The sequence below is a fragment of the Protopterus annectens genome, chromosome 1.part2 (assembly GCF_019279795.1).
Source record: "Protopterus annectens isolate FY-2018-M chromosome 1.part2, PAN1.0, whole genome shotgun sequence".
NCBI lineage: Eukaryota > Metazoa > Chordata > Ceratodontiformes > Protopteridae > Protopterus > Protopterus annectens.
The window spans coordinates 1,205,943,211-1,206,065,326 of record NC_056727.1 but is presented as its reverse complement, the minus strand read 5'-3'; the positions used below and the strand labels follow the sequence as shown (position 1 = coordinate 1,206,065,326).

The window sequence follows — 122,116 nt, the reverse complement described above, 5'->3', positions numbered from 1 at the left end:
ATGGATGACCCAGAACTTATTGGAGAAATTAGGTTTTTCAACTTGCCTGGGAATGCTCAGGCAACCCTTGGGCTGAGCTGGGGACTCAGTGAGGATGGAGAAGTCTGATGTGTTCTGCTTATTTCTTAACTTGTTTATTTATTGCTTGTTTGTTTGCTTGTTTGTTTAAATGGATAAGTGGACTGGTACCAGACTCTTTTCAGCCACAACTTGGGCCAAGTGGCAAAGACAGTTACAATTAAAGAAGCTTAAATAAAACAAAACACATAAAAAGCAGATTTATGTAAACATAACCATATGCCTGAAAAGACATGGCAAGTAAATAGCAATCAAGAATTAGCATGACAGATCAGAAGTAAAGATTTACAATAGTAAACTGTTTGCAGAAGGAGTAATTCTTGTCTCAAGCTATGTCCTGTAACTTGTGAATCATGGGTATAGAGAGCGCTGTGCTCTGAGCATGCGGTCGAGAGTTAATGATTGCATTATCCTGAGTCTCCAGAGTATGTGCATATGTACTTAAACTCTTCAATTAAATGTTGCTTCATTTTCTTCTTGAACATTTGTAGTGTTTATATTGTTATAATGGTTAGTTTGTGGAATGATTTTTCACAGGCTGTTATATAAAATTGAATTCTTTTTTATCAAAGGCTGTCGGAACTTATCAAAGAGTATGAGGATTCATGTGGTATTAGTTTGTTTGCAGCTATTAGCTTTCTAGCACTGCAAACCTCAACACAATAAATAGGTTAGAAAATGGATGGATAACCTATTATAGCATGTACATCCTATGAGATATGGAACATTGAATATATAAGACAAACTTCTGCCAGATTTGAAAAGGTTCTCAGATAGTATGCAGTGTTCCATGAAGCAAGATACACTGCATGAACAGAGCAAAGGTGGGCCGTAACTGATTGCTGGGCTGTAGTCCCCAACCCCAACATTTATTTTTGTTTTTTGCCATATTGTTTTAATTTATTTATTTCATTTTTTTAATTTAAAATACTACTACATACTATCAGCCTCGGAACTCAATTGCAGCTCTCACTCTGCATGCACAAATTCCGTGGCAATTCTTACCTTTAAAGAAATGCTGGGCTGGTTTCAAAACCGGCCAGAATATCTGTGGGAGACACAGACATGAATAAGACAACTACCACTTAAAACAAAACTGTCTGTATAGTTATAAATGTGGTTTTAACCATGCTTGTTGCAAAAAGACTGGGCTGACAGAAGCAGCAGCCTTTCATGTGACCTTAACATTTGTGGATGGCTGCCTGATGACAACACAGGAGGGAACTTCAAAGAAGTAAAAGCCAGTAAGTTTTGATGTGATCTTTGCATTACAGCGTACAGACTGCAACTCAGTTATTTTTATATATGCATATTCGTGACTGAATAAAAATATCATTCCAGGTAAATTAACATAGCTTTTTGCTCCCTGCAATGGGCCTAGGGGAATAAAAATAATATTTCTTAAAATGCATTGAACTTGTAACTGCTATGTAGAACTAACAGTGAGTCAAAATCAAGCTCTCATTGAAGACAACTAGCCGCTTTTGAAACTGTTGACTCATATTGGAAATACACTGTACTGATGTGCACTGCAGGTGAGTCGATTGTACCAAGTTGTAATCCTTGATTGTGTTGTTTTTGAATGGCTTCAAGAAACATGGTTTGTGTTTATTGTCATGTCATGTTTTGGGAGCATTGCTGGAATTTTCTACATTTCTCTGCAGTCAAACAGGATGTTCATTGCAGAATACAAATTGGCATCTCATGCAGCGGGCATTGCAGGCATTCACTAAAGTGATTTATGTATGCTTGTTTGTTTGTTACCTGAGTGAGCAAACTGGCTAAAAGACTATTTTTAGTTACAACTCAGGCTATAGGCAGAGAGGTGCAAAATTTAAAACATCATTAGTCATCACAAGATAAAGAATGTGGTGTAAATACACAGTGAAAATTGGGAGAAAGGAGTACCAGAGGGCTATGTGGTTCCATTTGTACCCATAAATGACAATGTATTAAATGGATTCTAACCTATAGCGTAGTGACGTATCATACTTAAAACAGCATAGGTAAACAGAATGCACTAGAAGTTAAACTATCAAACAGGACCAAGGTATGGAGTTCAAGCTACATTATTAGTGTCCATCTTAGTTAGCTCTTTGCTGTCTATATGTTTGTACTTGTAAGTAAATATGTTCTTGTTATGTTCCACACTGACAGGCACTTTGGTTGCTCCCTACATATATGAAGGTGTGCCAAAGTTCACAGTAAAAGAACAGCTGAAAGACTTGTATGTACACAATGAAAAACATATATTTGTGCAGTTTGGCATTAGAGGTGAAACCCCATTCAGGATTAGTTCCTCTGCCTTGTGCCATGGGAGGGTCAGGTAGGCTCAGTTCTGTGACCCTGAATTAACTTTGTAATTAGAAAAGGAATTAATGGATGAAGTTCAGCACAAATATGTAAAAGGAATAACAAAATGGATACCATTTGAAAATACTAGGAAAAAAGTGGTAGCTCAGCCACAATTTAGTACCATTTTATGCAACTGGTTGCATATTTGTTTCCATATAACTTTGTTAGTGTTTCCAGATGTGAAGGGTGATCTCTTGTTTTCTTCCATCCCTCCTAAAGTTTTACTTTTTTCTTAGAAGAGGTGGCAGATTGCAGTCAGTAAATACTGATAATCATTATAGTTACAGAATTCTTTTACTTGTTAATTCACATTCTGTTTTCTCCTGTTTAAGGTACCAGTGCCAGTGTTTAAAAAGTGCAACTTGGGGCCTTTATCTCTAACTGAATCTCCAACTGAGGAAGAAGCTTCAGCACTATGTTTTAATGAAGTTGGAATTCTGTGTTTTGGGATAAGCTTTACAGCCAGTACTGGATCAATTAGAATCTAACAAATGCACATGGTATATATTCAGTAGAAATGTAAGCTTTTGGGCTAAAATTACTGCCTAATGAAAAGTAAGCTCAGCCCAAAAGTTTACGTCTATACCCAGTACAGCTGCACTCTCAGGTAACAGTTATTTCTGTTTTGTTTCTCTTATTTAAGGTGCATTTTTCAGCATTATCATGTTTGTTGATGATCCAGATGTGGGAAACACCTCAACTAGATGTACTGAAACATCTAGACAAATTCTGTTTAAGGAATCCTTGCAAAATAGCTTGGAGAACAGATGCTCTATCATGCCCTTGGTTGAGGATGCTTTGGTAATCTACCCATAAGCTACTACATCAGTGAAAATGATGAGCATAGTATAGTTGTATAAGTTGCACTTACCCATGACAGTTGATGTTAGAATTCTTCACTGCTGCAGCAGCTGCACACACCCACCCACCAATCACGCCCATCGCTGGATATAGTTACTGTGGGTTTCAACTTTTATTGTTGAGACTATTGTTATTTGTTTTGGTTAGTCTTTTATTGGTTACAATAGTTGTGGCTGTTTCAGGAGTAGATGACCCTTTTTTCTCTTTTGTGGTAAGAACATCCTGAATATTTTTGGTCATTCTGGCTGCTTTTATACTTCCCTCCAAAAGGGATTAGCCTACACGCAGCAAGAGTGACTATGTGAGAGGGGGTTACAGTGTTGCGAAGCTGGCTGTGTGCTGTATCTTTCATGATACATCCCATAGACGTGAGCAGCCAAGTGTTCCAGATTATGTGGAACACTCCACATTCGACCATAAGTGAACCCACTGTTCTGCTGTTCCGCATTGAACAGCTTTGTCTCCATTACATGGCTTTTGATTGGTTGGTATACTGCAATTACTGACAATTGGCATCGCGGTTGATGTTTTTCTTTTGGCTTTTCCCAGTTAGGGGTCGCCACAGCTGAACTCCGGTCCGTTAATGATTGGCAGTCATTTTTTTTTTTTTTTTTTTTATGGTGCTGAGGTGCCAGCCCGATGCCTAACCTTCAACGAAGGCGCGCCCATTCACGCATGTCTTTCGAATGCCACTCGACCATGGGAAGGACATGCAGATTCCACACAGAAGGCACTCCAGCCGAGAATCGAATGGGACAACCTCTTGCTGTGAGGCGGCAACACTACCGCTGCACCACCACATCGTGGTATACAAACCAATCAAATAGTTACTCCACTGTTCTGCATTGAACAGTGTTGGCTGTGCTACACAGTTTTTGATTGGCTCATATTCTGCAATTACAGCCAATTGCAATTGCAGTATGCAAACCAATAAAATACCTGTTCCTCAGGACATGAGCCAATGAGAGCTACCAAATACGTGAGCATGCATGTTGGAATGTTTGTGGAAAATCGTGTTTAAATAGAGGGAGAAAAATAAAAGAAGCAAAACAATACCAAAGGAAATAACTGCAATACTAACAGTTAAAATGAATCGTTTTAACTGCTGGTATTTTATTTACTTTGATACTCTTTTGCTTCTATTTTACTTTTTCCCTTTCTTTAAACAGATTCCTCTCAAACCCCTAGTGTATGAAATATGGCCAAAGCCAATAGCCAAACAAAATGTGGTGATAAAACCACAAAAATAGAGGCAATTTTTAGATATTGCTCTTATAAACGTAGCAAGTTGGTAGAATAACAGGTTTTGTGTTACTATACATGACCTGAAGGACATGATGTCTGAAACTCAAATTTCTGTCATTATTTTATTTCATTCCTCTGTGATTTGCCAGAAAACTACTTATTTTATGAGGAACAGACCAAAAATATGAGGCAAAAATTTGGGCATTCTACAAAATTCTGGGCAAGTTGAGAGGTATGAAAGGGTGAATGTGTGTGTGTGTGTGTGTGTGTGTGTGTGTGTGTGTGTGTGTGTGTGTGTGTGTGTGTGTGTGTGTGTGTGTGTGCACGTGTGCGTGTGTGTGTGTGCACGTGCATGCGTGCATGCATGTGTATGTGTATGTGTGTGTGTGTGTGTGTGTGTGTGTGTGTGTGTGTGTGTGTGTGTGTGTGTGTGTGTATGTCATAGCTCTCAACCTCTTAGCATAAGAAATCTGGACATAGCGTTAATTAATGGGGGGGACAAAGGTCCAAAAAAGAACCAATTTTAAATATTGCTCTTATAAACTTGAAAGTTGCTAGAATAACAGGCTGGCTTTGTGTTACCATACATGTTCTGAAGGATGTTATGTTTGAAACTCAAATCATGTTCTGAAGGATATGATGTGTGAAACTTAAATTTCTGTTATTAACTTATTATTTCATTCCTCTGTGATTTGCCAGAAAACTACCTATTTTATGTGGAACAGACCAAAACTATGAGGCAAATTTTTTTGCATTCTGCAAAATTCTGGGCAGTTGAGAGGTATGACAAGGTGAGTGTGTGTGTGTGTGTGTGTGTGTGTGTGTGTGTGTGTGTGTGTGTGTGTGTGTGTGTGTGTGTGTGTGTACGTCCACGTGTATATTTTGTTTAAAAGGCCATGGCCTTGGTCAAGGTACGTTTTTCACATAGTGTAAAAATAGGGTGTTCCACATTTTGACTGTCACACATTGCTATGGTCTGTGATACACATTGGCCTCTTAGCAGTTTGAGACCTATGCCATAGACTACTGTGGCAGTGAAGAATTCAAACATCTAATGTTATGGATAAGTGCAACTTATGCAACTGTACTTTATCAAGAAAAAAAAATGAAAATATTTCTATACTGCCTGGGCCAATTCACCACCCCTACAGGACTCCATTTTTAAAACCTACAATGATGGAAGACCCTCCTCTTCCTACTCTGGCAGTTCTCTATTACCAGGATTCCAGCAGTCTTCTTATACACATTTGCCTCAAGCCTTCAGGTTGATGTTGACATTGATAGCCGTGCAAGTTGCACCTCTCCTAGTGTTCCCTCCTTTGTTATATTACTATTGCTGTCAATGTTCCCTCCATGTCAGGTCACATGGGTAAACAGGGTTTGACTCAGTATTTATTTACCAGTTACTACTTGTCAAGTAACTAATAATAAAAATGAATATATTTAAACAATGTGAAATATAGCATTTAATTTCCTTCAGGGAAGTCCTATTAAATTCATTAGCCAGTTAGACATCCCATTTTTGGGGGTGATTCAAGAATGAAAGTAAGGAATGTGATTTATTCAGCTCTGTGGATTAGGGACACTGGTAGGCTTCAAATTCATGTTTCCTGCTTTGCAATTATTGTGTCTTAACAAAGATGTTATAATGTCTGCTAATCAAATCTATCTAGCAGAAAGACTAGAAGTGAACTGAGGAAGATGCTGGTTAATAAACACAACATGGAAGATTCTTCATGTCTTAACAGTCTCACAGTTTCTTGGAAGCCGTGATGCAACAATGTATCACATTTGAACAGATTGTCCACCTTGTGACCTTGCCTTGTTTACGGGTTAAAACAAATGTTATGCTTCACTGCTGTACCAAGAACAGAGATATTGCTCAGTAATTCATGTGATGGTGAGGGTGTATTTCAGGGACATCTGAAAAAAAGTCTCATTTTACAAACATGAGCAAAGGAATTTTACACTGCCTCCCCTTTATCCATGTGACTGAGGGTTTGGTTATAAATAGGCACAGAGCCTGCTGAAGGGGCAGGCTAATTTCACAATCTAAAAGGAACTTAAGGACTGCTACACGACACTCTAACTTAAAAGATCTCGGGCAACAGCAATCTAAGGCATATTTGAGAAAATCTAGGAGAGAAGTAAAGGGAGCAGAAACTGGATATACATTTATTGAAATCACTCACACAACGTTCAGTTGCCATGGATTTCAACAGCAGCATCATCAGGGACAGCAACCCCATGGAAAACCTGGAGAAGCAGTTAATCTGTCCAATTTGCTTAGAAATGTTTTCCAAACCAGTGGTTATTCTGCCATGCCAGCATAATCTGTGCCGCAAGTGTGCCAGTGATGTGTTTCAGGTCAGTGTGTGTGATTCTGTGTTACAGAGGCTGCATACAGTCCTGGACTAATGTAGTTTAGTTATTAAGGGAAAACAGCTTTTATCACTCGTAGCTTTTTCAGACTTTTTTCCCTACCCACATTATCTCCTTCCTCAGGAGCCACAAGGAGAGATTATTAATTTATTAAAGATTTGGTTTCTCTTTCTTGCAGCTAATAGAAACACTTCACTTGTTTTGATGTAGATAAGTCTCCTTAACTGCATTTCTATGACGGATGTTAAAATAAAAGGAAAAAAATACCCCAATTCACAGGCGCACCATATACATTTATAATAGCATTTTGAAAAATCTATTATGATACGTAATTTGCTGGAAGGAGAACTATTCTGAAGCATGAAACTGTACCACTAATTTATATCAACATGGTGTATTTTAAATTAGAGCAATTTAGCTTCTTGAATAAGTAGGTAGACAGGAACCAAAACTGTAAGTGAGCATTAGAATGAAAAATGTTATCACCTTTAATTACGTTGAGCATTTCTTTCACATTTATTGGTAAAGAAATATCACACACGCACACACACACACACACACATATATATATATATACAGAGAGAGAGAAAGAGACGTGTTTGCGTGTGCATAAATAGAAATCCATCTATTCCAAGAAACAGTCTTTATTTTTTACTAAATAATCTTGGGAAATGAGCTGTACATTACAATTTATAATTGTCTGTCTTAGTTGTCCTGTTATTATATCACACACAACTTTCTGCTGGTCTCTCTCCTTCTCCTCTCACTGTTTCTTGTCTTTCACATTTTTTTTGGGCTCCTCCATATAAGTGCTTCCTCTGAGAGATTCACGTGGCAGTGTTTTTGCTTGACACTGCAGTCTAAATTATAATACCTTTGCTCACAGCTTAAGTACATAACTTTGAATCTGAATCATACACTATAAATGTGGCTGTTTGTGCAACTGAATATTACCCAGCTGTCCCTTGTGTTACCATGGTAAATGATACAGAGTAAATGGGATGCCATCAGCATCAGATCACTTCAGAACTGAAAGTGCTGTCTCATGTGTTGAAACACAGATGATTGAAATCAGCCAAAGATCAAGAAACAGAGAATACTAATTATGCATTTAAATAATGCAGCAATAGCATTTGTTAAATGTAGCAACATCTCAACCTTTAATAAAAGATGCAGTGCATATACCAAGCAAATTATAATTTATAAAGCATGTTGAGAAGTTATTTTTCAGTGTAAGAAGAAGAATGAGGCTGTAAACATGGTGTTCTGCAGCAAATTTCCACAAGCCACACAATATATTATTTCAGCATTCAGCTGTTTCAACTGCCGTTGTGCAATAGTGTTCCACATATTTTTTTCAATCATTTAAGAGGCAAAAGTCACCTCCAAATATTACAACTTTGTAAATATTTTACTGTTACTTAGGAGGCAAAATGTACATCCCGGTAGAATGCAGATTGTTTACTGTTACACTACCAATTTAAAATTAAGTCAAAATTATTTAGTTGTTTATAGCAAAATGTGATTATTTTAGGTTTTATGAGTACCTGTTAAAATGATTTGCAATGATAGTCCCTGTTTAGCAAAAAAATAATAATAATAATATTATTATTATACAAAGTAGATTTCCTAGTTTGTTGAATCAGTTTGAATGATTGAGTTATTTGTGTAAATTACAGATTTTAGTTTTTGACACCAGAAGAAAGAAGAGAAGGAAAGGACATGATTTGTTACACTAGTAGAAAGAATATAAAGAGAGAACATGATTTAGACTTGTACACTATCAATGACATTGGGAGTTAATTTAAGGAGAATGAATAACAGTGATATGAGAAGGCAATTGGTCAGCTGATTCTTTTTCACTCAGAGAGTTGCTAGACAGTGAAATGCTTTGTTTCCCAAGATAATAAAGTTATAAAGATCTAAGGAATTTATAAATGATGTGATAGATGAACAGAAAACAGAGAAGGAGAGGTAATATAGTAGCTACTTAGGTGTAGACATCTTAGAATTTATTTTCTGACACTCAGTGTTTATATGTATGCAATTATAAGGGATTGAGCAACAGAAGTCTGCGTCTTCATATCTCTGATTACTACTGACAGACAACTTCTGAGCTTGAATTATTCTGGTTTATTTTAGCAGCAGCCCTTATATCCCCTATCCCACAAAAAATAAACTTCCTGCTTCTTAAGCTGAGAACGTACTGATAACTTTATTTGCATATTATCAATGCAATGGTCAACATAAGCCAATACTTTTGTTTTGTTTTTTGGCAGCCATATTTTAGTCATTCAGCTGCTAGCTTCTTTAACTCAGTCACTGTTCATTGCACTGTGTTTTACTGCTAGTGCTCCTTCCCGGTTTAACCAGGATACAAAAAACCTGCTGTGTTAATGCTCTACAGGTAAGACACTTGGGCATTTCCAATAAACATCTTAATCTGATCCATAGCTTTGTGACTTTATAACACACAACATGGCTGCAGAAACATTTCTTAGGAATGCTGTAATTACAGATGGGTTGGTGGATGATGACATAAAGAGTCTAACATGCGGATCTGTGCTGCACTTCCATCCCTTCAGCTCCAGGCCCTAGTCCTAGTAACTTCCACCAGGGGCTTGTCATGTGCAAATTACTAATCATTCATTCCATCTGGGGCAAGAAGTCTGTCTTCAGACAAGTAGAGTTTCAACTGATTGGGCCTCCTCTGAGTCATTTAGTTTAACTTCCACCCTCTGTGATAGTGCCCCTTCTAGTATATTACCCAGCAGTAAGACTATCGTTATAATATGGCACTTTGTCATGATTCCTTCACTGAATATGAGGTTCAGGGCAGAGCTGTGTGTCATAACCCATCCCCACTGCAAGTTAAACACAGTGGTCATGTATCACCTTAGTTTTATGCATTCTTTTTCCATCTAAACACGGGATATTAAAACCTTGTATTCAGAGGATATATCTACTGTAATTGTCAGAAACAATCCTTGAACAGGGAGTTTGTTTCATGCTGTGTGATTACTGACTTTTTACTCCAGTTTCTAAACCCAGATAAATGAGTATAAAATGGTTCATACTACTCTATACTACAGATGTGATTAATACCCAGTAATAAATGTACAATGGTATTACATTTGGTTGATCCCATACCAAGACACCATTTTACCAGACTCACGGTGAACTGACAGAATGAAAAAAAAAAAAAAAAACAGGTGAAGACAAGTGTTGCCATGCCCTTAACTCTTCAGCATGATTTAACCATTAGACAAATGTGTAAACTCCAGAGATGCCATAATGAAACCTGCTGCTTCTGCTGTGACTATTAGACCGTAAGATAAAAGTAGTTATGCATTAAAAGCTGCACATACATTTGTTTCACTTCTTTGTTTGGCAGACTTTTTGAATGGATGTCGGCAAGTTAATTCAAGAATATCTGCTGAATTTCCTGAAAGTTAGTTCACGAATATCTTCTGAATTTCCTGAAATCTTTACCAATATGGGGTTTTGTGTCAAGACATATTGTGCTTCACAAACCTTACTGAATTCTTTAAGCTAGTGAGTAAAGCAATGGTCCTGAGATATCAAGTTCTTGATGTTTATCTGTATTTGGCAAAAGCATTTGTCAAAATTACTTTTAGAGGTAATCTATGGATTAAAAGTTATGACCTTATAGTACAGAGAGCTTTTAGTGGGCTATATGATAAAACCTGACAGCGTTGGTTGGGGCATCTTTTTTAAGTGGAGGTTAGTATTAATTTACCCTTGAGGCTTTGCTTTGGACCTTGTTTTAAATACATTTTTTTCAAAAGTTAAACCAACAAAATGCAGCTGGTGCACAGTTTGCCGATGGTGGCTTACATATATGGTTAAGGTGGCTACAAGTTAAACTCTATATTCCTGACTTGCTGAAAAGGTCCAAAACTATAGTACTGTGTATATTTTTTAATTATTTATTTATTTATTCATTTTTTAATTTATTTTATATGTGTGTACTGATTTTGATTGTGATTTATAGTTATTTGGGGGGAAAAAGAAGTACACTACAGTTAACTTCACTAATTTTCCTACTAACCTAACCTTCTACTTAGGACAATCTACTTCAAAAACGTAACACTGTCTTAAAATGTAGGCACCACTGTGTCTAGCAAACTAATCTTTGTGATTAATGGAGTAGTACTAAGGTATAGCACTTGTTAGCATTAAAACACCAGAAACAGTGACAGTAGAAATCAAAGAGTCTTTTACGTTACATATTTATATATTCCATGGTTATCTTTTTGTATTTTATTTATTTACAGTTTGTTGATGGGTTAGTCCCTCTAATCCAGTGGCCTCTTTTCGGGGGAAACCAGAGGTGGCATTCATACTACCAAGGGGAAATTTGGCCATGACACTGTGGAACTTCCTCTACTCTTTTCTATAAGTGCTGTGGGATCTTTTACACCCAGCACCAACTCAGGCAGATGGGAACTCAGTTTAATGTCTCAATCAAAGGGCAGAACAGTCAGGAGTGATGCAGGCAGTCTTCCCTAGCTGTCTACGTGGCCGTACCTTTGTGATTGGTAGTAAATAATTATATAATTATCTTATCATACTCATTCTGCATCATAGCAAATAACATTCCAGGCACCTGCCTGATTTCTGAGTCCAAGACACAGTAAGTACAGTACAAAATAAGATAAATTTATATTGATCTGACACGGATGACACCATTTTCCTACACAGAAATAATAGCATTGAGGCTCTTTGGAGCTGTGTGTCAGTTAAACAATTAATCTCACCGGAACATCTGACATGCTGTATTTCAGTTATGCTCGCTTAAGTAAAACAGACCAAGCCACATACTCAGCAAGATTTATTGCCATCATATACTTATTTGTTTTTTTGTTTTAATGTGAAATTGTAATTAATTAGTTGCATTATACAATAATATTGCATGTGGTGTACAGTATCCTAATACACTGCCAGCTCTGCGCATATTACATCATGATATGCACTATATAGCTACATTGCAGCTGGTGTGTCTGTGTGTTTGTGTTTGTGTGTGTTTCTATTTCGCACTTCCTACGTTTTCTATATCTCTTTTTCCCTCTTTTTTATGTATATAGCTTCATGTTTTCTTGTTGGCATATTTGATATAGCGGATATATTAGGGCAGGAGTAGGGAAGTATTTCTGGGTGACTTCATTTTTTAAGTTGCAGAAATGTATTTATTTTACTTTAATAGGTTCATAGGTTCATAGGTAGGTACTAGGCTACTGGCCCTAGGGCAGGGGTGGGGAAACTTTTTGATTCGTGGGCCACATTGAGTTCTAACATTTGACAAAGGGGCCAGAACAGGAGCAGATAGATGGCATGCTTTGAAAACATCACCTCATTGGGGGGAAAATACATATCTGCTACAGCTGTACTTTCAAGTAATGTGACCTCCTCTTGACTTGACAGCCGAACAGTATGCATATGTATACCTGTGCAAATTGTTTTGCTATTAAATCACTAGGAGGTCTCATTACTTGCAATTACATCTACATTTGGGAGTCATAACTAGCTCAACATGCAGTTTGAGTTATTGCAATGCATCTTTCAGTGTTATGATTAAAAATGTGTTTAAACTGAAGACTTAAATTTCTTTATTTCAATGTGTAATTTTTCAGATCTTGATTGTTTAATGGGTTATATAAAAATGCAGTAATTCAAATTAAGGTATTTGCTTCCTCCGTCTTCTTCAATCTCACTACAGAAATCCCTGACATTCACTTTAATAAACAGGACTTGATTTCTCATCATATGCTGTTCCATTGCTGTGACAGAAAAGTAATCCATAACCACATAAATAAAAAAAAAAAAAATTAAATCTCATAAATGTACAGCATATTTCACTTTATTTGAACTGCATTACACTAGACATGCCTGGAGAACTTTTCATAAACATGCTGTATAACTATAGCTGTCAGGGGACAGATTTGGGGTCTGTGCATTTAATGTACATTTGCATCTGGACTGGAGTACAATGCAGTTGTACAAATTAAAGGAAAACTACAGTAGTATACTTTAAAGAACCAACATGAGCAGGAAGGAAATGTCCAAAGTTGAAAGAAAGACATTTCTTGTGGGAAGGGGCTGATAAAGAATGGGAGGCTGAGTCTGTGATGAATATTAAGCAAGCAAAGCAACCAAACTATAGTGCAGTTCAGTGTGACAACCCAACTGTTGGGAACACACTAAAAGTACAAATATTCAATGGAGTGCCTAGTGATGTGGAGAGAATGCACATTTTACTTATTTTAAGCAGTCAGATCATTTCTTTTTTTGAAGGATAAGGCAAGAGAATAGATAATGAAGCAGATCGCTCTCACACACACACACACACACACACACACACACACACACACACACACACACACACACACACACACACACACACACACTCTTCACCTTTCAAATCTGCATTCACTAATTTCACTCACTTTCTCTCTCCGATCGCAGACACACACACACACACACACACACACACACACACACACACACACACACACACACACACACACACACACACACACACACACACACCTTTCAAACCTGCATTCACCCACTTTTTCTCTCCGATCGCTCACACACACACACTCTTCACCTTTCAAACCTGCATTCACTCACTTTCTCTCTCCGATCGCATACACACACACACACACACACACACACTTCACCTTTCAAACCTGCATTCACTCACTTTCTCTGATCGCATACACACACACACACTTTACCTTTCAAATCTGCATTCACTCACTTTTTCTCTCCGATCGCTCACACACACACACTTCACCTTTCAAACCTGCATTCACTCACTTTCTCTCTCCGATCGCATACACACACACACACACACACACACACACACACACACACACACACACACACACACACCTTTCAAACCTGCATTCACTCACTTTTTCTCTCCGATCGCTCACACACACACACTCTTCACCTTTCAAACCTGCATTCACTCACTTTCTCTCTCCGATCGCATACACACACACACACACACACACACACACACACACACACACACACACACACACACACACACTTCACCTTTCAAACCTGCATTCACTCACTTTCTCCGATCGCATACACACACACACACACACACTTTACCTTTCAAATCTGCATTCACTCACTTTTTCTCTCCGATCGCTCACACACACACACACTCTTCACCTTTCAAACCTGCATTCACTCACTTTCTCTGTCCGATCGCATACACACACACACACACACACACACACACACACATACACACACACACACACACACACACACACACACACACACATTTGTTACCTTAAAGAAAACTTCAAAGCAAGCTGTGCAGCAACTCCCATTCTGCCTGGAAAACTCTGCGGTTTATGATGTAAAAGTCCGTTGAGCTTAAATCCAAAACGGCGGGAAGTCCCATTATTCAAACAGACGCGCTCCCGCATGTCCCTTGATCTTAATTCCGACAGGCTGACGGAGCTGACGTCATCGCGCACGTGATGACGTCAGCTCCAAAACCACGAAAAATGAAAAAGTCTAAAAAAAAAGACGAAAAATCGTAAATGAAGGGGTGCCACTCGGGAATCGTGGCACCCCATTATTGGGACCCCAAAACTCAGAAAAATCCGAGTAATTTGGGATGGTTGGGAGGTGGCGGGCCGAATCAAAACGTTTAACGGGCCGCATGTGGCCCACGGGCCGTAGTTTGCCCATGCCTGCCCTAGGGCCTATATAAGCCTAGCCAAAAAGATACCCTGGCTTTCTACACCCAGGAAAATTATTTTCATTTGTCCCTATCGAGCAGAGCCACAGAAGTGATCCCTGGGGTGAATTTCCTATTTCTCATCCAGTCATCAAGATTTATCTTGAAGAGTGCTAATGAGGAGCTTCATTTGATATAGATAGGTAGTTTGTTCAAGAGTATGGGAAATCTCTGGGACAGAACTCTATCCCTCCAGTATGTTCTGTTTATTGTGGTGACAAGGTTTAGGTCCCTACCACGTGTAGCTCAGAGGGATTGGGATTTCTTTAAGTGAAGCATGTCCAACAGCTCTGGGTTTGACATAGCTTTGTATGTTAGGCAGAAATCGCCTCTGAGTAGGCGATATGCGACGGAGTAAAGCTGGAGTTTTTTGAGATGGTCTGCGTAGGGCATCTGTTTGAGGCCAGTAATCCTCTTTGTGAGGTATTTCTGCGCCCTTTCCAGTTGTTGCAGATGTCTTGTGAGGTACATACCAAAAGGGGCATTGTACTCTATAATGGGTCTAATGAGTGACGAGTAGAGGGGAACAATTAGCTTTTTTTTCCTGGATGAGAAACCTTTTGTGATGAGGTGTGCCACGTAGAAGGATTTCCTGACTACTGTGGCGATGTGATTATCAAAGGAGAGACTACTGTCTACCTGTGTCCCAAGGTCTCTTATCACACTTTTGGTGTTAAGTAGACTACCGCCTATGTGGTAATTCACGGGTACAGAGTTTTTACCAAAAAGGATGACAATGTACTTTTTGGCATTGAGCTTGATGCCATGGCTTTGACACCAGGCATCTGTCTCAGTGAGGCCCTTTTGTAGGATGTCCACATCATTAGGAGCTTCGATTATGGCTCCTAGTTTGCAGTCATCTGCGAACTTCATTAGCCAAAGACCTTTTGTGTTAGCCTGTACTTCAGAGAAGTGGATACCAAACAGGAAAGGACCCAGGACTGAACCCTGTGGTACACCACTTGTCACTGGTCTGAAGTCGGATTTGGAGTCTGCTACTTTCACAGTGTGGGTTCTGTCAGTGAGCCAGTTGGCAACTCATCTTGTGACATAGGGATTTATACCTAGCTTAGTGAGTTTATCTATAATTGAAGAGTGGGGGATGGTGTTGAAAGCCTTGGCGAGATCTAGATATGCTTTGTGAACCATCTTACCCTCATCTACGGCTTAGGTGACTGCTTCAAAGAAGTCTGTCAGTTTTAGGAGACATGATCTGCCTTTTACAAACCCAAACTGTGTGGGGTCCAGAGTTTGGAGATTACCAAACAAAGTTCCATGATGATACGTTCCATGGCCTTGCAGACCAGGCTTGTCAGGCTAATGTGCCGGTAATTCCCGGGGTCCATGATGGATCTCCCTTTGTGGAGTGGGATAACCATTGCTGTGTGCCATTAAGTGGGCACAAAGCCTGAGGTGAGGCTATGATTGAACATGGTACTTAGGTTGGGTACCAGTTCATTCTGTAGTTCATGTAGAACTCAGCCAGGGATGTTGTCAGGTCCCATGAATGTTGTGTTCTTGGCTTTGGAGAGTGTGGTTTTTACCTGTGCAGCCGTGATTACAGGAACTTTGAATTCTTCTGGTATAAAGATGGGCCCTTTAGGGGGTGAGAGGGGGGTAAAGTTAGCACTGAACCTATCCGCCAGGATGCTGGCAATATCATAATATAATAAAAGGAAGGCCAATAGTAGCTGCAGAAAAATACTTTTTCAGAAATCTGGGTATTTGTCTACATGAATACCTTAAACCATGGGTGATAAAAATTCCATCATACATAAAGGATAGTCAGGATTTTTTCAGTAAAATCAAAGACATTATTTGGCAAGAAGACATGTATTGGCTAGGCCTAGAGGTAGTTAGTCTTTATACTAATATCCAGCACAAGGTGGGCATTCAAGCTGCTTTGCAGTGTTTAGGAGATACACCTGTCTCAATATGTAGTGGAATTGTTACATTTCTGCCTCACAAATAATTTCTTCAGATTTAATGGAGAAATTTATCATCAGTTGCAGGGTACTGCCATGGGGGCTTTGTTTGCCCCCATGTATGCAAATTTGGTGATGGCAGAATTTGAACAAAATAAGATATATAGACATAAGTTCGTTGAAAATAATGTTGTCCAATATTTCCGATAAATAGATGACTTGGTTTTTTTATGTAAAGGAGGGGGTGAAGATGTAGAATCCTTCATCCAAGATATTCAAAGTAACAATTTTGGTTTAAAATTTGATGCAATAAAGATGGGTAATGATATTCCATATTTAGATATCAGATTAATAGGAAATATTGGACAACAAATTGAGACAAATATATATAGAAAATTTGACAATGTTAATGCATTTCTATATGGAAGTAGCTGCCATCCAGGCCACTTGATGTCTATGATACCATATAATGAATTCCTACGTTTGGAAAAGCTTTGTAGTAAAAATGAAAACTTATATGAAGAAATATGCAAGACAGCAGAAATGTTTGTAGATAGGGGATATAATGCCAATGAAGTAATAAAAGCTGGTTGTAAAGTACTGGATAAACTCTATAATAATATATGCAATAATACTACATTTAATGGAAAATATAAAAAATACAGGAAGAAACAGTCACAACTGAAAAAAGAAATTTATTTTGTGACAACCTTTAATATACTAACTACTAAAATAAGTAAAGAAGTTTAAAATCACTGGTCAATGTTATTAAGGAAGAAAGATTTAAAATAAATAATTCCGACTAATGTCCAGATATCCTACAAAAGAGGTAGGAAATTTATCTGATATGTTGATACATAAAGATTTGATTTCACTGAGTGCTACAATGTGTAGTGAAATGGTGATAAATAAAGGAACTCACACATATAATAGATGCTGCAGCTGCAAATATGTGGTTAGAAAGTTTGAAAATATAAATGGCGCACATTTTACACCAAATGGACTGTATAACTGTAATATAGAAAGTGTTATATATTTGTTAAAGTGTGGTTGTGGATTATATTATGTTGGAGAGACAGTTAGGTCTTTCAAAAAGCATATACAGGAACATGTAAGAGATATTGTTAATGTAAAAATGGAAAGCCGTTTAGGGACTCATTTTAAATGATATCATAATTCAAATCCAAGTTGCTTAAAAGCAACAGTTTTAGAACAAATAAAATTACAACTGGGTGAATACAGAGAAATAAAAAACAAGTTGCTGTATAAGGAGACACTATTTATTTTAAAATATAACACAATGGAGCCATTGGGCTTGAACAAAGAATACAATTGGAGGCTGGTAATTAGATAATTGGAATTAGTTGAATAAAGTATTTTGTGTAAATGGAGAGTTTGCTTTAATGGTTAGTACTCTTTGAAGGCTGTATGTGAAGCCGAAGCACTAAGGTCTATTAAACTGGATATTGGTTAGTACGTTTCTGTGACAGTTTTATTGTTGTTTTATTTTACTTTTGAACATATAGTTGTTTTTTTTATTAGTTTTGGGTCGAATGGCCACGGATCCTTCTAACAATGTTCCCAGAATTTTAAGGGAAGACAGTGCTGAGCAAGGGCAGTGTTCGATAGATGAGTATGTCTTCCAGGTGAACAATAGAGCTATGAAAACAGGAGAAGTTGCAGAAATGTTCTGGGATAAATATTTTGCTGATCGGAACCGGAGGATGGAAGATCCCTTTTCCACTGTGGGGTTTACAGGAACAGTTGGAATATCAACAGAGGTACAAGAGTTACATGATAAACTTGAAAAAGCTTTATTTAAAAAACAAGCACTTATTTCAATATGTTATGCCTTAAAAGATATGTAGAGCTGGACATTGCCACACGGGGGCTTAGAGCCTTCAAAAATCCAACAACTCCCTTTGATACAAATGATGAAAAAGAACTGATGTTTAAAAATAGATGGATAGCAGCAGCACATAAATGTTCAATGGAGTGTGTGCAAATACTTATTGAAAGAGACTTGATAGAGTATAAAAAAATAAAGGAAGAAGTGCTGAATGTAAATAAAGAATTAAGTAAACACATGAATTCAAAAAAAACAAGATGAATTCCTAGTTGAGATCAATGATAGACTGAAGGAGTTTGAGACTGAACTCACTGTAAGAAAGAAACAAAATAAATAGAGACATTAAAGACTATAAATTACAAAGAGCATTCCTATGGAAATGCAGTTATAAGTCTGCATCTTGTGAATGAAAGGGAGGAGCTAAGGCCAGCCCCTCTGTACCGTTTGCTACAATGGATGAGGTGGAAGTGACGACAGTGAAGGATATCCACCTTTACCAGCAGCACAGCAGCCTGCTGAACACTCCTAACGGTTTTGGAATGAAGCCCCAGGCAACAATCAAAGAACGAGTAAGAAAAGGGGCAGAACCGAATGAGGAAACAAGCAGGACGTTAAACAAAATAGACAATTTCAAAATACGTATAAAACAAAAAGAACTAAATGGTATTAACATTCAAAATGATTTGATATTGAATATGTCTGATATAAATGTCTCTGAAATAGCTTGTTCTGTATTAAAATTAGGTATTAAGTTTATAGCAACGTCTCTTCCTCGGCTTCATGTTATGAAATGTGAGTTGTTTAGGTTAGGAAGAAAACTCCATTTAATGGATTTTTTGTATTAAATAATTCTGAGGAAGAATGTGATGTAGATGTGAATTTAGAAGATTCATTTTATTCATGTAACTCAGATGAGAATGCTTTAAATTAATACATTAGCGCATATATGTTGCTAAGCACAGACAATGTTCCAGTTTATAGTGAATTTATACCTCCATATGCTAATCAAAGTATTCAACATTTAATGTCTGTTTTGAATATTAAAGTAGAAAAGTTAAACTATGAATTTGTATGAAATAAGAGCAATGTGCAATATAACTTAAGTACAAAACAATGGCTTGCTTTTAAAAATTTGTGTTAGGATCATAAACTAATTATAAAAATATCAGACAAAGGGGAATAAAATAGTGATAATGAATCTGCTAGAATGTGTTACACACACAAACAATGTGACCGTCTATGAAAAAAGTGAAATAAAGTATGAAAAAGCAATGCAAGAATATTTAGAATTACTAAATAAAGGAGTGCGCCTAGGATATTTCAGTAAAAAAGATGTTGAAAAAAAAGTTTGATGTTAAGAATACATGCATATAGCATCATTTTACTGTAAACCTAAGATACATAAAGGGATTGAAAATCTATAAGGAAGGCCAATAGTAACTGAAAAAAATACTTTTTGAGAAATCTGGGTATGAATACCTTAAACCATGGTTGATAAAAATTCCATCATACATAAAGGATAGTCAGGATTTTTTCAGTAAAATCAAAGACATTATTTGGCAAGAAGACATGTATTGGCTAAGCCTAGAGGTAGTTAGTCTTTATACTAATATCCAGCACAAGGTGGGCATTCAAGCTGCTTTGCAGTGTTTAGGAGATACACCTGTCTCAATATGTAGTGGAATTGTTACATTTCTGCCTCACAAATAATTTCTTCAGATTTAATGGAGAAATTTATCATCAGTTGCAGGGTACTGCCATGGGGGCTTTGTTTGCCCCCATGTATGCAAATTTGGTGATGGCAGAATTTGAACAAAATAAGATATATAGACATAAGTTCGTTGAAAATAATGTTGTCCAATATTTCCGATAAATAGATGACTTGGTTTTTCTATGTAAAGGAGGGGGTGAAGATGTAGAATCCTTCATCCAAGATATTCAAAGTAACAATTTTGGTTTAAAATTTGATGCAATAAAGATGGGTAATGATATTCCATATTTAGATATCAGATTAATAGGAAATATTGGACAACAAATTGAGACAAATATATATAGAAAATTTGACAATGTTAATGCATTTCTATATGGAAGTAGCTGCCATCCAGAGCACTTGATGTCTATGATACCATATAATGAATTCCTACGTTTGGAAAAGCTTTGTAGTAAAAATGAAAATTCGCAAGACAGCGGAAATGTTTGTAGATAGGGGATATAATGCCAATGAAGTAATAAAAGCTTTTTGTAAAGTACTGGATAAACTCTATAATAATATATGCAATAATACTACATTTAATGGAAAATATAAAAAATACAGGAAGAAACAGTCACAACTGAAAAAAGAAATTTATTTTGTGACAACCTTTAATATACTAACTGCCAAAATAATCAAAGAAGTTAAAAATCACTGGTCAATGCTATTAAGGGACACAGATTTAAAAGAAATAATGCCAACTAATGTCCAAATATCCTACAAAAGAGGTAGACATTTATCTGATATGTTGATACATAAAAATTTAATTTCACCGAGTGCTACAATGTATAATGAAATGGTGATAAATAAAGGAACTTACACATATAATAGATGCTGCAGCTGCAAATATGTGGTTAGGAAGTTTGAAAATATAAATGGCGCACATTTTACACCAAATGGACTGTATAACTGTAATATAGAAAGTGTTATATATTTGTTAAAGTGTGGTTGTGGATTATATTATGTTGGACAGACAGGTCTTTCAAAAAGCGTATACAGGAACATGTAAGAGATATTGTTAATGTAAAAATGGAAAGCCCTTTAGGGGCTCATTTTAAATTATATCATAATTCAAATCCAAGTTGCTTAAAAGCAACAGTTTTAGAACAAATAAAATTACAACTGGGTGAATATAGAGAAATAAAAAACAAGTTGCTGTATAAGGAGACAATATTTATTTTAAAATATAACACAATGGAGCCATTGGGCTTGAACACAGAATGTACTTGGAGGCTGATAATTAGATAATTGGAATTAATTGAATGAAGTATTGTGTATAAATGGAGAGTTTGTTTTAATGGTTATTACTCTTTGAAGGTTGTATGTGAAGCCGAAGAGCTAAGGTCTATTAAACTGGATATTCATTAGTATGTTTCTGTGACTGTTTTATTGTTGTTTTATTTTACTTTTGAACGTATGGTTGTTTTTTATTATGTTGGCAATATTACTTGGTTCTGTATACTTAGTGCCATTGTGCTGTAACTCAGAGCAGATCTGAGTGTTGCCATTGAGATTCTTGACATAGCTATAGAATGCTTTGTGGTTGTCTTTAGAAATAGTGGTGATCTTGTTTTTGTAACTAGCTTTGGAGGATTTTATGAGGGATCTCAGCTTCTTACTGAGGCTGACAAGGGAGTTCCTCCAATCATGGGATTTTACTCTTTTTTGCAGCAGTTTCTTTCTTCTGTTGTAGAGTTTGTTTATGGCAGAGGACCACCAGATTGGCTTCCTTTTTTTGGAGGATAGCATCTTGGTTCTGTTAGGGTTAGCATGATCCATGCACTCGTGTAAGTGCTTATAAAGTGCATTTGTGTAGGATTCAGCAGTCGTACCTCTATTATCCGTCTGCATGGGTGTCGTGAAGCTTGCCACTTTTGTCTTAAGAAGCGTGAAGTTGGCTTTGGAGAAATTTTTCATGGTGGTTTCCCTAATGGGGGTGGGGGCGGGATGTGGATGTCTAGGGTGATTAGCTTGTGGTCGGATCTCACCAACGAGGAATTGACCTGATGTAGAACACCGGTCACCCATGTTGGTAATGACCAGGTCTAGGATATTGCTGCCCCTGGTGGGGGTGTGGATAAGTTGATCCAAGGCATTGGAATTTATGAATTCCAGAAAATGCTAAGCAAAAGAATTGGTACATGAGTAGTTTTCCCAGTTAATGGTGGGGTAGTTGAAATCGCCCATCATTAGGGTATTAAGTTGTACCCTAATATTTTCCAGTGTATCAAGAAATGAGGAGTGGGAATCCTGGAGCATGGTGGGAGATCTGTAGCAAGCTGCAATTTGGATTGTAGTCTTACCCAGAGTTAGTTGCAATTGGATAATCTTAGCTGCATTATGCTGAGCAACTAACCTGGAGGTGTGGATATCCTTAATGAATATGGACACGCATCCACCTTTAGTGTTTCGGGCCAGGTTAGGTGGCCGAAAGGTATGGTATGAATTATAGCCTGGTAATGCAGGGGTGCTCTCTGGAGCCTTGAATCAAGACTCTGTCACCGTACAGATGTTGATAGTCTCCATTTTAAGGAGTGCCTCGAGTGAGTACATTTTGAGGTTTAGACTTCTAGCATTGAGTAGCATTGCCCTCAGATTTTGCTTGCTTGTACCTGTTACAGTGGTGAATTTGTCATTTGAACCTTGCCTAAAAAGGCACTATAGGGGTGGCAAGAGCCTTAGCCAGTATCCAGAATCCCAAGGGTGACAGGTGCAGGCCATCTCTGGCAAAGCATCGTGGTCTGTAGATCATGTCATCCCAGGCAGACAGATACTGGATCCCCTTAAAATAACACCAGAAGCTTAGCCATTTGTTGAAGTCAATCATTTTGTCCTTATACTGTGGTATAATTCTGGGTGATAGCATGATGCTACTCAGACTAGGGTCATACCTGCCTGGGCTACAAGATCGGAGAGCTCCTCCATGTCTCTTTTCATGTTGTCCAGGGTGGTACATCTCAGGTCATTCACACCAACATGGATAATGACAGAGTCATATTTGTACTTGTTGTGGAGTGACCTGAGTGTGTGCATTATGTGGTGGATCCTGGCACCTGACAGGCAGCTGACAGCAACTTTCTCCTTGTTTAGCCTGGTGAATGGAACATCAGTATGCCAGACTATAGAGTCAACTATGACTAGAGTGTTGGGTATGTTGTTATGCCCTATGGGCTGTGGTTGGGTGGCACACTGAGTTTGTGGGCTATGTGTCATTTGGGATGTGTTGGGGGGTGGAGGTTGCTTGCGTTTCTGCTTTGGAGGTCTCTTTTGCTTGGGCAGATTTTGACTGAGAGCCTCCGTGAATGTAGGTGTGTGTTTTGTGTTTCTATGCGTGTATTTTGGTGGTGTAGGTTTTGGGGGACTGTGATGAGTGTGGCATGGTGCAAGTTTTTTCCCCCTCCTCTTGACTGTCTAGTCCAGTCTTGGGTGAAGAAAGCTTTGCTTCCAGTTTGGCTATATAAGTGCATCTCTCACAGGTTGTAGTATTGGGTGGTAGGAGGAGAGGGTTGTCTGTGTACATGAGGCAATTGCTGCATTGCCCCAAGATGCCCAAATCCATAAGGTAGACAGGAGAAAACACCGGGAGCTGACCTATAGACATGCTTGGATAGGTGCTTATTCATTAAGTACTAAAAACTGTTTTCCTCTAGACACGTGAGGAAAGTTGAATGCTGTAGTAATTTGTAGCTTATATAGTGCTTACAATGAGTTCTGAACAAGTGTTAAGCTCAAAGAAACAGACTTGAATGCTAAAACTAAAAAACTGGCTAGTTCTAAGGGAAAATTTGAAGACCAAACTTTATGGCACAGGAATATTTTAACTTTAGCTAAACAGCGATGCATAAAGTGTATATATATATTTTTAATATAACAGTAGCAAATGAGCAAACTAATGTACACAAATTAACCAATTAACCAATAAAAAGCTAAAAACGGAGCCCCGTTCCAGCAGTTTTCGATCAGACAAGTTCCAACTGCACACTCCTGCCACTAGGGTGCAGGGGAACCTTCTCCAGAAAAAGATGGCCTGGATTAGTGCTCAAGTTATACAAACAAAGCTAGATTCAGCAGGTCTGAATCTAGTCTTGTGCTACAGCAAACAAGTTGTACCAGTTTCAGAAAGAAACAGTTCAAATAAGAAGGCACAATAAGCCTTTAACCAGAAACTCCCAGCTCAGAAGGGCAGAATCTACCCTCTCCTCCCACAAGAGTGCAGACCACACCTTCTTAATGTAAAATAACTGGCCCTAAGCCCAAGTGCTTAAACCAGAACTAATACACTTTTAGAATAACAGACACTAAGCCTTCAATCAGCAACTCCCAACTTAGAAGGATGTAAACTACTTGTTCTGCCACAACAGTGAAGATCACAAACCTTCTTAATGTAAAACAACTGGTCTGAAGCCCAAGTGTTTAAACCAAAGGCTTAGAATAACAGTTACAATTTAATCAGGCTACTAACAAGCAGTAAAAAATGCAGCAGAATAAATGCAATTAAGTACTTTTAAGAACAGGCAGCAAAAGCAAAACAAATTAATAAAGTAGGAAGAAACACAAATACAGTAAAAGCAGATGAATAAAGTGCAATTTTTTTATAACAATAGAAAATGAGCAAAGTGATTTAAACAAATTACCCAATTAACCAGAAAAAAGCTCAAAAAATAAACCCTGTTCCAGCAGTCTTCAATCAGACAAGTTCTAACTGCACACTCCTGCCACTAGGGTGCAGGGAACTTTCTCCAAAAAAGATGACCTGGATTAGTGCTCAAGTTATACAAACAAAGGTAGATTCAGCAGGCCTGAATATAGTCTATGCTACAGCAAACAAGGTGCACCAATTTCAGAAAGAAACAATTCAAATAATCAGGCACAATAAGCCTTTAACCAGAAATTCCCAGTTCAGAAGGGCAGAATCTAGCCTCTCCTTCCACAAGAGTGCAGACTGCAAACCTTTTTAATGTAAAATAACGGTCCTAAAGGCCAAGTGCTTAAACCAGAATTAATACACTTTTAGAATAACAGACACTGAGCCTTTAATCAGCAATTCCCAACTTAGAAGGATGTAAGCTACCTGTCCTGCCACAACAGTGCAGACCACAAACCTTCTTAATGTAAAACAAATGGTCTGCAAATGCAGTGGGCTATGTTCTGCTGAAAAGTATGGACCACATGAAGGGCTTTGATATTACTCATTCACTAGCAGATTGGTTATCTGCTTGGTATTTATTTCAAGAAGGTAATTATATGGTAAAAAACTATTAAACCACCATGCAACAAATTAGAAGTTATGTACTCACCATAACGTTCCATCTGAGTAGGTGTATTCATTTGTCTGCAACCTGTGGGTTATGGATCCGATATCGGATCCGAACCGGCATGGTTTTCCAGCTATGGATCCGAGCTCTCAGCTCCTCCCCTCACCCATAATGCCCTGCTCTCCCTACATGACCTCAGATCGAGTTTGCCAACAATAAAAATACCCTGAAAAGGGTAACACATAATATGCAGGAAACTGAAAAAGGCCAGGGGGATAGGAGGGCAGGATGGTTGCAGACAAATGAATACACCTACTCAGATGGAACGTTATGGTGAGTACATAAATTCTAAATCTGAAGTAGGAGATTCATTTGTCTGCAACCTGTGGGACAGAGTCCCCAGCTACCTGAATCTTGGGCGGCCATCATGGAAGGATATTCCGGAGCACCGCGGAGCCAAAGGATGCTCTACCCCTAGATGTAATATCCAATTTGTAGTGGGAAATAAAGGTATGAGATGAAGCCCAAGTGGCTGCTGAACAAATATCATCCAGAGGAATCCTAGCCTTAAAGGCCGCCGAGGTAGAAACTGACCGGGTTGAATGGGCATGTACTCCCTCCGGTGCGGGCCTTCCAGAAGCTTGATAAGCCAATAAGATGCACTGCGAAATCCAGCATGATAATGAGACTTTGGAAATTGGCTTGCCCAAATTAAATTTAGCAAAGGAAATAAACAACTGGTCAGATTGCCTATGACCAGCTGCCCTGTTTAGATAAAATCTAAGTTGCCTGTGAACATCTAAGGAATGAAGCTTGTATTCACCCCTGTTTTGATATTTAGGGAAGAAAACAGGGAGGTTAATGGATTGATTAATATTTGCTTCAGAAGCTACCTTAGGAAGAAAGGACGGGTTGGTCCTGAGGTATACACGGTCCGGATGAAAGACCAAGTAAGGAGGCTTGGCTGATAAGGCTTGAAGTTCTGAAACTCTCTTGGCCGAGGTAATGGCTACTAAAAAGGCCGTCTTGAAAGATAAAAATTTCAGATCTACCGTCGCCGCAGGTTCAAAGGGGGGAGCGGTCAAGGCCTGAAGGACCAATGAGAGATCCCAAGGAGGAACCACTTGCTTTACAGGGGGCCTGAGAAGAAAAGTACCTTTTAGGAAAATCTTACACAATTTGGCAGACATCAGTGGACTGTTGTCGTGACCAATATGATAATGAGAAATTGCCGCAAGTTGCACTTTGACCGTGGAACTGCTGGCACCATCATTAAAAAGAGTGGTTAAGAAGTCAAGCACCAGAGGAAGGGGAACTGTGAAGGGGTTTAGACCTTGCCGCTCCGCCCACATGGAGAACCGTTTCCACTTGCTGCGGTAAACTTTCCTGGTGGATGGTTTATGAGCCGCCACCAGGATGGCCTTAACAGGAGACAAAATACCGGGAGTCCTGATCAGGAGTGGAACTGGAGCAGCCAAGCAGTCAGCTTCAGGTTGTCCAGATTCGGGACTGATAATTGGGATGGGTGAGATATCAGATCCGGAATGGGATCTAGAATCCAAGGAGGATTCACTGAGTGAGACCTTAGGAAAGGGAACCAGATCTGTCGAGGCCAAAATGGGGCAATGAGAATCATTCTGCACCCCAACCGAGAGGCTTTCTGAAGGACTTGAAGCATCAGAGGCAAGGGGGGGTAAGCATAAAGAAGACCGGGTGGCCAAGCATGCACCAGAGCATCTCTTGGGGTATCTCCGGGAGGAGGTATTAGAGCGAAAAAACTGTTGCACTTGGTGTTTGAGGGAGACGCAAAAAGATCGCAACAGGGAGTTCCCCACCGTGCGAAGATGCGTTTCGCTACCTGAGCATTGAGAGACCACTCGTAAGGGGTGAGAATGGTGCGACTGAGTTTGTCCGCAAGGATGTTGGACCGACCCGGAATATGCGTTGCTATGAGAAAGCGGTTGGTGGAGATTGCCCATTCCCACACCCTCATGGCTTCTCGACAAAGAGGGTAAGACCTGGTTCCTCCTTGCTTGTTGATATACCAGACGACAGACATGTTGTCCGACTGAATCGCAATAGTTCCCAAGGGAAGAAAGGCCTGAAGTGCTAACAACGCTAAGAGCACTGCTCTCATCTCTAGAATGTTGATATGCAGTAAGGTCTCCGAGTCGTTCCATGTGCCTTGGACCGTCCGGCCTGCAAAATGCCCCCCCCACCCGAGGCGGGAGGCGTCCGTGGTCACCGTGGCGAGAGGGGGAGAAGCACAAAAGGGGCGGCCTCCGTGGAGGTCCGGAGAGTGGAGCCACCACAGGAGGGACTGCTTGCAAGCCCTGCTGATTGCAATGGGATGATGCATAGGAAGAGCAAGATACGACCACTGAACTAGGAGTGTCCATTGAAGGATGCGCATATTGAACCTGGCGAGAGGAAGAAGAGCTATCACTGCCGCCATGGACCCTAGAGCCCTCAGGACCAACTCTGCCGGAACTGAGCTGGAGTGGAGAATGGCCCGCACCTGGAGCTGCAGATTCTGAATTCTGTCCGCAGTGAGGAAGGCTCTTAACCGTCTCGTGTCTAACCTGGCACCTATAAAATCTATGAACTGCGTGGGTGCTAGGTTGGATTTTTCTGTATTTATTGTGATGCCCAGATGGGGAGCTAGATGGAGAAAGGAGTCTCGTGCCAATAATTGTAGATGCCTTGTTGGAGCGGTGAGAAGCCAGTCGTCCAGGTAAGGGAAGACCTGCACCCCCTGAAGCCTCAGGTGGGCCGCTACCACTGCTAATACTTTGGTGAACACCCTGGGGGCTGTGGTGAGACCAAAGGGAAGGACCCGGAATTGGTAGTGACTGGCTCCCAGCCGGAAGCGGAGAAACCCCCTGGAGCGCCTGTCCATTAGTATGTGGTAGTACGCATCCTTGAGGTCTATGGAGCACATCCAGTGATTTTCTCCCAGAAGCGGGAGAATAGACTGCAACATAACCATTCGGAACTTCTCCTTGGGAACTGCCAGGTTCAAGAGTGAAAGGTCTAAAATTGGTCTTAGATCCCCCGTCTTTTTTGGCACTAAAAAGAACCTGGAGTAGAACCCTGATCCGATCTGGGGGGACGGGCTGGATGGCTCTTTTCTTTAGCAGATGGCCAATTTCTGCCAAAGCGGCCTCCCACTGACCGGGTGGAACGTCGGGGAGGGACTTCAATTTTGGCATGTGACGAAATGGGATACGGTATCCTCTGGATATGATTTGGAGGACCCAGCGGTCTGATGTTATGGACTCCCATGCCGCTAGGTGCTCCGAAAAACGTCCCCCGACTGCCTCCAGAGTGGAGCAGCCGGGCAACCCTTCAGGGCTGCTGCGCGGGCCATTCAGAGAAGGGTTCTCTGGACCCGAAGTTCCTGGGAGCCCCTCTGCCCCTGGGGCGGTGTCCTCCCTGTCCTCCTCTGCCACGGAAGGACTGGTTGTCCGGAGCGGGTTGGGATTGCTGCGACTTCCGGAACCACATCTTCTTCTGGCCCTTTTGGTTCCTAGAATAGGACCTCTGGAGCACAGAAAAGCGGATTCCGATGGCAGACAGCGTCTTCCCGTCCTTTTCGCTCTGGGTCAAGGTATCACGAACAGTTTTGCCAAAGAGGGCAGAACCATCGAAGGGGGCATTCGCAAATGACGCCTTGAAGGGCTCTGTGAAATTGCAATGACGGAGCCAGGCCTGACGTCTGGTAACTAGGCCTGCCCCTGCGGCTCTAGCGGCACCTTCCGTAGCATGGGACAGTAACTGCATAGAGGTATTAGTGACGGACCTGAGAGTGGCCATACGGGTGGAGTGCAACACTTTGTCCTCCTCCGACATGGACTCTGGGGGGGATGCAGCGTATTCCTTGATAAGATCGCGCTGCATCCTAATCACATGTGCCAGGTAGTTCAGCGCCCTTACTGAGAAGGTCGCTGAACTAAACATCCGCTTCCCCAAGCGGTCCATCATCCGAGACTCCTTGCTCGGGGGATGGACTGAGGGACTTTCCTGAGCAAGTTCCCTCTTGGTGGCTGCCGCCGTCAACATGGTATCTACCGGAGGCCCCTTACTCCAATGGGCACGGTCAGCTGGGGGACTAAGTATACGGTCGGGCCTTTTTGGGATTGGCTCCACGGTGTCCGGTTCCTTCCACGCCCTGGTGGTAATCAGGTCCACCAGGGGGTTGGCAGGAGGGGACACCCAAGAGGTAGACGGGCCCACTTCAAATGCCTCCAAGAACACGGACTCGTCCGAGGAAGACTTGGGGGCAGACCACCCCCCCCTTATGCGGAGCATTTCCATGATGTCTCCAAAGGAGACATCCTCAGGGGGTGATCTTGGGGAGCCTTCCCCTTCCTCCAAGTCCGTGTCTTCAGTGAGAGACTCGGGGGAGTCTATGTGCCTCCTTTTGCACGTATGCTTGCGGGGGGCATCCTCCGGGGGGCTGTCAGAGGACTCCTCGCAAACTGTGACCTGTTCCAAAGGAACAACTTGGGGCAAAGGAGCAGGCTGTCCCAATGGCCGGATGGTGGAAGCCTGGCCCAGTGCAGATGGAGCGCGGGATGGAGCCGAAGCAAGTGCCGGGGGTCCGGAAACCCTCAACAGGGCCCTCTCCACTACATCAAAAGCCGAGGGGGAGCCGACCTCGACCAAAGGATCCGATAATCGGCTCCCCCTGGGATCCGAGGAGTGGATCGGAGCCGGCGCCGAAGTGCTCGGATCCGAGGGGACAGTGCGCTCCGACACAGATGGCGCTGAAGGAGCACTAATCCCCCCAGATCCGAAGTTCGGATCCAGGCTCCGAGAGGTCGGATCCAAAGCACTCGAGGGCAGGGTCGGATCCGAAGCACCGAGTACTATCGGCGCCGACCCACCCCCGGCTCCGAAGCTGCTCGGCTCCAACTGCTCCGAACCCGGGTAGTGGGTCGGAGAAGGAGCTATAGGTTTAAAGAAAGGGGTCGAGCTCCCCCCCAGAGGGGGGGGAGGCAAGAGCACTCCCATCTGCATCTGGGCCTGGATGAACCTTCTCATCATCCGGTCCAGATCAGCATCCGATAAACTATAAGTCGATCTCAACGAGGCTACCGAGGTAGGCCTTGAGTGCCTCCTGGATAGCCTCGACGGAGATCGGGTCTCCTCCTCCTCAGGTCCCGGTGAAAAGCACACGGCTGACCGGAGCCGAGGAGGGGGAGAACCAGCAGACAAGGAGGCCAGAGGAGAAGCCCGCTTGGCAGGCGGGGCCGAAACAGAGGTCTCGGCCCGCCGCTTATGGTGGTTCTCCCTCCGGTCCTTCTTTCTAGCTTCCCTCTCCTCCAAATCACTACAGGGAGGTTGAGTCCCAGGAGGAGGAGGGGGAGCAGGAGAGGAGGGAACCATAGACACGGTACCCCCCGAAGGAGCGGAAGCCAGAGCCGAGTCCAGTGGCAAAAGTCCCGCCAGGACCAGCTTAGACCTCCGCTCCTTCAATGCCCTGGGGTTGAACCCTGCACAAATGGAACATCCAGAAGTGAGGTGCTCAACCCCAAGGCATCGAACGCACCGAGTGTGGCCATCAGCAGGGGAAAGCTTATAGCCGCACTCGGAGCACTTCGAAAAAATAGCCTTAGGTTGTTCAGACATCCTAAGAGCCTAGCTATTACTTAAACTAATCTAAAAAAGTAAAAGTAAACTAGCCACACAACACAGGCCCAAACACACACTACGCTACCAGCGAGGGGAGGGAAACTAAATATAAAAAGGTTAATAAAACGAAACAACTTTAGCTACAAAAAGGGGAACCTAAACTTTCACACAAAACTGTCAAAAAAAATTTAAATTTTAGCACTAGAAAAGCTGAATAAAAGCACTTAGCTGTAGAGCTCAAGAAAACCAATCTGGTCACCAGCGCGGCAAACTAGATCTGAGGTCATGTAGGGAGAGCAGGGCATTATGGGTGAGGGGAGGAGCTGAGAGCTCGGATCCATAGCTGGAAAACCATGCCGGTTCAGATCCGATATCGGATCCATAACCCACAGGTTGCAGACAAATGAATCTCCTACTTCAGATCTGTATTTCACATATAAGTAATGTATACAGCCTCCATTGTATAATGCATAATAACATCATTCTTGGGAGCGTTTTGAACCCTTCTAAGTTTAATGATATTATAGAATAATACAAACTTTCTCATGCCTTGCTTCTTAATGATTTGTTAGCTAACTGGAAAGAAAGACAATACCAGTCATTAATGCCTTATACATATGCACACACACACACACACACACACACACACACACACACACACGCATCTTTTTGTTTCCATTAAATACCTTCTCAGTTCCTATAGCCTAACCCCTCAGTTACATCACTATCCAGGAAATTTCCATTGTGCTTTTCTGATCATTTTTGGGCATAAGCCCTACTAACTTATTCAAAAATTTGAATAAATAAATACAAATAAGTCGTGTTAGCCCACTTTCTTCAAAACATGAAGAGTTATTTGTGTCTAGAGCTCAGCACAGCAGAAGGTGAGGTTGTTGTGCAGTAGGCAGGTAAGCTGCAGGTTATCATATTTTTGTTTAAGTAGTCACATCCCAGCAACAGAAACTAGGACGATGCTTATATACAGTATGCACTGCAAACTGCCAGAGCTCCATTGGCGTGAATGTGTTAATGTGACAGGTGCACGTCAGGTGAACCTCCTTATCTGATATGTGGGGACATCCATTCCACATTACCTCCACCCCACTATTAGTTAACTGACCTCTGCTAAGAGCTGTGTATGCCAGCAGCACTGTGTACAATGACCACCATCAGGTTAAGGCTGTACACCAATGCTAGGATCATCCTAGGTTCTGCCACAGGAATCACCACTGAATCCAGGTCAACAGCAGCACAGAAGGCTACCTTATTTCAGTACCATTAAACAGACATATATATCTAGATCCTTGCACAATTTTGGCAAGATGGACATGAAAATGATCAAGATTACAAAATGTGATTCATTCTGAAGCAACTGCACTTCATAATATCCAGGAGCAATTAGTCTCTCTGTATTCAATGCAGATATACTGCAGCAAAACTCCAAATTATTTCTCTTTTAATAGCACTTGGTGATACAGCCTCAGAAGTCAGTTTGCTAAAGTAACAATTACTTAAAATAATTGCTATAATGACTGCCATGCTTTTCACTAGTCCAGCTTGACATTCTGACTCTTTTTCTTTTTAGTTTTGTTCTGTCTTTTTTAAACAAAAAACATCTTTATTGAATTATCACTCATGCCATACATAATCATACATTTATGTAAATGAAAACAAATATTGACATATTTTCAGTTGCAAACATTATAAATCACATATAATGTTCTGTATAGTCATTGTCAATGGAGCATTGTATAGCTCATTCAATTCCTTCCTTCCCTTAAACCTCATTCCTCCTCCAAAACATTCTGCATGTATTGTTTAAAACATTCCTATTTTTCAATGTAATTTGCTCCCACCCTTTTCTAAAGATCCCACTTCCAGTTCTTTTATCTCTGTTACTATATTCACTACTTCTAGTATGGTTGGTATAGACTCTGATTTCCACTTTCTAGTAATTGCTGTTTTGGCAGCCACCAGGATTAAACCCAGCAAGGCCTCACTATGTTTAGGCAATTATGATTCTGTAACACAGCGCAAAAAATAATTTCCTTAGTTACACCAATTTGCTTACCAAGGATTTCTGACGGAATAGTCTGCAGGGAATGTTTAAAGTCTGCTGACTCAGCACACTCCCCAAAAATATGTTCCCAATTTCCTCTTTCATCTCCATCATACCTCTTAACATTTGGAATCTATCTGAGGAAAAATTCTTTGGAGTCAGCTTAGGGTATAAAAATACCTATGCAATCACTTCCAAGCAAAAATCCTAAATCTTCTAGACTTTGTTGCTTATTTGGGAGCCATACATATAGCCTCCCATTGTTTCTTTGAGGATTTCTTATCCATTCTCTCATCCCAATCCTTTCTAACTTTCTCTGATTGATTCCTATAGTTATCATGCAATATTTTATATGTCTTACTAATTGTCCCTTTTTAACAGCGGCTTCTGTTCAAGATTCTACTAAAAACTCTACGAGTGCTGGTCTTTCACTTAGGATCCCCCTATTCCTTTCTATTTGCCTGTACTCTAGCCTGCAGTCCAAATGTCTTCTTGACCTCTACCAATTGTATTACCTTTGTCTCTCTAATTATTTGGTCCAACACTTCATTTCCTTGGTCTATTTTCCCCAGCAAATTGCAATCCGCTCTTGCATATTATCTGTACACCTAATTACAATCATCCCTATTGACAGGATCTCCTTTTTCCATTCCCATTTTGGCTTAGTTCTTAAAATACTTTCTGCTACCTTATGAATATAATATTCTGTATGGCTACTGTTATTCTCCTTAAGGATTAGCATCCAAAATCCCAGTCTGTCCTTATTTCTTGAGTTTCCCCCTGTTTCATCATCATCCCTTTCCACTTTAAATTATAGCTTTCTGCTTGTGCTATGTATAGGAGCTTAAACTGTATAGCTCTGAAATACCCCTTCAAATCAGCTAATCCCAAACCACCTTGTTCTATTGCAGGGATCAACTTATCTTACTTGAATATTGCCCTCTTCCCTCCCACATAAAATCCTTCAACTCTTTATTAACTGCTGTCCACAACTTCTCCTCTCTTTGAAAAAATTATGCCTGTCCTGTATATAAAACTAAAAGGACTAAAAACATTTTCACTGCTTGTATCTTGCTATCCATAGCCATAAAACAGAGCTTCCAATTTCTCATTTTTTGTATTATCTTTTAAGTCTCTTCCCGCATATCTTTAGCTGCCATAGCAGAATTCTTCTTAAGCCATACTCCCCATACGCATGGGTATTGCTGAACCAATTTATATATGAGGTACATAATTTACAGCCTATAGCCTTTGTTTTATCTTCGATAATTTTGTATCCCAAAAGGACTTGAAAGTGTCTCAGAATGTTCTACAACACTGAAATGTCCTTTTCTGGTTTTATCAGGTACACAATAATATCATCAGCAAATAAAGTCAACTTTTCTTGATAACCATACCAATTATATCCTTGAATTTCTGAGTCCCTTATCTTCTTTGAAAAGGATTCTAAATATAGCACAAATAACAACGGGAAACAGAACACCCCTGCCTGGTTCCTGTGTTGAAACAGAACACCTCTCCCTGACTGTTTGCAGAAACCATGCAGTAAACAGTGCACAACTGCTATATTATGGAACTACAAATACACTGTTACTGCTACCTTATGCATTTTCCACTGACAATGTAATTTGTCAGCCTGTATTTCCTTACCATGTTCTTTTTAAATAAGTGAACAGATTACTGTAGAATGTGCAGTGAAGTTGTATGTTAAACTAAGACAGCAGTAACTTCATTTGATTTAGCCATGACATTTTATAGTGCAAGAGAAAATGAATTATTTTTTTCCACCTGCATTTGCATTTAAAATACAGTCTAGATGGGTATTTCATATAGTTTTAGTAACTTTTACAGTGGTATGAATTTTTAGTAAGAATATTTTCAGTTACTTGTTTTTCAGAGCCCATTTCCCAAGTAGCTATTGAAAATGTTATCAGTCTACTATTCTGTTGCAGTATAGAAAGAAATCATAGGAGAATCTCAAGAGTTAAAGTGGGAAACTAACTTACCTTTCAACTTTTTAATGCAAGAAATCTGCCAAATATAATGGGGGGAACAAAGGTTCAAAATCAAGGATGAATTTTAAATATTGTTCCTGCCAGCTTAGAAAGTTGCTAGAATAACAGGTTTTGCATTAGCATGCATTTTCTGAAGCGTATGCTGTCTGAAACTCGAATGCCTGTCATTATTAATGACTTCAAGTCCTCAATGATTTGAGAGAAAATCAGAAATTTTATGATGAACAGATCGAAATTATTAGGCAAAAATCTGATCAGCTGAGAGGTATGAAAATAACCGGTCTGTACTGAACAAAAATGTTACTACAGCTTACTTTATCCAGATGACAGTACCCTCAAAAGGCAAGGGTAAGTCACGTAGAAAATACTAAGGTCGTGAAACAAAACCCAAAGCCGCTGCCTCCCTGGAATGCTCCTGATAATTTAGTCATCATATTAAAAATCTCCATTTAAAGTGGCAACTGCTTTGTCACTAAGGCAGCCATATTTCAAAGACACATTCTAGTAATCACGATAACATCACTTCTCATTATCTTTAACTGGCAAAAACTTGTGTTTGTTAACTGGAGTAGAGGACTGATCCTGATGGACCTTCTTCAGGCTCAGTCTGGGAGTTAAGCGATGTGCTCATATTCATACAGTCGTCAAATGGAAGCTGAGAAAATCAACCCATATACTACAGGAAGCAGATCCTAGACTAGTAGTCATATTCCCGTAGTTCACAGAACAGCAAGGGTAATCAGCAAAGAGTGGTGTTACATCCATGTACAAATCGGCTAAGCGCAAATGACCAGCATTGATTATGGCAAAGCACAACCCTGCACAGAAACACTTATAGCAGATCTGCATATTCTAGTCGTCTTAAGTTTCTAGTCATAAGTTAGGTTCTCTGAAGTTTGTTCCATGCAGAGGCAGCTGTATGTACATTGAGTCCGGTGCACTTGTGCCCCTAAGAGAGATACACATGTGTGCTACAGTGGTATTCACAGTGTGGCTAAGCCTCATTTGCATAATACATTTTTAAGTCAGCATCAACTTATATCAATTTTCCTCAGCCCTCTATTTTGGGTTGCGTTTACCTGCACTTGGCAACAGCACACCAAGTAAAACACCACTGAACTTAAATCATGTTTGAGTAACTTGGGCAAGCAGAAATTAGTTGGAAAAGGCAGGAATCACTGTAATTCATTGCCAGCTGTTGCACAGTACACTTGCTTTACTAGACATGAAATTTAATGTTTTTTCACTAATTATAACCGATATGATTCGGAAATTTTAAAAGTGCCTTTACTGCTGTCTCTGTATATCAGGGAGCTTACTGTTTAAAATTGCCACTCTGAATGGGTAAAGGGGAAGGGCAGGTAATCTTCAGTAATGAATGAAATGCATTACTCTGCTTATTAGCACACAAACACACACTCATGGCAAACATATACATGGATATCTGCTACTACAGCAGAGAAGAGCACAACACAGGCAGAAGGAAGAGAAGACAGAAAACCACAAGTCAGAGCCAGTGCTGCAATGGGCATCTGTAATACAGGCCATTCATTGTTCACATTTATTACATTTTCATATAAGGACGGCAGGTGTCACCTTATTACTTTTGTCACATTTGATTAAATGTTGCAGAATGATGCAGTGGCAGAAAGCAAGACACAGGAGAAACAGCTGTTGTGATATTATGAAGAATTTGGTAAATTGTACTATTTTGGTATAAGATGCTACTTTTTATCAGTTAAGATACCTTCTTTCATCTTGATGGCATGAGATGACAGCTAAGTGCATTTTAAGGTAAAGATATGCTGTGAGCCCTTAGTTAATACATTTATGTCTGTGTTTGCATTGAAGCACTTACAGATATCATCAAAAACAACTTGACTATAACAACAGCATATTTCAAAATTATAATATCTCCTATACATGCAAATGTAGCACAAATAGATAGATAAATAACACAGATAGTTAGAATTCCAAGACAGAAACTGATAATGTCTAATTTCTTTTCAGTCACTCTATCTGAAAAGTACTGTCTAAGATCTTGAAAGTACAGTTCAGAGTATGATAACAGATCAGGCACCACCTTCATTTTAAGATATATTAATTAGATAATTGACTAAGTATGAAACACATCAAAGCTACATGATATCTCTCCTATTAATAGCTTTTCACTTATTGAACTGATCTGTCTCAATCAAATACTCCCTGAATGCATATCAGTATTGGCTGTAAGTGTCCTAACAAAACATTAAAATGTCATAGCATCTGAAAGCGGAAGACAATTTCATATCTCCTTTAAGCAAAGCTACCAGCATAAAGTGTTTTTGTTTTCTTTTAATTTTGTTAAACAGCTTTTCGTTTCTAATATTACCATCCATAATAAGTGATGTGTTTAACAGATGCTTAAGACCACTGCTATGAACTGGCAAAGGTGTGAATTGTGGTTAGCCATCTAAAATCTGAAACCCAGTGGTACGCTGCATAATTTGATACTACCTAAATCATCTTTGATCTATATCAGACTGTGTACTCATAGCAATGATTCAGCTTTCTGACATCCAGTCATCCATTTGCCGATAATCTGCTTTATCCATAGGGTCATAGACACACAGGAGCCTATTCTGGCAACCAAGATACACAACGTACATCTTAGTTTATTTGTTTACTTGGTCTGTACTGTAGTGCCCTGAATTAGATTCATGCTTTTCATTTTAGGCAGCTAACCCATATTGGTCTTCCCGAGGAAGTTCTACTACCCTCTCAGGTGGCCGATTCCGATGTCCATCCTGTCGTCATGAAGTGATCCTGGACCGCCATGGAGTCTATGGCCTGCAGAGAAACTTACTTGTGGAGAACATCATAGATATCTACAAAGAAGAATGTACCAAGTATGTTGCTATTTTATCATTTTGCTTAATTATTTATATACGAGAGATGGATAGCCATGAGTACCACACTGAAATAAAATGCAGTTATGATCTAGGATGAAAAAGGTACTGAAATAAAAATACAGAGAAAGTGCACTTAAAATAAACAATGAATTACTATACTTTTGACTAATATGACAAAGAAAAAGGTTTAATAAATAGGAACACAAACCTATAAATCAAAGCAGGTCCAGGAAGAACAGGTAATGTTTGGTCATGAAAGCAGTAAAGACTGGAAAATGAAAGGTTTGAAGCTGTTTAAATGAGAGAAGGCAACAAAAGCCCTAAGCTATATATACATAAATGGATTCACTATACAATCTCGAAATACTGAAATGTCGAATTTCAGTATTTCGAGACTGAATAGTCGAAAAACCACATACACAAAAAATCACGAATACTACAATTGCGACCATTCACACACACACACACACACACACACACACACACACACACACACACACACACACACACAAACCAGGACATAATCACACACACATATTCACCTGCCTAACTAAACGAACATAACAACACACACAAACACACTTAACCTACCTATAAGCAGGGGGGCAAGCCCCCCTGCACCCCCTATACCTCCCTACTTATATATTCTAACTCCGAGGTCGCACTAAACACACAAACACACAAAAAACACCACCGCACACACTCACACACATTAGAATCCCTACCCGTTATCCTCAAACACACAACACTTACCTGAAACCCCAGATAAATCCACAAACCGCACCACACATCATGAATGCGACACCACGATAGCGGGGTATTCGGCATAGTGTAGTTTTGGTTAACTGCACTTTCCACTATTCAGTCTCGACGTACTGAATTTCGGCATTTCAGTACATTGAGATTGTCTAGTGTATCCACACACACACAAACACATATATATATATATATATATATATATATATATATATATATATATGTTTGTGTGTGTTTGTATGTATATATATATATATATATATATATATATATATATATATATATATATATATATACATTTATATATTTATGCATATGTAAGCGTACATAGGAGTATATAATAATGTATATATGTCCAGCTATATATATATATATATATATATATATATATATATATATATATATATATATATATATATATATATATATATATTTCTTTGTTTTTATGTGTGTGTGTGTCCCCGCATATGTGTGTGTATGTTTGTATGCATGTTTTCTTGGATGTGTAATGTGTATTTCACTTAGAATAGGGACAAAAGACTGCAATGAAATATGTTTCTTAAAAATATATTAGCTTTAAGGAACACATTGTAGGTGACCCTCTTCTGCCTCCTGGACAACAGAAAGTTATACAAGCCAGATGCACCTACTGCTTAGGGTTATTAACTTAATATGATAACACTGGGAATTTACCCATAAAATAGACACTATTTTCCCCATGCGTACAAGGAAAAAGGAATGCCTTGAATATTGTTTCAGTCTGTTGAAGTCTGCATGAACTTGTATGAATTAAAACATGATAGTGACAAATACTTTGTGCGGATCTTACCAGTGAGAAATAATTGTATTTTCTAAGTAAGCAAGTAAGATGCAAGCTTTTAGTCAGTTGCTCCAATCAGCTGAGCTCACATCACGTACAGTCAATGGGATGCAACTAAGGCAGGAAGTAAGTGGTTAGACAATGTGTTAGACACAAATAGAGCAAAGAATAAATGCAGAGACACAGTGCCTAAATGCTCTTAGTTCAGGATCTATATACAAAGGGAGACTGCATCTGATAAAAGAATAGTGCAAGAACTGCTGCATACCTCTCAACTGTCCAGATTTTTGCAGAATGTCCAAATTTATGCCTCATATTTTTGGAGTGTGACTCATAAAATGTGTGGTTTTGTGGGAAATCACTGAAGATTGAATTCATTAAATAATGACAGACATCTGAGTTTCAGACTTCATATCCTTCATAAAAATGCAAGCTAGCACAAAACCTGTTTATTCTAGCAATTTTATAAGAGAAATATTTAAAATCTGTTCCTTTTTTTAGCCTTTGTTCCCCCCCCCCCCCATTATTTTTGGATTTGTCCAGACTTCTTGAACTAAGAAGCTGAGACGTCTGCCTGTGTGCAGAGAGCAGTGGGCCTGAAACCAGTATCATAAAGGCCGCTTACAGGCAGACAGTGTATAGGGTAGGAACTGTTCAAGCTGTTCTTGTATAGTAGATTAGCAAGATAACAGTATGCAATAAGCTGGTAGTGTACATCAGTGTAGTCTAAACATACCCGCTAGCACTGGCAGTGCAGTGCAAGAAATGTGCATACCTGTATATGCTAGTACTACTGCCCATCAGGCTGATAGTACAAAGAATGTGCAGGCTGCTGATAGGCTAATTTTTGGTAGTGCCTGGTGGTGAAGGCTGTTGATTTTCTGAATATTGGCAATGCCAGGCAGTGAAGGCTGTTGGACACTTCTTTACTGGCAGGTTTTCAGACTTTATAAAGACAAAAAACAAAACTTCACAAATAAGAAAATGTTCTCTAAATTAACAGGCAAGGAAGAAACCATATTGATAATAGTTAAAGCTAATGGAAACAATAGCACATAACGCATGCAGATACCATCTTTTTAGGAGAGAGTCTACGTAGACCCTAGCAGGAGCACTTCATCTGCTTTAGATTTCTACATTTGTAAATCTAAAATTATTTTATATCTTTTATGATTCCCTGCACATATATCTTTTAAATATGCTGGTATTTAATATTTTGTTTTTCAGTTTTCTACATGTTGGTTATAATGTCTAGAAAACAGGTACTTAAATACCTTAAAATAAACAAAAGAGAAATTAAATATCTCACAGCTCTGAAGCAGTGTATAAAAAGCATTTGCTTCAGTCTTCCCTGGGGACTTGATGTCAAGACTGTGTTATTGGCTTATCCTTTTGGTTACTCCACTCAATCCTTATTGGCTGCCTGCCAGCATGCCACACCACAAAAATGGTCACATTTCATTTGATGCTAGAGTGCTGGTACAGTTCCAATGATCTGCTTGTGACAGTCGTGTCTATGGCCAACAGGACCAGTGCAGAAGCAGGCATATAACAATAATTGCACTTGTCAGGTGGTAAGCACCCTCCCTAGAGAGAAAGAGTTGCAATGCATTGCCATTCTTGAGCTCACAAGTGGCAAATGGCATAAACCCAAATCCTCCTCCTGGAGAAAAAGATGCTAGCACCGGCGTTCTTTCTAGATCGTTTGGACTTCTGCCATAAGTTGCACTGTTTGGGAATTCATCAGAAATCCAGCGAAGGGTTAAGGATCTGGTAGGTATAGTCACACTAAGACCTGTGACATTATAACACTGCAGCTCCTATAACACTGACATGAGCTGACAGAAAGACACATGCAAGGCCCAGCCAGGGTTCGGGAGCATTTGTAGATTAGTTTGCTCCAGCAAAGAGCAGGATAATGGAGGCCAGTGTTTTCCCTATTAAATGTTTTATTTATAACTCTTTTAACTAATACATAAACGATAAGGAACTTATTCTTTTGCAAAATCCTCTTGAAGAAAAAAACTTTTATATCTTCTGCATGCTCCTGTGGCTTTAAAGGAACACTCCCATTACGCACACACTTGTGCACACACACACACACACACACACACACACACACACACACACACACACACACACACACACACACACGTACAGACAAATGTCAAATGAATGACCTTCAAATTCTTAATCATGTTCTAGGAAAGTGTCACCCATATTGCAAGAGAAAGGATATTAAGTGATGACATACAGATCTAAACACATGAGATAACCTGGAAAGGGGGGTATCTGTTTTTGTTTGCCAAGATAGAATTAGAAGAGTCAAAAGTGAATAGATTAAAAAAAAGTACTTCTCTGTTTTTTAAATATTCACTAGACAGTAAGAGTCCTGCCACTGATATTTTTGCAGCACTCACTAAGAGTGCAGATGTACACAACAGGTAAGTAAATACTGTCAGCACCTCTTTGTGTCTCAGGGAATGAAACTGTAAGTCAAGTCTATGCAAGTGGAAAGAAACATTTCAATATTTTACATTTTTACTACTTGACATTAATAGAAAAATTCATGTAAAAGAACTGAAAAAATGAATTGTTCAGCTGAATGATGATATCCACATCAGAAAATACCTCCCCATTTAACCCCCATCTAAAACCAGTAGCTCTGAACAGGTTGGCAAGTGATCTACCTTCTATAATTGTAAATAAGAAACGTGACTCACAACAGGTGTGCTAGGTGAATCAGATTTTACAGCTACTTTGTTCTTGTGAAAATATCATGTAGTTAACAGAAAAAGCCTCCCACCACAATAATTTTTGAACCTGGTTATATTAGGCCATATTCAATTTTGTTTCATGGTTAACCCCAAAAATGTAACATTTTCCAGTTCTGAGAAAGGTCCATCATGGTCATAGAAGTACAAGGACTGTATACATCAGGCAAGACATAATATCGCAGGAAAAAAATAGTAACAATAAAAAAATGAGAATTCACTCAACACTTTTAAAATTGTGAATGAATGAGGTGGTATACCCTTGAAAACAATTAAGCTATGCAATTTAAGGCTGACTATGGTAAAACAAAATGATTTTTGAGATCTGAATGACGTAAAAATAACTACTGATGAAATAATCTAGGGTCTAGGTTAATAATACAAATGTTATTTCGTTGAAAAAACTATAGTAGATTAAACGAGACAGCCAACAAGGGGAAGCTGAATAGTTTTCTAGGTGAAGGCAATGTTCCCTTACACTCTGCATGTAGGGGCTGTGTCACTTCAAACAGCATCACATAAAGAACTGAGAGGTAAGATCACCTGGGGTAGAAATCCCTTTAAGGGTTTGTTTGCTGTACTGAAGCTGCTATTTCAGTTTTAGGCAGCGCTGTGCCTCCATATAAGTGAACCCTGTCACCTGTATAAGTTATGACTGCACATAAGCTCAGTGCCATACAATAAAGTGAACCTAAAAAACAAGGATGATCTCTTAAAAATATAAGTACCAGAAAGTACTGCTAATGTTACTGAATAAATAACACAATGTATAAAAGCTCTTGCAGAGGATAATTTTCATTAAATATCAGTAAAAGTAAAAATGATAAATGGATGGAGGATGGAATTTTCAAAAATATTATATTTCATGATACAGTATTGGCCTCATAGAGTTTGTAAGAATTTAAAAATGTATTCAACATTCAGTAGAGAAAGGTTGTTTACTTTGAGCAAACAGAATCATTATTTAGATGCTTAATGCTAAAGACATGAAACAAAAATCCTTGAATTGTATGTATGATACAAACTTGAACTACTTTTGCTTTATTATACAGTTGTGCTATTTCCTCAATGGGTCAGTCATCTATAGAGTTATTTCTTAACAGACCTATCTAAACAAGACTTGATCAAATGAAACTCAACCTGAGTGTTGCTGTAAGACAGAAACAGTATTTACAGACAATTTGGCATGATAAACATGTAATGACAGATCTTTTAATAATTCAAATGCATTGTACTTCTCTGGATACAATGAGGGACATCTGAAATGGATCCTAGATGTGAAAACTAAACAGGTCCAGTTTTATTTCATGTTAAAGGGGCAGGCACTGGTATCTCTCACAAGAGAGGCACTGACCAAATGACTGTAAGAGTGATTGATATCACCTTTTATCCTTGATGCGGTAAATTGATATGCTGAAAAAATGGTTGCACTAATACAGGTATTTACAGAGCTGTAAGAGAATGACAGTGATAGACACCTCACAAGAGGTATGTTACTAAACAGTGACACAGAAAAGTCAGAGAGGATTTGAAAACCACCTCTACATTTAACTTTTTGATCAAGAGTCTTCTAACTAAAAGCACTTATAAATGCTTCAAGAATGCTTGCCCAATACAACATATGAACTCAAAAGAACCATTTTATTTTTGGAAAAAAATCAGTAATGCTTCCTTCATTAAGAGGGTTGAGTAATATGGTATACCAAAGCTAGCTGCTAATTCAGTATTACAGCAGTGATGAGTTTCTTAAAAATGAGTTGTGGCAACTGTGCAAAATAGTGACTGTGCATAATCACAGTGCCAAACAATAAAATGTGCATAATCACAGTGCCAGACAATAAAATGTGCTTAATGAATATAGTTGCCATCCTCAAGTGTTCATTTTTAGTATAGTACAATACAGCATTCTTCAACCATCTTGTTTTCGAATGATAGTGCTTTTCTGGTCTAATATCTTTTAGCCACATGTTCTACTCTGCTCATTTGTTGTATCCAGAAAACAGAATATGTATCACTCAGAAACTGTTCACAGGTAAAGACTGCTATGCTAATCACTTCCTAGGTCCAGTTACATCTGTAATAACCCAGGTGTTGGTGGCTATAAATGGAATAACCTGATGTTGATAAGCACTATTTTAATAGATTGTTTGGCCTTCTGTCTCCCCAAAAGCATTGAGCTACACCCCTTTTTGTTCCAGTCATTAACCAGTGTCTGAGGGCAGAGAAGATGGGGACCATGAGCTAACATCCTGTAGGGAGTCAGAAGATAGTATCTTCTGCTACTACCACCTCACTTTCTTGGCCAGTAGGCATGGTGCAATACTTGGTATGGTCACCATCAATATGACCACATACTTATGCACACCCGCTGTACTGACCTAGAGAGCAATTCTCTCTTTGGAGGACATGTGGCACAATTACATGAAGCATAGGCCTTTGAGGTAACTTGCAGATGTCATCCCTGCAGCACTATACATAGCATCACCCCCAAACACACAGACACACACCAAAAGAAAGAGACTGCATCAGTTGCTTGGTCCTTCTCCAAACCCCCCACCTCATAGTTAGAACCTTTACTGCTTTAACAAAGAATTGACCCTAGGTTGTCTGTGCTGTTTTCAGGTATGCATCCTTCTGTGCCATGTCAGTTACAGGCATTAGTTTAACACTTAGGACCAGAGTTCTGCCCCAACATGAAAAAATTAATAGGAAAATATTGTGGAAATGGAAAATATTGCTGACTGAAATGTAATACAAAATTCTGTGCTAAACCACAATGACATATGACCTAAGTAGAAAATTAACAGTGACAGAACATATAGCACTAAAATTTTGTTTTCTTTATAAACTGAAATATTGCATTAGAATGAGATAGTGGATTAAGAGATTGTGTGGGTTGCTGTCATTCTGCAGTACAACCAACTAATCTATGGATGTTTCTGGCCAGACCACTGAAGAAGAAAGGTGAACAGGTCATGTGCAAAGAGCATGAAGATGAGAAGATTAATATTTACTGTGTCACCTGTGAAGAACCCACCTGCTCCATGTGCAAAGTATTTGGGGCCCATAAAGATTGTGAAGTCGCACCACTCAAAAACATCTACCAAAAACAAAAGGTATACAGTTTTGTGTTTCCTGTTCTTCTTGCCATCTCTGTCTTTCTGTTTGCCTTAGTTTTCTGTATCTGCCATCCATCTCCACAGTGAATGCTTCATTTATCGTGTATGTGCCGAGAATTGCTTTATTCCCAGAATAAAGTCTTTACAATCAAGAATATATACACTTAAGTTAGGCATGTCGTATATGTCACCACAGGCACTGGAAGTCATTTTGCTGCCAGGCAGTGAAATAAGCTGAGGTCTTTAAGCTGATCTTGCCTGCTTATCTGTTTAGAAATTTAGACTGGACCATTGAGCCAAATGCTGGTTTCCCATCACTGCCATTGGTAAGTGCACCACATACAGCCATCATACACTATGCCTCTAAACTGTAAGTAACATATGCATAGTGGAGTCGAATGTCTCATATTTTACATTGAAGGATTGTTTGAGGAGTATACCAACATTTTTATAACAAAATGTAGTTTGTTGTACCTGGGTACTAACTCTTATTATTGTGGGCTTGTTTATGAGACAAATATATTAGGCAAGTTAATGGAAAAGAATGAAATGATATTTAGGTAAGACCTGGGGCTTCTCAAAGAGGAGACAGTGAAATAGGTAAAATCAGTGATTATGTGGCATTTCCTTCACATAACAAGGGATGATCTGTCACATGCCAGACTAGTTATGTGTGGTTTTAGGGTTAAGGATTCATTCATTCATTATTTATTTGTTAATCTATTAATCCTTTGATTATTCACTTAATCCATTTCAGAGTCACAGAGGAGTCATAGCCTCTGCCAGTACTCAGTAGATGCAAGGTAAAAAAATTAATCCTAAATGGGGCATTATATCATCACAACACACACACACACACACACACACACACACACACACACACACACACACACACACACACACACACACACACACACACACACACACACACACACACACACACACACACACACACAGGTTCATAGGTTGGTACTAGACTTTCAGCCCTAGGGCCTATACAAGTCTAGCCATAACAATTCCCTGGCTATTTCTTCCCACACTATTTACTTCCCTGGATCCCTGTCTAGCAGGGCGACTGACGTGATCCCTGGGGTGAATTTCCTTTCTCCCATCCAGTCATCAAGGTTCCTTTTGAAGAGGGCCAAAGAGGTGCTCTGCTTGACATGTATGGACAGTCTATTCCAGAGTCTGGGGAGTCTCTGGGTCAGGAACCTATCCCTCCAGCATGTTTTGTTTATTGTGATGACAAGGTTTAGATCCCTGGAGCATGTGGCTCTGAGGGATTGGGATTTCTTTAAGTGTAGCATGTCCAACAGCTCTGGGTTTGACACAGCCTTGTATGTTAAGCAGAGATGGCCTCAGAGTAGACGATATGTGACAGAGTATAGCTGGAGTTTTTAAGGCGGTCAGCATTGGGCATCTGCTTTAGGCCTGTGATTCTTTTAGTGAGGCATTTCTGTGGCCTTTCCAGTCGTTGCAGATGTCTTGATAGGTACATACCAAATGGGGAGTTGTATTCTATAATGGGTCTAATGAGGGATGAGTACAGTGGGACAATGACCTCCCTTTTTCTGGATGAAAAGCCCTTAGTGATGAGGTGTACAACATAGTAGGATTTCCTGACTGTTGTGGCGATGTGGTTATTGAAGGTGAGACCACTGTCTACCTGTGTCCCTAAGTCTCTTATCACACTTTCAGTGTTTAGTGTACTGCCACCTATGTGGTAATTCACGGGTGCATGTTTTTTCCCAGGGGGGATAACTATATATTTCTTGGCATTGAGCTTGAACCCATGGCTCTGGCACCAAGCATCTGTTTCTGTAAAGCCCTTTTGTAGACTATCGACATCATTTGGGGATTCAATAATGGCTCCCAGTTTTCAGTCATATGTGAACTTTGTTAGCCAGAGTCCCTTAGTGTTGGCCTGTACTTCAGAGAAGTAGATGCCAAACAAGAGAGGCCCCAGGACTGAACCCTGAGGTACTCTACTTGTCACTTGTCTGGAGCTGGATTTGGAATCAGCTACTTTACCATTCATTCATTCTAACACTGCACACAAGCTAGGGGCAGGTTGGAGGAGTACAGTTTCACCTGGCACATTTCCAAATGTGTGTGAGGAAAATACGGCTCACAAAAGCAATTTATCTGATATTTACTGAAATTATCTGAGCTGCTGAGTCTTAAAGATAAATCTGCATATTCTGCTATCTGTAGCATTAGCAAGTGTTCACAGAATGTTATTAATTCTTAACAGTACCTCTCTGGCACAACATTTGTATATTAGTACAGTTTAAACTGGAATTCTTTAGAAGGTTGAACTGTAATTAATACATCTCTAGGATGCATCATTTTGACCTTAGCAGGATAATCCCTCTAATTGTACTGAATAAGGAAAAGGAGACAGCACTCAGTTTTGAACAGTTCTATGAACAATTCATCTTGCTGGACTTGCAGCCTGCTGTAGATTGTTCCTTAGGAAATGGTACTTCTTACAGATGTGTAGTCCAGAAAAGAATGCATTATTAAGCTCTGCTGTAGATTGTTCCTTAGGAAGTGCTACTACTTACAGACATGTAGTCCAGAAAAGAATGTATTATTAAGTTCTGCTGTAGATTGTTCCTTAGGAAATGGTACTTCTTACAGATGTGTAGTCCAGAAAAGAATGCATTATTAAGCTCTGCTGTAGATTGTTCCTTAGGAAGTGCTACTACTTACAGATCTGTAGTCCAGAAAAGAATGTATTATTAAGCTCTGCTGTAGATTGTTCCTTAGGAAGTGCTACTACTTACAGACGTGTAGTCCAGAAAAGAATGTATTATTAAGCTCTGCTGTAGATTGTTCCTTAGGAAGTGCTACTACTTACAGATGTGTAGTCCAGAAAAGAATGTATTATTAAGCTCTGCTGTAGATTGTTCCTTAGGAAGTGCGACTACTTACAGACGTGTAGTCCAGAAAAGAATGCATTATTAAGCTCTGCTGTAGACTGTTCCTTAGGAGATGGTACTACTTACAGATGTGTAGTCCAGAAAAGAATGCATTATTAAGCTCTGCTGTAGATTGTTCCTTAGGAAATGGTGCTACTTACAGATGTGTATTCCAGAAAAGAATGCATTATTAAGCTCTGCTGTTCTGACTGCACTGAAAACAAGTTTAAAGTTCTGATTTTTGTTGCGAGGACGCCATGCTGCCCATGTGTGGCATGCTCTGACTTCTGTACCCCCTTACAATATGCTACTGCTTTCAAATGTTGCATCATGGCATTAAGGACAGTCACCCTCCAGTAGGAAAAGTTAGACCAGTCACTGTGATCTTCACGGTATAGAACACACTATTGTACATTACAAGGCACGCACTATACTTTTCAAATGCTGTGGATAAAACAACTTCTGAAAATTGTGGTGCATGTTTGAGAGATTGTATGTACTAAGGGGAGATGACAAAGATCAGACCTCATAATAACACCTTTCCCAAGAGACATTATTGTTTGCTATAACATTAATCTGAGACTTCTGACATGAGTGCAAAATAAAAGAAGCAAACTGTAATTATCAGATGCCTGTACAAAATGGCAAGTTTGTCTGTTTTTTTTCGTGACTGTAAATTCTCAGACAACAACATCCTAGAAACAATTTAATCAAGTGTTACAAAGTTACCATCACCTACCCTTTACATCATGCTGCAACAGTGCACACATGTAGTTAAACAAGGATATCCCATTAAGGAAGGGAAAAGGTGAAGTTAGCATCAGTGTACAAGCACATGCACATACATGCATGCACACACACACACACACACACACACACACACACACACACACACACACACACACACACACACACACACACACACAATTGTTATCTGAGCAAGGGAGTGTATGTGGCTGTGCTCTTGTTCTAAACCTGAATAACAACGTCACTAATACATGTCTTGCTACTCAACCTGCTGTTTTGCCAAGTATCTATGCCTCATAGCATTTGAATGTCTAAGTATTGTGAATTATGAAATCTGATTGTATTCTATGTTCACATTTTCTGATACGCCTTTGCCAATCAGATGTAAGTCTGCACATTGTGTATATTGATATCTGGCTGTACTCTTTGTCTATATTTTTCTAAACATGTCTGCCTGAATTTATCACTCAGTGATGTATGTACTGTCTCTTTTTTGGTATGTGGAACTTTTCTCCCCTGGCCTCTGCTGAAAATGGACACATATCCAGTCAGACTATCCCAGTAAACAAATGTAAAATAAAATAAATAAATAAATGTGCAGAGTTCCATAGGTGACCTATGTACTCATATTCCTTTACCTTTTTTTTAAGGGGAGGTAGAAAACTTGGAAAGATTGGATATTAAATAACATAAGGAGGGTGAAAGTCTGGCCCATCTTTACCTCCACAGTACTGCTCACAGGATGAACTATGTAGTCGAACCAGGTTATTTTCAAAATCAATATTGTGTTAGCACCACTCTTCAATTTTGCTGTCCTGCAGACAAGGAGAATCACTTCTGAATTCAGTTGTTCCCATATTGTCTAGGTCTCCCATTAGATATAAATAGCTCCAAACCCAACAGACAACATTCCTTTGTTTTAGTAAGTTACTTATTAAGTAGGTTTCTGCTGCCTAAAATCAATATCATGGAACAGTAGAAGCAGTAAGCACTTTACAAGTCAGATCAGACCTTCCCCACTCTGGTCCCCCTTGCACTGACCCAAGTAAATAAAATAAATGATGTACCTTTTTAGAAAAGAGTAAAAGACACTCAGAATATTAGGAAAGGGAAAATGAAATATGCCTGTGAGACACTGAGGCTGTAAGACCTGATTCTGTCTTGATCAAGTGTTATCTGATTCAGAAGCTGACTTGGTGAGGATTTCCATAATTAAATATCCTGACTACTGCACAGGTTTGCCTAAACTTTACAAGAAAAAGATAGAAAATATGTTTAATTTTAAGGATGGCTGTAGCACACAGACAAAGGTATTAAACCCTAACAAGTAAAGTCTTTAAGTGAAGTCAGACATCACCATTAAGTGTTTCTCATTGATATCATTGTATATAACAGCAAGCAGTCTGTTACAAATAAGGCAGTTCTGCTGAATGTAAGACATGCAGTAGACAGCAAGGAGAATACATTGCCTGTACTCTTGTGATGTTCACTAAGTGTCATTCATGGTTCTCAGAGCAACCACTGCCATTAATATAGTGAGCCTTAAGAATATATATCCCCATTGTCATGGTTCACTCACAATGGGCAGCTGGAGATTTCTCAAGGCTTTGCAGCATTTCATGTCCAAAATGACTGCAGTATATGCAGTTAGTGACACTATCAGGATGAAAGGACTGTTGTGGAAAAAGAACAGAAGCTTTTGAAGAGATTTCTGGAACTTTTTCCAGGAACCTGGTGCTCTGTTTAGTTTCTAAAGTTCTGGTTGTCATATCTGACAGTTACAGTTGGTGTCACAGTTACGTGGCTACTGATGAATGGGTTTATATATATCCCAGTGACAGAACTCCCATGACCTTCAGCAGGCATGTCTAGATAAAGCTTTTAAAAGTGGAACCAAGGCTACCGCTCTGTGATGGCTAAATTGTCTTTGCAGGAATGAATAAAAATTACTGAGTTAGAATTTTTCACATAGTTGATACACTTTAATCCAGATTCAATATGATTGCCTATAAATTGGTATCAGAGGCTGCAACTACTTGTCTAATGCACTCAGTTACCAATATTAGCTGCAACAGTATGTGTGAAAATGTCATTGTAATTTAAGTCATTTTTAGTCTTTAGATGTCAACTGCTGCAGAAACAGTGGCGGAACTGTTTGGTAATTTTACTGGAAATAAATGAGAAAGTAAAGATAGGATGGGAGGGAGGAACTTTTAAAATCAGTGACAGAAGATATTTTCATGGAGAGGACGGTGATCTAAGAATGTTCTGCCAGAGAGGAATGGTGGAATGAAGGTCTATGGAGGTGATTAAGGGTGCTTGAGACAAGTGGAAAGTGACAAGGAAGGGGTGATTACACAATGCTAGGTGCAACAACTGGACAGACTAATTGGACAAGATGTCTTCTTTTGGGATGTGTGTAAGTTTATGTACTGACAAATACTGAGGAAAGATTGAAAAAAAAAACATTGTAGAGGGTGATTGTCATTTGACATCAGTAGAACTTCATAATATAAAGTTCATACTCACAGAACATTTCTGACCCCCCCACCCCATTTACATCCAAGCTCCAAGCTGAAGTTTATTTAAAGCCATTCATATACTGTCTTGTAACCTTTCATTTCCTGTTATGTAGTCATTACCCTCAGATTTGGGACATTGCATTCTGTTACTATAAAGATGCAAGATGCTTCAAGCATGGTGTTATTGCTTCCAATCAGGTGACATAGGAAACACAGCTGATGTGTCTTTAGCAAACAGCTTTAAATTCATGTTATTGAATTTTGCATCAGAATGTATCCCACATTTTTTTCTCTCTAGTCCACCTCTGATCCATGAACCTCTCCTCAGACAGTCATTCATTTCTGGCAATGAGAAATGTATCCCACGTTTTTTTCTCTCTAGTCCACCTTTGATCCATGAACCTCCCCCCAGACAGTCATTCATTTCTGGCAATGACAGCCATATAGCCTAACTGTTCCCATTCAAGCAGGGGTCATGAACCCATAGTGGTGCCATCATCTGCATAGGAACCCTGACCTTTCTCATTATAGCCTCACGTTCCCCATACACATCTCAGTAGGTTACCCAATGGATGCATTCAGTGGGTTTCTGTGTGGATTGTCACCTCTTTCATTAACTGATAGAAACTCTAAGAACCTGCCTCCAGTGATCTCCAGTCTTCGCCAGGGATTCCAGACCCCTTCTCAGAAGATTTCAGACATTGATTCATCACCTTTGTCACACCAATGATCCCTCCCCCCGTGCTCAGTTGATTGTGGGATGCCTTGGTTGTAGTGAAGGCTTTGTCCTTATATATCTGCCAGCTGAATGCATTCACAAAATTAAATTTAAACATAACTCATCTGAAATGTGCAGGATGTTCTAAAGACAATACAAATGTGCAGTGGAAATGTTCTTAAAAGCCTTTGCATGTTTCCTGCAACTCTCACTTGCTCCTCTCATCTGTTTGCCCTTCCATAGCATTTTCTGTGTTTTGGAACCATCATCCGTTTACTGCATATGGTATTTTGATATTGTCACACTGCTGACTTGAACACAAGCAGTTCAAGTCCAACTGCACTAGCCATCTGCCTTGGGTGCCACCCTCAGAGGGGAAGGGGTTAAATGCAAGGCATCCAGCATGGAGAACATGGTTATAACATTCACCTAATGCAGTCACATAGCCACAGTGGTACTTTGAGGATCTGTGACTGCTAGGCACTTCAGATGTTGCAAATCTTTGATACTGGGTACTCTGCAAGTGGTTTCTAACAGCTCACTATGAACAAAATGCTGTAGTCTTTGTATGTAGGGGCTTTTGTGCCATGTGACTGATAGGGTTTCTTGTTCAGTGAGACAGCTGAACGCTGCCTGATTTAAGTTTGCATTGGTTATTTATATAAAATGACCCAAAGCAGACTTTCTTAGAATTGGTTTTATGTCAGTGTCAGGGTACATGGTGCAGTGCAGTGCCTTGACACAGCTGAATCAGCCCAAATGTCAGTCAGGAACACAGGTGGCTCCTTCATTTAGTTAAGGAGCACCCCCCCCCCCCCCCCGCACAATCTGCAGAGCTGACAGCTGCTCTGATGTCTGACTCAGAGAGCTAATAATGTCTCTGTGCATATGTCTGTGCCTCAGCACCTTCTAAATTCTTTTATGGCATGACCTCCTCCTTAATGATGGGGTGAGAGGGCAAGAGAGAGAAAAAGGGAGCTGGGAATGTTTCAGTTTTGTCAGCAGTGAATGAGTTTGTTGCCAAAGCTGTTGGGAAAATATGAGGCCACACTCAACAAAAATGATGAAATGACAAAGGTGCCCTTTAATGCCTAGCTTAAAATAAATAATGTGGATGGCATCTACTTTGCTCCTCTTGACCAGTGGTAGAAGGAAAGGCAAAATATTTGCAGTGTCAGGAAGTTTACATCAGAGGATTGTGAGTTCTAGGCTTATACCAGACACTTAGATGTATCTTAAAATAATATCAGAGCAGTGCAGCATGAGGAGTGTTTTTCACCTAATATGCTACTCCTCAGGTGAGATTTGAAAGCAAAATACTGGCAGACTGTATTCATTATAATTCAGGTATACGTTAAAGATCCCATGACACTGGCCAGTGGAATTAGGGATTCTAAAGAATTATTAAAAAAACTCAGCACCACACTACTTCTACAGTGTGTGTGTGTGTGTGTGTATATATATATATATATATATATATATATATATATATATATATATGTGTGTGTGTGTGTGTGTGTGTGTGTGTGTGTGTGTGTGTGTATCTTATTTAGTAGTTGTGTTATGGGAATGTTTTTTTTAAAGGTAGGGTTAGGATTAGGGTTAGCAAGTATAAGAAGCAATGCTAGCATCCCAGTGCATTCTGTAGATCAATAGTGCTTGAAGAAGTATGACTGGATATAAAACACTTCAACCAAATATGATACAATTATGTGTAACTTGATAACTGTAATTATACTTCAGTAGATTGACATTAAAGACTGACCAAAAAAGGTTAGGAAAAAAAAAAGGATCGACACCCTAATGCGCATGCTCTGAGGCAAAACCTCAGACTATGCAAAAGAAATCTACTGTTTGTGCAGGTGGGCAAGCCCCCAACATCATGTAATTACCAACCCTCAGATCACACAGTCCTCTTCAAAGGGGCATATTCCCCAGTCCTGAGAAATGTCAATCTCACACACCTGCAGGGCATCTGTTTTGTTGACCAAAGTGAGTTGACAAAACAGATGTCAATGCACACTCACTTAGACCTATACATGTATCAGATTAATAACATCCAGGGATAGCCTTGTGCTAATGTAATAATATAAGTTATGTTTTCACTGGTATGCAAACAACTAAAAGATGCTCAGACCTTGAGTAGTTAGGATTGTATTTTTCATCTATACATCAGAACACCAAGTGAGTAACAATACTTGCTTCTTTGCTGAATAAGCCACTTAGCCTGCTTTGGGAAGATTCACAGATCCTTGTTGCCAAGACTTATTTCTGAAGCAATTTACAAAATGTTAGGACATTTCATATATAAAGTCCCACTAATATACTGTGCAATACAAGCAGTAATACAAAAAAAGTTTAAGTACCCAATCAAATATAAACAGGGAAATGGTCACTATATCTCGAAGAAAAGGGAATACTCTGAGAATCAGCAGTCTTGGACTTAATATATGTAAATCCCAGTTTTTGCACATTCAGTCTCACTCTTCCGGGACTTGCACTTATGAGTCTTTGAATTTAAAACTGTTACTTGTGTGCTATTATCGCCATTTTAAAATTTATTTAATTCTCTTTGCTGCTGTGTTCATTGAACATGCATAATGCAAATACATGTGAAGTATGCCTATTATTAGCCCAAGAGCATAGAAGTAGGCACATAAAACACAATAGTAGCTGTCCTTGTCAGTTTAAATACATCAAAGCGATGTAATCAAAACTGAATGAAACAGCACATGATGCCAATAAATATGAAACAATGGCATACTAAGCCAAATGTAGACTCTGTACTTCCGATGGCTGCTACTTCATTAACACAACTTTCCTTTTGTGCAGTTGTGGTGCAGAAGGACTGGAGGATGACAAAGGTGCTTCCATTGCACATGGCTCATGAGTTATGACAATTATGGTAAAACCAGGGGAAACCATTAAGTGTTACAGGATAATGACATTCCTAAATATCTAGTAGGCTAGTAAAGCATGAATTCACACAGCAAATGCCCTCCCAGACCTTGTTAATCCAGTTCCATGATTAGGTCACCGGTAAGATGGACAGCAGGTCTCCACTGGTTGTGCTATGGTTAGGTTAGCAGGGCCTTTGATGCAGTAACTCATTGGAAATATGTCGGTGTTCTAAAGAATGTGATAGTGGAAAGGTTCTACAGGATAAAGTATCCTGATAAATGACTAACGGTATGAAGAAGCGGGATACGGATGAGGGTGACTTGTCTTATGGTAAACAATAATACGTGTGGAATGATGAGGTTTACTTCTAGGGATAATCTTGTTTAATCAGTTAATCAGTAGGATTAACCTTCTACTGATGACAGAGATAGCAGTGCTGTGATCACAGATGGGAAGATCACATGGCTTTCAGGGGGACAGATTATGACTAGGCTCATTTTAATAAGAAAACAAAATGCAAGATGTGCTTCCCTTTGGAGGAATCCAGAGGTATGCATGCAGCAGGAAGGGACTCTAAGATGCATAAAACCATTTGAGGTGATACTGAAATATGTTGCTTAAGGTGAGAAAATGTAGTTGTGAAAGATAACATCATGTTGAAATACCTGGCAAGGAAACTGGTCTCAAGGGATTATGCAGCTGCCTGGTCATTAAAATAGCCATTTCTGCAATACATTTTCCAGTTTTAGAATCCAGAAGGAAACATAGCCATTAGGCTAGTGCACACCAGGTACTAGACAGTTATTAAAAACATAAGGGAGAAGATGAAGGATCTAGAAAATAAAAAAGATCAGGATACCAAGCATGTGCACAGTGTGCTGCAAAAAGGAGGAGACAGAAGGAGCACGCTGTGGATACAGTGCATTGTTTAAGGAAAATGGGAAGGATGGGGCAGAAAAAAAGGTGAGGTGGAGTGAGGACATCAGTAAAAGCAGGAAGGGTAGGCAGTTCCAGACTGACTTAAGACATTTAGTCCACAGAAATGAGGGCAAAGGCATGGAGCATTACAGCAGATGGAATATAAGTCAACATAAGTGCATCGTTGAAGGTCTGAGCATCAGCTGACACTTCCCACCATATCTGAATAAATATACATCTCTTTATCCATGAGCTTTGCTGAAAGTTTGTTCCTTGGTTTCCCTCCATTTATATACCAATCCATTTTCTAAATTGCTTGATCTGATGATGGTCAAGAAACAGCCAGCTGAATAGGGAGGCTGCCATGTTGCATGTGAAATAGCAAAAGGAAAAAATCCGATCTGAAGGCATAATAACTGTAGGCAGTACTAGAAAAACTTGAATAAAAACCAAATAAATTATTATAAGAAGAAACAGACCAGTAACATTGTTTGTTTCTGTCCTGAAGGTATTATAACTATAGGCAAAGCCTGAACAAAAAGTTGATTAGTGACTATTATATGACAGGCAAAAAAGTTAAGTTGTTAAAAAGAGCACTTAAGCTAAAAGTGAAGGTTATGTTATGGTTCACATCTCTTACAGGGAGGTGACATTTTAAAGACAACACGTACTTGGACATTTAAGTATCTTGTGATTTTGTAAAACATGCTGTGCTACCTTGGCAGCAAAAACATTGTCATCTGTCTTAAGACTTTATAGACTTTTACTGCTCTGAATTCCCTGGGACAAATTCATGAACTATGTGCACATAACAAGATCGTGATATGTCTGACCTTTCCCCACAGATGTGGCAGGAACCCACTGACTAGTTGTACCAGAAGCAAAAGGCTGAGGCAATATTATGCAAGACTAGACAGAAGCCCCAGGTAACTCTGAAGGTAATATGGTGAAGACAGGCTACATAATTAACTGCGGATAGCCCAGAACTGCAAAATACATCATACTGAGATTCATACAGTGCTACAGTATATGACAATATAGCAATATAGGTCATATGAGCATGCCAAGCTGTCAGCTGTGCTGACCAAAGCAGTTTATACTGGGGCTGAGGCTTTGATTCATAAGTGTGGGCCAGTAAAGAGCCCTTGCCAATATAGGAGAAATCATATCTCTGTGCTGCTTGATAGCACAATAATCAGTGACACACAGCTGTTCTGTGATATAACACATCCTGGTGTAATGTTAACTCAGTAACAGCAAAGGTTTAGCCACTACTAATATTCAAGGGTATACTTAAAAATCTGGCATGCTGGGAAATTCCAGTGTGCCCTGCTGACTGTTAAGCTGGCCATAATTCATACTTGGTCCTGTATAGCTCATTTCATGAATTACATATAGTAAATTTGCTCATCATGCAATGATAAGTGTACGTAATGCATTTGTGTTTACCTAGCTGTTGCTGTATTTTACTAATGTTCACGAGTTGCAGTTTTGTTGCACAGAAGTGTGTTGAGCCTAAGAGAATAACACCTACAGTAAGACATTTAGGAATGTAGCTGTCTTTCCTTTTCCCATGAGATAACGAATCAGTTCAAGTCTGGTTTGTGTATGTGAAATAAGTAGGAATTGAAAACAATTGTAATGGTGTCTGCACATCTCATTTCAGAATGGTAAGTAAAGGAGAAGTAACAGGTGATAGGAAAGACTTTCAGCTTTTCCCAGTTAGGGGTCACCACAGCAGAACTCCGGTCCCCTCATGATTGGCAGTGGATTTTTACAATGTCGAGTTGCCAGCCCGATGCCAAACCTTCAAAGAAGGCATGCCCATTCATGCTCACACCTATCTGCATGTCTTTAACGTCACTCGACTGTGGGGAGGACATGCAGACTGCACACAGAAGGTAGTGCATCTGAGAATCGAACGGGAGAACCTCTTGCTGCGAAGTGACAACGCTAACTGCTGCATCACCGTGGCTTAGGAGTAACAGGTTATAGTATTTGCAGCAAAGTTGGCACTTACTCAAGCTTCATTAAAAAAATGAGGTTCATTATTTAAATGTCTCCAGATACTTGTATTCAACTGAAATGTTCTATTTACCACACTTCCAGATTAAGGAACATGGGTACTGGAAGGCTAGCATCTCAGCCATAGTTAAGTATGAGATAGGAGACAGATAAGCAGTTCTTTGACATTTCCAGTGACTCTACAAGTACTGCTGACAATCAGCAAACCACTTGTACACCTGATTGTTAACTGAAAATACTAAGCACCACAGCCTGTGTACAAATTATGTCACAGATGATTGGAAGCCCATAGGTTCATAGACTCATAGTTCGTTACTATATACGTGCAGTTCAGGAGGCCACTAAGATGCCCAGCACAAATTCCCAGTTGTCCCAAATCACTGTCTGGTCAACTAACTTGCTCAAGGTCACATAGAGGCAAGTGAAGGCTGAGGGAGCTAAACCCTATGCCACAAGCAGTAACTCATTAACAGATCACAGCCTTAAATCTCTGTTCTTATTGCCAGACTATAAGTTCACCCTGATGTGAATCAAGCATGCAGCCTTCTAATGTGGAGAGACATGCTACTGTTGTGCCACAAGGTCTGGAGGCAATATGAACTGCTAACATCAAACATAAGAAACAAAAAATAACAATGTGATACAAAACATCAGAATGGAGAGGATGAGAGAGTATAAGAATTTGTTTCTGCTTGTCTGTTTTCCTTAATTAACTTTATCCAGAAACATAATGGGACTGCCTCACTATTTAGCTGAAACTTATCGTACTACACAGAATTATGGCTTCAGTGGACATTCACTGCATAAACACTGCAGCAGCACTGCTCATAAGGTAAACCGGCTGCTTCTGGCTCAGTGTTTGTTTTTGAGTTTCCTGTAGAAACTACATTCCAGAGAGTGTCTGTATGATCCAGGAATAGAACAGAAGAGAATATGGGTGTCCCTAATGGGAATTAAGGTTGTTTTCTTTGATGCAGTATTGCTAGGCGCATTGTCATTTCCCTGCAATGGAAGTGAACTGCTTTTAGCAAAGCATTTTAACTTTTGCATGAAGAAAGTCTTCATTTAACAGACAGTTTGAGCCACATCCAAGTGTACTTTATTCTTTATTTTACTTTTCTAATCTTGTTGGTTGCCTGACTTAGTCTGAACTGGTGACCTCTAATCTATCACCCGGGACTGATTACCTTTAAATTTACTAGTGCTACGGCAGAGCTCTCTTACAGCCAGGAATGCAGTGACACTGTTTCCTTGGGAGTTCACTATAAATGTGAAATCTCTGACCCTTTACTAACTAATTAAAACTTGAAAAAATAAAGACATGCTGTTACTGTACTTCAATCTTCTTGTCAATATTTGTTACAGTCCACTGCAAAGAATGATCTTGTCTAGTTGCTAATGAAATGCACATCAACTACTGCCTTTGAGGTGGGCCCCACAATGTTGACAGGTATATCTCCTGTATAAGGACTTCTTTCTGGACAGGGGTGTGAGGTGAAACTCAATGCTTACATTTAATATCTGCAATACATGGTCCCATTTCTGCATTTGAGTGAGTACTGCCCAGGAAAACTAATGAGCTGTGATGAAGTGACGCTCGTGTCTGTGACTGACATTATTTTTGATCTCAATAGTTAGCATGGTAAAAGCCTTGCTGGGTTTTATATTGCCTTAGTTCTTGAGTCCATAGATTGCTATTACTTTTCACTGGAACTCTGTATGATATTCAGGATGCATTGCACTAAAGATACATACAGATTTTTTTTCTGTAACTATAGTAAGAAAATTTAATGAGAGGCATCAAAACTAAAAAACATGAAAGCATCACAGAAGGGACATAAACAGAGATCTGCATCTGGAAAGCAGGAGTTTATTTTTAGCATTAACAAAACATGTACTGCATTTGTCCCTTTAGTTCTATCCTCCTCCAAGCAAGTATGTGGTTATTTCCATCAGATAGTGGCTATATAGTGGGGGAAATGAAGACTGACCTTTCAACTAAAGTTGAAAGCCTTCTGTATAACCACACAAGAAATTCATGCAGTGATCAACTTCATTATATGAATGACTGACTTCTTCTACAATATTTGCATTGATTCACTGGCCTAAGACTGTAGATGTGATGAGACACCCCCCCCCCCGCCCACCTCACTTCTCACTGCAAAGAGTAATACATTACCTTAGGCAGTTGTAGGAGCCAGGTTCTCCTATGTTTCACTCCCCTTCTGACTAAAGTTGTACAGACCATTACTGTTTTATTTTCAGTAAAGTGACATATTGCTTCAAAGCGACATATCTAACTTCATGTCATTTCAAAGGCATACACCAGGCATAAAAAGAGCAATTATACAGAATTAATTACTTCACTTTCTAACTAAATTACAGAATGACAGAGAAACATTTACATCACATAGTCGAGGATGACTAACAGTTCATCTTGGTGGTGTCCCTAGAATTGCAAAATTAATTGTGACAGTGTAGCGAGAAGCTATCAAAATTTTCCATACTATCTTTCTTACAAACATTGTCATTCAGTTTTAATCAGAAAAAAATGTCAAATTACTGAAAATATCACATATTGCCTTGTTTATTCTGTTGAAATTTAACATTAACCATCTGACCTTTTCAGTTTTGATCTTGTTGAGGGATGATATACGCATGAAGTGTTATTAAATAAAACCTCACCAGCAAATATGGGCATCGCTGGTGAAAGTCTGTAATCAGTAAGCACAAGAGGCCATTCCTGTGTAATATTTAGTGTTTCTGCTCATGTATCTGTCAGTTGCTCTATTTTTACCCTCCTTCTCTTTATCTCACAGTCAGAGCTGAGCAGCAGTATCTCCATGCTAGTCGCTGGGAATGACAGAGTCCAAGCTATTATCAGCCAGCTGGAAGATATCTGCAAAGCCATTGAGGTAAGGCATGGAAGGAATGAACCGACCGCAATGAAATCTGATCAGTTACCAAGACATCTGATTCTGACTGCTCTCAACTTAATATAGCCTGCTGGAAAAAGTCAGTTAAAGTTAATTACTGCACTCAGTCAGCTATACTGAATGACAAAATAAGTACAACACAAAGAACATAGAGTGGTATACATGATTCACTGGCTGTGTCATAAATTAAAAGCTGCTTTTGATTGGGTGTGTTTCAAAATAGATTTATCGCTAGAGTCGTGGGTAATGAAGGACAGCCCCTTTTAGTATGCCGTGTATCCATGGCTGTCAGTCTCATACCTCAAGATTCAGGAAGAAGGCCAAAAATAATGATAAACTAGGGGCCCAAATCAGGAAATGAGAGGCATGAATTTGTCCTGAATAAAGCAAGTCATGAGGTGAAGAGGATTACATGGTAAACAATACCACTTACATTTGTCACAGGGCAAAAGTGTGAATAGATGGTGGTCATGCAGTAAGAGGAAAGGCATGAATAAGAGAAAAACATAAAACTGATTTCAGGAATATTGTTGCATCTTTTGCAAGATATGAACAACAGCATGGCATAGTAAGGGAGGCAGTAGGACAAAGTTAACACTGAGAATAATTAACTTAAGGTCCAGTTCTGGAGTTAAACAGGATCTGCTCAAAGCAGGATAGATGCAGCTTTGGATACACTCTGAGTTTAAGAGAGTAAGCCTCAGTACAGAAGTAGCAATGCTTGCTGCCACTGAGGGCAAAACTGAGTTATAATGGCAGTAACAGTGTGACTTATTTGCCTGGATTTCAACTGGAATATAAATGTGAGAAACTGATGGGGTGAGAAGCTTTAAATAAGGAAGATATGATGAAGTCAGTGCTACACGAACTACATCCATGTAGCTTAAATTGTGAAGATAATACTTGAATTCAAAAAAGAACAGAGTAAGTGTAACATGACTGATCAGTGAATAAGGCTGAAAATGCAAATAAGTGAATAATGAAACATAGGTTACAGACTAGCTGGCACTCCAGTTGTAGACAACAATCTAAGGCGAAGGGAAATAGATTGTGTCACATGGTATAAAGAAACTGGTCATGTGATAAGAGCACCAGTGTTGGTTAAATATGGTTTCCAGGGAGACTGTAAAAGTGCAGACTGAGGCAACAGCTGGCAGTGTCAATTAAAGTGAGCAGTGATGTTAGCAATACGTTTTCTGCAATGAAGGAAAAATACCAGTGTAGGTCAGATTGAAAAGAGCAGTACAGACCCCCCAGTGTAAGTAACAAAAGACTGTTTATAACTATAACAATGACTTAGTTGTCTGTATGATAAAAACAAGAAAATAAATGAGAAGGTAAGTAGAACCTTGAAGTCAAAGGTAACCATCAAGATAACGGTGGAAAACCTAGACCAGAAATGAGAATCTGGCCATTTAGCCACTCTGACATTATAGAAAAATAACATCATAATTAGTTATTACATTCAGAGTCACAATGTAGGTGGTAATGTGATGTTAAAAACTGTAAAGATGAACACGTCAGCTATTTTCATGGGACACCTATAGTCAAATCTTTAACTGTCATTAGCAAAAAGGCAAACTTTTCCTTCCATAGCTTTTATATTGTCTCTTAATTAAGACACTAGAAACAATTAGTCAAAGTTGCGATCCCAATGACACCTGGTGTGGGAACAGAACCCACATTCTTCACCTTTCATTTACCAGATTAGGCACCATTTATTATGACCTTCTCCTCCCTTTTGTACAGCCAATGATTTTCTCATGCTGCCACCAGAGGCTCTACGCCAGGTCTTTTATATTTTATTTATTTATTTATTTATTTATTTTATTTTATTTTACATTTGTTGACCGGGAAAGTCCGACTGGACACATGTCCATTTTCAGCGGAGGCCCGGGGAGAAAAGCTCCAATAGTACATAGTAGGTTACAAAAAGTTCCAATAGTACATAGTAGGTTACAACAATGTTTGACAGCTAACATACGATTGTAGTTATGCACTAAATACCCAGGGAAGAAAAAAGTTACATTAGTATGTACAATAACAATTATAAAGAGAAAAACAAAGCATCATATAGTTAGTATACACAGGTAAGAAAAAGTTACATTAGGATGTACAGTGAACAATTATTATAAGAAACAAACCTACAAGTAGTTAGTTTTAGGGGAGAGTAGATGGCTTGAGGCCTAGGAGGATAGTAATTTCACTGAGGAGGTTGAGGGGAGCTATGGGTTAGTCTGGATTAGAACATTGGCAAAGCCAGTGGGATTTGAAGTGGTGGGAGAGGCCATTTCTGAAAGTATTTAGGAGGTTGATTCGGTGAGACTAGGTGGAAGAGAGTTCCATATTTTACCCACTGTGTTTGAAAACAGAGAGTCACCTCCTGAGTTACAGGATTTGATTGTCTGCGAGTAATCTGTGAGATGATCTTAGTCTATTTAGGTTGGTATAAGGGGTAATTATTCCAGACAGGCCGGGAGTGTTTTCAGGTTGAGAGAGTATTTTGTAAGCAATAATAAGTTGCTTCTGTAGAAGTAGATTTGGTAGTTCTATCCAACCTAGGTTCTGAAGATTAGTACAGTGATGGGTTTTGTAGGGCAGGCCTGTGGCAAATCTTGCAATATGATTATAACAACAAGAGAGTTTAGATAGATCCGATTTGTTGGGATTTGTAAGTATGGGGAGGCATACAAGAGGGTAGAAAGGAGATGGGTGCGAGCAATGGCAACTTTAGCCGTGGGAGTCAGAAAAGATTTTATTCTATAAAGGGACCCCAGTTTCTTATTAACAGTTTTGATAGTTTGGTTGATGTGCACATCAAATCTGAGTTTGTTGTCAATGGTAACCCCTAATAGCTTGGTATGAGGGTCGGGGGTGATGGTGGTTCCATTGTTGGATTGTACACAAAAGGGAAAAGTTGGTGTTTTATGGGTAGGATGGAAGAGTAGCATTTTCGTTTTTTTTGGATTAAGGATCAGTTGGCGTTCTGATAACCAATTCTCAACTGCAGTGAAGCAGTCTTGAGTTTTGGATAATAGAATAGTTGGGGATCTATCTGAGCAAATTAAAGTCAAGTCATCAGCATATTGAATACATGTAGACTCTGGGATGACTTTGTTAAGATCATTAATAAAGATGGAAAATAGAAGAGGGCCAAGTATGGAACCTTGGGGGACTCCTATGGTGTTGGGTATGAGGTCGGAGAGCTTGCTTTGCCAGAGCACAGCTTGTTGCCTATCAGAAAGATAGGCATGAAACCAGTCTAGGGTTTTGTTATCTAGATAGAGAGTTTTAGGGTTGCATGCAAGAGTTTGTGGTTGACCATATCAAAAGCTTTTGATAGGTCCAAGAAGAGGGCTGAAGAAATTTTTTGTCATTCGGTTAAGATTGATAGTGTTTGTGAAAGAGAGGAGAGCGGTAGTAGTGCTATGTTTGGGCCTGAAGCCATGCTGGGAGTTGGTTAGCAGGTTTTCCTGAGTTAGGTAGTGGATGAGTTGTTTGTGAATACTTTTTCCATGATTTTTGCCAGTGGTGACAAAATGGCTATTGGTCTGTAGTTTGAGAGGTCAGTGGATGAGCCACCTTTATGGAGGGGATGACATGGGAGATTTTCCATATGGAGGGATTGTGGATTCAGTTATGGTCCGATTAATTAAGATTGAGATGGGATAGGCTATAACATCCGCAGCTTTTGTAGAAAGTCTGCTGGAAGTAGGTCTGCCGCGAGAGTGGTTGGCTTTAGTTTCCTTAGTAAGGATCGGATGTATGCAGTAGGGACAGGTTGTAGGTTGAATAACGGCGTGGTCTTCTGGGTGGGACTTGTGGTTAGGGAGCAGGGGCTACTTGTTGGTTGGCTAAGGATTTGATCACATCGATGAAGAAGGTATTAAAGGATGTGGCCACTTCATCTGGGTTTTTCATAGTTAGGTTTGCTGGTGTGTGGGTGGAGGACCTGCCTGGATGGAGAAGTTTGTTTATTCCTGTCCAAAACTTTTGGGGGTTGTTTTGATGTTTATGTTGTAGTTGGAAATAGTAGTTCTTTTTGTCCATTAAGATAGATTTTTTTGTGTCATTTCTTAGTTTTTGGAAGTTGGTACGGTCTAGGGGTGTCTTGGTAGTATGCCATTTATTCCATGCTTTGTTTCTAGATTTGATTTTGGCTGTGGAGTCTTTTGATAGCCATGTATATTTGTTATTATAAGTATATTTGTTCACTAACTTATTATATTATAAGTATATTTGTTCACTAACTTGTTGCATGTTACCATGTCAAACACCTTGCTAAAGTCTATACATGCATAATCCATGACCCCTTTCTGAACTACTATTGTGGTTAACCAGGCAAAGAACTTTGTTTGATTAATTTGGATTGACATTCCTGTTATGAATTCAAACAACTTTGAGCCCAGTGCACCCCCAACTCCCACAGAATCAAATGATTAATCTTTAACAATGAGTCTGTGATTTTCCGTATAGTGCATAGTTTGTTCTATCCCCTCAGAAGATAAGTTTTTATTATATAAGCTGTAATGATGGGAAGAATGTTAAGGAAAAGTTTTAGTGTAAATGGAAATGAGGGAAAGGGTAAGACATAGGAACATGCACTAATACCCCCAGCATTTACAAACAAGCTATCTGAATTTGTAGCATTCATGGAACAACAGTGATGTGACATTATAGCAGTTATACAATAGTTTATTTATATATCATTTGCTGACTGGGTTAGCCTCACTGTGCTACTAGCCCCTTTTCAGAGGAGACCAGAGGTGGTATTTATACTGTCAGGGAAAATTTGGCCAGGGCATTGAGGAACTTCCCCTGCCCTTTTCAGTAGGTGCTATGGGATCTTGTATATCTACTGGAACTACCACTAACTCAAGCAGATGGGGCCTCAGTTTAACATCTTTTCTCAAGGACAGCACACTCAGGAGTACAGCACCCCTCTTATGCTGCACTGCAATGCTAGCAATCAATCTACCTGGTGTGAGAATAGAACCCAGAGTCTACTAATTGTGCTATCTGTTGAGCCATTGACATAGCGGTCAGAGAACTGGGAAAGGATTTAAACATGCCTACGTATGTTTTCCCTAGGAGTTGTTGGGGTAAAATAGGGGAAGTACTGCCCCTGTATGAGCTAAGAGGTAAAAACAACTGAATAAATGGCTAAACAAGGCTAGAGGCAGTGTGGAATACTCTAGTGAAGTGAAACATCAGCAAAGTTCGAAGTGAAGTTATGCACACACCTTCTTCACCAACAAGATAGGAAGATATAGTTGTAATCTTGTAAGGATGGAAGGCACACTGGAGCTATTGTTGATATCAGAGATTAGTATGACAGTTGTTATCTGGATCTCCCTGACTGTAGCTACAAAAAAAGAACAGGATCATTCCCGATGCCCTACAAGAAACGAGAGAAACTTCATATAGGTAATACTAAAACCATTAAAGAACAAGCACTGCTGGACCTGGTGTTGTCAAATGGGATAGTATGCAAAGTAAACCCTAATGAAATACTACATTGCAAAAGGCAGTGATATTAAGAAAGTGGTTGTTCAATCTGTAGCTAGTTGATATGCCCAGCATCTTCAGACCCCTTTGTGCATTTCAGGGGAATATTAAGTAGAATTAGTTCCAGTAAGCATGACACATGATTTCAATAGCTTTCAGGAAGAGACAGTAAGGTCAGAAATTATGGTTCATTTCAAGAATGCATGAGTTGGCCAGCCTTATAGGCTTCAGGGATGTCAGATAGTTAGATTCTACAGTTTAACCAGTAATAATAGGTAGATAGTCTCAGCCATGGTGCTTTTATGTGCTGTTAGCATCTATACTTTTATGAATATGATTTGCAACTTTACGCTAAAACCTAGAATTAATTATTCATGATCTTCTGGGCCTTAGTGCCACATTGAAATTTAAAAAAAAATCAGTATCTTTAATTTGTTGAAATAAAAAGGATTTATGTTGTAAAATATGTGAATTCTATAGACAGCATGCTGAAACAGACCTTTTACCTGTTGTAGTTTCAAAGAATTGTATGAAAAGCAATCATTCTCCTGCAGATATTTACCTAAATTCCATTTTTTTATTTAATTTTTTTTCAGGATATGATTTTTTCACTGTACATTGATCTAAAATGAATTTTTATGTATATCATGGTATCATATTATTTGAATTATATAGTCATGTAAGTGGCAGTCTGTATTCTGAAGAAACTGATTTATTTATGTAAAGTGAAAATTGTGTCAGCCTCAGGCAAGTAAATATGGAATGCTGTAAAACTGTAAGTGATCATCTCTCCCGTTCCTGCAGGACAACAGCAAGCACCAGAAAGAAGGGCTGTGCACAAATTTTGATGGTCTCTATGCCCTGTTGGAAGACAAGAAATCAGAACTGCTACAGAAGATCACCATTGAAGAGTCAGAAAAGACAACCTTTGTCAGGTCTCTGGTTCAGCAGTACAAAGAACAGCTGGACAGCAACTCAAAGATGGTAGAGACTGGCCTGCAGACCATGGATGAGCCAGCTGGTGCCGCCTTCCTGATGGTAAGATCCCTTCTGCCCTCTTAGAATCCTAACTAATAAGGGGACACCTAGGGTGAAGGTCTGTTAATGCTGAGAATACTAAACCTATAACAGAAGTGCAGGCACTGTTATACTGCACGCATTAATATACATATGGGATACTATGGCACTGCCTTTTCTTCACAAGTAAACTAATTTAAATAAATAATGAAATAAAGCAAAACAAAGAAGAAGAATATAAACATCAGAAACTGTACACAGCAGTGCTGGAAAAAACATGTAAACCAAGTTCACTAGCAGTGACTGTACACACAACCTCCACAAGATTAGGTATGAAGTTAAGACTCTGTGCTCAATGATCAGACGAAGCAAACCTATTGTCTTATGTTCTCCTTTCAAAAAACTGTTATAGATACAGTCATTCTTTCCTTATGGATTCATATTTTTTAATCAACTATCCTCTTTGGAGCAACCCAGGAAAATTGTTTGGTTAAGTGACTTGCTCTTTATTACACAGTACGCTAATGGACCAGGAAAGTATCAAACCTCATAACCTGAACTAAGGGAAGCAACTCTTAACAGCTCAAAATCTTAATCCTCTATACTCCCAGACAAAATGACATCTACATAGATTCTTGAGGTAAAAGTATATTAATACTGACAATACTAAATTCATAATAGCAGAAGTGCAGGCAATGTCATATTGCACGCATTCATATATATATATATATATATATATATATATATATATATATATATATATATATATATATATACATACATGTAATACTGAGGCACTAACCTCGCAGTAACAACCCTGGTAATACTCTGCAGGAATTGTTATACCACACACATATTAATATATATATATATAATATATATATATATATATATATATATATATATATATATATATATATATATATATATATATATATATATATATATATAAATATATATATATATATATATATATATATATATATACACACACACACACACACACACACACTCACACACACACACACATACGTAATACTAAGGCACTTACATCACAGTATCAGCCTTTGTAATACTTTGTAAGCACTGGTATACTGCACACAATGTATACACCTGTGCTACTAAGGCACTTCTCAACCCCACAGTAAGAGCCTTATCAATACTCCGCAGACACTGTTATACTGCATACATTAATATATACATCTTTGATACAAAGGCACTTTTCAGTCTCACAGGATCAGACCCAATAATACTTAACTGGCAGACCCTGAAGGATAGTTATGGCCAAAAGCACCCTGGCCCAGGATGCAAACTATTAACTGCAATGCTTGGAAAAGGTAGGGATAGAAGGCCAGGTCGGTTCTTTTAAAATAGATTGGGTATTGGCACCCCCAGAGTTTGCAGTGGTGGAAACTGTGGCTGAAGGGGGGGGGGGGGCTTGACATCTGTAGAAGGAGAAGCAAAAGCTAATGAAGTGAGCAAACCATTTTCATAAAGTTGAACAAAGCAAAATCCACCATGGACAGTTAAAGGTAGCTAAACAAATAAAGATAAACAAAGCTAGTCACCATGGCGGGGTATAAAGTTATTTAATATTAAAAGGACAATGCAGATGTAATAAAATCACTTCATAAAATCAACAGCAAGATAAGCGCTTTCAGCTAAATAGTGACTAGCTTTGTTTATCTTTGTTATTTTCATAAAGTTTGCCTCTTAACAGGCTTTCCCTCCTTACTTTTTGTAAAAGGTACAAACAGCTGATCAGACTGTCTCATTTTCTTAGGTCTGTCCAAATAAAATCTCGGCTGACTATGTCCATCCAAAGAATACAATGTTCTTTCCACTATGGTTCATAGGTTAGTACTAAGCTAACTGTCCTTGTGAGCCATTTTAAGCCTAGTCAATTTATCCCTTGTGAGACTCAAACCCTGCACCTTGTGCTTGTAAGGCAAACACCTTAACCATTAGGCTACCCTCCCAAACTCTTTTAGGATTTGGGGAAGAAGACAATGAGGTGAAGAGTACGGTTCAGAATTAGTTCTGTCACCACTTTGGGCATGAAAGTAGCATCAGTTCACGGAGTAACCTTATCCTTATGAAAACTTAAAAATGATTCTTTGCACATTAAGGCTTACAACTAGAAATTCTTAACACATACTAAAACACTGCCTTCCAGGAAAGATACTTAAGGGTAAGTGAAAGTAGCTTGTTCAAAGGGTTCCAGGATGAGTTTTTCCAGGATATAATTCAGAACTTGTGGTGGAGTGTTGTCCCTTTTCTGTGGTCTGAAATGAAATACCCCTACAGGAACTCTGTATCTGGCAACTGTGAGTACAAGAGTTGGTCAAGAGATAGACAAGCTGATGTGTCCAAAACATGTCCCTTCAAATCAATATAAAACAGTCCTGTTTTGTTACATTCTGCCAGATAGTTGAAAGAAGAAATATTTGAGCAGAATTTAGGCCATGGTCTGTAGCGAAGTATCAGAAGGAGAACCATTTCCACTTTACGATGGATGATTTCCTTGTGTTTGGATTCCTATCATCCCTTATAATATTTAGACATCCTCTGAAAATATCTCCCTGGAGGGAATGAGTTAGATCATTCAGGCTGTTATGGTGAAGTGCTGTAAGGACCTTTTTCTCAATGAAAAAGTCTACTCATTGTGGCAACAGTATTGCTTCTGACCTTGCTAGACTTAGCATGTGGGAGAACCAATGTTGCCTGGGCCAAAAAGGTGCTAGTGGTATAATTTTGAGCTGTGCTCCTTGATTGTTTTACAAAGCTTGGGGTGAAGGATATAGAAGGGATAGCACAGAGAAATAGATCACACTCTAAACATTTATTCTCCTTTTTCTCACTGTCATATGTTTAGCAAGATACAAATCAAAGATAGGTAAAAAAAAAATTCCCTGTGGATTACTTATTTGTGTGATCCTATAAGAAGCCCAGCATGCCAGACTGCTTTTGTTGAGTATTATGTGCAACAAATGAACTCCAGCACGAAAACTTTAAAGATGCCATTAGTCAATGCCACTTTTATACCATGGAGATTTTGATATCCAAGTGAGTGGGAGTCAGCTAAGGTCAGTGGGAGAAGGTAGTTCTCTGGGAGTCAGGCTGGAATCCTGGCAATGACGACTGCACCAGTGATTATTATGGTGGAGATCTGCATTTCTTTTCCCCAGAACCAGTCAAACCATTTAAGTATTACTGTGTGAGCACTTTCATCTGTATAATCAGACTTCTTCAGACATTTAACCAATATATTGGTTACATGTTGAACATTGCTTAATCAGTAAAGGGTCTCAGTTACACCAATACTAGCAAAGGACCTGATCAAAGAAGTGTACAATGAATTAACAAAAAATTAAGAAGAAAGATACTTGTTTGTGGGAGTCAAAGTAATAATCTCAACAAAGAAGCAGACTAGAGAAATTTGAAGATGTTTGTATTCAGCATTTATACAAAAGGTGTAAGAAAACTAACATGTATATTTATACCTATCTTTTTATCTATTTATCTATCTATCTATCTATCTATCTATCTATCTATCTATCTTTCGATCTATATTTTCCATCCTAAATGCCATCTACCACTGGCATACGTATGATCTTTAGGTGTAACACTGAGTAAGTTGTCTTAATCTTACTAACTTTTCTATGTAGTTGGATTACTCCTGGGCAGTCATTACTAAATACAATCTTGGTATAGTATCCATGGTATTACATTGGGATGAAACAGCTAGGCTTGAAATGTTCTCTGGGTTGATAGGATCATAGGAGGTTACTAGGCTAAGAATATCACTACAGTGCATGCGTTTGTCTAGTCTTATCTATCAAACTAGTGACATAGCTGTCTTTGACTTAACTGCATACTGTATTAATGAATATATTTTCTTTCCACAGAAAGCCAAACAGCAAATTAAAAAGTAAGTCCAGTTATGCATTTTTTTCTATTCGTTTTCAGCCTTTTTGTGTTTAAGATGTCTCACAACACCATTTTATATTTGTCTTGTAGTATTTTGGATGCTGCCAAGGTGTGCCAGGTACAGGGTACAGAGCCTGGATTCGAGAGTATGGATCACTTAATGTTGAACACAGAAGATGTTGAAATTGCACTGAGGAACATTGACTTTAAAAGAGGTACATAAAGTAATGAGAGGATGGTGATGGCAGAACATGTGTGCGCGCATGCTCGCGCGCGTGTGTGTACGTGTGTGTCTGTGTACGTGTGTGTGTGTGTGTGTGCACGTGTGTGTGTATGCGAGCGTGTGTGTGTCTGAGTGTATACACGTGTCCATCATCTGCAAAGTATATAGCAATATGTGTAATGCTGTGCATGTTTTCACAAAAAAGTACTGTCTACCCTTAATAGCCAGAATATGGTGCTTCACAAATTGAACAGGAAGTGTATAACTACTCAATACACATTTCTGTCTGCTGTGTGCTATTCATAGATTTTTTTCCACTAATAAAATCGTGCTTTGAAAATGCTTCTTTTCAATGAAAGCACCACAAAGGTTCTACGATCAGATAGATCACTTTTGTCATGGCATCAACTCTGACCTAATTCTAAATGCATTCAGTTAATCCAGTGTTTGTCAGGTCATACTGTAATATGTATATATTGAGAATATCACGGTCACCGTCACACTACATACATTATGCAAAACTAATATACATTTCTGTGTCGCAAATACATTCTAACATGAAGAGGTATTTTTTTTTTTTACTCAAGTGATGTTAAAGGCAAAATATTCAGATGCAGCCTTGACAATGCAATGTAGCTAGTAAAACAACAGCAGGTTGACAAGCTGATCTGAGATACCATATCCATGTACAGTGGGACTGTATGTTCTGCATATTGCAACTTAACTCTTTCAGTCATTATCAATAGCCCCTAATGCATGCAAATTGCTCTACATTATAATAGCAGTGTTATAGTTACACCAGGGTCTTGATACTGACTCCTCTCAGGTCTTAGCAACAGGTTTTGAGAATAGTTGTCAGACCAGTGCAGATAGAAGTGGAAGTATTGACAGAGATTTCTCTGTGACTCTTTCACATTTAACATTTACAGGATCTGCTACTGCTACATTTATGCAGAGACAAATAGTGACTCAGACAGACAATATAAAAGTAGAATTTCTAGGAATCAAACCTGTTTTTTTAGAATGTAATTGGTCCACAACCCCCCCCCCCAAAAAAAAATCTTATATTTAAATGTGCACAAGAAACATGTGAAACTATATTATATCTCATACAGCGAGCAAAGCTGTTAAGAAGATCAATACATTGCAGCCTTTCTATCAGTTTCCTGCACTGTCCATGAGATGTGCCATAGGTGACCTGGCATTCCTTCAAACTTCTCATACATGCATGTGATGTGTAAGAATGAGCACATATGCATACCTGTGAGATGGGCTCGTGTTTGCCAACAACTAGTTCATAGCCTTTCACCCACTGTGTGTAGGAAGAGACTCTGCAAGGTTTGAATTAAGTGGGTTATCAATGACTGACTGAGTGAACAAATGAGTGCCTTTTCCAGATTTGGGAAATATAATACTTACTATTGTCAGAAATACAGTAATTTAAACATCTCACCAATTCTGCCCCCAAAACAGAAATCACGTTATCTATAAATTAATATAAGCAAAGCTACACAATTTAGCTAACATATTAATGAAATTAGTTTTCCCCAATAAATTGAATAAACTGTTTAGATATAGGCGTTAGTAAATATTTTTTTAAAAAAAAAGTTGCTGCAATTAGTATGTCAAGTGGGGACTAAGAAACTACAGCAGATGTTCCACATGGGCTGTCTCATGAGTACTTGCAGAAATGTAACTAAAACATAGCACCACCTTAAATTAATCTGATTAGCTAGCATTTCACCCGAGAAACTGGAAAAGAGATAATGGCTCATTTGTGGCTCTCTTTTAGTAATCTCATACTTCATTTTCTCAGCAGCTTGAAAAAGAAGTTACGTACTTACCATAACATTCCACGTGAGTTGTTCATCTCACCTTCATTCTTACACATGGATAGATCGGCTCCGAGTCGGCCGCTTTACTAGCTGAAGATCTCAGAGTAGCTAGAGGCCAGGTCCCTATCCCACGATGCTCTCTGTCCTACCTCAGATCTAGTTTGCTGAACCCAGCATGAACAGATATAACCCAAAGAATACTCCAACCTAAGAAGTAAGAAGTCCCAGAACAAGACCACCAGATCCCAGGTCTACTCGTTCTACGAGACCCTGGAGGGGGAAGGCAGGTGGCAATGTAAGAATGAAGGCGAGATGAACAACTCACATGGAACATTATGGTAAGTACATAACTTCTTTATGAGAAGTTGTTCAATCTCGCCATTCATTCTTACACATGGGTAGTGTCCCAAGCACTCTAATCCTGGGTGACTCAGGGGAGTATATACCTGAGGACAGTGGAACCAAAGGAAACCCTGTCCCTGGAGGCCCTGTCCACTTTGTAATGACTGATAAAGGTATGCGGCTTAGAACAAGTGGCAGCTGCACATATAGTGTCCAAAGGCAATCGAGCCGCATAAGCAGAAGAAGTGGAAACAGCTCTAGTGGAATGCGCCTTCACGCCATGCTCCAAAGTTTGGTTTGCTGAAGAGTATAGAAATTTAATGCAGTCGGTTAACCATTTTGAAAGGGTGATTTTAGAGACTGGTAATCCTTTCTTAGTGTCCGCATGAGATACAAAGAATTGGTCAAATCTTCTAAATTCCTTTGTCCTGTCCAAATAGAATCTCAATTGTCAGTGGCCATCAAGTTTATGCAACATGTACTCCAACTTATTAGAATTGTTACTGAAAAAGTTTGGAAGTTCGATAGTTTGATTCAGGTTAGTCTCGGAACACACTTTTGGCAGGAATGAAGGATTAGTCCTCAGTGATACTCTGTCTGGGTGAAACACCAGGTATGGGGATTCGATAGAAAGGGCTTGAAACTCAGACACCCTACACGCTGAGGTAATGGCCACCAAGAAAATAGTTTTCCAAGAAAGAAACTTCAAATGACAGGATGATGCAGGCTCAAAGGGAGGAAGTATAATACGTGACAGTACAAAATTTAGATTCCAGGGAGTCAAAGGTTGTCTAACAGGGGGCGTAAGATGAATGGTACCCTTCAGTAAGGCCCTACATAATTTGTGAGACATAAAATTAGAACCTTCAGCTCCAAGGTGAAAATTCGAAATTGCGGCCAACTGAACTCTAATAGAGGCAGCTGCAGCACCTTCATGAAAAAGCCTAGATAGAAATTCTAGAATACTAGCAATCGGGGCAACATAGGGATCAATGTTATTCTGGGAGGCCCAAAAAGCAAATTGCTTCCATTTACTAGCATACAACTTTCTGGTGGAAGCTTTATGCAAAGATACAAGAATATAGTGTACCTCCGAAGAAAATTCTTGTGACCTGGCTAGGTTGGGAATTGGAGCAGCCAAGCTGTCAGTCTGAGGGAACGAAGGGAGGGATGGAGGGCACCTGACGAATGTGTCAGCAGGTCTGGAACTGGGTCCAGAATCCAAGGTTCCCCCAGTTGATAAAGTCGGAGGAAGGGGAACCAAATCTGTCGAGGCCAAAAAGGGGCTATTAAGATCACAGTCCTTCTCAGGCTTTTATCTTTCTGGAAGAATTTCAGGATCAGGGGTATAGGTGGAAAGGCATACAGGAGTCCCGGGGGGCCAATCGTGTACGAGCGAGTCCCTTGGGCTGTCCCCCAGAGGGGGATTCAGGGCAAAGTAGTTCTGCATTTGGCATTCATAGGGGATGCAAACAGGTTGCAGCAAGGCTGGCCCCATCTGCAGAAAATCATCTCTGCAACTTCATCTTTGAGAGACCACGCATGCGGTAACAGAATGACTCTGCTTAGTTTGTCCACTATCACGTTGGATTTCCCGGGGATATGCATTGCTATCAGAAAGCACCCGGTGGATACTGCCCACTGCCAAATTCTCAAGGCCTCTCGACACAGGAGGTAAGACCTGGTTCCCCCTTGCTTGCTGATGTACCAGGCCACAGACATGTTGTCTGTCTGTATCGCAGTCATCCCTAGAGGAAAAGAGTCATGGAAGTGCTGCAATGCCAAAAGCACAGCTCTCAACTCCAGAACATTGATGTGCAACTGTGACTCTGTCTCCGACCAGGTGCCTTAGGCTGTTCTTCCCTGAAAAAAAAACCCTCATCCTATCAGAGAAGCATCTGTGGTCACCGTGGCTGACAGCGGGGAGAAACAAATGTAACTTGTTGGCTGTCAACCACCAGTGAAGATCCTTCTTGCAAGAGTCTGTAATCATGATTAAGAATGACATGGGAAGTTGTTGGTAAGACCACTGGGTGAATAGTAACCATTAAAGAATCCTCATGTGCATACGTCCCACGGGAACTGCTATGAGTGTAGCTGCCATGGTACCTAGTAGCTTCAGTACTTGAGAGGCCAGTACTTTTCTGCTCTGCAAAATGTCTGAGACCTGGTTTCGGAGAGTGTCTTTTCTGTCCAGGGGCAATTTTACTGTGGTGGTGGTGGTGTCTAGTTATGCTCTGATAAAGGAGATACGCTGCGATGCAGACTTTTTGAAATTGATAGTGATGTCTAATTGAGAGCAGAGATTGAGAGTGTGATCCCTGGACAGAATTAGTTGATGCCTGGAGGCGGCAGTGAGGAGCCAGTCATCCAGATACAGAAACACTCGGAATCCTAGATGCCTCAGGTGAGCCGTAACCACTGCCATGCATTTGGTAAACACTCTGGGGGCTGTTGTGAGTCCAAAGAGCAGTGTTTGGAATTGGTAGTGACTGGCTCCCAGCCGAAAACGCAGATGATCTTTGGATGGTCTGGCCATTTTGATATGGTAGTACGCATCCTTGAGATCTATAGAGCACATCCAATCACCCATTCTGAGAAATGGGAGAATAGACTGAAGCATGACCATCCGGAACTTCTCCTTCTTAACAAATGTGTTGTGCCTGCTGAGATCCAAGATGGGCCTCCGGTCCCCTGTCTTCTTTGGAACTAAAAAGAATCTGGAGTAAGTTCCAGATCCTATCTGGTCTGCTTGGACTGGCTAGATGACTCTTTTTCCTGCAGCCTCTGGATTTCTATGGCTGCTTGATCCCTGAGACTGGGTGGAACGTCTGGGATTTTTTCCCAACAGGTGGGGTTTCTAAGAATGGAATGATGCAATCTCTGGTAATGATGCTTTGTACCCAAGAATCTCTTGTAATCCCTAGCCAGGCATGTGGATACAAAGCCAAGCTACCCCCGACTGCCTCCAGAGTAGGACAGATGGGCCTCCTTTCAGGAGCGCTGATAGGGCTTACCAAGGAACTGATCCCTGTCACTCTGGTTCTGCGGACCCCCTCTGCCGTCGGGGTGGTGTCTTCCATTATTAACCCTCCTCTGCCCCTGGAGGGGGGTTCACTATGTGTGTTCTGGAAAGCTCCTTGGGACTTCTGGAACCACATTTTTCCACCTTTCTGCCCTTTGGGGTATGGTCTAGTAGGGGTGGAAAAATGGACTCCTACGGCAGATAGAGTCTTTCCCTCTTGCTCACACCTAGTGAAAGTCTCCTTCACTTTGGGCCCGAAAAGAGACAAGCCATCGAATGGGGTGTTGACAAAGGAAGACTTGAAGGCTTCCGCAAAGGAGCATAAGCACATCCAGGAATGTCTCCAAAGAGCTATTGCTGAACCCGCTGCCAGACTCGACCCATCAGCTGCATAGGAAATGAGCTTCATGGATGAGTTAACTATGGAATTAAGGGTATTAAGCTGGGCTGTCACCTTCTCAGAGACACCTTCATCTGCACTACCCTGCAGAGAATCTCCAAGCTCTTTTAGGAGATCTCTTTGAAGACAGGTAAAATGAGTCAAGTAGATAAGCGATCGCATAGCAAAGGTCGCAGAACTAAAGATGCATTTCCCCTACCTGTCCATAGTCCTAGAATCCCTATTAGGTGGATGGACAGTAGAAGAGGTTTCGGACATCTCTTTCTTGGTGGCCGCCACCACCACCATGGCATTAACTAGAACTCCCTTAGTGAGGAACATCTTGTCTTGGTGGGAAGTGATAAACTTGTTGGGCCTCCGAGGGACTGGCTCCATAGTATCAGGAGACTCCCATGCCCTTCGAGCAACCAAATCTATTAGTTTGTTGAAGGGCGGAGTCACCCAGGAGGTGGAAGGTTGAGACCCAAAGGCCTTCAGGAGCACCGACTCATCCTCAGTAGGGCTAAAGGACTGCCAGTCACCCCTCTGCTTAAGGACTTTCAGGATATCAGCAAAAGGAGATATCCTCCAAGGGGGACCGTGGGGGATCCTTCTGATTCCTCTAAGCCGGTGTCTGATGTCAAGGACTCCTGTGGGAAATATAAATGCCTCCTCTTACAAAGTTTCTTCCTGGGAACCTCATCAGTGGGAACTTCTGGTGAGGTCTCAAGTAGAACAAGGCTCACCCGATGGGGTTACCTGAGGCTCTGGGTCTCAACGCTTCACAGGGACCTGCGATGTAGAGGCAGAAAGTGGCACTTTAGGGGAGGAGGAGGGACCTGATGAAGTGTGTGTCTTGGATGACATAACCCTCCTCACAGCATCGATGGCTCCACTGCTCTGACCCGAGGAAGCCGCCAGTTCCGAAGAAGATGGCAACCTCCCCGGCATCGAGACAGTGGACTCCAAGCCAGAGGACGGAGCGGAGCTCATCCACGCCGATGCTCCAAGAGGAAGGGTCGGAACCGATGCATAGTTTGACTGTCCCCCCCCCCGGAACCGACCAGAGAGTGTTATCTCCTAGACTCTTCCAATGGTACCGAAGAAGTCAGGGTTAACGGAGCCAATGGCACTGAAACTGACCTCGGCTCCACAACCATCAGGTCCTCCTCCCCTGGCTCCAAAGGCCCTGCTTGGCTCGGAGGAGGAGTAGTCACAGCAGGTGAAATGGTCTTAGGCCCTGAAACCGGTTGGGTCGAGGTCGATAATAATCTAGCCAGTGCTGGGTTCTCGAGAAGTCTTGGCACCACCCAGTCCACATTTACATCAGAGAGGGTCCTCAAAGAATGAGTCGAAGGAACCAAAGACACCACCGACTGAAGAATAGGTGATTTCAAGGTTTCGGAGACCAGCTCCAAAACCGGGGACCTGCTCCGAAACACTGGCTTGGTGCACGGCTCCAAAGACTGTGGAGCTGGCGACCACACCTTCACAGTAAAGCTCGAAGCCGAAGACTTGGGCTCCAAGGAAGCCTTAGAAGACTTCGACCCCTTCGATGACTTGGAGGTCTGGTCAGCCTTGTCCAAAGACTCCTGAAAATCAGGCTTCAATAACCCTCTAGCCAATAACTTCCTTCTTCTGTCAAGCAAAACCCTGCTACTGAAGGAATAGCAGATAGAGCAATAGTCCTGGAGGTGAACTGCCGCCAAGCAATAGACGCAATTCACATGGGCGTCCGTGATGGACATCTTCTGCCCGCATTTTGGGCACTTTTTAAATCCTGATTTTTGCTTCTCCTTTTGATCAGCCATACTAGAAGCAACACCACAGTAAACACTAATCTGAAGGCAAAGGGATTACTGAATAACAACACACAAACACCGCAGACAATAGCTACTATAAACAACTCTGAGTTGTCAGATCCACTGAACAATTATCATAAAATAACAACAATCTAATATCTAAATATCTAAATATATTTCTAAATATACTCTAACTAATAACAAGTTAAACACACACACACACACACACACACACACTAGTAATAGCAATACTATGAAAATTCACACTAAACAGGATAGGGATTAAACTAAGGCATGGCCAAAGGCCTAAGAGCAGCCACTCTGAAAAGGATGAAATCTCGTCAAAACTCTGAAAAGGATTAAAGTAAACAAAGGCTAACAAGTCCAAAAGGCAGTATAACTGTATAAGATTAAATGTATTTAGCTATAAGCAGAAAAAAATAGAAAAATTTGTCACAAACTGGCCCGAGCTCTCCGATGACCTCCGATCTGTTGCAGTGGCAAACTAGATCTGATGTAGAACAGAGAGCATCATGGGATAGGGACCTGGCCTCGAGCTACTCTGAGATCTTCAGCTAGTAAAGTGGCTGACTCAGAGCTGATCTACCCATGTATAAGAATGAAGGTGAGATGAACAACTTCACATACAATGTTTGATGGGAAAGAATCCTTAACTCACTGACATGACTGTGTTTTCTTGACAGAAGGAGATGACGAGGAGGAAGAAGAGGAAGAAGAAGAGGAGGAAGAAGAAACACAAGAAAATGCCTTTGACTCACCTGACACTGATGAAGACTCTCAGAATGAGAAAAGAAATGGTAAGAAAACTAAGAAAAATACCCCTCTACTCTAATGGGTATAGTTTACTTGAGTTATTTCCTAGATTTATTTTTAAGAAGGAGGTTGTTTACTCTACATAGTTTGATGGTGGTAGCCCTGAGGAAAATATTTGTATATAGCCCTGATGTAGACCTCTCCACTGTCCTTATTTTGGAGGAATGTTCCTATTTTCAGGCCTGGTTTACCCCTGCACAGGATGCCCATATTTTTGGAGGTTTGCCTTTTTTCAAGCTTGATTTACCCCTTCAGACAATTTTGTGAACCCCCCCCCCCCCATCACATGTGGTTTTTGAAGCTTTCCAGTACACATAAAACCACACATGACCAACATACTAGTGGCAACAACAATTTAAAGAGGGCACACATCTTACATCCCCCCTTTTTCTGAAGCAAAAATAAATGACCTTGTATGGTAGAATCTTGCATACACATCAGTAAATTTTACATATTTTACACACTGTCTCTTTGACAATGTGCTTATATTTTCCATCACTTTTGTCACTCTGTTTTTTAAACAAGTGTTTCTAACTAGCATCTCACATTCCTCCCTACAGGAAGTGGGACGAGTTGTGTGTTATTTCATATTCCAATTTTATGATAATTAGATGTCCAGATTTTAAGCAGGATGTTTCTGTTTTTGAAGGACCTTTGCCCTGCTTTCAACATCTGCAGGTTGGGAGGTATGCCCTGAGGAAATGTCCTTCCTCCCTTCCGTCTCTATAAAGAAACACATATGGTTCTCTCTTTCTCTCCTGTTTAGCCCCACATCTCATGCTTATTCAGTACATAAGACAGTCCCTCTTCATATTGACTCTCATAGCAGAAGGGCGGCTCTATGCTTCACATGCATTGCATAGAAGTCAAGTATATAGGAAAGGATAGCCTGATGACTGTGTTTAACACAACAGTACTAACAAAAGTCAAGCATTAAAGCAACCAGGAGGCACTTATGTAGCATCTGACCTTCTATAGGTTACAGAAACATGGTGAACTATATTATATTTCACACAGATAGCAAAGCTGTCAGCAGAATGGATACAGTGCTGCCTTTCTATCACTTACAGAGGCACCCTGCCTTAAGAAGTCTCATATGACAAAACTAGAAACCTGTTATATTAAAATAGCAAAATTTGCAACAGGTGCTTACTGTAGATCCCACCACTGCCACTCTCTCAGAAAACTTTCATTGCTTGAATTCCCCTCATTGCTAAAATATAATCAGCTCAAAATGGCCCACCACATTATAAACCAGCCTGAAAAAAAACAGCCCTAAAGAGCTTACTAACACAGTACTCTATTAAATGGACCCTCCGCTCTAGCAATAAAGCACTATTAGAAAAAAATAAAAAGCAAAAATCACACTGGAGAATCCCTATACTCATGTAATGTCACCAAAGCTTAGAATAGTCTTCCACTAGACATTAAATCCAACACTAATATAGTGTAATTCAAAAAACTACTAAAAGCCTACCTGTCTCCTACATGGATCCGCCCACGTACTGAACCTGGCTAAAAATTATTACATTAGAATAAGCCAAGTCACCACCTAACTCGCACAAAACTAAATAAATACTTTCTAAATGTAAATACTTCTGGTCACTTCTACTTTCACTTTACGCACTTTCCTTAACATTCCTTCTAGCTTCAACCTTGCAACCTCACTATATGCTATCTAAACTTAATTCCTTCTAGTTTCTTCTTCTCTCTCTCTACACATTTCTCATTTAACAATCCTCGTAGCTCAGGCTTACATCTATTGGCCAATTTTGTAAAGCCTGTATATAAAGTAATCGGCTCAAACAGATCTGCCTATACAACTTCTGTACTCTCCAATAGCAACCTTAGCTACTAGTCTGTTTTTCTATCCTGTTTAAAATTCCATTAGTTGTAATTTGTTTTCTTTTTAAAAATGCTATGTAATATTTACTATTGATCACTTAAGAAACTTTATGCAAATTGTTAAGTTTGTTAGCAGCTTTTTAGTTGTAAAATTGTTAAGTTTTTTCTCGCTCACTGTATGTCTAGGAGCTTTTCTCCCCGGGCATCTGCTGAAAATGGACTTATTGTCCAGTCGGACTTTCCTGGTAAACAAATGTGAAATAAAATAAATAAATAAAAAGCTATATCCAGATTGTTGAGGAGAGACACTTATAGAGGTTTCCATTATACTTCCGTACATCACATACATACAATACTAGGGTTTCCTTTTAAATGTTTAATGCATAATTAGATGTGTGTGCTTAATACACAGGATTATGATCAGTTCACTGATCATAACCCATTCATTATATGTTCAAGACATGGGTCCCAAGAAATTCACCTCGAGAGTTCTTGGCATCCATGTTGAGAACACATAATTTAGGATTATGATTGGGGAAACGATCATAATTCTTTGTAGTGCATGGAGCTTGATCTGCTCCATGTACTACTAGTTAGGGGGAAAAATCACAAAGGTATTTCTAGCTTTCAAAGTCATAAAATACTTAATGGTCAGTATCACATTTACACTTAGCTTTCATGCCTCCCCACTATCCATATTTTCACAGAAAGCACAGATTATTGCTTCATACTTTCGGTTTGTTCCTCATAAAATCTGTGCTTTTTGAACAAACCACTGAGGATTGAAGTCACTAAATAATGCATCAGAGTTACAGAGTTCGTATCCTTCAGAAAATACATATCAAGACAAATCTTGTTATTCTAGCAAGTTTCTAAGTTCATAACAGGAACTTATGGACACATTACCAGAATGGGCAGCAGGCAGAAACAATTTTTTTTTTATTCTGCTACTGTCATTTGCTGGTCAGTACAGGCAGATTTTGCTTCCTAGCATGGTACAAGACCTTAACAACTTCTGTAGGTGGTGCTTAACATTTGTTAAGCTCAAGGCATGTGCCATTCTTGTGCTTAACTGGTTTGTCTTTTTGCAAATATCAGAGCATAATCAGCTACCTCCATGCACTACAATACTACTACAGAATCCGTATATATATATATATATATATATATATATATATATATATATATTTTTTTTTTTTTTTTATATAATGCATCCTTGCTAGTATAAAAGAGAGATGTTGCTGTTTTCTCTGTGCATCCAGTTAAAATAGAGCAGATCCATTTGGCTGTCACATTTATAGAAATGAAAATTATGAACTGAAATTTAGAGTATATAATGCCTTAAAGGAGTAACAACTGATAACTAAAATAACAAGTTTATAGACAGAAAACAGGTCATGTACATAACTGCACAATGTGATTTGTCTGTAGTGTGTTTTAGTTACATTCTACTACTGTCTTACCTTAAATTCTGCAGCAACTTGTTAAACAGCTTTCTTGATATTGTCACTAGAGGGAGCTTTAACACCATTATCAATATTGACCAAGCTCGCACAAAATAATCATAACACAAAGTTGTAAACAAATAACTCTCAGTCGCCGTAGAATGTTATGTGAACCATACCTCTCAACTTCTCAGTGCAAGAAATCTGGACAAAGCCAGAACAAATGGGGAGACAAAGGTCCAAAAATAAGGACATATTTTAAATATTGTTCCTATAAACTTAGAAGGTGGCTAGAATGACAAATTTTACATTATTATATATTTTCTGAAGGATATGAAGTCTGAAACTTTAATGTCTGTAATTATTTAGTATTATTTAGTGACTACAATCCCCAATAATTTTCCAGAAAAAAAAAAACAAAGATTTTATCAGGAATAGACCAAAAATAAGAGGCAAAAATGTGGACATTCAGCAAAAATCTGGACAGTTAAGAGGTATTGTGAACTGCACAGTATAACAGATTTCCTATTCTAACATATAATAATTCTAGTTAATACAGTTACCCAATTCAAACATTAACTATATTTTACAGAAACCATAAGCCAAATAAAGTACAGACTCCAAACAGCAATAGTTCAGAATCTGGCAGTTTGGTTTAGTGAAGATATAATACCTCTCAACCTCTTAGAGCAAGAAATCTGGACAAAGCCACAAATAATGGGGGAACAAAGGCCCCAGAATAGGGACACTCTTTAAATATTGCTCTTACAAACTTAGAAAGTTGATAGACTAACAGGTTTTGCATTAGCATGAATTTTTCTGAAGGATATGAAGTCTGAAACTTAAATGTCTGCCATTATTTTCTGAATTCAGTCCTTAATGATTCACTAGTGATTTGACAGAAAAACACAATTTTATGAGAAACATGCCAAAAATATGAGGGAAAAATGTGGACATTCTGAGAAACTCTGGACAGTTAAGAAGTACATATGTGTTACTTGTAAGAAATTTTTTAATATATAATTGTATGACAATATTAGGTTAAATAGGTTTCTGGAGTTATTTCTTATTTTCAAACTAAACACTAGCCTGATAGGAATCTGAGCATTGATATGTCCTTTCCATAAATGGGTTCCATTTCCAAAGCAACATCTGGAGAGTAGCTCTTCTACACCTCTTTGTTTGTTGGCGTCAGTTGTTAAGAGGTATTTTCAGTCACATCTAAGGACAATGATAACAGATACATAATTCTATACTAATTTTTATAGATCTATAACACGCATAGATTTGTTACAAGTATAACATTAGAAGTATTTTTTCTATGTGCTTTTTGTTCACGTCTGCTGACCATCAGGTATCACTCCCTGTCAGTAATAGCCCATTTATTCCTCTGTGCTAGGTATTTCAGCCAGTGTATGATATAGTTAGAGGAGGGGCATCATTCAGGCAGCCATGAGGGCAGTATGAACTCATGCCAGCATGCAGTCTAGGGGTGCATTTTTGTGATGTCTTAATCCCCACTCCTGGCTTGGGAGACATGCTCTGTGTCACCTTGAAGACCCACAGTGTCTTCAACCATGTGAGTTTATGTCTCCTCACACCTATATTAAAGGCTACTCACTACCCCTGCTGTGAGAGATTAAAGTTGCTATGTGGTCAGCTTCACAAGGATGGACCTGCACATCCTGTCTGCCAGTTGTGTCAGATGCTGTACTCAGGGCATTATCTCTCTATGTTGCAGGAGCAACAATAAAGGCATTACATAGCAGACAGCAGTAACATATATCTGGTACAGGCATAATACAAATAAAATGTATTAATTGATAGAAGTAAAACTGTAACATATTTATGTAAGTGATTTCATACTGCATTTGTAAATAAAAATAAATTATTAAAAAAGCTATAACAAAATCGTTAGGTGGGTGGGACATTACAGAGAACAACTTAAACATCTACATTTTGTATATTTCACAAGTATATTAGATTTTGTGAAATGTATTTTGATTCACCATTTTGTGCAGAGCAGCTTGGTAGCCATTCCATATATCAGAAACCAAATGGGAGACGATTGTAAGCCTGTCACTCCTGAAATACAGAGCACTTTAAAAGAAAAAAACAGCCAAAGGACATAGGACTTCTAATGAGTAAACAAACTTACAAAAAAGTCTATAAAAGAAGAGTAGTGGTACACCAAATTTGTGAGTTTATACTGGTCATCTCTGCAAAAACTGTCCTTCCTTCCACCTCCTGTCATTCCAAAAGTACTTCAGTTTGTTAAATGATCTATATACCATCACAACTGTTCATCTTACAGCTGATTACCACTTCTCCTCTACCCTTTTGCCTTCTACCTTATGCTCAAATCACTACCACAAAACAGACTAAGGCTGTATTCTACATCTTTCTTCCATATTTCATGTATAATGTGCATCTGCAGTAGTTCAATTTTCTTCATGAATCCCCTAGTGATCGTTCTTTGATCATGTAATGCCTTGCTTTACATCTTGTTCACCTCTTTTCCTAAAGAGCAGTGCAAAGCAATTTAAATGTGGCCTTAGCAGCCCCCACACACACACACACACTACATCCAGTGAAAATGGCATATGCTTTCTCTGAGCCAATCTTCTCCCTACACAGAAGAAAAATATATTATCCATTGGCACATATCATGTTTATTGGGTGGTATGGTTTAGTTTAGACGGGATAAATACTATACAGTCTTCATTCCTTCTAAACTTTCACTATATCTGCCCTTCTCTTTTCCTGTATTTCACTCCCATACTTACACCCCCCATCCCCTGTAGATGCATAGCTTTGTAGTTCCTAACACTAAACTGTAGCTTTTGATCATTAACCCACTATGTTAATTTTAGTAGGTGTCATTGCACACTTCCTCACAATCCTTGCCTCACCATGGGGGTTCTATTCTCCCACCAGATATGTGGATTACTGACACCGCAAAGCAGCATACGTGGGGTGCTGTATTCCTGAGTGTGTTATTCTTCAGGTGAGACATTAAATCAAGGTCCTATCTGTTTGACTTGGTGGTAGCTCAAGTGGATGCAAAAACATCCCACAGTAACTATTGAAAACAGTAAGGAGTGTTTTATTAACAGTTATATTCATTTTATAACAAATAAACAAATGAAATCAATTATACACATTTTACATTCATAATCAAAATTATTTACAAGTTATCAACACAAAAAGGAAAAAGTATGAACACAAAAGAACTTAACAGTTCTATTCCTTTCATTATTTTTACTTTTATATTTACCTTTTATCCCACCACCCATTCTTCCACAACAATCTTCTTATTTCAGCTATTACATCATCCTCTTGCATTTTCTTGTTGTATAACAAATTCTCTCATCTTTTTTTCACAACACCCCTATAGTCACAAACAGTACTTTATCCCATTTCTCAATATCACATTTCTTTACCTTGTTATACTTCCTGTACAATATAATATTCGTATGTATACATTTAAAGCCTTCCCATCTATATTCATTTTTAAACTTTTAACCAAAAATAAAAAAATAAACAAAACTACTACTACGGATGGAAGAAGAGTGGACAACCAAAGTTATGGTGAAAAACTTTAATAAGTTAAGGCTGTTTTCTACAAGAACTTCATCAGAACTAATAAGTAATACTTGAACTTCCATTTAAATAAAAACACACAACATTCAGGTGACCATTCCCAACCAATAAGAACAAAGCTTCGATTTTTCTAATTACATTCCTAATTAAAATACTTTGTAATGTTTCAACTTTAAAACAGAACTAACTTAACATGCATCATTTAACCCACGGCTATTAGTAGCATCTAATCTAAGCTGCCATCTGAGTTCATAAAAATCCAAATGTTCATCCAAATGTTTTCCTTGCAAATCTTTGTTTACTGCTCAAAGACATTAAAATGAAACCCATGGGTATTAAATTCAGCAATATTTATATGAAAATCAGAAAATCAGCACTTAACTTACTAAAGTTATTCACCATAACTTTGGTTGTCCACTCTTCTTCCATCCAGAGTACTAGTTTTATTTTTAATCTTTTCTTAAAATTCTTTATTTTTTTAATCAAAAAATGTTGTTGTTTCTTCTTCACAATGGTCAACACACTTTCATACCTCTGTTACCTTACATTCCATATTCCCTTTCACAAGTAACTTGTTTAATAAAATTCTCCACAAATACATTCTGTGGCTTATAAAAAAAAATAATTTATCCTTCTATTATTTCCTGTTTTTTTCTTCTTCTTATAATTCCTTCATTGGGTACGTTGCTTTTTTTTCTAAAATCATATTATACCATTCTTTTCTATTCTTTTTTCAGCAACTCACTTACCTTTAACTTCCATAATTTCATTTTTGTCATATTCTTTTTCTTCCATCCTGTCACTTTTTTTTCTTTTCTCTGTTTTTTTTTTAATTTCCATATTTTTCATGTAGCATCTTACCTATCATTTTTTTTTGTCTTTCTTTTATCTTTCTCAATACCCAAAATAAATCCAATAGATGCTCAGTGTACCACTGGATTTTTTAAATCCAAACCGCCTTCTTGTTTTTATTATAAATTATCCTTATCCCTCTTCAAACCAAATTCAGCCTTGAGCCCAAATTAAGCTAAAAAATCTCAAATAACTCTTTTTTCCATTTGCGTGGGTAACATATCTATTTTTCCTGATACAGAAGTATTAAAAATATATGTCTTTTTAAAAAATAAGTGAAAACTTGTCTACACTTTTTATTTTATTTGTGCCTCTCTCTCTCTCTACATTATTTTATTACACTTTGGTACTCACCAAATATCACTCTCAAGATCTTTACTTCCTCTCTAGTGAAATATATTCTGTTTATGTTTCTATCTCACCAAATCTCTTACGCTTTATTTTATTTAAATGCAGGTCAGCTTTTCAATACTTATTACAACCTCACTTATCCATCCCTTGATTTTTGCAATTAGAACTAAATCATCTTCATATTGGTAATGTAACATTTCCTTCCATCTCACATCTTGCCTCCCACATTTCATACATGCATTTCTGTAATACTGCATTCATTACTAATACAAATAAGCACATACTCATTGGGCATCCCTGTTTTACTCCTCTCTTAACACTTATTTTTCCACATCCATCCATTTATCATAACTTGCACCCATGAATTTTCATAACATTTCTTTAGTATATTGACATTTTTCTCCTATGACATATGTCTCTAAAATCTGCCACATTGCTTCATGGCTCACCTTATCAAAAGCTTTATCTATATTCAAAGGAGAATACTATGCTAACTGCCCTTAAAGGTTATTTTAAGCTTAGCCAATAACCTCATATGAGAAACAAACCCTGTACCTTTTGTTTTTGAGGTGACTACCTTTAGCATTATGCCAAACCAACTCACTTTACATTTTAAACATTCTATAAGTCTTACCTTCATTTTCTTTCAGTATCATCTCTACTACTTCTTTCACTACAATTAACATTTCTTTCACCTCTCTTCCTTTTATACCATAAATCCCTTCTCCTCCTATATCATCCAATACTTTCTCCATCTTTTTATAGTATTTGTGTTGTAATATACACAGCTTCTTGCCACCTATAAAATTATCCAGCATCTATCTGCTTGTCCAGCACTAAATAACATTCTACACAAATGTTCCCAGTCAATCATTACAATCCAATAACCAAAAACTTCTGTCTATCCATAAGCCTATCAAATCTGCTGGGCATTGTCTGTACTTGTACCATGTTGCTAAGGCCTGGAACACCTTACCTGTATCCAGCAGGACAATACCCTCCCAACCTTTAAAATCATTCTGAAAGACTTATTAGCCAAAAGTTTACTCTGTTCTTGCTCAACACCAGGATAAACTATATTACTAAATGTGAACAGATACTTATTCATACCTTACACCTCACTACTCTCCCTTCTTCATTCACTTCCTTACTTTTATCAGTTTCTCAACCCCTCTACCCTGTCTTTCTCTCAGTTCATGTTGACCTTTCTGTTTGGATTATATTAACTTACCTTTAATTTCTCTATAAACTGACTAGATTTTCTCTAAATATTAAATCATTGTCATATAAGTTGTATCTATTCTTAAGCAATGTTTTTATATTATGTCTAATTTGGTATAATTATTTAAACTGCAGTGGGTTTTTTTTATTATTTTTAAAGATTGCAAAATTATTGTTGTTAAAATGTTTTGTAATACTTTGGAACTTTTCTCCCACAGCCTGCAATGAAAATGGGCTCCTACCCAGTCAGACTTTCCCAGTAATCAAATCTCAATAAATAAATACATTTTCATAAATATGTTATATGTTATAGTCAGGATTCCCTAGTGTCATGGTCCTCAAATTTTGTACATCTTTTCTTTCATTCTTTTTCCATATACATTTTATCATTCCACCACATATCTTTCTTTCATTATACCTTTATTTATAAATTCATTTAATACTGTCAAAAAAGTATCTTTCATTCATATTCATTTCCTTATAATATATAATACTCACAACTTTTACCATCTAATCCTGAAGCTGATTCATTCTTACCCTGTTTATCATCTTCTTTATGTATTCTATTGTTACATAATTTTCTAGAACAATACTTACTATTTCAGATTTTTTTTCACTTTCCATTTTTCTTGCCCATCCATTTCTAGTTTTTCATAAATTTTCTCTACAAAATTTTCTAACACCTCCATAATATCTTCTTGTTTGCATTTTATTTTTTTATTTTTTATTTTTTTGATATCTAAAATAGCATCTGTCCTTCATTGCCTCATTTTACTTCTTTTCCTAAAAAAGGATAAACCTCTTCTTTCTTTCCTTTCAGAAAAAAAAAAAACATTTTTGCCTATCTAATACCATTTTTACCTTTTCTCTGCTTTTTCAAACATCTGTTTTCTATTTCCCTTACTTTGTCACTTCCTCTTTCCATTTCTTTCTTATAATTCTGTAAAATTTCTATTTCATCTTATTTCATTTTTGTTCTTCCTTCCACTTCTAAATATATTGTTTATACTTCTGGCTTATATACTATCCACACTGTGTCCAATTTTTATAAAATGGTCTCATTGTCATATTATCTTTTCATAATATTTCTCTCTTATTATTACTTCTGCATTTTTAAACTATATCTCTTTTCTATCCTTTATCATTTGTTTTTCCATGTTTAATCCCTTGCTGTTCTATGATCTAAAAACTATGCCATCTCTACCCCCCCACTATTTTTTCATGTCTTTAGAATAAATTATATAATCAATTTCAGTCTTAAAAATTCCCATTTTATTTGTCCATTCTCTAGTCTCTCCTACTTTTAAAACTCCCCATTTTATTACACTCCTTAACATCTTAATATATTGTGTTTTTTTTTTCCATGTTCTTTCCTCGGGTTACAGTTAAAAATCTCCTAACATCACTGTTGGTATATTTACTAACACATATTTTTTTTATTTCTTCAAACAACTGTTGTCTCTCAGTTATATTAGTATATGCATAAATCACTATTAGTCTTATATATTTTGTCTCCTGTAAGTACCTCTTCCTTGTTTAACCTTTCTTCAGTATACCCTCCCTAAATCCCTTTCTCTTTCAGCACCTTCTGTAATAATATTTCCCACTATTTTTCTTTCTCCTGAGCTTTCCTCTTCATCTACTCTTTCCTCTTCTAATATGGGACAGTCAAACCAGAAATGCTCACATGCCTTACATTTTCTACAAAAGACTTATAGGTTTTTGCTGTATGTCCCTACTCCCCACATTAGCCCCATCTTCATTTGTTACAGTCTTGTGTTAAATGATTTTCATCCCCACAGAAATAACATGTTTTGGGTTGTCCCCAGTACCTAACAAGTCCTCTCTTACTATTCACAATTATTGTATTTGAAAGATGTTGAATTTTCACATCCTTAACATCCACTCTTACTCATACTTCCCAATCCCCAGTTCATACATTTCTTTCATCACATTTTTTAATTTCATGCACTTCACTACATAGTGAAAGAAAAAAATAAACAGTTTTGCCTCATGCTGATCCATATCCAAATTCCTGAACTGCATATTTATTTTCTTTTTAGTTGTAGTCCCAAACTATGAAATAAATCATTTTCCATGTTGCTACAGCATTTCTTTTTTTATCTCAGTCATAAATTTTTCCAGCAAGCTACAGCTTTTAAATGTTACTTCACAAAATGTTTAGCTCCAAATAAATTAATGCTTTTATGTCTTGAGTGTCAAACCCTAGTGGCAAAATAATACTATTCATAATGTCATACCTGTTCATACTACCAACACTTTTACTTTTTATTTTTACCATTGGTCATCTTCTCTGTGTCTGATGAGTAATTGCAAATCTTTGTCCTCTCTCAGTTCCTTCTTCCATTCTTCCCTGCCTTGCTACATCTGCATAACTTCTTTCTTGTAACAAAAATTCCTGTAGCAGGGGTAAACCCTTAAAATGGATATTCCACCAGATGAGAATATCTACATTGTTCTTCCCTCAACAACAGTGGTTTCTGTTTCCAGTGTGTCCGTTTCTTCTTCCTCCTGTAACACTCTGTCAACCATATCACTTCATCTAGTTTCTTCTCCTTCCTTTGCTCTGCCTGGTTTATCACATTTATCAGCACGTGTGTCTCCAGTCCTCCATTTTGCAGCTCTGTAACAGTTACTTCATCTCCTTTTCCTTCCTTCAGTAGGTTTTCTGCTGCACTCTCTATAACTCCTTCATCTTGGGATTTTTGGACCTGCAGTAGCAGCCATCTGGCACCACCTAGCAGCTCCACAGGGTGTTTCACTTCCTGTCCTCCAAAGTGTAAGAGAAGTTCCCTGATGCCCTTGCCAAATTTCCACTAGTAGTATAAATACCCCCTCTAGTCTTCCCTGAAAAAAAAAGCCACTAGCCCAGTAGGACTAACCCAGACAGCAAAAAATAAATAAATAAAACTAGGCAAAATATGCACTTAATGTTAAGTTTTAACTCTTACTCTAGTAGTGAGTTTTAATTTTTACTCCAGCTACAAACAGAAAACAACACATACCATAATACATTTTTGTTGTCCAATACTACTCTGACAAATATCTGCTCTATAAGAGTATTTTTATTACTTCTCTGAATTCTGCAGTACTAGAGACCAGTGAATTCTAGGGAGAAGATGCAAGAACAGAGAAGGACTTTCCATGGTGTATTTTTTTGTTCTTCAGATTGCTAGCACAGTGATGACAACTGAGTGTTTATGAGCTCTTCTGGGAACCATACAAAGTTTGTGACTGGTACTGTAACCTACAAATATAGTTGAAATATAGTTTATAAGTCAGCATAACTACTCCTGGGACAAAATCCACTCCTTAAAAAGTTTTCTTTGTACAGCTAATACAAAGGTCTTCAAACCACAGGTTGAAATGACCGAATATTAGAACTTGGTTTTTAAAATGAAACATGATATAAATCTAAATTCCTAGAATAATAAGACTTTAGTGTTGTGCTCTTGTACGTCATCTTCCCTAACAGCTTCCTGTGTTGTACTTTGTCAAAGGCCTTGCTAAAGTAAAAATATGTGACATTTGCTGTGATTCCTCTTGTCTACCCTTATTGTAAGCCTTTTATAGAACTGAAACAAATTCAGCTGATAAGACGTGTGTTGCAAGAAGCCAGGCTGTATCTTATAGCTAATCTGTTTATATCAAAATTTGTTGAGTCTGACACACAAAAATCAATGCAGGTCTTTCTAACAAACAGAAATAAAAACAATGTGATTGAAATCAAAGTTTTTTTTTTTTCATTTTTGTCAGGTATATTTTTGCTGATTTTAGCTCACAGTAAATAATGTAATGCAAATGATAGCATAAAAAATAGGCAGGCAGAACAATCCTCAAAATACATAGTAACTGTATGTACTATTTCTAGAACAACAAATTAACAAATTACATGAATATCAGAAAGTGTCAGGAATTTTTCCAAAGCAGCATGAATTATTTGTCCTTTTCACTGGTGGAATGATGAGTATAAAATAACATAATTGTATCCACCATTAAATAATTGAGAATTAGCTAAATGACTTACAACATAGGTTGAACAAGTTGCTAAAGTGAAAAATTACAAGTTTACAATATGAATCAAGAGTTTCCATGAGGATTTTTTTAGTTTGCTTGTCATTTGTATGCCCTCATATAACTATCACAAGCGTAGATAAATTACTCATATTAATACTTTGTAAATTTAACCATTGAGATGATACATAAAATATTACTAAAGCAAACAGCACAATTAAAATTACAAACTTTGCTTATTTCATGACAAAACTGGTTTTATATGAAATAGCAAATTTCCAGTTTATATAATGTTTAGTCTGTTGTATTTGCTTTAACCTGTTGTTATTATTATTCCAACCCTTCTCTATACAAAGGCAAAACCAAAGGCTATATAAAATATCATCTACTCTAGATTTACAGTCAGCATAAAGCAGAGTAAAGCATAGGAAATGGGTGACCCTTTTTAGAAAGGGTAATTAATTATTAAAAATCATAAACTGAGCCCTGCACCAGAGGCCTACCTCCAACTACAGTCTAGCTGATCCAGGTTTGATTAGTAGCTTAGGGGCTTGATGTCACAAGCAAAGGAGGATGTGTGTGCCCATCCGAGAAGGGAGGGAGGGCATGATGGAGTGGAAAACATACCTTCCACGCATACCTGTGGAGGAGGAGTGAGGGGGAAAAGGTGTTCTGGGATTTACTTTCAGCCCACCAAGCCACCATATGGTGGTTGCTGTCATTACTAAATGGGGAGGGTGTGATCACTTGCCTGTGGAAGGCATTGTGGGTCACTTGGGTAATGAAGGCAGTTTGTTCTCCCACTCAGATAGTGGGATTTGGCTAACAAAATAAAAGCTCATTATATACTCATGTATGTGTGCATACACACACACACACACACACACACACACACACACACACACACACACACATATATGTGTGCGTGTGCGTGTGTGTGTGTGTGTGTGTGTGTGTGTGTGTGTATTGTTTGAAGTCAACAGAACTAATACACTTTGATTTATATTCTCTGCAGCTTGCAGTAGCTCTAAAATTCCTATGTTTAAGGTCTATCTCCAATCTTCTTTCACAGATTTTTTACAGTGTTGAAAGTTTAGTGACAAGAAAAACTTCTAAGTGATTAGACAAGTAAGGGGATCATTTGCTACATCATTAACTGTGTATAATAATTTTTCATGGGCTACAAATAAATTACCCCGGTCAAGATTTCTGTAATGAGGAAAGAAAGGTAAACCATGGAGAATCAGGTTATGAAGTCCTAAGCAAGATGTAAAAGGTTACATGGGTTTTGTATATCTGGAATTAATTTAGGAAGAAAAAAATGTTTGAGAGCTTATCCCTTTTATCCTCTGCCAAAGCATTCTAGTTCCCTCCTGTAAGTATATAATCATTTTTGGATGCATGGTGTTGGGTTGTTAACATTTATGGAAAACAGAATAGGTCCAGTAATAAGTAATATAAGGCAAATAAGAGGGTCACCAGGAATGAGACTCCCAGACTCTGCATTCTTCTTTTGTTTGTTTTTGTTTTTGTTTATATATAAATGTTCTTCTGTCACATAGCTTCTCAAAGAAAAGACAGATTCTTTGTGAGGTCAGAACTGTCATTTTTATCAGACATAGTCATAATTTTTTATGTATATAAAAGATTGCAGTCCCCATAGTGGGTACATAGGTAATACCAGGCTATCAGTCTACAGACCATTACAAGCTTAGCTAATAAACAGAAGTCAGAATCAAACCCTGCGTGATGCATGTTTGAGGGTAAGACCTTAACCATTATGCCAACCCTCCCTCCTTAAAAAATTATGATTCTTATTTAGTTTATTTATTTGTTTGTGAATAGGGAAGGTTGGTCCAAAAACTACTTACAACCATGACTTAGGCAATCAAAGTTACAGAGTAGAATATAACTTGTACATGCATGCATGCAGAGATACAGATGAAATACACTCTGGACTGATCATGGTATAAACACTCATTTTGACTGATATACCATGTTATATGCAAGCAACTGTGGCAGTCAGCACAGAGCATTAAGTTCTGAGCTGTTAACAAGCTGCTTCCTGTTGCTGAAGATACAGGGTTTGATTCCTTCCATCTCCGTTTGTCTACTATGTGACTTTCACCAAGTCACTTGACCAGACAGTGACCCTGCTTTACCTCTGAAATGGGACAGTTGTGTCCGGTAGGCTTACCTGGTTAACAAATGAAAAAAAACAGAAGTGTGAAAGTCAATAGATGCAAACTGAATGCATTAATGTAATTAATTCATTCATTTTAATGTACATTAAAATGCAGTAAGCAGGGCAAGTAGGCAAGGTAAATTACAAAACAAACATGACGATATAAATATAAGGCAAGAGGAATAACTATGATGTTTACAACTGGAGGTCCAAGTCAAGAAAGGTAATACAATGGAACCACTGGCATTATTATTTACAGGAGATGGTTTAATGGTAGGAGTTATTACGAATGGAGATAAAGCAGAAACAGAATCACTATTGTTACACTGCAAACTCTTCAATATAGTTTGAAAAAGTAGGAAGGCTGAAAACTAAAAGGAAGAAATGATGGGAAGAACAATATTACCACAGCAGCAGAGACAGACATGGGAAGTAAATGTCAATAAGGTGGCTCCTAGTTGGGGGAGGCGCTGGTCAGAGGCATATGCCTCAGCAGATAGTGATGCACAAACCAGATTAAGTGGATAAAGCACCAGGGATCATAGCAGGAACATACTGCGAAAGTCTTACAATGATCAAGGAATAGCGCTACAAAGGTATTATGATTCTGGGCACTTCAAAGGAGAGAAGGCAAGAAGGTTCACATACTGCTGTGATTAGATTCTTGAAGGTGCATTCTCCATTATTTAAAATGCAGGAAGGTCTCTCTAGTATAATGGTTTTGTGAGTGGACTGAGTCGTTTGAGCACTGGTATATACAGGAACCTCAAGGTAGGACAATAAGTGATATATAAAAGCTTATATTTTGAAGGGACTAACTAAGACATAAAATGGCAGTGACAGTACTGTATCTTGGCCTAAACACATGTTGATACTGAGTCAAGAGTCCATAGAAAAGCAGAACTGCAGTTAAATGATTCATAACAGCTGTTTCACAGTTGTAACAGGAGGTAACACTACAGTGGGGGAAAATAATCACATAAATCTTTTTTCCCCAAGTTTGAAGACAAAGACCACATCTGATATTTTTCAGATTACAAGAATATTATGAAAAAATCATTTGTTATACCCTTACAAAAGGTTAGTGCCTCATGTGATCTCTCAAATTTCAGGCCAATTACTATACTATTGCTGCTGTCCAAAGTATTAGAAAAAATGCATAAACACACAACTTCTCAATCACTTAACCAATAAGCAGCTTCTCTCCCTCACCCAACACGGTTTCCACCCTCACCTTAGAACAACTACTGTGGTGGTAAACCTTGCTAATAACACTTACAGAAATGAAGGAAATATGATCATTGCCCTCTTTTAGACTTATCAAAAACTTTTGACACTGTATCTCATCAAAAACTGTTGAACAAACTTGCATCCATAGGACGTACCAATTCCTCATGACAGTGGTTTCACATTGATCTCTCAAATAGGGCACAAGCAGTTAAGTGGCAAAATGATTTCTCTACTTCCCTGTTACTTACTATTGGTATCCCACATGACTAAATTACTTGGTGTCATTATTGATGGTCAGATTAAATTCGACCATCACATACTAATATTAATTTTATACTGCGGTGGTGGTGCTACGGTAGCGTTGTCACCTCACAGTTAGACGTTGCCCGTTCGATTCTCAGTTAGAGCGTCTTCTGTGTGGCGACATGCGTGAATGGGCATTCCTTCGTTGAAGGTTGTGTGTTAGGCCCGGCAAGCCAGCACGTAAAAATCTACTGCCAATCATTAGCGGACCGGAGTTCCATTGTGGCGACCCCTAACCGGGAAAAGCCGAAAGACACAACAACATACTAATATTAATTTTAAAAACCTCACCAAAATACAGGTACTCTATACAGAGCGAAGACCTTCCTTACTGATAAAGCCAGGAAATGCATAACCACATTCTGCTACTATCACACCTCTGTTTTTCTTCCTCTAATTATATAACTCTTCAAATTTCACTACCATTAAAATTTCAGCAAGGTTATAATAAACTCACCAGATTTGCTGCTAACCATCGTTACAGAATACACTACTATCTAGCTCTTACCAAATTAATATGCCCGTTGTGTGACTTTCACACTACCTTGCACTATCCCAGCTTAATGTTGTACACAAGCTTTTTTATAAACCCTAAAATTGCCCAGATCTAAATAATATGATACAATACCACTATCCTAAATGGGTCTTTTTGCTCTCAAGGTAACTTATTACTCACTACAACTAACTCTCACAATACCACAGTAATGCCAAACTACAGAATGCTATCCCTTTGAATGTTACATGCAAATGTTAGAGCTTTCAAATCACAGCTTAAGCTCCATTTAATAAGCAAATGGCTTTGACCCTCTATAATCCCAGGTTAAACCCTATCCTACCCTAGACCTTCTCATATGGGGCAAAATTCATGTGTTGGATTTCCCTGCCTAAAACCCTATATATTCAGTATGCCGAATTCCTCAGTGCACGTCTTAATGAGTGCTCAGCCTCGTCTCCCCATCTCCTTATACTTCTACTCTCCTATCTACCTCACCACTATTCTGTTTTTAACATCATTATCTCTTCTCTTTCAATATTTAACTGCCAATCTATTTCCAGTATATGCTCACTGTTAGGATCTCTTTCTAATCTAAGCCCTAGTAACCTATTAAATTACCATGTATATCTAACATCCCTATAGCTTTTGTCTCACACAGTTTTTCCTTCACATCTCAAGGTCAGTTTTAGCTCTAAACTCAAGATGCTTCATACTTCAATACCTCAAACTCACTTCCTGTGCCCTTTTCCTTGTTCAGGGTATCTTATTTGTCTTTTCTACTTTTAACTAATGAACTACATATACCCAGTCTTTATATTCTATAATATGCACCTCTGCATCTTTCTTTTTCTCTTTTTCCCCACTACTGAGTTTCAACTGTCATATTTATCAGAACCTCCACATTTTCTTACTAGCTAGACTAACCCACCTAACAAATGTAAATATGTAATCTCGACATACTGTGCTTACATGTTTTTGTAATGTATTGTTGAAAAGACTTTACCTTTAGAATAACAGTTGTATAAAACTGTTTCAATGCATTTTGTATCTTGTTATGTAGTTGTCTGTCCTGATTTGTTAATTAAAACTGTGTGATATGTCTGATGTAGCTTTTCACCTTGGGCCTCACTGAAAATGTTTTTAACATGATTACACATTCCCAGTAATCAAAAGCAAATAAATAAATAGTGGATAGACTCAGTGGGAAGTTTCTGAGTCTGCCATTGGATATAGTAATGAAGTGAGTGGCCATCTTAAAACAGTGAGGGTGACAGTCATTTTCCCAGATGCTCAGATTGACAGAAAGTTTGTTAAGGAGTTTCTTTAAAATGTTGCTGTTACCCTTTTGGCAGCAAGTAATGGACATGATGCCACAGAAACTAGCCATTACTTCCAGTACACTTTGGTTCACTGCTTTTGCTGAAGAGCTAACCACATTCACACATCCTTCAAGCATGCACGTAAGGAACACCTGTCTAAATCTTGGATATGCTCCTGCTCAACTCCAGGCTAATTTCTAGCCATTTCATCACCCCTCCACCTTCTTTCACTTCTCCTATAAACTCTGTCTTCCTTTATCACCTACTTTTCCCTCTTAGTCTTTCCTCTCACCTTCTCTCCCCTGCTCTTAGCTCTATTTACCTTGTCCACTTCAGTTTTATCCTTCTCTTATTCCACCTCCCTTCATCTATGTTCATTCTACTACATTCCCCTCCTTTCTTTTCTAAACTATAAGCTACATAGTTCTTTTCCTACTTATGACTATCACAAATTCATTATACCATAACTAGCACAGATACTAAATGTCTTGTAAAATATTCTATAATTATCCTAAGTATGCGTGCATCACACTAGCTTCCTGTTATGTATCAAAAGCAGGGCCAGAATAAGGCAAAGTGAGGTCCAGTGTTTATAAATCCTTAGGGCTTCTCCAAATTGGTCTTTGAATAAACAGGTAACATAAGATAAATTAAGCAAACTTGTACGTGGTACCCTCTACCCTAACAGCTAATAACTAGATATAGTACTTACAATACCATCCCATGAAATGCGCCCCCAAAGACTAGTACATGAAGTGACTGCGTACTTCATTCGCTCCATCATATGGATGCATGGCTTAGATACCACCGTCATTCTCCAAGACACATTGGGAATACGACAGCCAGCAGGCTCCTGTACCAGGAGGCCTCTCAGAGGTATAAAGCTTCTGGTTGTAGTCTCCTTAAATTCCATCTTCATTATGTTCTGCAGCATAGTCATCTGTAGTCGTAAGTCAGAAAGGCCATAAAACTCATTGCCCCTTATTCAGTAATCTGTTGTATCATTCTGTGAAATATCTTAAACTAAGTTTTTATTGAATCTTTTGAAAAGACTTCAACCACCGTGTCAGTCTTAATTACAAACTCACATGCGGTTAACCAATGTTTCAGAATGGTTCTTTGTACTCTGCTGAGTTCCTGTTTCCCATACAATAGATGTTTTCTTACTAAGTCAATGTTTTTGAAATGCATAAAGATTATGCGTTCATATAATTACTCGATTTGATCACATAAAGCAGTAGAATAAAACTACAAAGATAAACAGCATTGATACATAACTAGTTACAAAAACTGAAATGATGCAGAAATTAACATGCTATATATAGCACAAGTATGAAAGTGACAAAATAATAGCAGACAATACTTACAGATAATGCAATAAGTCAGTCATTCCAAGTAATTGTGAATAAATCAAGTAGTTCTGACCAAACTACGATATACCCAAGGTGTTGGCACCTTGACTCTGTAATACTAACTGGATAACGTTGATATTTGCATTATGAACTTTAGCTCCTTCTAGTACAATGATGAAACAGCCTGATAGCCCACTAATGAAAGACATTGTTTACATTGATCCAGCCTCCTGAACAGCAATACTTTAACACTCAAGGAAGTTAAGATGAGCTGATAAATGAGTGCGCGTGAAAGTGCTGAATGTTTTGAATGTATGTCTAAAATCTTGCCGCATCATTCAGATCCTGTAGGTAAATATGACTTAAGCAGCCTATCAACTCATTACATAGTCTTTATCGTAAGAAATGCCTGAATGTTATGGAATAAAGTGGGTGTTGAAACTGTATTGTAGGATAAACACAGCAGAATTAATTACATTTTTATTGTATAATGTTAGAAGACTCCAGTAAGCACTGTGCAATATGTTTAAGTGAGTGAGTACCAAAAAGGATTTTATTTACTTTGAAGAAGGAAAGGCCAGCCTCTAGCTTCTGTCTGCTCATCTTATTGTCCAGATACTTGTATCTAATTAGGAAGTACTGTCTAAAATTTGATGAGCTTGCAAGAGTGAGCCTGTACTACTGGACACGAGAAGAATGGCTGCAGCACTTAATATCGGGTCTATAACATGAGATCAACATCTTAAAATGTCGACTCTCAGTTGTTTGACACAAAAATGTCAAACTCCAACTTTCCCGAACGGCCAAATCACTGATTTCTTTCCAACAGAAAGAAATTGGTTGGCCAAACACCAACGCCACATAAAAACATACATATTTAAGTGGGGGGCTTCACCCCCCACACCCCACAATGTGGGAGGCTGTGCCCCCCACACCCGCCTAACTAAATATTTTAACTCCGACACCACAAAACAGTCAGGGAAAGGGCAGGTGTAACAGAACGGCCAACCGATTTCTTTCCGTTGGAAAGAAACTGGTGATTTGACCGTTCTGAAAAGTTGGAGCTTGACATTTTCGTGTCGAACAAATGAGAGTCGACATTTTAAGATGTCGATCTCATGATATAGACCCTTAATATCAGTTGTTCTACATGTTTGCTTACTGGCTGCATTTGGTGACAGCCTCAGTGAACTGGGCACTGGCTCTATTCAATGGAAAAGTGAAGGAAAAAAGTCTTTCTTAGTGGTTTACATAGTAATAGAGAGCCATACACACACACACACACACACACACACACACACACACACACACACACACACACACACACACACACATATATATATATTTATATTTATATACAGGATTCCCCTTTAAAATGTCTCAGCCCACATTGTCAAAGGTGAAAACGGTGAGACCAAAATGTCATAAGTGTAGAATTACAAACTCTGGAACATTGTCTTTCTTCTCTGGGAAAGTAACCACTTGGCCACCATGGTGAACTTTGCCCTTTCTCCGCTGTAGTGCGATCTCAGTTTGTATATTTAAGTGGGGGGTGTGAGGGAGTGAAGCCTTCCACATGAGGGGTGTGTGGAGTGAAGACTCCATTTTGATGCTTTGATGGGTGTCATTTCCTACCCATTGTGTTTTTTTCATTGGTGACCAAGTGGTTACTTTCCTGGAGAGGAAGGATGATGTTCTGGGAGTTCGTGATTCTGCACTTATGATGTTTTAGTCTTTCCGTTTTCAGCTTTGACGATGTGGGCTGTGACAGACGATGTGGGCTGTGACATTTTGAAGGTAAACCATACACACACACACACACATATATATATATATATATATATATATATATATATATATATATATATATAAACTACAGAAGCAACTATCAAAACGAGTTAAATACATATAAGAACTGCATGTTTCACCTTAAAGGATGACATTGCACTTAAGTAAAATATGCAGTTGGTAAATCATACATAATGCACAATAGTTTCATCACCATCAGTGAAAGCATGGTTAGAAGTTGCATATACAGCAGACATAAATTATCTAACTTGCAGCAGTTTGCTAAGCTAATTTATTACAGACTATACAAGCTAATGCAATTCTAATTACTGAGAAAACAAATAGAAAGACGGAGTTACATGCAACTCACACAGATAATTACTGTCAAAACTTTGTATAAGGACATTATGAATCAAAAACACATAGACGCAGTTCTGTAATTAATAAACATTGTGATTATCGATTATTTTACACTGCATATCCATATGCCATAAAACAGACAAAGCTCGTTGTACGTAAGAATGTGTGTCTGGCTACAGAACAGTGCTAGGAGAGAATTCCCAGGTCATACTGTGGCAGGGGGAAGCTTTTCATTTAGATGGTGCTGGTGATCATTCTAATTTATTGATTTAAGGAAGCAAACTGCCACTGCAAACACATAGGTGCACACACACTCACACACGCAAGCACACACATACACACACACACACACACACACACACACACACACACACACACACACACACACACACACACACACACACACACACACACACACACACACACACACACACACAAGAAATATTTGTTTTTGAAATACCAGGGTTCAGTGTATTTCATCAAAGACTGGCTTTCAAATCTCAGTATTCGAGATATCATGGATCACTTAAGTCATGTAATGTTGATTTTATGATGACATTTTTTGGATATTTTTAACAGATATTATGAAAAATATCCAGCAGTGTGAACACTGGCTCTAGATGATTGTCACTGTTAATGTGACAACCCAATCCATGGAAAAAGGGTTACGAATGGATAGATTATCAGAACCTAAACAACATGAAGAGACACATTTTTGACTAGTTATCTTTGTCAGTACTGCCACACATTGTGTGTGTGTGTGTGTGTGTGTGTGTGTGTGTGTGTGTGTGTGTGTGTGTGTGTGTGTGTGTGCGTGTGTCTGCTCATAATGTTTCACCACTGGAAATATCATTTTATCTTTCCTTGTCTTCTAAATTTGTCAATATCTTTTCTACTTACTCTACAACAAATGCTTTCTAAAACTTTAAGTGGTCAGGCCTAGGAGCAGAGATCAAACTACCCAGTCTTTACCATTGAAAATGCTACCCTTCTTGCTACCAGATTCTTGTCAGGACTTAAATTTAAGCCTTTATTAATATCACCTACTAAACTTGACTAGTGGGGTACCTTCACGATTCCATTTCTTATCCTGCATACATAAGCAGATTTGGTGTTATATACATGGATCCTTATGCTTGTATGTTTGTAAGCTTATATTTTTGTACTAATGCTCTAGAGCTAGACAGGATGAAATTCTGTTCTTCTGTCATGAGTAGAATGTTCCACAAAAATGTATAACAAATGTCCTACAGTTTTGAATATTTTTTTTTCACTTTCATCTACGCGTTGCACAAAACAAAGATTTTCTACATGAAATACTTTAGTAAGCTATCAAACAATAGGAACCAGCATTCAACAAACATGACTATTTATTTTGGCAATAAAGTAAATCTTAGTAATTTGTACTGATTGTAGTATAGCATACCTTGCAGAATCTCACATTTTTGTAAAAAAAAAATCCCAGTTTGTGCATGTAAAGAGGCAGAAACCCAATCTTTGTTTTTTTTCCAAAATATTTCATTGATTTTTAACATTTATAAGAGCCCCAATCTTTAGGTGGAAAGGCTTACGGCATTCTGCTTATACTTGCCATATGGAACAAGAAACAGTAGTAAACAAATTTAGTTAATAAAACAAATTGAAACAAACATGATAACAAAACTGCCTAGATTAATTAGTTACCTAACTAACTGAATTACACATTTTGAAGATAATGCATTTCATTTGCTACATTAATCTGCCAGTTGTTGGTAAGGTGTAAATTAAATATTCACTATCTTCCAGGACAAAATCAACAGGCATTTCACACACTCTCTCTCCCCCCTTCTTCCTTTCCTTAGGGCAGCAGTGACTACAGTATAGATGAAGACTGTTTCTGTACTGTGAATTGAAAGCCATGCCAGTATTTTGGAGTAGCAGGACACACAGAATACTTGACAGATTGAAGAGACACCTGAAGGCAAGAGAAAGGATGTTGGAAGGTTGTGAAGTCAGGATATACATATGTTAACGTGGAACAGTGCAATCAAAATCTCCGAAAACTTGCTTGAAGCAAAGAAAACGGGACTTCTTTTTTATATTGGTGCAAAATGCAACATTTTGTACATTTTATGTTTTGTACGCTATTTTTGTATATAAGTAATTGTAAGGGGACAAGAATGCCTTTGAGTTATATTTATTAATGAATGTTCTATATTCAGGGAGTAGGCATGTGACACAAGATGATTTTTGACAGGTTAGGGGAGGAGAAGAGTTTTGAAGAGGCTGGGCTGAGGGTTTGATACTAGGGTAGTATAGTATAACACCATGGCTTTGACGGTGCTCATTTACTGCATTAATAAGAGAAACATTGTTGAATTTCATTGTTTACAGTTAGGAATATTGGTGTACTGTATGGATATTATTACTACTGTAACTTTTGCACAGATTAATAAATTAAACTTTCCCTTCAATAACAGCTTGGCTTTTGTCCTCACTTCTGGTAGTTTGTGTCTTTTATAGAAGGCAAATGAAACACAAAACACTTCGAAACTGCTTGCTGAAATAACACAGTTATATTATTTGTGAGCCATCACATATCATGTATAGAAATGCAAACATGGATTATTATGAAACATTTGTAATGAAACTGGGCCCAGATTCAAGATTGTGATAAGATGCTGTAGTTTGTAGAATGATATGGAAACACTGTGTTTGCACCACATTCCTGAGACCAACACCTGTCAGTGTGGTTTCAGTCACTGCTTCCCTCAGCTGTATAGACAGTTATACTGTTGCATGAAAAGCCCAGTGTTTAGTATTGTGTGTCAAATAGTTATACAGTGACAGTTATTCACAAACCTTGGCAGTCTCATCAGTGACTCATCAGGTAGCATGCACACCTTTGGCATTGTCACACCAGAAGGCTGTGGGTTCTATTCCTACTCTAAGTGACAAGATTACATTTTTTTTTCAAATTGCTGAAACTGCAGTGCAGTATTAGCGATTGCTGCACTCCTGAGTGTGCTGTCCCTCAGAAGAGATATTAAACTGAGATCCCATCTGCTTGAGTTGTTTGTAGCTCAAATGGGTATAAAATATCCCATGGCATATATCAAAAAGAGATGACCTGGCTGAAATTCCCCTAGTACTATAAGTACCACCTCACGTCTCCCCTGAAAAGAGGCCACTAGCCCAGTGGGACTAACCTGGTCAACAAAGGATAAATCAATTATTAGCACTTTACTGTCAAAGTCAAACAGAATCTATAAACTTAGAGTCTGCATATGCCATTTTAGAATGGAAAACTGTATGACAAGGGCAGATGAAAGACACACACATGTACACAAGATATGATAACAGAATATATATTGCAGTACAGTACTGACAACCCCAGGATGCTTTGTTTGGAGCAAAGCACATCAGAATGTCAGCCACAGTGACTAACGTGTGAACCACCAGACACAGCAGCTTCTTATTGCTGCAATAAACATGTATTTAAATGCTGGACTCACAGTGAAGAAAAAGATGAACACACACACACACACACACACACACACACACACACACACACACACACACACACACACACACACACACACACACACACACACACACACATACACACACACACACACACACACACACACACACACACACACACACACACACACAGTGGTGCATGTGTATGTGTATTAAACATCTGTGTTTTCTAATGCAATACAATACCAGCTTACCTAAGAACTTTAAATACAATCCATTCTGGTTAGCCTGCAGCATAAACACAGCAAAAACTGTGTAGTGAATTTATTTTCTTGCAGATTGAAGTAACACCAGTACTGAGTTTTAATGAAAGTATTTCAAGACTTTTAACATGTTTTGAGTATGCCATAACATATTTATCTGAGGCCACCTTTGATAAGAAATGTCAGTAAGTCAGCAGAACAACATGAAATTAAAACATACATATGTTTTAGAGTGTTTTAAGAATGCAACTGTGCAGTCTGGGCAACTTGTCTACGGACCAGTTTCACACTTTTATTTGACTGGTATTTTTTATCAGTCTTTATTTATTTGTTTTGTATTTCAGTGCTGAGCTGTTTTGAAATGCCAGAAGAAAATCTAGACATGAATTACAGGACATGTGACTGTGAGATTCATCATTTTATTCTTTCTTTTCCAACACTCAAAATACAAAATTTTGGCTTTGGCATGTTTGATACTAGACGCAAAATATCTAAATGATTGAGAAGTTTGAATGCCAGAATGTCTGTTTTTTTTCTTTAAGACAAAACATACACAACAATAGAGGCCTTTGACTGAACATTAAATTAAATTCTGGAAATGAGTGAACTAGCAAAGGAGATTTACATGATTATAAGGTAAATGACAGAGTGATGTTTATTCACTGGTAACAAAGGAAACCTTGTGATTTATACAATGAGGTGCATTTATGTTCTCTAAAGTGTGTACATACATGATGAAAATATTACGCACAAGAAAAAGTGTGTAATTATTTAGAACAGATTAAGGGTCCAGTTGAAGGTTTTTACAATGTAAAAGTAGCAGTTAAGTTTGTAATGGAGGATCATGTCTGAGTTCACGAGGTGCAATGAAAATTGCCATGGTTATATATGAGGTGCGCTTTGTTTATTGTAAGATTTTAAGATCAGGGTGATTATTTAACCTGTTAAAGGCATTTGATGCCATCATTTTGTGTAGTATGTCTTATTATTTGTCAAATGCTAGAAAAAATATTTCACCTTTGGGGAAACTGTCTGGTTTAATTATATATTTAGATGAAGTAAAGTATTCACGGTATTATTACTAGATTCTACATACCACTGTGTGCTGTGGTACTGAAGAAAAGGAAAGTATAATCCTGCACTGTTTCCTATAACTGCTAATGCCTTACTTATTTAGGTAGGGAAACTTAGGTATTAGAGCAGCATTAATAAGGTACCACAGCAGAGAGTTAAGTGATTGCATGTCCATGTTTCAGCGTAATGCACACAAATGCACACCCATGTTCACCTGCATCACATTAGCAAAGATTTTTTGCATACTTAATTAAACTGGTACTTTTACACTTCTAAACATACCTAAGGAGTTGAAAATAAGCAAAACAAAAGTTACAGGACAAAAAGATGGCTGATGTCAAAATAGCAGAATCTGGTTTCCTGTAGCATCCTGAATGGCAGGGAAGCAAGGAAATTCCTACAGGTGTGAAGGATGTAGTTAAATATGTTTCTGAGTGTTTCAACAAACAGTTTCTTTTGTATAATGGTGCTCTTCCTACCCTGTTATATGAGGTTGGCCAAAGTCAGATGGGGTGATACTAAATTCTGCAGTAGTTGTTTAATCCTCCCCTTGACATCCTCACAGATGAAATGCCATAGTTCAAGGAATTGTTTAGTGTACTTGCTGCAGGTATCATTTGACCATATCTCTTAATCCTGAATGACCATGATGCCATGTGTAGTTTTCCCCATTGTGAATTCAGATTGTGTTTTAAAGTGCTGTTGTTTAAACTATTACATTTCTTTGCATATGTTAGGATGTACGCTATCCTGAACACATTACCACTTAGGTAATGATGTACATTATCTGATCATATTATACTCTACGACATTTGTGCTGTACTTCATTCTTTATTAAATGCTTAATGTTTCATTACCTATATACTTATCAGTTCACTCACCTGAGTAAAAACAAAAACTATAAACATAAATAAATAAATGCATACGTATATACATACATACATAAATAAATAAGGGCATTGCTTTTATTCCCTTGGTTCATAAAAGAAACTCCAAGAATTAAATGTTCCTCTAGGCAGGTAGTAGGGAACAGACTAATATTTTCCTCCTCCCCAGCACACATGCACACACAAACACACATGCACACACACACACACACACACACACACACACACACACACATAGGTACAACCATGTACTCAGTTACTCCTTGCAGTAACTTTGTAACCAAAACTTGCCATTAAGCAGCCGAGTTTTATCTGAAAATTGTGACGTATCTCAGTTCCATGCAGCCTTGGTGGGTGAATTGCCTAATGAGGGACTTCAGCAGCTCACTGGATACCCTTTGAATGATCTTGATGATGCGTTTTCTGGGAATTTATACTAGTTAACATTCCATGACTTAATCATTTTAAACAGACAAATTTGTTGCCTAAATGTGAGTGCTGATTGTGTTTTTCTGTGATGCTCAGTGGTGCCTTTTAGCTAACAACTAATGTTTATCTTTTATCTGTGCCTTCATGATGACCACATATTTGGCCACTATTAACATACATTCATTTGTTCAACTATATTATCATGTTTATTGTGCTAATTTTGTTTGAAGTCCTGTTAGGGATTCCAAAGCAAATAGCACCTCTCTCTGATTTAAGTGGTATGAAGTTTTTTAGAATATTATTAGATTTTCTAAGTAGGATCTCTCAGCCAGGAGTATAATGTGTGTGCTTGTGTGTGTGCACGACTGTTTATCTGTGTTACTGCATCTTGGTAAGTAATTTCTAATCAAATTTTGTGTAATCTTGTGGTGGAACACCTGGCACTATTCTTACATGTGTGGTTTACATGAAGTTGTATTTTAATGCTCTTTCTTGTACTGCTTTTGCTGAGGGCTTAAACATTTGTTTGCAGACCACAGTTTGACACTGTGAAACACCAACTGCATTTGTTTACTGACCCATGGTTGAAGTATAGTACAGCTGACTTATTTAACTGGTCTGCAGCACCCTCCTACAGTACTGGATAGGACGTGGAGTGACTTGGGCCCAATTCTAATAGACATAAAAAATAACATAATACAACAGAGACCACATTTACTCCAAACTACTGCTGCCATATAAGTATTAAACTCCAGCTCCCTGTACCAGTTATTTCACGATTTGGAAACCTTCCCAGCTACGTATCATCCCATCTATTCTATCTATTGTTCTCCCAGTCCTTATCATTATATAGCTCTATCCTTCTGTCCAGAAATAAATCTTTCTACAAACTTCAAAATGTTTATTTCCTTGTATTTCACATTCATACCCTGCTTTCCCTTTTATCTTTTTTCAAGCACACCCCATCCCTACCCTTTTCAGTTTGACTATCCACATTCTTCATATCTATGTCTGTATAGTATTATTACCATATTATAGTCTGCATAAAATCTGACCCATGGCTGAAAAGGGTCTTTTGGTCAATCCACCTAATCAGTAACCAAATACTAATTAACTAATTAAATAAATAAACAAACATTTATTTTCTTCTATGACCTTGATAAGTACTTTCAGTAGTCAATCGGGCAGTTTTTGGGACTAGTTTAATAGAGGCTAATGCCCAGCTTGAATTACCTGCTACTAAGTTAAGTATAAGGGACTGTTATCTGATGTTGATGCTGACCAAGGCTAAGGCTGTGGTGCAAATCCCTGGCCCATGACTTAATACCCTGTTTATTAGCACGTACATTAGTACCAACCACTGAACATATGAGCGCAAGTATTCATCAGCCCAAGCTGTCCCATCTTGAGGTTGGCTGTTTACATTTTTTAAATCAAATCTGCATACTAAATGAGAAGTGGGACTCATACCACATCATACACCTCTTGATCTACCCCCGCCCCGTCGTAAGAATTCTACATTTTATGCAGAAATGGAAAGATGGTGCATATTCCTTATGGAGAGGATATTTCAGGCCATGATGGAAAGGTTTGAATGCTATTTTATTTACAGCCCTACTTATGTCCATACAGAAATGGTATTTCATCTCAAACATGGGTTGTTACAGAATGCGAGTTCTGCCCCGTGACTGTCTTAGATATCTCCTTTATACTTTGCATGATTGCAGTTTCTTTTATTTTGTTCTTGTTTAACTAGTTTTTATTTTACTTTAAAATTGTTACTTTAAATTTGATGTTTTTTAGTTTAAATATAAAAGTTCTTGGCTAGGGACAACTATCAAAGACTTTGTGTTACATTCTCTGAATTACAGGAGGAGATGAGAAGTAGCATTTTTATTTAAGGTAAATAGAGTAGGAAAAGGCTTAATCTAGTAACAGTGCTCTGTGATGGATGTTTGTAGCCACTACTGTGGGACCATTTGGGGGTTTTCCTGCTCTAAATATCCTGTTCCTACTGTACTGTTACATCCAGTGGATCATGAATTCCCCACCCTTTATGCAAATTTGATTTTAGAAACTCCACACAACCTTATTTCATCTATTAATATATAACACTAGGAGATTATGCTGGGAAGGCAGGCACTGTCTTTAAAATGATAAAAGTTCAGTTACCTGCACTTTCATATCTTCCCACTCACCATACGTACACTGCAGTACCTACAGTATTTAACTCTTTTTCAAATACTGACCTAAGTTCCAGTACTGCCCAACAAGGAGGGTGGAAAAGGCCTAGCTAGCAAGATGTTATGTATATTATATATATATATATATATATATATATATATATATATATATATATATATATATATATATATATATATATATATATATATATGAGCCATTTATAAACTCGAAATACTGAAATGTTGAATTTCAGTATCTCGAGACTATAAACCCGAATGTTTAAAATAGTGAAAGTTCATAATCGCGAATTTGAATATCTCAAATTTGCGAGTATGGCCTTACACTACATGATGTCCAGGATTGTGTGTTTATGGTGCGCGGTGCCATGTGTGGATCTAGGTGTTTTGTCAGGTAAGTGAGTGTTTTGTAAGGGATTTGAGTGGGGGTTAGAGTGTGTTTGAGTGTGCTGATATGTTTGATATGTGTGTGAGGGACTGGAGAATGTGCGTGTGTGAGTTTGCTTTTGTTTCCTGTTTGTGCGATCTCGGAGTTAGTATATATAAGTAGGGGGTGTGTGGGAGCACAGCCCCCACATGGGGAGGTGCAGGGGGGCTTGCCCCCCTGCTTATGTGTGTATGAGTTTTGTATGTGTGTAGTTTTTGTTTGTTTATGTTGTGATGTGGGTGTTGTGGTGTATGTGTGGTGTAGTGTATTTGGTTTATTTGGTGTTTTGAATTTCACGGTTTTGGGCTCGGGGTTATGTAGTTTCGGTTTCTTAGTTGCGAAATACTGAAATTGGATGTTTCAGTATTTCGAGATTATGAAGTGAATCCATATATATATATATATATATATATATATATATATATATATATATACATACATATACACACACACACGCACACACTCACACACAATCGCACACACACACACACACACACACATGGACAAATTAGCTGAGCACCACTGTACATATCACACAATTGACATATTGCTATTCAGGAAGAAGACACTGTGCAGGTTCAGAATACTACACCTGAAATGAGCTAAGTGCCCGCCAGCCTGAAATGGATTGGAGCTGCTGCTGCTACCAGTTCTTTATGAGAAGAGGAACAGTCACCATCTTTCCCTGCTGTTCTGCTGTTAGCTATTCTTGTGGTTATTTTTTGTCTGACAGATTTGTATTTCAGCAGGAACTTTTTTGCTATAAATAAAGGACTGCTGTGCGAGTCAACATTCTATTCTGCTGAGCTGTGGACCTCTTATACTTACATACACACAAGAGAAAAGGGAGGAGGAGCAGATTTTACTTTCAAGTGATTTTTTTTACATCTAGGTTCAGACTTGCTGCAGAAAGCACAGTGCTGTGGTACTATCAGCTTGTTATTCCAACCAGAGCTGTAGCTAGTTTGTCTAACATCCTGGGCAGACCCAGACTAACAACCCCCAAAAAATCTGAAACTGAGAACCAAAACAGGAGAAGACAAGCTGTGAATCAAAATGAAAAAAAAATCCTCTCTGTCAGTGTGCCTTCTCATGTTTGGCATTTATTTTGCAGACATTCAAGCCAATATCTCTGAAGTGTGGTTTATCAAGTTTATGACTGCAAAATGGGCAGTGTTATGTGCATATGACTGATTCTAAACTGCTTCAGTAATGGTTGGAATATGCATATATCTGGTGTACTAAAATGGTCTCAGCTTAAACACAAAAAGGTGCAGTGCAGTAGTGCTCATCAAAAAAGCTACTCCCACCTCATATGTCACAAATGGTACTCTTCTTGAATCAGATATGGTCACAACAGACGTTGGCATTTATATGCACAACTCTTTCTCATTTGTTCACGTCTTCATAATAGGCAGGAAATCCTTCTAATTGGCTTATGGACTAAATTCATGTAATCCAAGTATGGGATATTGTTTCTAGCCATGGAAGCATTACTACCAGCATCCAACAGCATTCAGTCTTGGGTCCTCCCCTGTTTGTCATTTATTTATTAGAGGGAAAAATCACCCATGGTCTAGGGATAACTAAGCTTGTAGATTACTTCAAATTGGGAGGTGTTGACAACTTATCCCATGATATCCAAATTCTCCATCAAGGCCTAGATCAGATCCTGTTGTGCCAATTACAGGTTCACTCTAAATATTAAGACCTGTATCAGTAAGACTCCTGTTGCTTCCTGCTATAGTTTTGTCATTCCTCTTAACACAGACCCCATTATTAGAACTCTGGGTTCCCATATTAACACTAATCTCTCTTTCTAACAGCATGCCTCATTTTGTAGTCAGAAAGTCCTTCTGCCTTGCACGTCTTATCTATCATGGTATGTATTCTAAGTGCACAGATGCCCTTGTATCTCATTACTACTCCCTCAACATACCCATAACTGACTACATACCCCTTTAGAGTGCACCTCCTTAAGCATCTTGCAGAAGTCAAAAGGCCCCAAAGATTCTTAACTAAAAAATGTCCAGTTTAAGCAGCTCAAGCTACCCCAACAGACTAAGACCTCTGTCTCCCCAGTCAGTCTCCTACAGGCTTCTGAAAGGCGATTTTTCAGTAGTGTTTTGTACTATAAAAGACCACTTACTTTTCAACCTATTTTGTCACCACCATTACAAATCAACTAATGCCCACTCAGAGTATATAACCTCAACTTTAAGTTCAACAATACCTGCTGACATGATAAATGTCTTACCCAACACATCTCCCACCTTTGAAATCGACTTCCTCTATATTTCAAGCAGAGTACCCATACTGAAAACCTTTACTGAAAAAATGGGAGCTGGCTGGCTAATCATGAATTCACACCTGACATTAATGCGAATGATCCTTTTATTACAAGGAAGATGAGTATAAGCTTCTCGATAGCTCTCTAACCCTAGGTTTAGTATAAACCCATGAGATGGTCGTTGGTATAATGGTTAAGGTGTTTACCTCACAGACACAAGGTACAGAGTTTGATTTTCAGCTTCAGAAGGAAAACTGGCTAGGTTTAAAAAGGTACAGAAAGGCAGCTAACCTAGTACTTATCCATGAACCTATGACCCCATGATGCTTCTGGGCTCAAATGGTAGCATATAGCCCAAATGGATGCGATCTTCAAAGGAGATTCTTATTTCTTTGTGACAAGGTAGGGCAATGCTATGAATTACTGAAGGACTGTTAATAAGTATAGTTTGTCAGGTCAGAACCATGATAAAAGCATATGAAACTCAGCCATTATGCCATAGACTGGGTTATTGTCAGCATGTCTGCAGATCAATATGTATGTATACCTTTAAGAAGCTTTCCATGGGCTTGGACATGTGTATAAATACTGAGCATGTGCAGCCTGACTGCCATTTTGTAGTTAGCTGTTGAGAGGTAAGCATGTATGTCTGTGTAGTCTGTCAGTTAATCAGTTCATTTATATTTTGTACTGTTGATATCCATTTTGATACGTTTCTGTGTAATAAAGCATATAAACGAGCTACAAAGTCAACACAAAAACGGCACTGCAGAGATAATCACCAGCCAGCCAACAATTTGGGGAAACACATCAATTTATCATATCAAATATAAAAGACAAACAAAGCAGAAGGGAAACCCTAGATGTGTTTCCCCAAATTGGTGGCTTACTGGTGATTATCTTTGCAGTGCCATTTGTGTTGACTTTGGAGTTAGAGCTTTGCTCTCCTAGCACTTTGGCCTGTTTTTTTATTTCATTGGTGGCGAATATAAACAAGTTACCCCACCTGCTCATCTTCAATGGTAAAACAAGATGAGTGACATGGTGTCAGAATGGGATCCAGAAATCCAGATTCCAGACTGAGAAGGTACTCAGTTAAAGGTGGAGGAATATAGAGGAATGACTCAACCCTAAGGCACGTGTAATGTGCAAAAAAAAGGTCAGAAATGTATTTCAGCTATCAAAACTTACTTAAATGATTTCTTATTTGCAAAATATAAAATGAAGCACTTAGAATGCTCAAACTTAATTTCTAAGTAAACTAAATGTCCAAAACTGAGACATATTGAAAAAATATTTGAATAACTACAGAAAATGTTTGAAATAAAGTCCGAATCGCATAAAATGAATAAAATAAGAAAACAACCACTTTTTTTTTCAAAGCAGCTCAGAGCACGTATTTTTTGTATTAATTAAAGCTATTTGAGATATCCGAGGCATACAGAGTGTTTGCAAGTTTGTGCAGTATTACAGTACAGATATTTCACAAAATACAACTATTTCAAAGCATATTTTGCAAAGTACAGTATTTCAAAGAATTTGTTGTGCATTTGTATGTTGTTACAAGTACTGGCTGTATGTGCATGTTTGGTCTTAATTACAAGGGCCATTTTTTCAGTGTGTTTGGGCATACTTTGTCAGCATGGTTGAAGGATTTCGAAAAACAGGTCCACCTGTATTTGATAATAATATTGCAGAGAATTGGAAAGTGTTTGAACAAGAGTACATTATTTTCATACAAGCTACATTTTCTGATAAAGATGCACATACAAAGGCATTTATTCTGCTTAATGTAGCTGGTTCAGAAGCCATAGAAAGAGAACGTTCATCTGTGTATGCAACTGCTGTATTTGCAGGGGTGGAGGAACCATCATATAGAGGTATCGGCAGCATCAAGGGGAGACCCTGAGGGCTTAAAACATAAATTTAGAAAAATGTGTAACCCCCAAATGAGTAGTACAATGGAAAGGTACTTATTTTATACAAGAGATCAAAAGCCTGGGGAAACTTTTGCAGCATATATAAGTGACTTGAAAAACAAAGCTAAAACGTGCAGATTTGGTGATTTAAGGGATGAGTCGATAAAAAACAGACTAGTGTGTGGTATTAAAGATGATGCTGTGAGAAAGATCTTGCTTTGTGACAATGATTTAACTTTGAATAAGGCCAGTGAGATTTGTCAGATATACGAGATCATAGAAAAGTGCACAAATATGTTTTCAAATGAGAAGTGCATGCTTCCAGTACTTTATAGTACTCGTGTTGATAGTATGCAGCACATGGTTAAAAGAAACAGGCCCAAGCACATGGCAGCTACTGTAAGCCCTGTAACACTCACTGTGAAACCCCCTACCTTTCTAGCAAATTCCAGAGTGTGCACAGTCTCAGTGAAGCACAACGGTGAGTCAGTAAACTCAAAGCATGTTCCTTCACCCAGATCCAAAATCAACTATCGTAACTGTGGTACAAATCATGAAACCAAAAAAGAAAAGTGCTTAGCTTTTGGTCAGCAATGCCACAAATGCAATAAGTGGAATCATTTCAAAAGGTTTTGTAAATCAAACAAGGGGCATTTTTTTATGAAAAGAGAATATTTAGAGACAAATTGATCAATTAAAAAGCTATGACCCTACTTTTTATGTTGATGGTGTGTTGGTGCTTAATAAAACAGTCAATGCAGTAGATTTATGGGCAAAAAATGAAGTATTTTGTACAGGTCGGATAAATGTGAGACCCATACAGCTCAAAGTTGACACAGGTTCAAAGTGCAATGTTATGTCAGCAGAAACATTTGCTAGAGTATGTGCTGGTGAAAAGCTTGATTTGGCAAAGTGTGCAAAGCTTGTTGCTTACAGTGATGAAGAAATTCAAACCAATGGTTCAGTAGTGCTTTCATGTTACCCTGCTGGGAATAGCTATGATTTGCAATTTTATGTGGTCAAAACGCAAGTACAGTCATTATTAGGCCTCAGAGACAGTTTGAAAATGGGATACTTTCATTAAATAAGGAAATGCACCATGTAAGCTTAAAAGACAACTGTTCTAATTTCACCCTGTCTATTGTATCTACCTATGCTGATCTTTTCGAAGGCAAACTAAGCAAACTCCCAGTTGTGTACTCCATGAAGTTAGACCCAGAAGTCAGTCCAGTTGTCAGACCAGCCTGGAAAGTTCCAACATTTATGCAGAACAGAGTCAAAGCTGAGCTAGATAAAATGGTGCAGCAAGGTGTAATTTGTCCAGTAGAAGAACCTACTGAATGGGTATCTTCCATGGCCGTAGCTCATAAGAAAAGCTCAGATGATATCAGAATATGTATTGATCCAAAATATTTAAACAATGCAGTGAAAAGACCTCACCATCAAATGCATACATTTGAAGAAGTCACTGCTCTTATGTCAAATGCCACTGTTTTTTTTCCTGTTCTGGATGCAAAAAGTTCATTATGGCAAATTTTGCTTGATCGAAAATCTTCACTGCTAACCACTTTCAGTACTCCTTTTGGCAGGTACAGATTTTTAAGAATGTGATTTGGGATAAATTCTGCCAGTGAAGTCTTCCAGCATGCAATGGAACAAATTTTGTTGGGGTATCCGTGTGCTATTATAATATATGATATTCTAGTAGGAGGTAATGGTGAAGATGAGCATGACAGAAACCTCAAGAAAGTTCTGAAAAGAGCATGTGAAGTGAATCTTAAGCTGAATCCTCAGAAGTGCAAGTTCAGGCTATGAGAAGTTACTTATGTTGGTCATTTATTTACCAGTTCAGGCTTATGACCAGATCCTTTCAAGCAGACAGCAATTCTTGAGATGCCAGCTCCAGACAATGGTCAAGCCCTACAACAATTTCTTGATATGGTTAAATACCTAGGCAAGTTCATTCCAGACGTGAGTCAACTTTCAGCACCTCTTAGTGAGCTGACATGCAAAGGTGTATCTTGGTCATGGTTAGAATAACACCAAAGAGCATTTGATGTCCTGAAACAGAGAATTGTCAGTCCACCAACTCTCAGATACTATGATGTTCACAAACCAGTAACTCTTTCTTGTAATGCTTCGAAGTTTGGTCTTGGTGCAGTCATTCTTTAAGAAGGTAGATCAGTAGCCTATATGTCTAACCCAAACTGAAATGCACTATGTGCAGATAGAGAAAGACCTCTTGGCAATTGTGTTTGTATGTTTGAAGTTCTATGATTATATCTATGGTAAACCTATCCAAATTGAAACTGACCACCAACCTTTAATCACTATTTTGGGAAAGCCTATGCATACAGCTCCTGCCAGATTGCAATGCATAATGTTGAAATTGCAAAAGTATCATTTCAATCTTGTCGACACAAAAGGTAAACTTCTTTATCTTGCTGATACATTATACAGATCACCCAGAATTAGCACTGAAAGCAAGAAAATGAGAAACTTGATTCTGAAGTCATGGAAGTGAGAAATTTTTCTTCCACATGTCTTGATGAGCTTAGAAGTCATACAGCCACAGATCCAGTTCTTCAGACATTCAACCACTTTATCAGTTGAGGATGGCCATCAAAGCAGTCTTGCTTGCCAGTATTTTCCTTACAGAGATGAGATTTTGTTTGACAATGGTGTCATCATGAAAGGTCCAAAAAGTGATCATTTCAAAATCCTTACACCAACAGTATATTACTATTTTGCATCGTGGCCACCCAGGATCTGATTCTACTAAAAGAAGGGCAAGGCAGCTTGTATTTTGGACTTCTATGTCACAAGACATTAAGAGAGTACTTTCATCCTGTTCTGTATGTAATAGTACTAAGTTACATCAACAGAAAGAACCACTTCAGCTAAACCAAATTCCTGAACTACCTACGTTGACAGTAGCTACAGACATTTCAAATGAAATGGTCAGCATTACTTGGTATTAGTAGATTCTTATTCAGATTGATTTGAGATTGACCTACTTCCTAATCTAGCATCCAGTACTGTCATTACACAGATGAAGAATCATTTTGCAGTCCATGGTAGTCCACACAAAGTTATTTCTGACAATGGTACACAGTTTACAAGCCAACAGTTCAAGTAATTTGCTTATGAGTGGGACTTTAATCATGTTACAAGTAGCCCTGAGTTCCCACAGTCAAATGGTTTGGCAGAATGTGCAATTCAAAGTGCGAAACAATTACTAGGAAAGTTGAAATGAGACAATAGTGATGTTTTTTGAATCGCTTGAATCGCAGAAATATTCCTCATGATAAACATCTTCACCTGCACAGAGACTTCTGTCGAGACAAACCAGAACCACACTACCAAATAGTAGTTCATTATTGGTTCCATGTGTCAAGAACAACAGAGCAGTGAAAGCCCATCTGTTAACTCATTCACTCCAATGGAGCTCAGGAAGCTTGCACTGTAACTTCCAATGGGCAGAACCTAAGCCTTCTGATAGAATCAAATTATGTCCTCATATTTCAAACAAATGTTCATATCTCTGGAACCACAGGGGTTATGAAAGAAGTATAAATGGCAAACTCTTCAGCAGAAACTATTTTTATAGTGGTAGTAAACACAGTAACTATTACATTTATAATATTTTGTAAACAACTTACAATATCTCAGCATCCACTCAAGTTACGCAAATACTGTCAGCAGCATTTTATTCATCTAGCTGAGAGCTTTCATATGAGGCTAAGGAGTTCTGTCTGTGTTACTTGGTTAATGAGATAATTAGAAAAATGTGAACATTATATCTATATAAATTAATATCATAAAAACAACAGTTAATATCTATTTACCTGCACTAGATAGGGGGCAAATATTAACACAGTTGAGTTTCCCATTGTGCAAGCTTTAAGATGAAATATTTTAAAACCTTGTACATAGCATGTTTTAGGAGTTATTGATTCAAATATGAGCAGGGAGATAGTGAGGATGCAGGCATCCAAAGGTTTTTATTGAATTGGTGTCATGAAGAGTTTATGTTCAGAGCCGAGATCGTACATTGTGAAATCACAAGGAGTAGAATTTAGGCGGAATTGGAAACATTTGGTCCTGGTGTCCGACCCTGTATTGCAGTATCATACCTGTGAGAAAGACTCTATATCTCAGAGTGAGTTATCTGGTGTTCCAGTCAAATATGTTCCAGTAAATATCCCTGTTCCTGAGAAGATTCCCGAAGCTCCTGAAACAGATTGTTCACCAATGACTGTCCCTGTTGCCAAACCCAGTTCTTATTGCTATATCACTAGATCACGCCGCATTTCCAGACCATGTTCCAGACACACGGCGGCTTGGACATGAGCGTTGTGTTTATTTCTTATTGCCTGTACAATTGCATGTTTCTTTTCAAATGTCATTTCATTGTGTGCAATTCATTAAAGAAAGAGGATGTAGAACAATATGTATGTATACCTTTAAGAAGCTTTCCATGTACTTGCACATGTGTACAAAATACTGAGCACATACCAAACTGACTGCCATTTTGTAGTAAGCTGTTGAGATGTAAGCATGTATATCTGTGTAGTCTGTCAATTAATCAGTTTGTTTATATTTTGTACTGCTGCTATCCATCCTGATGTGTTTCTATGCAATAAAGCATATAAACGAACTACACCCCACCTGTTCATCTTCAATGGTAAAACAAGACAAACAACAATATCTAAGTACATTCATGCTACAAGGAACTCTAAAGGTTGTCTTTAAATGACATTTCCCTAACTTTCTGGACAAATGTGCATGGATATTCTTCTCCTGTAAGAAATTACCTCTTTAAGGATCATCACATCTGTGACAGTCGTACTTCAAACACGAAAAGAAAAATAACAACATTCATTTTACTTAGGTAGCTACTATCAGAAACAAAAACAAAACCAAGCGGAAACGAACTGGTAAAACGGCACGGACTGTTTATTACTGTAAGCGCTTTCGGCTGAAATAATGCTCAGCCTTCATCAGACAACGTACGTAACACTCAGCAGCACTTATATATAACAACTCAAGTTAAAACACATAAATCAATTAACCTATTAAAGAACAAAATCAATTAAGACGATAAAACATTAACATTCAAGCTTCAAAGGGCTGAAATTTCAGCCATACAATAAAATTAATTTTTCAATAATCATTTTATATGATTATAAGAAATAAATAACCACCATAAATAAATATCTATTATTAACTTGTCACAAGACATAAAAAATGGAAAAGTGAACAAACAAACATACCTTACCAACTCAAATTTGACATTGGTTATAATACTACATTAATTTATAAATAATTTAATTTAGATCCTAAACCTTCATAAGCTTTAAAAATTAATGACCTAAGTGATTAATACTCACAAACTAAATATTCATCTCAGTAAAGCTTTAAGCTTGAGAATACACTTAATGGAAGCATAATCATTTAAACCTGGAGGAATCTGTGCAGATGTTCTAATCTGCCAAAACAATTCCTGCTTCTCTAAATGGAGCTGCCACGGACCCTCTCTAATATCAGTTTTAATCTGATGGACAACAGTAAACAGAAAACAATGTTCTGGATGCGCCAAAATGTGCCTAGCCAGTGCGTTGGTCAAATCCTTCCTCCCTATGGCATATTGCTGTTCATAAATTCTCTTTCTTAACCTCCTCTCAGTTTTGCCAATATAGAAAGAGGGACATTTCTCACATAAGGCCACATATACTACCCCACTAGATTCACAATTATAGTTGCCATTAATGAAAAAACTTTTCTTGTTGACATTAATTTTATTGCCAGGTAGAACGTACTTGCATTGAGAGCACATGCCACATTTTTGCATCCCTACTATCTTTTGTTTAATAACAGGCCTACTCTTTTCAACAAGACCTTTTAAATTATCACCCCTTCTATATGCAAATCTTGGGTGTGTACCTAATATTTTAACCAACACTCTATCCTCTAGGATGATGTTCCAATTCTTAACTAGAATTTCCCTAATAACTTAATAATCAACACTATATGTGAATAGAAAATTGATCCTAGGTAAGGTCGAAATAGTCTTGTTTGTAATTAACTTAGATGGCCTATCCATCATACCACCACTCAACAGGGGCAAAAAATGCCCATTACATCTTTTAACCTGCACTTCATCCTTTAGCTGTTTTATTAGACAGGCTGGATACCCTCTACTCAAAAACATTTTTCCTATGTTGTCACATTCACTAGTAAAATCAACCTCCTCTGATATCATCCGGGCAGCCCTAACAAGCTGCCCTTTTACTACACTTCTTTTTTGGTGGAGGGGGTGGCAACTTGAAAAATGAAGATAACTATTTGAGTGGGTTGGCTTTCTATAAATCAAAGATTTGAACCTTTTGTTAACTTTATCCTTACATATTTTTACATCTAAAAAATTCATTTCATCTATTCCTATAGAGTACGTGAACTCTAAAAAGTCAGTCATACTAGAAATGCTGTCTATGAAGTCAGGTATTAGATTCAGAGGTCCTTTCCAGGTGAAACACATGTCATCTTGGTATCTAGTATACCAAGTGACATGTTGTTGATACATTACATTATTAAACAGAAACTGATGTTCCCAAAACGCCATTACAC

The 122,116-nt window shown here is 38.5% G+C and overlaps 1 protein-coding gene across 2 annotated transcripts; it reads left to right on the top strand.

The window, feature by feature from the left end:
• The first annotated feature begins 6,570 nt into the window (after positions 1-6,570).
• Positions 6,571-104,992, top strand: TRIM63 (tripartite motif containing 63). Of its 2 annotated transcripts, none has more exons than XM_044060062.1 (9): positions 6,571-6,906; positions 37,919-38,091; positions 45,392-45,560; positions 61,138-61,233; positions 67,567-67,800; positions 71,688-71,710; positions 71,800-71,924; positions 80,020-80,133; positions 104,381-104,992. In XM_044060062.1, the coding sequence occupies exons 1-9, from the start codon at positions 6,748-6,750 to the stop codon at positions 104,395-104,397; spliced, it is 1,110 nt and encodes a 369-aa protein (XP_043915997.1). In that variant the 5' UTR covers positions 6,571-6,747; the 3' UTR covers positions 104,398-104,992. The 2 variants fall into 2 exon arrangements, with proteins under 2 accessions (XP_043915997.1, XP_043915999.1); XM_044060064.1 differs by having other exon boundaries at positions 104,376-104,992.
• The last annotated feature ends 17,124 nt before the right edge of the window (positions 104,993-122,116 follow it).

What these genes read in the sequence shown, in the direction of transcription:
- TRIM63 (XM_044060062.1), top strand. Translation starts at nt 6,748, where the DNA reads ATGGATTTCAACAGCAGCATCATCAGGGACAGCAACCCCATGGAAAAC. An exon ending in TACAAAGAAGAATGTACCAA is followed by an intron (nt 38,092 to 45,391) that starts GTATGTTGCTAT and finishes GTTTCTGGCCAG; the next exon opens with ACCACTGAAGAAGAAAGGTG. An exon ending in GCCAAACAGCAAATTAAAAA is followed by an intron (nt 71,711 to 71,799) that starts GTAAGTCCAGTT and finishes TTTGTCTTGTAG; the next exon opens with TATTTTGGATGCTGCCAAGG.